At 41.7% G+C, this 144,179-nt stretch overlaps 1 protein-coding gene across 3 annotated transcripts; it reads left to right on the top strand.

Annotated features, from left to right (window-relative positions):
• The first annotated feature begins 75,042 nt into the window (after positions 1–75,042).
• On the top strand, positions 75,043–127,811 carry LOC138745818 (uncharacterized). Of its 3 annotated transcripts, XM_069903151.1 has the most exons (5): positions 75,043–75,063; positions 75,604–75,807; positions 115,543–115,640; positions 118,421–124,160; positions 124,905–127,811. In XM_069903151.1, the coding sequence occupies exon 4, from the start codon at positions 118,483–118,485 to the stop codon at positions 124,141–124,143; it is 5,661 nt and encodes a 1,886-aa protein (XP_069759252.1). In that variant the 5' UTR covers positions 75,043–75,063; positions 75,604–75,807; positions 115,543–115,640; positions 118,421–118,482; the 3' UTR covers positions 124,144–124,160; positions 124,905–127,811. The 3 variants fall into 3 exon arrangements, with proteins under 3 accessions (XP_069759252.1, XP_069759250.1, XP_069759253.1); XM_069903149.1 differs by lacking the exon at positions 115,543–115,640; XM_069903152.1 differs by lacking the exons at positions 75,043–75,063; positions 75,604–75,807; positions 115,543–115,640 and adding an exon at positions 76,569–76,905.
• Positions 127,812–144,179: the final 16,368 nt, after the last annotated feature.

Genomic DNA, 144,179 nt, shown 5'->3' with positions numbered 1-144,179 from the left:
ATCAGGTACAGAATGGTACAGAATACTCAGGTACAGAATGGTACAGAATACTCAAGTACAGAATGGTACACTGTAGTCAGGTACAGAATGGTACAGTATAGTCAGGTACAGAATGGTACAGAATAGTCAGGTACAGAATGGTACAGAATAGTCAGGTACAGAATTGTACAGTATAATCAGGTACAGAATGGTACAGAATAGTCAGGTACAGAATGGTACAGTATAGTCAGGTGCAGAATGGCACTGAATAATCAGGTACAGAATGGTACAGAATAGTCAGGTACAGAATGGTACAGAATAGTCAGGTACAGAATGGTACAGTATAGTCAGGTGCAGAATGGTGCAGAAGAGTCAGGTACAGAATGGTAGAATGTATTCAGGTACAGAATGGTACAGTATAGTCAGGTACAGATTGATAGAGTATAGTCAGGTACAGTATAAGGTACAGTATGGTCAGGTACAGTATGGTACAGTATAGTCAGGTACTGAATGGCACAGAATAGTCAGGTGCAGAATGGTACAGTATAATCAGGTACAGAATGGTACATAATAGTCAGGTACAGAATGGTACAGTATAGTCAGGTACAGAATGATAGAGTATAGTCAGGTACAGTATAAGGTACAGTATAGTCAGGTACAGAATGGTACAGAATAGTCAGGTACAGAATGGTACAGTATAGTCAGGTACAGAATGGTACAATATAGTCAGGTAAAGTATAAGGTACAGTATAGTCAGGTACAGAATGGTACAGTATGGTCAGGTACAGTATGGTACAGTATAGTCAGGTACAGAATGGTACAGTATAGTCAGGTACAGTATAAGGTACAGTATAGTCAGGTACAGAATGGTACAGTATAGTCAGGTACAGAATGGTACAGAATAGTCAGGTACAGAATGGAACAGAATAGTCAGGTTCAAAATGGTACAGTATGGTCAGGTACAGAATGGTACAGTATAGTCAGATACAGAATGGTACAGAATAATCAGGTACAGAATGGTACAGAATAGTCAGGTACTGAATGGTACAGAATACTCTGGTACAGAATGGTACAGTGTAGTCAGGTACAGAATGGTACAGTATAGTCAGGTACAGAATGGTACAGAATAGTCAGGTACAGAATGGTACAGAATAGTCAGGTACAGAATTTTACAGTATAATCAGGTACAGAATGGTACAGAATAGTCAGGTACAGAATGGTACAGTATAGTCAGGTGCAGAATGGCACTGAATAATCAGGTACAGAATGGTACAGAATAGTCAGGTACAGAATGGTACAGAATAGTCAGGTACAGAATGGTACAGTATAGTCAGGTGCAGAATGGCACTGAATAATCAGGTACAGAATGGTACAGAATAGTCAGGTACAGAATGGTGCAGAAGAGTCAGGTACAGAATGGTACAGTATAGTCAGGTGCAGAATGGTACAGAATGGTCAGGTACAGAATGGTAGAATATAGTCAGGTACAGAATGGTACAGTATAGTCAGGTACAGAATGATAGAGTATAGTCAGGTACAGTATAAGGTACAGTATAGTCAGGTACAGAATGGTACAGAATAGTCAGGTACAGAATGGTACAGAATAGTCAGGTACAGAATGGTACAGTAGAGTCAGATACAGAATGGTACAGAATAGTCAGGTACAGAATGGTACAGAATAGTCAGGTACAGAATGGTACAATATAGTCAGGTACAGAATGGTACAGAATAGTCAGTACAGAATGGTACAGTAGAGTCAGATACAGAATGGTACAGAATAGTCAGGTACAGAATGGTACAGAATAGTCAGGTACAGAATGGTACAATGTAGTCAGGTACAGAATGGTACAGAATAGTCAGTAGAGAATGGTACAGTATAGTCAGGTACAGAATGGTACAGTATAGTTAGGTACAGAATGGCACAGAATAGTAAGGTACAGAATGGCACAGTATAGTCAGATACAGAATGGTACAGTATGGTCAGGTACAGAATGGTACAGTATAGTCAGGTACAGAATGGTACAGTATAGTCAGGTACAGTATAAGGTACAGTATGGTCAGGTACAGAATGGTACAGTATAGTCAGGTACAGAATGGTACAGAATAGTCAGGTACAGAATGGTACAGAATAGTCAGGTTCAAAATGGTACAGTATGGTCAGGTAAAGAATGGTACAGTATGGTCAGGTACAGAATGGTACAAATAATCAGGTACAGAATGGTACAGAATAATCAGGTACAGAATGGTACAGTATAGTCAGGCACAGAATGGTACAGAATAGTCATTCTGTAGAATGGTACAGAATAGTCAGGTGCAGAATGGTACAGAATAGTCAGGTACAGAATGGTACAGTATAGTCAGGTACAGAATGGTACAGTATTGTCAGGTGCAGAATGGTAGAGAAGAGTCAGGTACAGAAGGGTACAGTATAGTCAGGTACTGAATGGCACAGAATAGTCAGGTGCAGAATGGTACAGTATAATCAGGTACTGAATGGTACATAATAGTCAGGTACAGTATAAGGTACAGTATAGTCAGGTACAGAATGGTACAGAATAATCAGGTACAGAATGTTACAATATAGTCAGGTACAGAATGGTACAGAATAGTCAGTACAGAATGGTACAGTATAGTCAATACAGAATGGTACAGAATAGTCAGTACAGAATGGTACAGTATAGTCAATACAGAATGGTACAGTATAGTCAGGTACAGAATGGCACAGAATAGTCAGGTACAGAATGGCACAGTATAGTCAGGTACAGAATGGTACAGTATGGTCAGGTACAGTATGGTACAGTATAGTCAGGTACAGAATGGTACAGTATAGTCAGGTACAGTATAAGGTACAGTATAGTCAGGTACAGAATGGTACAGTATAATCAGGTACAGAATGGTACAGAATAGTCAGGTACAGAATGGTACAGTATAGTCAGGTGCAGAATGGCACTGAATAATCAGGTACAGAATGGTACAGAATAGTCAGGTACAGAATGGTACAGAATAGTCAGGTACAGAATGGTACAGTATAGTCAGGTGCAGAATGGTGCAGAAGAGTCAGGTACAGAATGGTAGAATGTAGTCAGGTACAGAATGGTACAGTATAGTCAGGTACAGATTGATAGAGTATAGTCAGGTACAGTATAAGGTACAGTATGGTCAGGTACAGTATGGTACAGTATAGTCAGGTACTGAATGGCACAGAATAGTCAGGTGCAGAATGGTACAGTATAATCAGGTACAGAATGGTACATAATAGTCAGGTACAGAATGGTACAGTATAGTCAGGTACAGAATGATAGAGTATAGTCAGGTACAGTATAAGGTACAGTATAGTCAGGTACAGAATGGTACAGAATAGTCAGGTACAGAATGGTACAGTATAGTCAGTTACAGAATGGTACAATATAGTCAGGTCCAGTATAAGGTACAGTATAGTCAGGTACAGAATGGTACAGTATGGTCAGGTACAGTATGGTACAGTATAGTCAGGTACAGAATGGTACAGTATAGTCAGGTACAGTATAAGGTACAGTATAGTCAGGTACAGAATGGTACAGTATAGTCAGGTACAGAATGGTACAGAATAGTCAGGTACAGAATGGAACAGAATAGTCAGGTTCAAAATGGTACAGTATGGTCAGATACAGAATGGTACAGTATAGTCAGATACAGAATGGTACAGAATAATCAGGTACAGAATGGTACAGAATAGTCAGGTACAGAATGGTACAGAATACTCAGGTACAGAATGGTACAGTGTAGTCAGGTACAGAATGGTACAGTATAGTCAGGTACAGAATGGTACAGAATAGTCAGGTACAGAATGGTACAGAATAGTCAGGTACAGAATTTTACAGTATAATCAGGTACAGAATGGTACAGAATAGTCAGGTACAGAATGGTACAGTATAGTCAGGTGCAGAATGGCACTGAATAATCAGGTACAGAATGGTACAGAATAGTCAGGTACAGAATGGTGCAGAAGAGTCAGGTACAGAATGGTACAGTATAGTCAGGTGCAGAATGGTACAGAATAGTCAGGTACAGAATGGTAGAATATAGTCAGGTACAGAATGGTACAGTATAGTCAGTTACAGAATGATAGAGTATAGTCAGGTACAGTATAAGGTACAGTATGGTCAGGTACAGAATGGTACAGAATAGTCAGGTACAGAATGGTACAGAATAGTCAGGTACAGAATGGTACAGTAGAGTCAGATACAGAATGGTACAGAATAGTCAGGTACAGAATGGTACAGAATAGTCAGGTACAGAATGGTACAATATAGTCAGGTACAGAATGGTACAGAATAGTCAGTACAGAATGGTACAGTAGAGTCAGATACAGAATGGTACAGAATAGTCAGGTACAGAATGGTACAGAATAGTCAGGTACAGAATGGTACAATATAGTCAGGTACAGAATGGTACAGAATAGTCAGTACAGAATGGTACAGTATAGTCAGGTACAGAATGGTACTGTATAGTTAGGTACAGAATGGCACAGAATAGTCAGGTACAGAATGGCACAGTATAGTCAGATACAGAATGGTACAGTATGGTCAGGTACAGAATGGTACAGTATAGTCAGGTACAGAATGGTACAGTATAGTCAGGTACAGTATAAGGTACAGTATGGTCAGGTACAGAATGGTACAGTATAGTCAGGTACAGAATGGTACAGAATAGTCAGGTACAGAATGGTACTGAATAGTCAGGTTCAAAATGGTACAGTATGGTCAGGTAAAGAATGGTACAGTATGGTCAGATACAGAATGGTACAAATAATCAGGTACAGAATGGTACAGTATAGTCAGGTACAGAATGATAGAGTATAGTCAGGTACAGTATAAGGTACAGTATAGTCAGGTACAGAATGGTACAGAATAGTCAGGTACAGAATGGTACAGTATAGTCAGGTCCAGAATGGTTCAATATAGTCAGGTACAGTATAAGGTACAGTATAGTCAGGTACAGAATGGTACAGAATAATCAGGTACAGAATGTTACAATATAGTCAGGTACAGAATGGTACAGAATAGTCAGTACAGAATGGTACAGTATAGTCAATACAGAATGGTACAGAATAGTCAGTACAGAATGGTACAGTATAGTCAATACAGAATGGTACAGTATAGTCAGGTACAGAATGGCACAGAATAGTCAGGTACAGAATGGCACAGTATAGTCAGGTACAGAATGGTACAGTATGGTCAGGTACAGTATGGTACAGTATAGTCAGGTACAGAATGGTACAGTATAGTCAGGTACAGTATAAGGTACAGTATAGTCAGGTACAGAATGGTACAGTATAGTCAGGTACAGAATGGTACAGAATAGTCAGGTACAGAATGGTACAGAATAGTCAGGTTCAAAATGGTACAGTATGGTCAGGTACAGAATGGTACAGTATAGTCAGATACAGAATGGTACAGAATAATCAGGTACAGAATGGTACAGAATACTCAGGTACAGAATGGTACAGAATACTCAGGTACAGAATGGTACAGTGTAGTCAGGTACAGAATGGTACAGAATAGTCAGTACAGAATGGTACAGTATAGTCAATACAGAATGGTACAGAATAGTCAGTACAGAATGGTACAGTATAGTCAATACAGAATGGTACAGTATAGTCAGGTACAGAATGGCACAGAATAGTCAGGTACAGAATGGCACAGTATAGTCAGGTACAGAATGGTACAGTATGGTCAGGTACAGTATGGTACAGTATAGTCAGGTACAGAATGGTACAGTATAGTCAGGTACAGTATAAGGTACAGTATAGTCAGGTACAGAATGGTACAGTATAGTCAGGTACAGAATGGTACAGAATAGTCAGGTACAGAATGGTACAGAATAGTCAGGTTCAAAATGGTACAGTATGGTCAGGTACAGAATGGTACAGTATAGTCAGATACAGAATGGTACAGAATAATCAGGTACAGAATGGTACAGAATACTCAGGTACAGAATGGTACAGAATACTCAGGTACAGAATGGTACAGTGTAGTCAGGTACAGAATGGTACAGTATAGTCAGGTACAGAATGGTACAGAATAGTCAGGTACAGAATGGTACAGAATAGTCAGGTACAGAATTGTATAGTATAATCAGGTACAGAATGGTACATAATAGTCAGGTACAGTATAAGGTACAGTATAGTCAGGTACAGAATGGTACAGAATAATCAGGTACAGAATGTTACAATATAGTCAGGTACAGAATGGTACAGAATAGTCAGGTACAGAATGGTACAGTATAGTCAGGTCCAGAATGGTACAATATAGTCAGGTACAGTATAAGGTACAGTATAGTCAGGTACAGAATGGTACAGAATAGTCAGGTACAGAATGTTACAATATAGTCAGGTACAGAATGGTACAGAATAGTCAGTACAGAATGGTACAGTATAGTCAATACAGAATGGTACAGTATAGTCAGGTACAGAACGGCACAGAATAGTCAGGTACAGAATGGCACAGTATAGTCAGGTACAGAATGGTACAGTATGGTCAGGTACAGTATGGTACAGTATAGTCAGGTACAGAATGGTACAGTATAGTCAGGTACAGTATAAGGTACAGTATAGTCAGGTACAGAATGGTACCATATAGTCAGGTACAGAATGGTACAGAATAGTCAGGTACAGAATGGTACAGAATAGTCAGGTTCAAAATGGTACAGTATGGTCAGGTACAGAATGGTACAGTATAGTCAGATACAGAATGGTACAGAATAATCAGGTACAGAATGGTACAGAATACTCAGGTACAGAATGGTACAGAATACTCAAGTACAGAATGGTACAGTGTAGTCAGGTACAGAATGGTACAGTATAGTCAGGTACAGAATGGTACAGAATAGTCAGGTACAGAATGGTACAGAATAGTCAGGTACAGAATTGTACAGTATAATCAGGTACAGAATGGTACAGAATAGTCAGGTACAGAATGGTACAGTATAGTCAGGTGCAGAATGGCACTGAATAATCAGGTACAGAATGGTACAGAATAGTCAGGTACAGAATGGTACAGAATAGTCAGGTACAGAATGGTACAGTATAGTCAGGTGCAGAATGGTGCAGAAGAGTCAGGTACAGAATGGTAGAATGTATTCAGGTACAGAATGGTACAGTATAGTCAGGTACAGATTGATAGAGTATAGTCAGGTACAGTATAAGGTACAGTATGGTCAGGTACAGTATGGTACAGTATAGTCAGGTACTGAATGGCACAGAATAGTCAGGTGCAGAATGGTACAGTATAATCAGGTACAGAATGGTACATAATAGTCAGGTACAGAATGGTACAGTATAGTCAGGTACAGAATGATAGAGTATAGTCAGGTACAGTATAAGGTACAGTATAGTCAGGTACAGAATGGTACAGAATAGTCAGGTACAGAATGGTACAGTATAGTCAGGTACAGAATGGTACAATATAGTCAGGTAAAGTATAAGGTACAGTATAGTCAGGTACAGAATGGTACAGTATGGTCAGGTACAGTATGGTACAGTATAGTCAGGTACAGAATGGTACAGTATAGTCAGGTACAGTATAAGGTACAGTATAGTCAGGTACAGAATGGTACAGTATAGTCAGGTACAGAATGGTACAGAATAGTCAGGTACAGAATGGAACAGAATAGTCAGGTTCAAAATGGTACAGTATGGTCAGGTACAGAATGGTACAGTATAGTCAGATACAGAATGGTACAGAATAATCAGGTACAGAATGGTACAGAATAGTCAGGTACTGAATGGTACAGAATACTCTGGTACAGAATGGTACAGTGTAGTCAGGTACAGAATGGTACAGTATAGTCAGGTACAGAATGGTACAGAATAGTCAGGTACAGAATGGTACAGAATAGTCAGGTACAGAATTTTACAGTATAATCAGGTACAGAATGGTACAGAATAGTCAGGTACAGAATGGTACAGTATAGTCAGGTGCAGAATGGCACTGAATAATCAGGTACAGAATGGTACAGAATAGTCAGGTACAGAATGGTACAGAATAGTCAGGTACAGAATGGTACAGTATAGTCAGGTGCAGAATGGCACTGAATAATCAGGTACAGAATGGTACAGAATAGTCAGGTACAGAATGGTGCAGAAGAGTCAGGTACAGAATGGTACAGTATAGTCAGGTGCAGAATGGTACAGAATGGTCAGGTACAGAATGGTAGAATATAGTCAGGTACAGAATGGTACAGTATAGTCAGGTACAGAATGATAGAGTATAGTCAGGTACAGTATAAGGTACAGTATAGTCAGGTACAGAATGGTACAGAATAGTCAGGTACAGAATGGTACAGAATAGTCAGGTACAGAATGGTACAGTAGAGTCAGATACAGAATGGTACAGAATAGTCAGGTACAGAATGGTACAGAATAGTCAGGTACAGAATGGTACAATATAGTCAGGTACAGAATGGTACAGAATAGTCAGTACAGAATGGTACAGTAGAGTCAGATACAGAATGGTACAGAATAGTCAGGTACAGAATGGTACAGAATAGTCAGGTACAGAATGGTACAATGTAGTCAGGTACAGAATGGTACAGAATAGTCAGTAGAGAATGGTACAGTATAGTCAGGTACAGAATGGTACAGTATAGTTAGGTACAGAATGGCACAGAATAGTAAGGTACAGAATGGCACAGTATAGTCAGATACAGAATGGTACAGTATGGTCAGGTACAGAATGGTACAGTATAGTCAGGTACAGAATGGTACAGTATAGTCAGGTACAGTATAAGGTACAGTATGGTCAGGTACAGAATGGTACAGTATAGTCAGGTACAGAATGGTACAGAATAGTCAGGTACAGAATGGTACAGAATAGTCAGGTTCAAAATGGTACAGTATGGTCAGGTAAAGAATGGTACAGTATGGTCAGGTACAGAATGGTACAAATAATCAGGTACAGAATGGTACAGAATAATCAGGTACAGAATGGTACAGTATAGTCAGGCACAGAATGGTACAGAATAGTCATTCTGTAGAATGGTACAGAATAGTCAGGTGCAGAATGGTACAGAATAGTCAGGTACAGAATGGTACAGTATAGTCAGGTACAGAATGGTACAGTATTGTCAGGTGCAGAATGGTAGAGAAGAGTCAGGTACAGAAGGGTACAGTATAGTCAGGTACTGAATGGCACAGAATAGTCAGGTGCAGAATGGTACAGTATAATCAGGTACTGAATGGTACATAATAGTCAGGTACAGTATAAGGTACAGTATAGTCAGGTACAGAATGGTACAGAATAATCAGGTACAGAATGTTACAATATAGTCAGGTACAGAATGGTACAGAATAGTCAGTACAGAATGGTACAGTATAGTCAATACAGAATGGTACAGAATAGTCAGTACAGAATGGTACAGTATAGTCAATACAGAATGGTACAGTATAGTCAGGTACAGAATGGCACAGAATAGTCAGGTACAGAATGGCACAGTATAGTCAGGTACAGAATGGTACAGTATGGTCAGGTACAGTATGGTACAGTATAGTCAGGTACAGAATGGTACAGTATAGTCAGGTACAGTATAAGGTACAGTATAGTCAGGTACAGAATGGTACAGTATAGTCAGGTACAGAATGGTACAGAATAGTCAGGTACAGAATGGTACAGAATAGTCAGGTTCAAAATGGTACAGTATGGTCAGGTACAGAATGGTACAGTATAGTCAGATACAGAATGGTACAGAATAATCAGGTACAGAATGGTACAGAATACTCAGGTACAGAATGGTACAGAATACTCAGGTACAGAATGGTACAGTGTAGTCAGGTACAGAATGGTACAGTATAGTCAGGTACAGAATGGTACAGAATAGTCAGGTACAGAATGGTACAGAATAGTCAGGTACAGAATTGTATAGTATAATCAGGTACAGAATGGTACATAATAGTCAGGTACAGTATAAGGTACAGTATAGTCAGGTACAGAATGGTACAGAATAATCAGGTACAGAATGTTACAATATAGTCAGGTACAGAATGGTACAGAATAGTCAGGTACAGAATGGTACAGTATAGTCAGGTCCAGAATGGTACAATATAGTCAGGTACAGTATAAGGTACAGTATAGTCAGGTACAGAATGGTACAGAATAGTCAGGTACAGAATGTTACAATATAGTCAGGTACAGAATGGTACAGAATAGTCAGTACAGAATGGTACAGTATAGTCAATACAGAATGGTACAGTATAGTCAGGTACAGAACGGCACAGAATAGTCAGGTACAGAATGGCACAGTATAGTCAGGTACAGAATGGTACAGTATGGTCAGGTACAGTATGGTACAGTATAGTCAGGTACAGAATGGTACAGTATAGTCAGGTACAGTATAAGGTACAGTATAGTCAGGTACAGAATGGTACCATATAGTCAGGTACAGAATGGTACAGAATAGTCAGGTACAGAATGGTACAGAATAGTCAGGTTCAAAATGGTACAGTATGGTCAGGTACAGAATGGTACAGTATAGTCAGATACAGAATGGTACAGAATAATCAGGTACAGAATGGTACAGAATACTCAGGTACAGAATGGTACAGAATACTCAAGTACAGAATGGTACAGTGTAGTCAGGTACAGAATGGTACAGTATAGTCAGGTACAGAATGGTACAGAATAGTCAGGTACAGAATGGTACAGAATAGTCAGGTACAGAATTGTACAGTATAATCAGGTACAGAATGGTACAGAATAGTCAGGTACAGAATGGTACAGTATAGTCAGGTGCAGAATGGCACTGAATAATCAGGTACAGAATGGTACAGAATAGTCAGGTACAGAATGGTACAGAATAGTCAGGTACAGAATGGTACAGTATAGTCAGGTGCAGAATGGTGCAGAAGAGTCAGGTACAGAATGGTAGAATGTATTCAGGTACAGAATGGTACAGTATAGTCAGGTACAGATTGATAGAGTATAGTCAGGTACAGTATAAGGTACAGTATAGTAGGGTACAGAATGGTACAGAATAGTCAGGTACAGAATGGTACAGAATAGTCAGGTACAGAATGGTACAGTATAGTCAGGTCCAGAATGGTTCAATATAGTCAGGTACAGTATAAGGTACAGTATAGTCAGGTACAGAATGGTACAGAATAATCAGGTACAGAATGTTACAATATAGTCAGGTACAGAATGGTACAGAATAGTCAGTACAGAATGGTACAGTATAGTCAATACAGAATGGTACAGAATAGTCAGTACAGAATGGTACAGTATAGTCAATACAGAATGGTACAGTATAGTCAGGTACAGAATGGCACAGAATAGTCAGGTACAGAATGGCACAGTATAGTCAGGTACAGAATGGTACAGTATGGTCAGGTACATAATGGTACAGTATAGTCAGGTACAGAATGGTACAGTATAGTCAGGTACAGTATAAGGTACAGTATAGTCAGGTACAGAATGGTACAGTATAGTCAGGTACAGAATGGTACAGAATAGTCAGGTACAGAATGGTACAGAATAGTCAGGTTCAAAATGGTACAGTATGGTCAGGTACAGAATGGTACAGTATAGTCAGATACAGAATGGTACAGAATAATCAGGTACAGAATGGTACAGAATACTCAGGTACAGAATGGTACAGAATACTCAGGTACAGAATGGTACAGTGTAGTCAGGTACAGAATGGTACAGAATAGTCAGTACAGAATGGTACAGTATAGTCAATACAGAATGGTACAGAATAGTCAGTACAGAATGGTACAGTATAGTCAATACAGAATGGTACAGTATAGTCAGGTACAGAATGGCACAGAATAGTCAGGTACAGAATGGCACAGTATAGTCAGGTACAGAATGGTACAGTATGGTCAGGTACAGTATGGTACAGTATAGTCAGGTACAGAATGGTACAGTATAGTCAGGTACAGTATAAGGTACAGTATAGTCAGGTACACAATGGTACAGTATAGTCAGGTACAGAATGGTACAGAATAGTCAGGTACAGAATGGTACAGAATAGTCAGGTTCAAAATGGTACAGTATGGTCAGGTACAGAATGGTACAGTATAGTCAGATACAGAATGGTACAGAATAATCAGGTACAGAATGGTACAGAATACTCAGGTACAGAATGGTACAGAATACTCAGGTACAGAATGGTACAGTGTAGTCAGGTACAGAATGGTACAGTATAGTCAGGTACAGAATGGTACAGAATAGTCAGGTACAGAATGGTACAGAATAGTCAGGTACAGAATTGTATAGTATAATCAGGTACAGAATGGTACATAATAGTCAGGTACAGTATAAGGTACAGTATAGTCAGGTACAGAATGGTACAGAATAATCAGGTACAGAATGTTACAATATAGTCAGGTAGAGAATGGTACAGAATAGTCAGGTACAGAATGGTACAGTATAGTCAGGTCCAGAATGGTACAATATAGTCAGGTACAGTATAAGGTACAGTATAGTCAGGTACAGAATGGTACAGAATAGTCAGGTACAGAATGTTACAATATAGTCAGGTACAGAATGGTACAGAATAGTCAGTACAGAATGGTACAGTATAGTCAATACAGAATGGTACAGTATAGTCAGGTACAGAACGGCACAGAATAGTCAGGTACAGAATGGCACAGTATAGTCAGGTACAGAATGGTACAGTATGGTCAGGTACAGTATGGTACAGTATAGTCAGGTACAGAATGGTACAGTATAGTCAGGTACAGTATAAGGTACAGTATAGTCAGGTACAGAATGGTACCATATAGTCAGGTACAGAATGGTACAGAATAGTCAGGTACAGAATGGTACAGAATAGTCAGGTTCAAAATGGTACAGTATGGTCAGGTACAGAATGGTACAGTATAGTCAGATACAGAATGGTACAGAATAATCAGGTACAGAATGGTACAGAATACTCAGGTACAGAATGGTACAGAATACTCAAGTACAGAATGGTACAGTGTAGTCAGGTACAGAATGGTACAGTATAGTCAGGTACAGAATGGTACAGAATAGTCAGGTACAGAATGGTACAGAATAGTCAGGTACAGAATTGTACAGTATAATCAGGTACAGAATGGTACAGAATAGTCAGGTACAGAATGGTACAGTATAGTCAGGTGCAGAATGGCACTGAATAATCAGGTACAGAATGGTACAGAATAGTCAGGTACAGAATGGTACAGAATAGTCAGGTACAGAATGGTACAGTATAGTCAGGTGCAGAATGGTGCAGAAGAGTCAGGTACAGAATGGTAGAATGTATTCAGGTACAGAATGGTACAGTATAGTCAGGTACAGATTGATAGAGTATAGTCAGGTACAGTATAAGGTACAGTATGGTCAGGTACAGTATGGTACAGTATAGTCAGGTACTGAATGGCACAGAATAGTCAGGTGCAGAATGGTACAGTATAATCAGGTACAGAATGGTACATAATAGTCAGGTACAGAATGGTACAGTATAGTCAGGTACAGAATGATAGAGTATAGTCAGGTACAGTGTAAGGTACAGTATAGTCAGGTACAGAATGGTACAGAATAGTCAGGTACAGAATGGTACAGTATAGTCAGGTACAGAATGGTACAATATAGTCAGGTAAAGTATAAGGTACAGTATAGTCAGGTACAGAATGGTACAGTATGGTCAGGTACAGTATGGTACAGTATAGTCAGGTACAGAATGGTACAGTATAGTCAGGTACAGTATAAGGTACAGTATAGTCAGGTACAGAATGGTACAAGTTAGTCAGGTACAGAATGGTACAGAATAGTCAGGTACAGAATGGAACAGAATAGTCAGGTTCAAAATGGTACAGTATGGTCAGGTACAGAATGGTACAGTATAGTCAGATACAGAATGGTACAGAATAATCAGGTACAGAATGGTACAGAATAGTCAGGTACTGAATGGTACAGAATACTCAGGTACAGAATGGTACAGTGTAGTCAGGTACAGAATGGTACAGTATAGTCAGGTACAGAATGGTACAGATTAGTCAGGTACAGAATGGTACAGAATAGTCAGGTACAGAATTTTACAGTATAATCAGGTACAGAATGGTACAGAATAGTCAGGTACAGAATGGTACAGTATAGTCAGGTGCAGAATGGCACTGAATAATCAGGTACAGAATGGTACAGAATAGTCAGGTACAGAATGGTACAGAATAGTCAGGTACAGAATGGTACAGTATAGTCAGGTGCAGAATGGCACTGAATAATCAGGTACAGAATGGTACAGAATAGTCAGGTACAGAATGGTGCAGAAGAGTCAGGTACAGAATGGTACAGTATAGTCAGGTGCAGAATGGTACAGAATAGTCAGGTACAGAATGGTAGAATATAGTCAGGTACAGAATGGTACAGTATAGTCAGGTACAGAATGATAGAGTATAGTCAGGTACAGTATAAGGTACAGTATAGTCAGGTACAGAATGGTACAGAATAGTCAGGTACAGAATGGTACAGAATAGTCAGGTACAGAATGGTACAGTAGAGTCAGATACAGAATGGTACAGAATAGTCAGGTACAGAATGGTACAGAATAGTCAGGTACAGAATGGTACAATATAGTCAGGTACAGAATGGTACAGAATAGTCAGTACAGAATGGTACAGTAGAGTCAGATACAGAATGGTACAGAATAGTCAGGTACAGAATGGTACAGAATAGTCAGGTACAGAATGGTACAATGTAGTCAGGTACAGAATGGTACAGAATAGTCAGTAGAGAATGGTACAGTATAGTCAGGTACAGAATGGTACAGTATAGTTAGGTACAGAATGGCACAGAATAGTAAGGTACAGAATGGCACAGTATAGTCAGATACAGAATGGTACAGTATGGTCAGGTACAGAATGGTACAGTATAGTCAGGTACAGAATGGTACAGTATAGTCAGGTACAGTATAAGGTACAGTATGGTCAGGTACAGAATGGTACAGTATAGTCAGGTACAGAATGGTACAGAATAGTCAGGTACAGAATGGTACAGAATAGTCAGGTTCAAAATGGTACAGTATGGTCAGGTAAAGAATGGTACAGTATGGTCAGGTACAGAATGGTACAAATAATCAGGTACAGAATGGTACAGAATAATCAGGTACAGAATGGTACAGTATAGTCAGGCACAGAATGGTACAGAATAGTCATTCTGTAGAATGGTACAGAATAGTCAGGTGCAGAATGGTACAGAATAGTCAGGTACAGAATGGTACAGTATAGTCAGGTACAGAATGGTACAGTATTGTCAGGTGCAGAATGGTAGAGAAGAGTCAGGTACAGAAGGGTACAGTATAGTCAGGTACTGAATGGCACAGAATAGTCAGGTGCAGAATGGTACAGTATAATCAGGTACTGAATGGTACATAATAGTCAGGTACAGTATAAGGTACAGTATAGTCAGGTACAGAATGGTACAGAATAATCAGGTACAGAATGTTACAATATAGTCAGGTACAGAATGGTACAGAATAGTCAGTACAGAATGGTACAGTATAGTCAATACAGAATGGTACAGAATAGTCAGTACAGAATGGTACAGTATAGTCAATACAGAATGGTACAGTATAGTCAGGTACAGAATGGCACAGAATAGTCAGGTACAGAATGGCACAGTATAGTCAGGTACAGAATGGTACAGTATGGTCAGGTACAGTATGGTACAGTATAGTCAGGTACAGAATGGTACAGTATAGTCAGGTACAGTATAAGGTACAGTATAGTCAGGTACAGAATGGTACAGTATAGTCAGGTACAGAATGGTACAGAATAGTCAGGTACAGAATGGTACAGAATAGTCAGGTTCAAAATGGTACAGTATGGTCAGGTACAGAATGGTACAGTATAGTCAGATACAGAATGGTACAGAATAATCAGGTACAGAATGGTACAGAATACTCAGGTACAGAATGGTACAGAATACTCAGGTACAGAATGGTACAGTGTAGTCAGGTACAGAATGGTACAGTATAGTCAGGTACAGAATGGTACAGAATAGTCAGGTACAGAATGGTACAGAATAGTCAGGTACAGAATTGTATAGTATAATCAGGTACAGAATGGTACATAATAGTCAGGTACAGTATAAGGTACAGTATAGTCAGGTACAGAATGGTACAGAATAATCAGGTACAGAATGTTACAATATAGTCAGGTAGAGAATGGTACAGAATAGTCAGGTACAGAATGGTACAGTATAGTCAGGTCCAGAATGGTACAATATAGTCAGGTACAGTATAAGGTACAGTATAGTCAGGTACAGAATGGTACAGAATAGTCAGGTACAGAATGTTACAATATAGTCAGGTACAGAATGGTACAGAATAGTCAGTACAGAATGGTACAGTATAGTCAATACAGAATGGTACAGTATAGTCAGGTACAGAACGGCACAGAATAGTCAGGTACAGAATGGCACAGTATAGTCAGGTACAGAATGGTACAGTATGGTCAGGTACAGTATGCTACAGTATAGTCAGGTACAGAATGGTACAGTATAGTCAGGTACAGTATAAGGTACAGTATAGTCAGGTACAGAATGGTACCATATAGTCAGGTACAGAATGGTACAGAATAGTCAGGTACAGAATGGTACAGAATAGTCAGGTTCAAAATGGTACAGTATGGTCAGGTACAGAATGGTACAGTATAGTCAGATACAGAATGGTACAGAATAATCAGGTACAGAATGGTACAGAATACTCAGGTACAGAATGGTACAGAATACTCAAGTACAGAATGGTACAGTGTAGTCAGGTACAGAATGGTACAGTATAGTCAGGTACAGAATGGTACAGAATAGTCAGGTACAGAATGGTACAGAATAGTCAGGTACAGAATTGTACAGTATAATCAGGTACAGAATGGTACAGAATAGTCAGGTACAGAATGGTACAGTATAGTCAGGTGCAGAATGGCACTGAATAATCAGGTACAGAATGGTACAGAATAGTCAGGTACAGAATGGTACAGAATAGTCAGGTACAGAATGGTACAGTATAGTCAGGTGCAGAATGGTGCAGAAGAGTCAGGTACAGAATGGTAGAATGTATTCAGGTACAGAATGGTACAGTATAGTCAGGTACAGATTGATAGAGTATAGTCAGGTACAGTATAAGGTACAGTATAGTAGGGTACAGAATGGTACAGAATAGTCAGGTACAGAATGGTACAGAATAGTCAGGTACAGAATGGTACAGTAGAGTCAGATACAGAATGGTACAGAATAGTCAGGTACAGAATGGTACAGAATAGTCAGCTACAGAATGGTACAATATTGTCAGGTACAGAATGGTACAGAATAGTCAGTACAGAATGGTACAGTAGAGTCAGATACAGAATGGTACAGAATAGTCAGGTACAGAATGGTACAGAATAGTCAGGTACTGAATGGTACAATATAGTCAGGTACAGAATGGTACAGAATAGTCAGTACAGAATGGTACAGTATAGTCAGGTACAGAATGGTACAGTATTGTCAGGTACAGAATGGCACAGAATAGTCAGGTACAGAATGGCACATTATAGTCAGGTACAGAATGGTACAGTATGGTCAGGTACAGAATGGTACAGAATAGTCAGGTACAGAATGGTACAGTATAGTCAGGTACAGTATAAGGTACAGTATAGTCAGGTACAGAATGTTACAGTATAGTCAGGTACAGAATGGTACAGTATAGTCAGGTACAGAATGGTACAGTATAGTCAGGTACAGAATGGTACAGTATAGTCAGGTGCAGAATGATACAGTATAGTCAGGTACAGAATGGTACAATATAGTCAGGTACAGAATGGTACAGTATAGTCAGGTACAGAATGATAGAGTATAGTCAGGTACAGTATAAGGTACAGTATAGTCAGGTACAGAATGGTACAGAACAGTCAGGATCAGAATGGTACAGAATAGTCAGGTACAGAATGGTACAGAATAGTCAGGTACAGAATGGTACAGAATATTCAGGTACAGAATGGTACAGTATTGTCAGGTACAGAATGGTACAGTAGAGTCAGATACAGAATGGTACAGAATAGTCAGGTACAGAATGGTACAGAATTGTCAGGTACAGAATGGTACAGAATAGTCAGGTACAGAATGGTACAGTATAGTCAGGTACAGAATGATACAGTATAGTCAGGTACAGAATGGTACAATATAGTCAGGTACAGAATGGTACAGAATAGTCTGTACAGAATGGTACAGTATAGTCAGGTACAGAATGGTACAGTATAGTCAGGTACAGAATGTCACAGAATAGTCAGGTACAGAATGGCACAGTATAGTCAGGTACAGAATGGTACAGTATGGTCAGGTACAGAATGGTACAGTATAGTCTGGTACAGTATAGTCAGGTACAGTATAAGGTACAGTATAGTCAGGTACAGAATGGTACAGTATAGACAGGTACAGAATTGTACAGAATAGTCAGGTACAGAATGGTACAGAATAGTCAGGTTCAAAATGGTACAGTATGGTCAGGTACAGAATGGTACAGTATAGTCAGATACAGAATGGTACAGAATAATCAGGTACAGAATGGTACAGTGTAGTCAGGTACAGAATGGTACAGTATAGTCAGGTACAGAATGGTACAGAATAGTCAGGTACAGAATGGTACAGAATAGTCAGGTACAGAATTGTACAGTATAATCAGGTACAGAATGGTACAGAATAGTCATGTACAGAATTGTACAGTATAGTTAGGTGCAGAATGGCACAGAATAATCAGGTACAGAATGGTACAGAATAATCAGGTACAGAATGGTACAGAATAGTCAGGTACAGAATGGTACAGTATAGTCAGGTGCAGAATGGTGCAGGATAGTCAGGTACAGAATGGTACAGTATAGTCAGGTGCAGAATGGTACAGAATAGTCAGGTACAGAATGGTACAATATAGTCAGGTACGGAATGGTACAGTATAGTCAGGTACAGCATAAGGTACAGAATAGTCAGATACAGAATGGTACAGTATGGTCAGGTACCGAATGGTACAGTAGAGTCAGATACAGAATGGTACAGAATAGTCAGGTACAGAATGGTACAGAATAGTCAGGTACAGAATGGTACAGAATCATCAGGTACAGAATGGTACAGTATAGTCAGGTACAGAATGATACAGTATAGTCAGGTACAGAATGGTACAGAATAATCAGGTACAGAATGGTACATTATATCAGGTACAGAAAGGTACAGAATAGTCAGTACAGAATGGTACATTATAGTCAGGTACAGAATGGTACAGAATAGTCAGGTACAGAATGGTACAGTATAGTCGGGTACAGAATGGTACAGAATAGTCAGGTACAGAATGGTACAGTATAGTCGGGTACAGAATGGTATAGTATAGTCAGGTACAGAATTGTACAGTATTGTGTAATGGAGGATTAAAACCATGTGCCCAGATTCTTTTTTGCTTTTGTGGAACTGTCGACACTGGGTCCACACTCAGGTCACCTTACTGTCAGAACTAGCAGATGTAATTAAACTCAGCCATGGGGATTTACCTAAAGATACTCTTTGAAATGGAATTCCACTGTGACGCCCAGCGAAAGCAGTTGTCAAATGCGACACTCAGAAATTGACGAATTGGTCACAACCTGTCTTGCTCGAGAAGTTTTAATAAGTCTTTGTATCTACAAGATAAACCAGGAAATCATAGCATCCTGGTTCCATAATAATTAATCTTCTAAATTGTAGAATAGTATGTTCTGCTTTGATTTTGACTGACAAATGCTAGAAGGAGAAGGCGCATGATTAATTGTTTTGGGGGTATATAAACCTGTGATCCTGCTGCTGAAGTTTAGGCTCTCCGAGGGGTGGGAACACCCCTTGTCAAGAAGAAAGAACAGCCAGAGTCCGAGCAACGTCCCAGTCGGGGGAGGTGAAGAAGCTGCTACCGGCGCCCTGGCAACCTACTACAAGTGTGCCGTCATTGCCTCGCTTTGGCAGTTGGGACCAGTCCAAGTGTTGTTAAGTATGATTAGGGAGGGCTTGCATATTGTAGTTTGAAATCTGCTTAAGACTTTGTAATAAAGATTTGTGTAAACTGAAGTGCTCTCGGTGTGTGTGTCTCTGTTTTCTTTCGGTAGCTCAAACACTGTGACCAATCTAAAATGAACAAAATGAGAGGTATAAGTTTACCCAAGACATATAATCAGGTACAGAATGGTACAGTATAGTCTGGTACAGTATAAGGTACAGTATAGTCAGGTACAGTATAAGGTACAGTATAGTCGGAACAGAATGGCACAGTATAATTTCATACATCAGTTGTATATTACACCATTAAAACATAACAAATTGAGTTATTAGAACAATTTGTAACTGTGTAACAATATCCAGTAGAATTAGTTAGTTCATGTAGTCATTATTTTTCTTTTCTCTTTTCTTTCTTCTCTTTCCCTTTGGGGCCTTGGGTTTCCTTGTGGGAGGGTATGGGTGGGGCAGGGGAAGAAAATGATTTAGAAAAGGCTTTTATATAGTTGATTAGATCAAGATTTGGTTCTGTAGTATTTTGATTACGTGTTTATAAAATAGAATTTGAAAAAAATTGATAATTTAACAAAGAAGATGCAAGTGACTGAGAATCACTTTCTACCCCAAGACTTCGAAGGCCCCACGCCACCTTCTCGGGTGAGTACAACACGGCGATTTGGCCCATCCCGGGCTGCAACCTTTCGGCCCACTACACCTTGATGAAGCACTTCGTGATCAGGCAAATGTTGAAAAGATATATAGAAAGAATTGCAGAAAAGGAAAATCAGAAGATGGCAAATTTTCAACAATATTTAATAGGCTCTAAGTGAAGTAACTGTCAAATGGCAGCAACTCTAGAGTATGTGTTAATGTCACATAGAAAACCCCAGCAGACAGTACAGAAACTACAAAACAGAACTTGTCAAAGAATCACGCAGGTACACAGTTTGCAACAAGTCAAGTCACATGCTCAAATAATTCTGCAGAAACTCCATGCAGAGCTGGAAGATCTATAGGGTAAACTGACTATCGTGGAAGCACAGCACAGTATTCAAGAGGTTCCGTTCCATAAAAGTACCATGAAAATGTTGGTATCTGGTGCTAGAGATATGAAGTTTACCAAAGATGGTAACGTGCTGTTACAAGAAATGCCTCGTTGATAGCTAAAGTGGCTCGGGCTCAGGATAACGAGACTGGTGATGGCACCACATCCAATAAGCTTATTATTGGTGAGCGAGCCTGCTGTAACAAGATCATCTCTAAAGTTCAGAGGGTTTGCTTTGCAGAATTGTAACTGCAGGGTTTGAAGCAGAGAAGAAGGCCCTGGAAATGCTGGAGAAAATATCCCAAGAATGGGGTTGGGAACTGGATCTGTCAGTCCACCTACTCTGCCAAAGAAGACATTGTTTCATTAGTCCAGGCAAGAAATCTGTAACCCAGAGAAAAGGACAAGTTCTGCTATGACATTTATATGGTTCAGTCTTTGTGTTCAGGCTTACATTTTTGCTGGAGTGAAATTTGTCCCGGTAAAACCTCAAAAAGAAAAGAGGTACCGTACCACTTTAAGCTAAATTGAGATATATTTCATGATTTTTTTTTTTTAAATTTTTTTTATTTTTCACACCATAAATCACATTAGCCATGACATACACTATTTCTTTTTCACACATATACAGTGACTTTTTCTCCCCCCCCCCTCATCCATTTTAGGTATACAATCTAGGTTGCATTAAGCCAGTCAGACAATGTTGTCATTCAATAAAATTACACCAGAAATTCTACTGAGTCCATTCTTTTCTTTCCTTCTCCTTCCATCAACTTAGGTAATGTTTGTCCCCGGTAGGTTTTCGCTATTGTATTTAATGTAAGGCTCCTATACTTGTTCGAATATTTCAATATTATTTCTTAACCTATATGTTATTTTTTCTAATAGAATACATTTATTCATTTAAATTTAGTAGTTTCTTCCTTTTTAATTTGGTTTAAAGACATATAGTTCAGCGTAGCCCTTTTATATTTTGTTTATCTCTTTCCGTTTTTCCATCATTACCTTTCCTCCTTTTCCATTTCTGTTTTCTTATTTTCAACTCTTTATAAGACAACATTTCTACAACATCCAACATTTTCCTTATTCTCCTATTTCTATCTTATTTATCCCCAATCTCCCCTTCACCTCCTGAGTTGTCCTTTATCCCTTGTCGGACAACCACATCTCCCCTCTCCATTTGGATTTGCGAATCCACTCGCAAGCGTCAACTGATTTTGCAGTGACCGCTATTTCCCCCCACCCCGCCTCCCCCAGAAAAGATTTCACTTTTCATATGTCACAAAGGTCGCTCTTTTAATTCCCTCCTTATTCTCTCTATTCCATTACCTTCCCTTATTAATTCTTGTCTATACTATCTATATTTTCCTCTAAGTACAGATACATTCATGTATGCTCATTGTCTCTATTCACTCTTATACCTCTTTACCCGCATACATATCAATCGTGATCATTTTTACTCTCATTACCCGTCTTCATCCCTCAGTCTATTTTTGTCTTTACCCACATACATATCAATCGTGATCATTTTTACTCTCATTACCCGTCTTCCTCCCTCAGTCTATTTTTGTAATTGTTCTGCAAATTTTCGTGCTTCTTCTGGATCCGAGAATAGTCTGTTTTGTTGTCCTGGAATAAATATTTTCAATACCGCTGGATGCTTTAGTATAAATTTATACCCTTTCTTCCATAAAATCCCCTTTGCTGTATTGAACTCTTTTCTCTTCTTTAGGAGTTCAAAACTTATATCTGGATAAATGAAGATTTTTTGCCCTTTATACTCCAGTGGTTTGTTGCCCTCTCTTACTTTTTCCATTGTCTTCTCCAGTACCTTTTCTCTTGTAGTATATCTTAGGAATTTTACTACAATAGATCTTGGTTTTTGTTGTGGTTGTGGTTTAGAGGCCAATACTCTATGTGCCCTTTCTATTTCCATTTCTTGCTGTAGTTCTGGACATCCTAGGGTCTTAGGGATCCACTCTTTTATAAACTCCCTCATATTCTTGCCTTCTTCATCTTCCTTAAGGCCCACTATCTTTATGTTATTTCTTCTGTTATGGTTTTCCATTGTATCTATTTTTTGAGCTAGTAGTTCTTGTGTCTCTTTAGTTTTTTTATTAGATTTCTCCAATTTCTTTTTTAAGTCTTCTACCTCCATTTCTGCTGCTACTGCCCGCTCTTCCATCTTGTCCATTTTCTTTCCCATTTCTGTTAAGGTCATCTCCATTTTATTTATTTTCTCTTCTGTGTTGTTTATTCTTTTTCTTAAATCCTTAAATTCCTGTGTTTGCCATTCTTTAAATGACTCCATGTATCCTTTAATAAGAGAAAGTATATCCTTTATCTTGCCTTTCTTTTCTTCTTCTATTTCACTGTACTCTTCCTCTTTCTCTTCTTCTTCCTCTGGGTTGACCATCTGTTGTTTCTTTGGTGCCCTTTCCTCCTCTTCTTTCTTGTTTTCGTTGTCTTCTATGTTCTCCTCTTGCTGCTGCTGTTCTGTAGCTGTCATTGCCGGCTGTGGAGATCGACTCCCCAGCTGGTCGCCCCTCCCGTCGGTGTTTTTTTTACTTGCGCGATTGCGCACTTTTACTCGGCTCTGCGAGGCATTTTTGTAGTCCATTATTTACCGACCTGAGGGAGCGGGTTTCTCTCTCCGCGGCGGGCCTCTTCGGACAGGTAAGGCCTTCACCTTTTTCCTCCTTTGTCTTCTCTTCCTCTCTTCTTACCGTTGCTTTCGATTTTTCTTTTTTTGTCGCCATCTTCTTTCCACCTTTATACTCACTTTTCTGTAACTTTTATTTCTGTGCCTTTGTGTTTTCCTTTGTTTTTCCCGACTTTTCTGGAGAGGGCTGGAGTTCACCGTCCGGCCACTACTCCATCACGTGACTCCTCGAGATATATTTCATGATTGTTGCAAAACCAATGCAGGCAGGCAATAGCTGTCCAGTCTACTGAATCTGGTACATACTCTGTTAATATGCTTGTAATGTAGACATAATATTGTGTTTGTGTTTAAAGGGGAAAGATGTGTTGTTATGCATGTTCTGTGTATTTCCCAACATGCAATGCACGTGGTAGGCAGAAACAGGAAGTGACATATGAAGGGAAGTCGGGAATCGGTTGAAGCAGCTCAAAGAAAATAAAGGCAGTTAAGTGTTAAACCCCGTAAAGTCGTTCTTGAAAGAACAAGCATAATACATAGAATCATAGAATATTTCAACATGGATAACAGGCTCTTCTGCCCATCTAATCAGTGCTGAACTATTATTCTGCATAGTCCCACTGTCCTGCACTCAGTTCATAGCCCTCCATACCCCTCCCTTCCATGTACCTGTCAGAGAATTTCTTAAATGTGAAAATTAAGCCCACATTCACCACTTCAGATGGCAACTCCTTTCACACTCCCACAACTCTCTGTGTGAAGAGGTTCCCACAAATTTTCCCTTTAAACTTTTCTCCTTTCCCCCTTAACCCATTTCCTCTGGTTTGTATCTCATTTAACCTCAGTGGAAAATGCCTATTTGCAGTTACTCTATCTACACCCCTCTTCTACGCTCCAACGAATAAAGTCCTAACCTGTTTAATCTTTCCGTATAACTCAGTTCCTGAAGCCCTTGCAACATCGTAGTACGACTTCTCTGCAATACTTCAAACTTAATAATATCCTTTCTGTAGTTTGGTGAATAAAACTGCACACAAATTTAGCCTCCCCAATGTCTTATACAACTTTGCCATCACATCCCAACTCCTATACTCAATACTTTGATTTATGAAGGCCAAATATGCCAAAAGCTCTCATTACAACCTTATCCACTTGTGATGCCACCTGTGTCTGTGTTCTCAAATCCCTCTGTTCTACCGCACTCCTCAGTGTCTGATCATTTACCGTGTATGTCCTACCATAGTTTGTCCTTCCAAAATGCAACTCCTAACACCTGTCTCCATTAAATTCTATCTGCCATTTTTCCAGCTGGTCACTGTCCACAATGCCTCCACTCTTGGTGTCGTCTGCAAACTTACTGATCCAATTTACTACATTATCTTCTGGATCACTTATATTGGACAGAGAGTGAAATGGCCCACATTGTGTATCATTTGAGCATTTAAATGTGGGCAGTGCAGGTACTATTAAGAATCATGGAGACACAAGAGAGCTGCCAGAACAGAATAAACCTTGTTTATTCTGCACTCTCTCTAGTTGACTATATGTTTCCCCATTCTTGCAAGTGAAATATGTCAAGTATGTTGGATCTCTTTGGTATTTATTTTAACTTCAGTATCAACCAACATCTCAGCAAGAGGCATCGAACAATATCAGAAATGGTTGATCTGTCATGACAAAGATGGAGGAAAATAAATGTTGTGAAAGAGTTAATGTTGAACTGGACATTAGTGTTTTAACTCGCTGCTCAGCACATTGAGCTGATTGGTGGATTCTGACCTCAGATATAGTTGCACAATTTTATAAACTACTGACCATCTTGAAGATATATCTAAAGTAAACAACCTTGCAAGGTCACCTGTCATTAAAATCCACAGTTAGCATTTGTTGCCACCCTTGTGTTACCAGTGGAGCCAACAAATATGCTTAGATAAGGGACAAAGATTGATGGCTATGTTGGCAAACAAAGTTAAAAAATATATAAAAACAGGGGAGAAACCATCAAGACCTATTACGAAGTTTTCCCCATGCATCTTCATCTGGTGCCAAGAGGAATTTCTTCCCACTGAAGAAAGATTCTGGACTTCAGGAGGAAGTCAGGAAAACAACCCAGTCCTCATTGAGGGCTCAGTGGTGGACAGGGTCAAGAACTTCAAATTTCGAGGACCTGACCTGGAGCCTCCTAGTTGATGCAATCACAAAGAAGGCTCGCCAGTGGCTATACTTTGTGAGATGCCTGAGGAGATTTGGTATGTCTCCGAAGGCTTTCGTAAATTTCTACAGATGGAGAGCATTCTGGCTGGAGGAATGACTGTCTGGTACGGAGGCACCAACTCTCAGGACAATAATAAACTCCAGAAGGTTGATAACTCGGGTGTGGTATCACAGGCACCAGACTTTACTCTATCGAGAACATCAACATGAGGCGGTGTCTGAAAAAAGTAGCCTCTATCCTCAAAGACCCCCCCCCCCCAATCACACTGGCCATGCCCTCTTCACTCTGCCACCATCGAGAAAAAGGTACAGGAGCCTGAAGACGAGCACTTAGCGGCACAAGGACAACTTCTGATTCCTGAATAATCAATGAACCAAAGACACTGTCTTACTTTTCGTGCACTATTATTTTTATGTTTTGTAGGAATGTTATATAATGGTTACAATATGATGGTTTGTAATGTGAATTTCATGAATTGCTCATGACAATAAATTCTGATTCTGAAAGATTCCGAAAGTGCCCAAATGGGTGTCTGTGTCTGTAGAACGTCTGCTGCATTTTGATAGCCGTACAATTGCTCTCTGCTCATGACGCTGTTTCAGAATGGTGTGTTATAACCTCACATGTATATGAATCTGATATTTACCAATATGGCCAGGCTCCAAGCTCCTGCTTTTAAAAATCGAACACAATATTTCTCAGCCTATGCAGTAAAGACAAATATTGAGTATGATGTTCAATAAGGTTGTAAATTTGACAACAGAGATAAAAAAAGAAAATGCTTAAAACATTTCCCCATGGAAATAAACCAGAAATGGGAAGCCTTGAGCAGATAGACTGAAGTCAGAATCAGAAACTGAATCAAAATTTGTTGATTTGCAACAGCATCACAGCGTAAATGTTGTCTAAAACTACGTTTAAAAATAAATAAATTAGTGCCAAAAAATAAGAGAAAGTAAGGCAGTATCTTTGTTTAATTGATTATTCAGGAATCTGATGGAAGAAGCTCTCCTTGTGCCACTGAGGGCTTGTCTTCAGGCTCCTGTACCTTTTCCCCGATGGTAGCAGAGTGAGGAGGGCCTGGTTTGGGTGGTGGGGGGGTCTTTAAGGATAGAGGCTGCTTTTTTAAGCCACCACCTCATATAGATGTCCTCGATGGAGTGCAGTTTGGTGCCCATGAGGGTGCTGGCTGAGTTCACAGCCACCACCGACTGGTGCATTCCAGACTCTCAACTCTCAGTTTTTTTTCCTGTCCTGTCAGGGTGGAAGTTGGCAGCAAAGTGGATGAAGTCAAGGAGCTCATTGTGGGTAGACGAGGCAGCACCAAAGCAGTCATCGATGTACCGGAGTAAAAGTTGAGAGGCTTTGTCCTGTATAATCTTGTAGCATGGATTTCCCTACGTAACCAACAAAAATGTAGGCTACCCCTTTAACCTGGAGAAAGTGGGATGAGTCAAAGGAGAAATTATTGAGGGTGAGGACAAGTTCTGCCGGCCGAAGGAGGGTGGTGGTGGCTGGGGACTGGTTGTTTCTATTGCCAAGAAAGAAATGAAGGGTCTTGAGGCCTTTAATATGGGGAATGGAGATATATAGGGATTGGATATCCATAGTAAACATGAGGTGATCGAGTTCAGGGAACTGGAAATTGTTGAAGTGATGGAGGGCATGTGAAGTGTCTCAGATATAGGTGGGGAGAGACTGGGCCAGGGGGACAAAACAGAATCGAGGTAATTGCAGATCAATTCAGTGGGACAGGAGCACACAGACATGATGGGTCTGCCGGGACAGTTGGATTTGTGGATTTTGGGTAGGAGGTAGAAACAGGCAGTGATGCATTGGTATACAATAATGTTGGAGGCCGTCCCTCCAGCACTTTGGGGTGCTTTTACTACATTCACAGCATCTTCAGATTTTGGTGTTTCACTCAATGCATGATAATATGCAGAGCTAAATGGTGCAGTGGAGCGATCAATGAGAACTGCCAGTGAAATGCAGAAAGAACCAGGAGAACCTAAGTTTAACAGTGAAGCATTGAAAAGCAGAAGAAGAATCAGAATTTATTCCTTTGAACGTGTCACAAGATATGTTGTTTTGCAGCAGGGTTACAGATGCAAAATATCACTTATTTTTAAAAATGTTTAAAAATAAACAAATGACTGCAAAAGAAAGTTTATTCAGCATTCAGAAATCTGACAGCGGCAGGGAAGAAGCTGTCCTTGTGTCACTGGATGTTAATCTTCAGGCTCCTGTGCCTCCTTCTTGATGGTACCAGGGTGAAGAGGACGTGGCCTGGAGGGTGAAGGTCCTTGAGGATAGAGGTTATTTTCTTAAGACACTGCCTCTTGTCCTCAATGGAGTGAAGACTGGTGGCCATGGTGGCACTCGTTGAGTTCACAACTTTCTGTGGTCTTTTCCTGATCTGTGCCATACTGGACAGTGACGCAACCGGTCAGAATACTCTCCGCGGTACACCTGTAGAAATTTGTAAGAGTCTTTGGTGACAGATAACATCTCCCTAAACTCCTCACAAAGTATAGCTGCTGGCAAGCCTTCATGATTGCATCAACATGGAGGCCCCAGGACAGATCTTCAGAGAGGTTGACACCAAAGAATTCAAAGTTCTTTATTCTTTGCACTGCTGGCCGCTCGATGAAGACTACAAGCAAATATTTTGCTAAATAATATCATCTTCCAAACTGCTGAGTTAATGATGTACAGGTGATTCAGAACTGAAATGAGATGCTTGAGAGAACCAAGAGAGACAATTGAAACAGAAACTCTGGTTGGCAATTAGTGGTCGGTGGTGTGCTGCAGGGATGGATGTTGGGCTTGCAACTGTTCACAGTGTGCATAAATAATTTGGAGGAGGGGGCCAAGTGCAACTTATCTAAGTTTGCTGACAGCACTATATTAAATGGAAATGCAAATTGTCTGGAGAGCAGAGGGCCTGCAGAGGTTAAATGAGTGGCCCAGGGTCTGCCATATGGTGTAAAGCATTGTTTAAATAATGAATAATATTTTTTTAAATGGTGAACTGTAACAACATGCTGATGTGAAGAAAAAAACTGGAAAGTGTATATGAATAGAAAAACGTAGTTTGTAAGTGTAACCGGTAATCAAGAAGGCAAATGGGACATTGGGCTTCATTGCTCAATTTAAGAGCAGGGAGGTTGTACTGCAACAGCGCTGAGCAAGGGGGTTAGTGGCAGCGCTGAGCGGGGGTGTTGGTGGTGTTGGTGGTGGCCCTGAGCAGAGGGGGGGGGTAGTGGCATCGCTGACCAGGGGGTTAGTGGTGGTGCTGAGCGGGGTTTGGTAGTGGCGGTGGCTCTGAGCTCTACAATATGGTGGTCACCAAGACCAGCTCTCGCGAGAACACCTGGTCGCCATTTATGTTGCTCACTGCTAGCCAGAAAATTACTGCACTGGCTTCTTCATTAAACTTTGCAGAAGACTGAATAGTAACAAGGCTGAAGGTTTGGACCATCGCCTTTTTCCTCACCACTCCCTGACCACCCCCTTTTTACTCACTGCCCCTGTAGGTTGTGGTCATAGGATAAATGTAGAAATGTAGAAAGTTGTGTTTCTGAGATAGCTACAAAAATCGTTTATAAGAAAACCAACATAAGTTTTACTCAGTCAGAAGCTTTCAGAAAAGGTTATAAGTTTAAAGCTACAAAACCTCCCAGACAGAAATCAATTCTCACCTCTTCTACAGAACCCCCAGCTCCAGGTATCCTGATGCCTGCCTGATTGCTCCCAAAAGGCAGCCCATTCATAAATCGGTGATGTAAATTGTCAAAGGCTGCAATAAGCATCCAGTACCACTGATGGCGCCACTCAGTCCCTGGTTGGCACTGTTTCTGGCTATTTGGCCACCACTGTTAACTTTAATAATTTAAGATTAGAGTCAAACTATCGATTTGCATGTGTTCATTGAGAACCAGAAATCAGGCAGGCAGAGAATGGATACTGGTGTGTACTGAGAGCAACCCTTCCAGACTTCTGTTGATCTTTGTATATAAGTATGTCTCTTAATTCTGAGCCAGCTCTTCAGTGCTTGACGTCCTATTTTGCGGAAACTGCCAAAATGTTTGGCCTGGAAGTCAGCCTGAAGAAAACTGAGGTCCTCCATCAGCCAGCTCCCCACCATGACTACCAGCCTCCCCACATCTCCATCGGGCACACAGAACTCAAAACGGTCAACCAGTTTACCTACCTCGGCTGCACCATTTCATTGGATGCAAGGATCGACAAAGAGATAAACAACAGACTCGCCAAGGCAAATAGTGCCTTCGGAAGACTACACAAAAGAGTCTGGAAAAACAACCAACTGAAAAACCTCACAAAGCTTAGTGTATACAGAGCCGTTGCCATACCCACACTCCTGTTCGGCTCCGAATCATGGGTCCTCTACTAACATCACCTACGGCTCCTAGAACGCTTCCACCAGCTATGTCTCCGCTCCATCCTCAACATTCATTGGAGCGATTTCATCCCTAACATCAAAGTACTCGAGGTGGCAGAGGCCGGCAGCATCGAATCCACCTGCTGAAGATCCAACTGTGCTGGGTAGGTCACATCTCCAGAATGGAGGACCATCGCCTTCCCAAGATCATGTTATATGGCGAGCTCTCCACTGGCCACTGAGACAGAGGTGCACCAAAGAAGAGGTACAAGGACTGCCTAAAGAAATCTCTTGGTGCCTGCTACATTGACCACTGCCAGTGGGCTGAGCTCGCCTCAAACCGTGCATCTTGGTGCCTCACAGTTCGGCGGGCAGCAACCTCCTTTGAAGAAGACCGCAGAGCCCACCTCACTGACAAAAGACAAAGGAGGAAAAACCCAACATCCAACCCCAACCCACCAATTTTCCCTTGCAACCGCTGCAACCGTGTCTGCCTGTCCCGCATCGGACTTGTCAGCCACAAACGAGCCTACAGCTGACGTGGACATTACCCCTCCATAAATCTTCATCCGCGAAGCCAAGCCAAAGAAAAATTATGACTTGTACATAAAAATAAATGATTGACAACAAACTATTTCCCTATCTTTAGGAAGAGGATGTGCATAATGCAAAACATAAGTTTTAACAACATATTCAAATAAATTATATCCAATTTGTATGCAGGAAAATGCCTTAAAAATCGTACCCTGTGACTGTTCTTTGAATGAGACCAAGCAGTCTTAGTGAGGTGACCTTGTCTACCCAATACTAACGACTGCTCATTCCGGCTTGCGTTATTCGAATAAAGTTTGTTTGAATTGTACTGTGTGGCTTGGTTGTACTTTTTGTATCTTGATAGGAGTGCAACCATCATATCCCCTTGTGGTGGGGTGGAGGGGGGGGTGGTATGCGGCAGCGCCCACTTTGGGAATCACTACTTTAGAAGAATGAGGGACTCATGGAGACTTTAAAAATTCTTCCAGAACTCCATAGCATGGGTTTCTCTGGCTGTGAAGTACAATCCCAAGAAACACTATTTCAAAAAAAGGGGTAGGCTGGGAGAGCTGAAGTGAGTTGGAACTTATTTACTCATTGGAATTCTTTACCCTGGTAAGTTGTGGATGCTCAGCCACTGCGTTCATTCAGAAAATAAATTGATATATGATGGTTAGAAACCAGGGAGGAAACAACTACAATTCAGAGGGTCAGAAACGGGGATAGATGGGGGTGACATGATTACCCACGCTGAACAGCAAGGCACCTGAATGAACAAACTTTAATTACATTTCATGCCCAGCTTGGTTTTCTGCAATTCCACAACTGCTGTGGTGGCCTTTAAACTAGTCCAGTTTTGTTCGCAAGCAACTGGAAGAGAGAAGCAGGATTTCACTGTGGTTGTCTTGTTGAACTGATCCAACTTTTCCCTGATTGGAGAAAATCCTTCTTCATTCCTGGCATTAAACCAAGAGTTCTTTGTATGTCTTGTTTCGATTACTTCTCCAGATAAAAGCATGCTGAAAACAGCAACTTAATTAACTTGACTGCATTTATCTTGGAAAAATATTGGTACCACTGTCTCCCTTTCTCCTATCTGCATTCCTGCCAGCGCGATGTGTTCATCATATCATCCCAGAAGAATGTGCCTTGGCCTTGTCTGAATTCTATGGACACGGTATAAAGCTCTCCAGTCAAAAAAGGCTGTTTCAACAGCCTTTTCTCCTTCTTTCCTTCTTGTACTTTTGTGACAAAATCTGAGTCAAATTAACATTTGTTCTCTCCCGGCTTGTATTTATTTTTATTTGCTCAGATTTTATTGCATCATTTACGATATTGTTGTATTTCTAAATAAAGCTTAAACTCCATCTGTGATTTCCAATGAATTACAATGGATAAACTGAATTTGGTGAACTTTTAAAATGTTCTCACAAATATATACTGTCCACAAAATGAAAAGGTGTGCTGAGAAAATCAGTAAAACAAAATAAAAAAGATGGAAGCTCCATGCCACTAGATGTGGAATTTGCTCAACCCTAGTCCACCGTGTCAAAATCAACGAAATCCTAAAGCCAAAGAAGTTTAAGATCAGTGAGAGGTCCATCTTTTCATGAACAATACACAAAGTGTGAGACAAACTCAGCAAGCAGCCCAAAACGTCGACTGTCTTTCTTTCCCTGGATGCTCCGAGTTCCTTGAGCATTTTGTGCTTTGCTCTAGTTTTACAGCATTTGCGAACTTCTTATTTACTACACTGTCTTTTCCATGAGGAAGGCAACGGAACAGGAGAGAAAAGTTGAAAGAAAAATGTAATTAATTTACCCATAATGATCTTAATCTAAAAGATCGGAGAAAGTGAGGTGATGTCTGTGGCTTATTGTCCATTCAGGTATTTGATGCCAAAGGTGAAGAAGCTGTCCTTGTGCTGCTCTATATTCGTCTTCAGGCTCCTGTACCTCCTCGTTGAAGGGAGCAGTGTGAAACAGGCATGGCCAGGGTGGTGGTGATCATTGAGGATAGAGGTCGCTTTCTTAAGACACCACCTTTTGTAGATGTCCTCAATGGAGTGAAGACTGATGCCCGTGATGTGGCTGGCCAATTTAACTACTCTCTGGGGATTTCCTTGTCCTGTGCATTGGTATCTTAATACCTGACAGTGGTGCAAACAGTCAGAGTCGTCTCCACATTACACCTGTAAAAATATACAAGATTCATTGGTGGCACATCAGATCTCTCAAACTCCTCACAAAGTATAGCCACTGGCGAGTCTTCTTCGTGATTCCAATGACATTTAGGCAACAGGACAGGTCCTCAGAGATGTTTGACATCCAGGAATTTGAAGTTGTTGACCCTCTCCACTTATAACCCTAGAAGGGGACTGGTTTGCGTTCTCCTGATTTTCTCCTGAAGTCTACAAGTAGCTCCTCGGGTTTGCTAATATTGAGTGCAAGGTGGTTGTTGTGACACCATTGAACGAGCTGATCTTACTCCCACCTGTAGGCTTCATCGTTGCCGTTTGTAATTCTGTCAAAGACTGTGGTGTCATGGGCAAATTTGTAGAAGGCATTTGAGTTGGTGCCTGGCCACACAGTCAAGTGTGTATAGTGAGTAGAGCAGTGGGCTAAGCGTGAATCCTGAGGTGCGCCCAAGATGATCATCAATGAGGAGGAGACATTGTTTCCGTATCATACTGACTGTGATCTTTCGATGTGGAAGTCAAGGATTCAGTGGCAGAAGTGGGTGCAGAGGCCCAAGTTATGGACGTTATTGACCAGCACTGAGAATGATGGTTTTGAAGGCTGAGCTGTAGTTGATGAAGAGTAGCTGGATGCATGTGTTGTCCAGGTGATCCAGAGCTGAGTGTGGACCAATTGTGACAGTTGGCGAACTGCAGTGGGCTCAGATCTTTATCTAGGGACCTGTTAATTCTAGCCATTTCCTCGCAGTAGAGTTGAGTACTAGGAGTGATAGTCATTAGGCCCCTTTATGGTGAAACCCCGCATTAGAGCCAGCTCAAGTAAAAAAAAGGTTCCTTTATGCAGAGCTAAGATGGGAGCTGGTTTCCAGAGCTGAAGGAAGCAGGGTGAGTACTGCAGTAGCACCGCCCGCCACCGTGACCTCAAACATAGGTGCCAAGAAGGGAAAGTGGCCTGTGGCAAGCACTGAAATTGCACCCCTACCCCTATTAAAAATTACTTACTTCCAGGGGTGTACCGCTGCTGGAGCTCATCGGAGCGCCACTCCGGCACCTCACCAGGGTGCTCTGGCATTTCATTGGGCCACCTCAGGGCCACTCCAGTGCCTCACATTGGCTGCTCAATGCAGGACCAATGGCTGTCTTCATGACCCATAATCCCCCATGCAACTGGAACCGCTCTGTCAGTGCCAGTGCCAGGGAAACGCAGAGCAGTTCTAGCTGCGTGGAGGATTATGGGTCACAAAGACGGCTATTGATCCCACATTAAAAACAAAAAGAGGTTCTCATTTTGTGTTTCTACTCTCATTACTCTCCTTCTTCCAGGTCTTCTGCCCGGCATTGCCCCTCCAGCACGCAGAGCCCGGCTCTTCACTCCCCTCTTTCGTCCATCGAACTCCCCGGCTTTGCTTCTCAGTGTCCACTCCTTAGCAGCCCAAGGCTCACCCACCACCCCCCCACCCCCCCAGGCTCTGCTATGCCCTTGTCTGCCTCCTATCTGCCCAGCTTGGATGCAGTTGGGCTGCTTCCCATCAGCTAATCCCTCGGTTGCCTGGGGCTTCCCAATTACCAGGTCCGTCTGCACCGGCTCAGCTGCTGGGGTGGGGGTGGGAGCTTCCCATTACCTAGTTTGTCTGTCCAGGGATTTCCCATCACCTGCTCCTCCTTCTTGCTGCTGCTCATGCTTGGCCGCTACCCTCGGCTTCTCTCCACCTTCCTCCCGAGCTGTGGAGCTCAGCACTTGGGTCCCTTCATCCTCGGACCCTGGCAGCTTGGCAAGCTCCGACTCTCCTTTCCCCCATTGGGTCTCCACGCTCTTTGGGCCAGACTCCCTCCACTCCTCCTCAGCTCTTTGCTGCCCTCCTTCTCCTCAGTCTCGGAGGCCTTAGTGAAGGAGCGAAGGGTGGAGGGTGAATGGGAAGAGAACACTTTTGGTGGCAAGAGGGTGGCTACTAGAATCCCTGTAAAGGCTGAGGACCCTGTGATCACTATCTCTGAGGGCAACATCAGAACATCATTCAAGAGGGTGAACCCTCGCAAGGCATCAAGCCCTGATGGCGTACCTGGCAGGGTAATGCATATCTGTGTCAACCAACTAGCTGGAGTATTCACGGACATTTTCAACCTCTCATTAAAGGGCATCAATCATCCAAGAAGAGTAGTGTGAGCTGCCTCAACGACTACCACCCAGTAGCTCTAACATATACTGTGCGGAAGTGCTTTGAGAGGCTGGTCATTGCCAGAATTAACATGTACCTAAGTAAAGATCTTGACCCACTGCAATTTACCTATCGTCACAATTGCTCCACAACAGATGCAATATCGCTGGCTCTCCACTCAGCTCTGGATCATCTCAACAACAATAGCTCATACATTCGGCTGCTCTTCATCGACTACAGGTACTGCAGTACCATTAGTTCCTCAGTGCTGGTCAAGAAGCTACAAACTCTGGCCTCTGTACCCTCCTCTTCAACTGGATCCTTGACTTTCTCATTGGAAGATCACAGTCAGTACAAATTGGAAACAACATCCCCTCTGCACTGATCATCAATACAGGCGTACCTCAAGGATGCATGCTTAGCCCACTGCACTACTCGTTATATACCCACAAGTGTGTCGCCAGGCACAATTCCAATTTCAATACCATCTACAAGTTTGCCGATGACCACAGTTGTTGGAAGAATCGAATCACAAACAGCAATGAGGAAGCGGACAGGCGGGAGATAGATTAGCTCGTTGAATGGTGTAATGACAACAACCTTGAACTCACCATCAGCAAAACCAAAGAGATGATTGTGGACTTCAGGAACAAGTCAGGGGAAGACGACACAGTCCTCATTGAGGGCTTGGTTATGAAGATGGTCAAGAACTTCAAATTCCTGGGTGTCAACATCTCCAAGGATATGTCCTGAACCCTCCATGTTGATACAATCACAAAGAAGGCTTACCAACGGCTATACTTTGTGAGGTGTCTGAGGAGATTCAGTATGTCACCAAAGACTCTTAAAAACTTCTACAGGTGTACCATGGAGAGCATTCTGGCTGGTTGCATCACTGCCTGGTATGGAGGCGCCAACACTCAGGACAAGGAAACACTCCAGAGTGTTGTTAACTCAGCCTGCGACATCACGGGCACCAGACTTTATTCCATCGAGGACAACTACTTGAGGCGATGTCTTAAAAAAGTAGCCTCTATCCTTAAAGAACCCACCACCCAGACCATCCCCTCTTCACTCTGCTATCATCGAAATAAAGGTACAGGAGTCTAAAGTGGCACAAGGGTGGCTTCTTCCCCTCTGCCATAAGATTCCTGAATGACCAATGAAGCAAAGACACTGCCTTACTTTTTGTGCACTGTTATTTTTATTATTTATAGAAATGTTGTAAGATGGTTATAATATGAACGTTTGCACTGTGACGCTGCCACAAAAAACACCGAATTTCATGACTTGTTCATGACAATAAATCCTGATTCTGATTCAGGATGGAACAGATTGTGAATGGCTTTTCTTTTGTAAATAATTCATTGTGAATAATGTCTTATTTTTGGGGGAAAAAAATTGAAGATATTACCACACCTTGACCAACTATTTTCTGTGCTTGTATCAAGAGGTCATTTCATGTCAGCCCTCTGCCTTGAGACTGGCTAAGGAGCAGATAGAAAAAGGAACTAAAAGGCTGTTCCAACGTCCCATTTATATCCAGAAGCACCTCGTAGTGCCCTCCGGATCTGATGGAGGCGGGGCAATTGGCTCTGTAGCACCATCCATCATCAACGTGTGGCAGAGCAATGGCCGTCTTCCCTACCCATAATCCCCATGCAGCTAGAACTGTTCTGGGAACCATAGAGCAGTTCCAGCTGCGTGGGGGATTATGGGTAGGGAAGACGGCCATTGCTCTGCCACGTTTTGGGCTCGCCCCGAAGGCCGAAGCGGCCCAGTGCAGCTGTCCCAGCACGCATCGGTCACCCCCTGGTGGCTCCCACTGCCCCCTTCTGTCCCACCGGTCCCTGCTGCCCCACCAGCTCCAGCTGCCTTGACGGTCCCCACTGCCCCAACTGCCCAGCCGGCCCCTGCTGACACCTCCCGCTGCCCCGACTGCCCCTGCAGCCCTGACTGCCCCGATGGCTCCCCGCCACCCCTGACTTGGAGGGACAAGGGTGAGTGGGAAGATGGGTCGCGGGCTGACGGCATCATCAGCCCGTCCCCAAACAGCCGCTTAGCGCGCGCGGCTGTACATTCAGATCGATCGGAAGAGGGCTGCGCTGCGGAGATTATCCCTCTCGGAGAGGGTTTGGATTATGCGGCTCGGAGACTGCCTCCACACATTCAGAAAGGTAGGTCTTTATGTGTTTTCGCGGAGTTTCTCCGCCTTTACATCTCAACTTTGAGTGATCTGAAATGGCCTAAGTACATATTTTCTTTGCCATCTTCGAAAGACCACCAGCTTCAGTGGCACATTCAGGACAAACACATGCAAAATTAATATCTCCAGAGATATAAACCAAAGTGGAGCAGAATCACTTTCCAATGAAGCCCTCTATATTCTACTTTTAATGAATGTGGCATGAAGCATTCTGTCCAATTCCACACTATCTCCTCTTCAACAGTTAAGGAGTTTCACTGGATGTTTTGTGTGAATGAACCACCCCCTCTCCTCCATGTCTGGTGAGTTTCCTTATCAACAATGATCTCCCAATAACTACTGGACTAGAAAGGAACTTTTGTTCTGCACTGCAGGCATTTTCATTATCCAAATAAAATGCAAGGCAATCCAAACAGTCAAACATCTGGAAATCAATAATAGAAGAGTAAATCACTGGAAATTCACACCATATTGCAGAATCTAAGAGGAGAAACAATGTAACTGGGCTGGATTCTGTCTAACAGCCTCTCATGAACTTTGTGGGGAGATTGTTTTAAAAGGCATTGCTGCTTTGTTAAAGTTCGGAATTGAGTTGACGGCACAATAAATGTTGGGTTTGTAGCAGGCCGCTAACTGGGAAGCAACCCGATACACAAAATGGTCGGCAAACAGGGGCCAATGACCTTCCTACAAGGTGACCACCCGCACGGCGGGAAGCAGCGATCTACGGTGGGGATGCCGCCCTGACACAGATCGGCACTACTGTGATGTCACTCCCGACGTCAGCACCGAGGAGTGAATATAACCAGAGGTACCAGTGCAATAAATCAGTCTTCAACTTTGACTCCTCGCATGTGTGTCATTCTTTCTACACTTCGCGGTACCCCACTTGCTACATTGGTGACCCCAGCAGGTCCAAGACGCAGTTGGACCAGAAGATGACAGAACATGCGGTTTTGTTGAAGCTGCCAACGTTCTGAGCATCGCAGCCACACGTATGGTTCAAACAGGCTGAGGCCCAGTTCCACCTTTAACAGATCAATGCCAATGACACATGTTATTACTACGTGGTGAGCTCGCTTGACCAGGGCACAGCAGCAAGGGTCGTAGGCTTCCTGCAGCAGCCTACGAAGCAAGGCAAATACGATGCCATCAAGGAGCTATTAACCCAAACCTTTGGGCATGCTGCCTGATTGCTGCATATGGATGATTTGGGGGACAGGGCCCCATCTACCCTCATGAGTGAAATGCTTGCCGTCGCTGAGGGACACAGGCCTTGCCTGCTGTGTGAGCAGATTTTCCTGTGCATTAGGAAGGGTTTGTGGCTGCCACATGACAGCACTGCCCCCTACCAAGTCGGACAAACCAATCAACATTTGGTTCAGCCCCACCCATTAGTGAACACTTTGTTATTGGAACCATATAAATTACCTGGACTGCACTCTCCAGCCTGCCTGTACTGGGCCTTGGGCCATTGGCTGTTGTTATTGGTTTAACCTTAACCATAACCATATAACAGTTTACAGCACGGAAACAGGCCATGTCGGCCCTTCAAGTCCATACCGGTTCACTTCTTGGCACCAAGCCATTGTGACCCTGTAAATGAACTGGGCTGGACCCTCCAGCACTATAAATGTGCCATGTACTCTTTGTTCTCCCTCTTTGCCACCTTGGGACCACCCTGCTTCACTCCAGGCCTAAAAATGTGGAAGGGTGCTGGAGAAACCGTTGGTAAGATGTGCACTGTTAAAAGGGTTGGGAGTATTTAATTAGTGCCCCTTTGTGATAGTACAGATTCTATCACCAATGTGTATATGTACATATGTACAGATAGTAGTGTAGGATGACTGTGATTCACTGAGAGCATAGCCACACCTACTTAAAGGGTTACTCCTTGCCAGAACAGGTCATTCTGGACTGGTCGACCTACTTGAGATATGTTCCGGTCTTTTAGTTAATAAAATTGTGATGCGCATCGAAAGAACCAAAGACTTGTTGATCCAAACCAAGGTTTAGAGCCGTGCCTGCACTGAGTCAAGGAATGGTGGGGCATCGTAGCGATTCTTACTTGATCATTGTATGCACCAGTTCATTGTATGCGTGCGTGCACATGTGTGTGTGCGTGTGTGTGTGTGTGGTGAGTGTGTGTGTATGAATGTGTGTATGTGTGGTGAGTGTGTGTGGTGAGTGTGTGTGTGGTGAGTGTGTGTGTATGAATGTGTGCATGTGTGGTGAGGGTGTGTGGGTGTGTGTGGTGAGTGTGTGTGTGGTGAGTGTGTGTGTGAGTGTGTGCATGAATGTGTGTGTGGTGAGTGTGTGTGGGTGTGTTTGGTGAGCAAGTGTGTGTATAAATGTGTGTGTGAGTGCATGTGTTTGGTGAGTGTGTGCATGAATGTGTGTGTGATATGAGTGAGTGTGTGTGGTGAGTGTGTATGTGTGGTGAGTGTGTGGTGTGTATGTGGTGTGTGTAGTGAGTATGTGTGTGTGGTGAGTGTGTGTGTGGTAAGTGTGTGTGTGGTGAGTGTGTGTGGTGTGTGTGTGGTGAGTGTGCGTGTGTGGTGAGTGTGTGTATGGTAAGTGTGTGTGTGTGTGTGTGTGTGTGTGTGTGTGAAGTGAGTGTGTGTGTGGTAAGTGTGTGTATGTGGTGAGTGTGTGTGTGGTGAGTGTGTGTATAAATGTGTGTGTGTGGTGAGTGTGTGTATGAATGTGTGTGTGTGTATAAATTTGTGTGAGTGTGTGTTTGGTGAGTGTGTGTAAGAATGTGTGTGTGTGGTGAGTGAGTGTGTGTGTGTGATGAGTGTGTATGTGATAAGTGTATGTAGTGCATATGTGTTTGGTAAGTGTGTGTGGTGAGTGTGTGTGTGGTGAGTGAGTGTGTGTGTGTGTGTCTGTGTGCATGTGTGTGGTAAGTGTGTGTGGTGAGTGTGTATGTGTGTGTGTGGTGAGTGTGCGTGTGTGGTGAGTGTGTGTGTGTGGTGAGTGTGTGGTAAGTGTGTGTGTGTATAAATGTGTGAGTGAGTGTGTGGTGAGTGTGTGTATGAATGTGTGTGTGAGTGCATGTGTTTGGTGAGTGTGTGCATGAATGTGTGTGTGATATGAGTGAGTGTGTGTGGTGAGTGTGTATGTGTGGTAAGTGTGTGGTGTGTATGTGGTGTGTGTAGTGAGTATGTGTGTGTGGTGAGTGTGTGTGTGGTAAGTGTGTGTGTGGTGAGTGTGTGTGGTGTGTGTGTGGTGAGTGTGCGTGTGTGGTGAGTGTGTGTATGGTAAGTGTGTGTGTGTGTGTGTGTGTGTGTGTGAAGTGAGTGTGTGTGTGGTAAGTGTGTGTATGTGGTGAGTGTGTGTATAAATGTGTGTGTGTGGTGAGTGTGTGTATGAATGTGTGTGTGTATAAATGTGTGTGAGTGTGTGTTTGGTGAGTGTGTGTAAGAATGTGTGTGTGTGGTGAGTGAGTGTGTGTGTGTGTGTGATGAGTGTGTATGTGATAAGTGTATGTAGTGCATATGTGTTTGGTAAGTGTGTGTGGTGAGTGTGTGTGTGTGGTGAGTGAGTGTGTGTGTGTGTCTGTGTGCATGTGTGTGGTAAGTGTGTGTGGTGAGTGTGTATGTGTGTGTGTGGTGAGTGTGCGTGTGTGGTGAGTGTGTGTGTGTGGTGAGTGTGTGGTAAGTGTGTGTGTGTATAAATGTGTGAGTGAGTGTGTGGTGAGTGTGTGTATGAATGTGTGTGGTGAGTGAATGTGTGTATGGTGAGTGTGTGTGTGGGTGTTTGGTGAGCGCGTGTGTGTGTATAAATGTGTGCGTGTGTGGTGAGTGTGTGCATTAATGTGTGTGTGTGGTGAGTGTGTGTGAGGTGTGTGTGTGAGGTTGTGGTGTGTATGAATGTGTGTGTGTGGTGAGTGTGTGTGTGTGGGTGTGTTTGGTGAGCGTGTGTGTGTGTGTATAAATGTGTGTGTGAGTGCGTGTGTTTGGTGAATGTGTGCATGAATGTGTGTGTGTGATGAGTGTGTGTGGTGAGTGTGTTGTGTGTATGAGGTGTGTGTAGTATGTGTGTGTGATGAGTGTGTGTGTGGTGAGTGTATGTGGTAAGTGTGCGTGTGTGGTGAGTGTGTGTGTATGGTAAGTGTGTGTGTGGAGTGAGTGTGCATGTGTGGTAAGTGTGTGTGTGGTAAATGAGTGTGGGTGTGGTGAGTGTGTGTGTGATAAGTATGTGTAGTGAGTATGTGTGTGTGTGTGTGGTGAGTGTGTGTGTGTGTGGTGAGTGTGTGTGTGTGTGTGTGGTGTGTGTGTGTGGTGTGTGTGTGGAGTGTGTGGTGTGTGTGTGTGTGTGTGTGTGTGTGTGTGTGTGTGTGTGTGTCTGTGTGTGCGCGTGTGTGGTGAGTGTGCGTGTATGTCTTGGGTAAACTTGTACCTCTCACTTTGTTCATTTTAGATTGGTCAGTGTTCGAACTACCGAAAGAAAATAGACACACACACTGAGAGCAGTTCAGTTTATACAAGTTTTTATTACTAAATCTAAAGCTGAATTCACACTACAATATGCAAGCCCTTCCCAATTATACTTATCAACGCCTGGACTGGTCCCAACTGCCGAAGTGAGGCAACGACTGCACACTTGAAGTAGGTTGTTGGGGCGCCGGTAGCAGCTTCTCTACCTCCCTCGACCGGGACGTTAGCTGGACTCTTGAAGTTCTTCTTCTTGCTGAGAGATGTAGCCACCTCTTCCAGAGTCTCTCTCTTCAGCAGTGGGACCAGGGCTTATATTACCCAAAAGTTGTTTACTTCAGATCTTATCTTTTTGAACAAATGGTTTATTATCTTCCTCTTGCTGAGAGATGTTGCCATCTCTTGGAGAGTCTCTCACTTCAGCAGTGGGACCATGGTTCATATCACCCCAAAAGTTGTTTACTTCAAATCCTATCTCTTTGAACAAATGGTTTAATTATCTTCAAGGTCTCCTGACAGTTTGCGACCAACAAATGTACTAAACTACTCTGGGCCTCATAAGTGTAAATTAGATCATGTCTTCCTATTCAACTGCATCCTGGGCCCCATGGTGGAATTTAGATTATGTCTGGTGATTCCAAACAGGTTCTTAGCCTTGCAGCTGCAGAAGTAAAAACACAGTTTAATCTTTCATTACAGTGTGTGTGTGTGTGTGTGTGTGGTGAGTGTGTGTGGTGAGTGTGTGAGTGTGTGTGTGTGTGGTGAGTGTGTGTGTGTGTGTGTGTGTGTGTGTGTGTGTGTGTGTGTGTAGTGAGTGTGTGTGTGGTGAGTGTGTGTGTGTGTGTGTGTGTGTGTGTGTGTGTGTGTGTTCAGTGTCCTTCCCTTTGAGACCTACCAACCATGTTTCTTCACTCACAACATCCTGGAGCAGCTGCCCAAGGAGATGTCTGACTCTTACTGATGAGAACTTCAGCAACCCCAGGAAAGTCGAAGCCCAGGTGGACATGCTCTGGAAAGTGAAGAAAGAAAACGGCACCTCAGTGGAGCAGATCACTAGGCCCCACACACAGCCGGCAACAAGGCCACAGCAAACAGAGAGACAAGTGGATCCTCCAACCCAAAAGTATTGCTACTATCACCAACGATGGGGTGCGGGGGCCTGTCGATGCCATCCATCCTGTGCATTTCAGGGAAACTCCATGGCCAACAGTCATTGATGGCTGCAGCAGTTGGCCAACATGACAGCCTCCTCCATGTGTGGGACTCTCTGTCTGGAAGGGTCTTCCTCATGGACACTGGCGCCGAATAAAGTGTCCTCCCTCCTCAGCCTATGACACCCAGAATGGCAAACTGGGCCCGGCACTGAGGGCAGTGAACAGCACCACCATATGAACGTTTGGCACCCGCACCGTCCCCCTCCTCTTTGGCAGCAACCGGTTCATGTGGACATTTACGATCGTGGCTATGGCACAACTGCTCCTGGGAGAAGACTTCCTGTCTGCCCACTGCCTCCTGATGGATCTTAATGGGCTGCAATTGGTGCATGCCAGGATTTTTCAAACCACACAGCTGGGGGAAGCCAAGTTACCTGCCACCCTACCTTGAGTCCGTTACTCTGTCTGACAATGTATTCACGCGGATCCTAGCAGAGTTCCCTTGAATCGTGGTGCCATAGTTTTCTGCCGCTGAGCTGAAGCGTGGGGTAAGGTACTGTATTCTGACTGAGGGCCCCCCCGCTCCACGCCAGAGCGCGCCGCCTCCCCCCCCCCCACCCGAGAAGCTCACCCTCGCCAAGGAGGTGTTTAAAAAACTGGAAGGGCTGGGGATAGTGCTGCGTTCTGACAACCCCTGGGCCTCCCCTTTGCACATGGTTCCGAAGGCAGCAGGAGGGTGGAGCTCATGTGGTGACTATTTCCATCTCAACGAGGCCACCACACCTGACAGGTGCCCCGTGTCCCACATCCAAGATTTTATCGCTAACTTACACGGGTGATTTCAAATGTCATTCTCATCAAAGGCTTTCACCAGATCCCAGTCCATCCCGATGACATCCCCAAAACTGCAATCATTATCCCTTTTGGGCTCTAAATTCCTGAGAATCCCCTTTGGACTTAAGAACGCAGCCCAGACCTTCCAGAGGCTGATGGATGTGGTGGGTCGGGATCTCCCATTTGTGTTCATCTATTTGGATGATATTCTCATCACCAGCCGCAACAACACAGAGCATGTGGCCCATCTAAGGCTGCAGGAATTCAGACTAACTATTAACCCTGCTAAGAGCCAGTTTGGGTTGGAAACGATCATCTTCCTGGGACATCAAATCAACAGGCACAGAGCAAAGACCCTGTCCGAAAAGGTAAAGGCTGCTTGGTGCTTTGCCAAGCCCCGCATAGTGAAGGGGCTACAAGAATTCATTGGTATGATTAACTTTTATCACCAATTCATACTGGCAGCGGCCCGCATGATGCGTCCCCTGTTCGCGCTCATGGCAGGGAAGGGTAAAGACATTACCTGGAACATTGAGGCCTCGGGGATATTCCAGAAGGCCAAGGCCACATTGGCCAACACCACCCTTCTGGTACACCCCAGGCCAGAGGCACCAACCGCCCTCACAGTAAATGCCTCCACCACAACAGCATGGGGCTTACTGGAACAATTCATCGAAGGGCAATGGCAGCCCCTGGCCTTCTTTAGCAGGCACGTCTGGCAACCTGAACTCAACTACAGTGCCTTTGACTGGGAGCTATTGGTGTTGTACCTGGCAGTCAGGCACTTCTGGTATTTTCTGGAAGGCAGGCAATTCAAGGTCTTCACGGACCTAAACCGTTTATCCTTTGGCTTCCACAAGGAAGCCTGGCAGTCGGCCAGGCAACAGCGACACCTCTCATGTGTGTCAGAGTTCACCACTGACATCCAACATGTAAGACCAACATGATGGCCGATGCACCACAATCTAGTCTGTCCAGGCCCTGTCCCAGAGAATAGACTATTCCACCCTAGTGTAAGGTAAAACATCATGAGATGGGAATGTGTAAGGAGTTACCCTGTACAGGGCTGTAACAAGATGTGAATGCATCCTTGTACTTACAAGATAAGAGAGACATTGATGGATTGAGAGGCAGGAAGCTAGCAGGGAAAGGATAGCAACAGTTTTAGTCATTGGACAAGTAATGATATGATGATGTTCTAAGCACGTATCCAAGGGTATAAAAAATCACCATTTTGCTGATAACGGCAGAATGCATTCTCCGACTAACATGGTTAGTTGCAAGTGTTACAATCCGGTAATAAAGAACAAAGAACCCTGATTTCGACTCAGTCTGGTGTTTGTCTCACTCATTCATGAACAAAGCAGACCTAACACTAGCCAGAACAGGAAGACCAGGAGATCCCAGTATACAGAACAGCAGTGTCTGGCCTCAGGCTGGAGGATGTCACCATCAGTCCTGGCAACCAGATGCTCCTCTGCGACATCCCCACCAGCAAACCCCACACCATCGTGCTGGGAGCATGGAGGTGGCAGGTTTTCGATGTGGTACACAACTTGGTGCACCCAGTCATCAGGACTTCTGTTAAAATGGTGGCCAGTAGGTTCGTCTGGCACAACCTCCGGAAACAGGTCAGTCAGTGGGCCAAGACCTACACACTCTCCTAGACATTCAAAGTGCAGATGCTTGTCAAGGCACCCACCCAACCCCCCCCAGACCTTCAAGCCAACATGACATCGGTTCAGTCTCAACCATTGTGCGGCCACTGCCAGTTGTGAGATATCGCCTCACCATGATTGACCACTCCAGGGGGTGGCTGAAAGTGGTTCCACTGTGCAACACAACCACCAAGACCTGCCCCAGGGCACTGATTAACACCTGGGTGTTAAAGTTCGGAGTCCTGGAACACATCTTCCAATAGAGGTACACAGTTCATTTTGGGGCTCTGGGCGGCACTGGCCAATTTGCTTGGATCCCAGCTCCACCACACCAAGGCGTACCACCCTAAGGCACACGGGTTGGTGGAGCGGTTCCACAGGCAGCTAAAAGCAACTTTGATGGCTCATCTCAAGTGGCCAAACTGGGAGGATGAGTTACCCTTGGTCCTCTTGGGGATCCACACTGCACCAAAAGGGGACTTCAACGTGTCCACAGCTGAGATGGTACATGGCACACAGTTGGTAATACTGGGGAGTTCTTGGCCACCTCCAAGGACCCAGAGGACCCTATGGCCTCGTTGACTAAGCTGAGGGAAAAACTGGGCAGCTTCTGGTGCATAGCCAGGCCAAAGCCTATGTTCACAAAGACTTAGAGACCTGGGAGCATGTTTCCATTTGGAGGGTGGCACACCAAACACCTCTGCAATAGCCGTATGAGGAGCCATATAAAGTAATCAGACACAATGAGTCAACGTGTGTACTGGATATTGGTGGTAAAGAAGAGACTTTCACCATCAACGGCCTCAAACAAGCACAACCGGACATTAGCCAACCGGTCTCCCCGCACCCCCCACGTCACAGAGGTAGGCCACCAAAAGTGGGGAACAGTGCTCCGATCGCCAGTTCAGGGAGAAGTCATGTAGCAGTCCAGTAACTGGACACGACCCAGTACACAAAATGACTGACGAACACAGCGACTGCACGGACCCCGCGGGGACTAATGACCTTTGTCCCAGGTGACCACCCGCACGGCGGGAAACAGTGAGGAACAATATGGATGCCGCCCAGTCGGAGATTGGCACTGCCGTGACATCACTCCCGATGTCAGCAGCGAGGAGAGAATATAAGCAGAGCTGTTAGTCCAATAAATCAGTCTTTGACTGACTCCTCATGTGTGTGTGTCTTCTTTCCACACTTTGTGGTAGCGCGCACGCTACAGATTTGCTGGGGGAATGAATGTAAAGAACCATAACATATAACATATAATCTGCACTATAAAATCAGTGCAGATTTTATAGTAACAAGATCTGATCAATAAATAAGGTTTTTATTTGAAATAAAAATTGAAATGTTCAAAATCAGGAAGGGTTTTCATCCAAGTACCTGTAAAATGGATGGAATTGATAACATTAGCTGAAGACATGACAAGCAAAGTTGGCAGATTTAAGCTAACTAACATCTTCTCTCAAAGAACTGAATCTTTGGAAATATCAACCTTGGAGATTTGAGGATATGGATTTCAATGCTGAGATTATTGAAAATATACCTATGTACTATTCATTAACTTTTTTTTAACTTAACTTTGGCTTGGCTTCGCGGACGAAGATTTATGGAGGGGGTAAAAAGTCCACGTCAGCTGCAGGCTCGTTTGTGGCTGACCAGTCCGATGCGGGACAGACAGACACGATTGCAGCGGTTGCAAGGGAAAATTGGTTGGTTGGGGTTGGGTGTTGGGTTTTTCCTCCTTTGCCTTTTGTCAGTGAGGTGGGCTCTGCGGTCTTCTTCAAAGGAGGCTGCTGCCCGCCAAACTGTGAGGCGCCAAGATGCATGGTTTGAGGCGTTATCAGCCTCATTATTTATTATGTATTCATTAATCCATTACTTTGTAACAATTTACTATGTACTTCAACTACACTGTTTATGGAAAATATTAATGTAATTAAGTAACAGCCACAGAATATAGAAAAGTTGGCTGATTATAGTATGTGTAGAATTTGCTGACTCCAAAGCCTGTTAACTTTAAAACACAAAGAGGGAAAATATTTTCATCCCCAAGGTTACACAAAACTATTAATTTTAAAACCTAAGTCCACAGAGAAAACATCAAGGTCATAAATTCAAATCTAAGAAAATAATAGTGGTTACAGGCACCAGGAGAAGAAGCATTAAAACAGGATGAGATCAGGGAAGTAACAGGAGATCAGATAGAAGTTAGACAGGACGAGATTCACCATAGTGGCGAGCGATTTATTCTGAAACAGGCCGGTAACAAGAAGATAAGTGTAGTGCAAGGAGAAGTGATAAGAGAACCATGACCGAGAAATGAACCCAGGATGAGCTCATTGGTAAAAAAAATCAATCAAAGTCAAACAAAATCAGAATTAAAAAAGGTCAATGTCTCTCAGCAAAAGGCATTTCAGAGTCCAGGCTTCAATTTGCCTCAGCTTTTGTTTGCAAATAAAGGCTTCAACTTTTCTGAAGAATTCTCCACGTTTCCTGTCTCAGTTTTGGACATCAAAAAACCACAACAAGATCAACAATCTTTTGAATAATAAAGGTGAGGTGTCAGTGTGGTAACAGCGTGAGGAAAATTATTCAAGAACAAATTTCAAGAACTTTACATTAATACTCTGGCAAATGAACAGCTACTATCTTGGCAAAGGTAAAAACAAGGTCAGGACTCACAAAACAAGCTGATTTGCAGTGCTGGAATGGGTATATGGGTGGCAAATTACTGAGATTAATTGTCTCTTGCTTCTTGTTTCTTCTTCATAGACCATCCACCATTACACCAGGGCAAGCACAAATCCGATAAAAATTCCCCAGATCCACTCTCTGGCTCTGTGCTGTGTCTTCCTTCTCGAAGTTAAGAATCCAAAGGCTCACTCGATTTTCAGGATGTGTGGAAAATCTGGAATTTTGGCCATGTTGCTAATTACCAGCCCTATTTTCAGATGTATCTGTGTTTGCCAGTCTTCACACTTTGATGGATTATTCCCTGTTGTAGTTAAAGCAGTTTCATTTCAATTTTTATTTCAAATAAAAACCTTATTTATTGATCAGATATCAATACTAAAGAATCAGTACATATGGTTCTTTACATTCATTGCCTCAGCAAACCTGCCTTGATTGATTCAGATATAGCTTGGTCAGGTCTCGGCTTTGTTTCGGAATCACTTCTTCATCAGATTCAGAATCAGAATTTATTGTCATGAACAAGTCACAAAATTCAGCGTTTTGCTCCATCTCCATCACATCATAGTGCAAACATTCCTATTATGAACCATCCATCTTACAACAATAAATCAAAAAAATTTAAATAATAATGCATGAAAAGTAAGACTGTGTCTTTGATTATTCAGTAACCTGATGGCAGGGGGGAAGAAGCTGTCCTTGTGCCACTGAGAGCTCGTCTTTAGGCTCCTGTACCTTTTCCCCGATGATAGCAGAGTGAAAAGGTCATGGCCTGGGTGGTGGGGGGTCTTTGAGGATAGAGGCTGCTTTTTTAAGACACCACTTCATGTAGATGTCCTCTATGGACATGGAGTAGAGTCTGGTGCCTATGGTGTCGCAGGCTGAGTTAACAACATTCTGGAGTGTTTCCTTGTCCTGAGAGTTGGTGCCTCCAAACTAGGCAGTGATGCAACCAGCCAGAATGCTCTCCGTGGTACACCTGTAGAAATTTTTGAGAGTCTTTGGTGACCTACCAAACCGCCTCAGACACCTCACAAAGTATAGGTGCTGGCGAGCCTTCTTTGTGATTGCATCAACATGGAGGGTTCAGGACATATCCTTGGAGATGTTGACACCCAGGAATTTGAATTTCTTGACCTTCTCCATGACCTTCTCCTTGATGAGGACTGGGTCATGTTCCCTGATTTCCTTCTGAAACACACAATCATCTCCTTGGTTTTGTTAACATTGTTGTTGTCACGACACCATTCAAAGAGCTGATCTATCTAACTCCTGTACGCTTCCTCATTATCCTGCTCTCATTAACCCAGAGTATTCTGCATGACATTTCCCTCAAGCACAGGCTGCAATATAAAAAGACCACAACACATTTCAGAGCTACAATTTAACCCCCAAATTTATGTGTAATGCTCTAGTGGTGAGAGGATGAAGGGCTATTGAATAAGGCATGTGGCTACTGCCCATGGCAGCAGTGATATAATTATTAAATTGGCTCCGTTCTGACAATGGGGTTAAAGAGGGAGGTCTGCCTGACTATGGGAAATTTTACAGGTGAGTATATTGGCTGGTGTGTTTCTTCAGGTGGCTGGTGAGAAATTTCCAAGTCTTTCTGGCCTAAAGTGCAGCTGTTCTATTCAGTCTTCACTCACCAGCTGTCAGCTGCAAAGGAGATACATAGCCTGACCAAATTGGTTGCCCCTCACTGACCTTAAATCCAGGAGTCAGTCGGTTGGCAGCAGGTCAGGTACAAGCTACCTAGTGATTGCTTTACTCCCCTCACGTCCTGAAAAGTTATGATTACCTGTATTGGTGAAGGGTTGACAATTAGTGGAACGAAGTTCAATATCAATTAGCATTATGTTAGCCACATTTGAAATTGGCATCTTTCACAGCCTCAGCACAACACATTCATTGTCTTTAACAATGGGAACCTATTTATTCACTGTAAACAAAAGCATTGTTTGATCCACAGCTTATCGTGTTTCACTCAGTTCCGTTGATCCACTGTGAAATCTCTTCAAGGGATGCCTGCCCTGAAGAAGTTCTCCTCCTCTCTTCGAAAGGGGCTCTGTGAGAGTCTCTCTCACTGCTCCCCATCTGCACTGACCGCTGCTCTCAGCTCTCTGACCATGTTCTCACCCAGACTCGTTTCCACAGCCATGTGTCTTTCCTGGCTGCTTACCTCCGCTGTCATCTGGTGCCACATGGATTCCAGCTCTGCTTCCAAGCCTTCCAGTTTTCCTCCTGCTGGGATCCTAGGTACCTGTGCTGCATTGACACCTACTCTCTTTGCTTCGCCTGCTATGGATGACCCTCAGCTCAAAGTGCAGGTACCAGTGGACCCTCGTTCTCTTGCTACCACAGCTCCATACCTCACTTGCCACATCTGCTACAGACCTCTCCTACACTTCATCCTCCACCGAATCTATGCATTCAACTGTCAATTCTACCTGGCATCCCTCAAGGATTGGAAGCTCGCATCCCTGGAGACTGCCGCCTAAGGGACCCCCCACCTGGGTCTCCATTTTGGCCATGGTGGTTGACAGGACTGAGCTCCTGATGCAGGTCTCTACATTAGCCCCGGTGAACTACAGGATGGAGCTCCTGACGTGGGTCTCTACCATAGCCTCGACCTACAGAATCAAACCTCCAACATGAACTTTCACCCTGAACCTGCTGGCTCATAGGACTGGGCTTCACATGCGGGTCTCCATTTCAGCTCTGACGACCTACAGGATCGAGCTTCCAACGTGAATTTTCACCCTGAACTCAGCAACCGACGGAACCAAGCTTCAGATTCACGTTTCCACCTTGACCCCTGCAACCTACAAGACCAGGCCTCCGTCACAAATTCCCACCCTGGCTCTGGGAGCGCCCAGGTCTCTCTCTGACTTCCAACCCTCACCATGCTCCCTTGGACCCTTCCTACCCTTCACCTTCTGATCTACCCCATCCTCTTCACCTCCCCAACACTCTCCACTCCATTGAACTTCCCCCTAACCACTGCCTGGTCTTCACCATCCCCTTTGACCTTCCCCCCTCGGAGACTGATCACTCTGTCCTCATTAGGTCCCCACCTTCATCCCCCTTCACCCGCACCTTAACGAGTTCCATGCACGCCATGATGTTGAACTCTTTTTCCGTCATCTCCATCTCTATGTTTACTTCTACTACCACGATTCTCTACCCCTCACTACAGGTCCCTTCTCCCACTTTAAAACGTCTTCCTCCTCCTGGACATCAACCGTATCGGCTTCACTACTCCCTTCACTCATTCCAATCTTACCACCTTGGAACGCCTGGATCTCCACTCTCTCCACACCAATCCGAACCTCACCATCAAACCTGCAGACAAGGGTGGTGCTGTGGTCCAGCGCACTGACCTCTATCTGGCTGAAGCCAGATGATAACTCTCAGACACCTCCTCCTACTTACCCCTCCAACAGGACCCTATCAAAACTCATCAAACCACTATACTATGCATCATCTCTGAACTCATCACTTTCCTGGAAAACCTTCAATAGACATCTTCTATAACCCACTTACTCCCACAGCTACCTCAACTACATCTCTTCCCATCCAGTCCCTTGTAAGGATTCCATTCCATTCTCAATTCCTTTGTCTCCATTGAAACTGCACTCAGAATGCCAAATCATCAGTGATGTCCTCCTTCAAACAGCGTGGCTTTCCCTCTACCACCATCAACCCAGCACTCTCCCACTTATCCTCCATTATCCATGCTTCTGCTCTGGCCCCCTCTGTCCCCACTTGCAACATGGATAGGATTCCTCTTGTCCTCACATACTACACCACCAGCCTCTGCATCCAACACATTCTCCCCTGCCATTTCTAGTGATCCCACCACTAGACACATATTCCCCTTTCCTCACCTCTCCATCTTCCATGACTCGCTTGTCCACTCCTCCCTCCTCACCAATCATCCCCTTAGGACCTATCCCTGTGATTGCAGGAGATGCTTAATTTGCACCCACACCTCCTCTCTCAGCACCACTCAGGGCCCCAAATAGTCCTTCCAAGTGAAGCAACATTTCACTTGTGAATCTGCAGGAATCATCTACCACATCTGGTGCTCCCACTGTGGCCACCTCTACACTGGAGAGACTGGGCTCAGACTGGGAGATCACTTTGTTGAACACCTTGGCTCTGTCTGCTGCAATAGCATGGATCGCCCAGTGCCCACTGTTATGTTGCAGATTAGCAGCAATAGAAATTCACCAAGAGACTGTTATTGTTTTTTTAAACAATATATTTATTTATTCTTCTTTTTTTTTCCTTCTTCCCTTCTTCTTTGGCTTGGCTTCGCGGACTAAGATTTATGGAGGGGTATGTCCACGTCTGCTGCAGGCTCGTTGGTGACTGACAAGTCCGATACGGGACAGGCAGGCACGGTTGCAGCGGTTGCAAGGGAAAATTGGTTGGTTGGGATTGGGTGTTGGGTTTTTCCTCCTTTGCCTTTTGTCAGTGAGGTGAGCTCTGCGGACTTCTTCAAAGGAGGTTGCTGCCTGCCAAACTGTGAGGCACCAAGATGCATGGTTGGAGGCGATATCAGCCCACTGGCGGTGGGCAATAATATAACATAATTAAATTTATCCGAACTATGTGCAAATATACGTGTGTGTGTCTGTGTGTGTGTGTGTGTGTGTGTGTGTGTGTGTGTGTGTGTGTGTGTGTGTGTGTGTGTGTGTGTTTTGGATATGTGTGTGTCAGATATACAAATCATTATAGCTAAGGCACAATTCTGGGAAGTCATTCCAAAGTTCAAGTCTTAGGAATCCTGTGTAGAAACTCAGACTTTTAAACTGATGCCCAGAAGTAATCACGAACAAGGTGGGAGATACTGAGTGACTGGACTGCTGAAAACTCACGAATCCTTGTCGAGTTTCTTACTGAGAAATATCTTTTTGGATGAACAATTGTCACACTCCCCTTTTCCTAGTTTTTTAAAATTTTTTTATTATTCACACTATAAACCATATTGATCAAGATACATACATTTTCCTTCTTAAATATATACAGTGCCGTTTTCTCCCCCCTTCCCTCCTCCCCTCCCTCCCTCCCTCACCTCCCCTCCCATTTATTTAAAGTTCAGAATATAAGATACATTAAACCCGTCAAACAATGTTGTCACTCAATAAAAATAAACAAGAAATTCCACTGAGTCAGTTCTTTTCATTATCTTCTCCTTCTGTCATTTTAGGTGGTAGATGTCCACGGTAGGTTTTCTCTATTGTATTTCATGTATGGCTCCCATATTTGTTCAAATATTGTAATTTTATTTCTTAAATTATATGTTATTTTTTCTAATGGAATACATTTATTCATTTCTACGTACCATTGTTGTATTCTCAAGTTATCTTCTAATTTCCAGGTTGACATAATACATTTTTTTGCTACAGCGAGGGCTATCATAACTAATCTTTTTTGTGCTCCATCCAAATCGAGTCCAAATTCTTTGTTTTTTATATTACTTAGGAGGAAGAGCTCTGGGTTTTTTGGTATATTGCTTTTTGTGATTTTATTTAATATCTGGTTTAGATCTTCCCAAAATTTTTTCACTTTCTCACATGTCCAAATTGCATGAATTGTTGTTCCCATTTCCTTTTTACAGCGAAAACATCTGTCTGATACTGTTGAGTCCCATTTATTTAACTTTTGAGGTGTAATGTATAGCCTGTGTATCCAGTTATATTGTATCATACGTAACCTCGTGTTTATTGTATTTCTCATAGTTCCGGAGCATAACTTCTCCCATGTTTCATTCTTTATCTTTATGTTTAGATCTTGTTCCCATTTTTGTTTAGTTTTACCATTTGTTTCCTCGTTCTCCTTTTCTTGTAGTTTAATATACATGTTTGTTACAAATTTTTTGATTATCATTGTGTCTGTAATCACATATTCAAAATTACTTCCCTATGGTAACCTCAGACTGTTTCCCAATTTGTCCTTCAATTAGGATTTCAGTTGGTAGTATGCCAACATTGTATCGTGAGTTATATTATATTTATCCTTCATTTGTTCAAAGGATAATAATTTATTTCCCGAAAAACAATTTTCTATTCTTTTGATCCCTTTTTTCTCCCATTCTCTAAAGGAAAGGTTATCTATTGTAAAAGGGATTAGCTGATTTTGCGTCAGTATTAGTTTTGGTAGTTGGTAATTTGTTTTATTCCTTTCTGCATGAATCTTCTTCCAAATGTTGAGCAGATGATGCAATACTGGAGAATTCCTACGTTGTATGAATTTTTCATCCCATTTATATAATATATGTTCCGGTATCTTCTCCCCTATTTTATCTAGTTATAATCTACTCCAATCTGGCTTTTCCCTTGTTTGATAAAAATCTGATAGGTATCTTAATTGTGCGGCTCTATAATAATTTTTAAAGTTTGGTAGTTGTAAGCCTCCTTGTTTATACCATTCTGTTAATTTATCTAGTGCTATCCTCAGTTTTCCCCCTTTCCATAAAAATTTCCTTATTATTTTCTTTAACTCCTTGAAGAATTTCTCTGTTAAGCGTATTGGTAATGTCTGAAATAGGTATTGTATCCTTGGGAAAATGTTCATTTTAATACAGTTTATCCTTCCTATTAGTGTTAGTGGTAAGTCTTTCCAATGCTCTAAGTCGTCTTGTAATTTTTTCATTAGTGGATAATAAGTGAGTTTATATAGATGGCCGAGATTTTTATTTATTTGTATATCTAGGTATCGCATTGCTTGCGTTTGCCATCTGAAAGGTGATTCTTTCTTAAATTTTGAGAAATCTGCATTATTCATTGGCATTGTTTCACTTTTATTTGCGTTAATCTTGTACCCCGACACTTCTCCATATTCCTTCAATTTCCTATGTAATTCTTTTATTGATATTTCTGGTTCTGCTAAGTATATTATAACGTCATCTGCAAATAGACTGATTTTATATTCCTTGTATTTTATTTTTATCCCTTTTATTTTATTTTCTGTTCTTATCAGTTCTGCTAGTGGTTCTATGGCTAACGCGAACAATAAGGGAGATAGTAGGCATCCCTGCCTTGTTGATCTGTTTAAGTTAAATTGTTTTGATATATATCCATTCACTGTCACTTTCGCCAATGGCCCCTTATATAATGCTTTAATCCAATTAATATATTTCTCTGGTAAGCTGAATTTTTGTAGTACTTTGAATAAATAATTCCATTCTACTCTGTCAAAGGCCTTCTCTGCGTCTAAAGCAACCGTTACTGTTGGAGTTTTATTTCCTCCTACTGCATGAATTAAGTTAATAAATTTACAGATATTGTCTGTTGTTCGTCTTTTTTTAATAAATCCAGTTTGGTTTAGATTTACTATTTTTGGTACATAGTCGGCTAATCTGTTTGTTAATAGTTTAGCTATTATCTTATTATCTGTGTTAAGAAAAGATATTGGTCTATATGACGCTGGTGCGAGTGGATCTTTCCCTATCTTTGGTATTACTGTAATTATTGCTGTTTTGCATGAATCTGGTATACTTTGTGTTTTATCAATCACGTTGATTACTTCCAGAAGGGGAGGAATTAATAAATCTTTAAATGTTTTATAGAATTCTATTGGGAATCCATCCTCTCCTGGTGTTTTATTGTTCGGTAGTTTTTTTATTATCTCCTGTATTTCTTCTATTTCAAATGGTTTTGTTAATTTATTTTGTTCCTCTGTTTGTAATTTCGGTAGTTCAATTTTAGTTAAAAATTCATCTATTTTATCTTCTTTCCCTTCGTTTTCAGTTTGATATAATTGTTCGTAGAATTCTCTGAAGTTTTCATTAATCTCTGTTGGATTATATGTGATTTGCTTGTCTTTTTTCCTTAATGCCAATACCATTCTCTTTGTTTGTTCTGTCTTAAGCTGCCACGCTAGAATTTTGTGCATTTTTTCTCCTAGTTCATAATATTTCTGTTTTGTCTTCATTATGTTCTTCTCCACCTTATATGTTTGTAGTGTTTCATATTTTATTTTTTTTTCTGCCAATTCTCTTCTTTTAATTGTGTCTTCCTTCATTGCTAATTCTTTTTCTATATTTGCTATTTCCCTTTCCAACTGCTCTGTTTCCTGATTGTAGTCCTTCTTCATCTTAGTTACATAACTTATTATTTGCCCTCTTATTTGCGTCCCATAATATAAACTTATCTTTCACTGATTCCGTATTTATTTCAAAGTACATTTTAATTCGTTGTTCAATGAATTCTCTAAAATCCTGCCTTTTAAGTAGCATGGAGTTTAATCTCCATCTATACATTCTTGGTGGGATGTCCTCTAACTCTATTGTCAAAAACAGGGGTGAGTGGTCCGATAATATTCCGTTTTCCTAACTCTCTCTTGCATGCTAGCTGATAACAGGAATGGGTCTATTCTTGAGTATGTTTTATGACTACCCGAATAATATGAATATTCCTTTTCCTTTGGGTGTTGTTTCCTCCATATATCCAAAAGTTGCATTTCTTGCATCGATTTAATTATAAATTTAGTTACTTTGTTCTTTCTGTTAATTTTTTTCCCAGTTTTATCCATGTTTGAATCCAAATTAAGGTTGAAATCCCCTCCTATTAGTATGTTCCCTTGCGTGTCTGCTATCTTCAAAAAGATATCTTGCATAAATTTTTGATCTTCTTCATTAGGTGAATATACATTGAGTAAATTCCAAAATTCCGAATATATATGATATTTTATCATTACATATCTCCCTGTTGGATCAATTATTTATTTCCTCTTCTATTTTGATTGGTACATTTTAACTGATTAATATAGCTACTCCTCTAGCTTTTGAATTATATGATGCTGCTGTTATATGTCCTACCCAATCTCTCTTTAATTTCGTGTTCCACTTCAGTTAAGTGTGTTTCTTGTACGAATGCTATATATATGTTTCTTGTACGAATGCTATATATATTTTTTCTTTTTTCAGTAAATTTAACAGTTTCTTCCTTTTGATTTGGTTACATATTCCGTTAATATTTAAAGTCATATAGTTCAACATAGCTATTTCATACTTTGTTTATCTTTCCTTTCCGCTTCCTCATCATCACCTTTCCTTCTTATCCATTTCTGTTTTCTTTTTTTAAACACATTATAAGACAACATTTCTAAAACATAAAATATTTCCATTATTCTCCTATCTAAAATTCCTTTAACCCCACTAACCCCTCCCCTTCCTGAGTTGCCCTTTGTCCCTTGTCGGGCAACCACATCTCCCCTTCTCCATTTGGATTTGCGAATTCACTCGCAAGCGTCAACTGATTTCGCAGTGACCGTAATTCTTCGCCACCCAGCGCCCCCCAGAAAAGATTTTAATCTTCATATATAACAAAGGTCACTCTCTTAATTCCCCCCATACTTCCTTTCTTCCCTTTCTTTCCCTTCTTAGTTCTTACCTATACTCTATTTTTTATATATATATATATATATATATATATATACATACATACACATACACACACACACATATATACTTACATACACACATACATATAGTTTGTGGTCATTTTTGTTCTCGTTACATGTCTTCATCTCTCTGTCTGTTTTGTAGTTGTTCTGCAAATTTTCGTGCTTCCTCCGGATCCAAGAATAGTTGTTTTGCTGCCATGGAATAACTATTTTAAGTACCGCTGGATACTTTAGCATAAATTTATATCCTTTTTTCCATAGGATCGTTTTTGCTGTATTAAACTCCTTCCTCTTCTTCAGGAGTTCAAAACTTATATCTGGATAGAAAAAAAATTTTTGACCTTTGTATTCCAGTGGTTTTTTGTCTTCTCTTATTTTCTTCATTGCTTTCTCCAATATATTTTCTCTTGTTGTATATCTTAGGAATTTTACTAGAATGGATCTTGGTTTTTGTTGTGGTTGTGGTTTAGGGGCTAATGTTCTGTGTGCCCTCTCTATTTCCATTTCTTCCTGTAATTCTGGTCTTCCTAGGACCCTGGGGATCCATTCTTTTATAAATTCTCTCATATTCTTGCCTTCTTCATCTTCCTTAAGGCCCACTATCTTTATATTGTTTCTTCTATTATAATTTTCCATTATATCTATCTTCTGAGCTAACAGCTCTTGTGTCTCTTTAACTTTTTTTTATCAGATTCTTCTAATTTCTTTTTTAAGTCCTCTACTTCCATTTCTACGGCTGTTTCTCGTTCTTCCACCTTGTCCACTCTTTTTCCTATATCTGACATGATCATCTCTAATCTATTCATTTTTTCTTCTGTACTTTTTACTCTTCTTTTTATTTCACTGAATTCTTGTGATTGCCATTCTTTTACTGATTCCATATATTCTTTAAAAAAAAAATCCATGTACTTGCCCTTCCCTTCATCTTCCATTTCTCTGTGTTCTTCCTTTTCTTCTTCTGAATCCATTCCAGGATCTGTGTCCTTTACCTCTGTCTCTTCTGGTTTTCTTGTTGGCTTGTTTGTTTTATTTTGTTGGGTATTTTTGGTCTTCTTATTTTTACTAGAAGTGTCTTGATGCTGGTCTTCTTCCACTGGGTTGGTCATCTGTTGTTTCTTTGATTTCTTTTTACTCACTTCTTTCTTGTTCTCATTATTTTCTATGTTTTCTTCTCGCTGCTTTGTTGTGGTTGTCAATTTCAGCTGTGGAGATCGACTCCTCAGCTGGTCCCCCCTCCCGTCAGTGTTATTTTTGTCTTGCGCATCGCGCATGCGCGACTCCTCATGCATGCGCAGTTGCGCACTTTTATTTGGCTCCGTGAGCCATTTTTGTAGTCCCGAGTTCGGGGCTTCAACTGACCTTAGGGAGCGGGCTTCTCTCTCCACGGTGGGCCTCCTCGCACAGGTAAGGCCTTCACCTTCTTCTTCCGACATCTTTTCTTCTTCTCTTCTTCCCATTGCTTTTGGCTTTTCTTTCTTCGCTGCCATTTTCTCCACACCTTTACTTTGACTTTATTTTGGTTTTTGTGTTTGTGCCTTTGTTTTTTCACTGTCTTTTTTTTACTTTTCTGGAGAGGGCTGGAGTTCCCCGACCGGCCACTACTCCATCACGTGACTCCCCCTTTTCCTAGTTTAGGGAAAACAAAATGAGTGACTTCCACGATGCTTCCAAAACCCAGCCATGGGTCTGTCAAAATGACCATCACCTTGGTCACAATTTGATGCAGCAATTCTCCTGCTTCTTTTACCCAGAAATGAGTCAATCAAAGTGATCCTTCCTGTGGTCACGGTGGTTCAATAGTTCCCCTGGCAGAGAGAATCAGCTGAATTCTCCATTTCGCATAGAGTCACTCCACCTCCATGTTCATCAGATGGCTGGTAATCAGTGATGAAATCTTGTTTCTTTTACATGTCCAACTCACATTACACTCTCACCGCCTGTTTTCCTGATTAAACAATCATTGTTCTTTCTCTTCCTCCAGAGTATCAACTTTGGGTATAATCTGTTCTTGATGGTGCCAAACAGTCCACAGCTGTGAATGGTTGCAGCCTGTATTAATCCTTTTTTTTTCATTTTTTTTAAATTTTTTAATTTTTCACACCATAAACCACATTGATCAAGATACACACATTTTCCTTTTCAAATATATACAGTGTCGTTTTCTCCCCCCCCTCCCTCTACTCATCCCACCCTCCCCACCTCCCCTCCCATTCATTTAAAGTTCAGAATCTAAGATACATTAAACCCGTCAAACAATGTTGTCACTCAATAAAAATAATCAAGAAATTCAACTTAGTCAATTCTTTTCATTCCCTTCTCCTTCTGTCATTTTAGGTGGTAGATGTCCCCGGTAGGTTTTCTCTATTGTGTTTCATGTATGGCTCCCATATTTGTTCAAATATTGTAATATTATTTCTTAAATTATATGTTATTTTTTCTAATGAAATACATTTAATCATTTCTACGTACCATTGTTGTATTCTCAAGTTATCTTCTAATTTCCAGGTTGACATAATACATTTTTTTGCTACAGCGAGGGCTATCATAACAAATCTTTTTTGTGCTCCATCCAAATCGAGTCCAAATTCTTTGTTTTTTATGTTACTTAGGAGGAAGATCTCTGGGTTTTTTGGTATATTGCTTTTTGTGATTTTATTTAATATCTGGTTTAGATATTCCCAAAATTTTTCCACTTTCTCACATGTCCAGATTGCATGATTTGTTATTCCCATTTCATTTTTACAGCGAAAACATCTGTCAGATACTGTTGGGTCCCATTTATTTAACTTTTGAGGTGTAATGTATAGCCTGTGTATCCAGTTATATTGTATCATACGTAACCTCGTGTTTATTGTATTTCTCATAGTTCCGGAGCATAATTTCTCCCATGTTTCATTCTTTATCTTTATGTTTAGATCTTGTTCCCATTTTTATTTAGTTTCACCATTTGTTTCCTCGTTCTCCTTTTCTTGCAGTTTAATATACATGTTTGTTATAAATTTTTTGATTATCATTGTGTCTGTAATCACATATTCAAAATTACTTCCCTCTGGTAACCTCAGACTGCTTCCCAATTTGTCCTTCAAGTAGGATTTCAGTTGGTAGTACGCCAACATTGTATCGTGAGTTATATTATATTTATCCTTCATTTGTTCAAAGGATAATAATTTATTTCCCGAAAAACAATTTTCTATTCTTTTGATCTTTGTATTCCAGTGGCTTTTTGTCTTCTCTTATTTTCTTCATTTCACGGACAAGTTTCTCTTGTGTCTTGGTGTGAGCTTGCAGGCGCCTCAGATTGAAGAGACTGCCATCCGTGCGGTACCGGATGTAAACAGCGTCTTCATTGTTGGGGTCTTTCATGGCTTGGTTCAGCATCATGCTGAAGAAGATTGAAAAGAGGGTTGGTGCCAGAACACAGCCTTGCTTCACGCCATTGTTAATGGGGAAGGGTTCAGAGAGCTCATTGCTGTATCTGACCCGACCTTGTTGGTTTTCGTGCAGTTGGATAATCATGTTGAAGAACTTTGGGGGACATCCGATGCGCTCTAGTATTTGCCAAAGCCCTTTCCTGCTCACGGTGTCGAAGGCTTTGGTGAGGTCAACAAAGGTGATGTAGAGTCCTTTGTTTTGTTCTCTGCACTTTTTTTTTGTCCGTGAACTACTCTTTGCAGATGATGCCGCTTTAGTTGCCCATTCAGAGCCAGCTCTTCAGCGCTTGACGTCCTGCTTTGCGGAAACTGCCAAAATGTTTGGCCTGGAAGTCAGCCTGAAGAAAACTGAGGTCCTCCATCAGCCAGCTCCCCACCATGACTACCAGCCCCCCCACATCTCCATCGGGCACACAAAACTCAAAACGGTCAACCAGTTTACCTATCTCGGCTGCACCATTTCATCAGATGCAAGGATCGACAATGAGATAGACAACAGACTCGCCAAGGCAAATAGCGCCTTTGGAAGACTACACAAAAGAGTCTGGAAAAACAACCAACTGAAAAACCTCACAAAGATAAGCGTATACAGAGCCGTTGTCATACCCACACTCCTGTTCGGCTCCGAATCATGGGTCCTCTACCGGCACCACCTACGGCTCCTAGAACGCTTCCACCAGCGTTGTCTCCGCTCCATCCTCAACATCCATTGGAGCGCTTACACCCCTAACGTCGAAGTACTCGAGATGGCAGAGGTCGACAGCATCGAGTCCACGCTTATGAAGATCCAGCTGCGCTGGATGGGTCACGTCTCCAGAATGTTGGACCATCGCCTTCCCAAGATCGTATTATATGGCGAGCTCTCCACTGGCCACCGTGACAGAGGTGCACCAAAGAAAAGGTACAAGGACTGCCTAAAGAAATCTCTTGGTGCCAACCACATTGACCACCGCCAGTGGGCTGATAACGCCTCAAACCGTGCATCTTGGCGCCTCACAGTTTGGCGGGCAGCAACCTCCTTTGAAGAAGACCGCAGAGCCCACCTCACTGACAAAAGGCAAAGGAGGAAAAACCCAACACCCAACCCCAACCAACCAATTTTCCCTTGCAACCGCTGCAATCGTGTCTGCCTGTCCCGCATCGGACTTGTCAGCCACAAACGAGCCTGCAGCTGACGTGGACTTTTTACCCCCTCCATAAATCTTCGTCCGCGAAGCCAAGCCAAAAGAATTTTCTTCATTGCTTTCTCCAATATATTTTCTCTTGTTGTATATCTTAGGAATTTTACTAAAATGGATCTTAGTTTTTGTTGTGGTTGTGGTTTAGGGGCTAATGTTCTGTGTGCCCTCTCTATTTCCATTTCTTCCTGTAATTCTGGTCTTCCTAGGACCCTGGGGATCCAATCTTTTATAAATTCTCTCATATTCTTGCCTTCTTCATCTTCCTTAAGGCCCACTATCTTTATATTGTTTCTTCTATTATAATTTTCCATTATATCTATCTTCTGAGCTAACAGCTCTTGTGTCTCTTTAACTTTTTTATTAGATTCTTCTAATTTCTTTTTTAAGTCCTCTACTTCCATTTCTACGGCTGTTTCTCGTTCTTCCACCTTGTCCACTCTTTTTCCTATATCTGACATGACCATCTCTAATCTATTCATTTTTTCTTCTGTACTTTTAATTCTTCTTTTTATTTCACTGAATTCTTGTGATTGCCATTCTTTTACTGATTCCATATATTCTTTAAAAAAAATATATCCATTGTTTTGCCCTTCCCTTCTTCTTCCATTTCTCTAAGTTCTTCCTCTTCTTCTTCGTCTGGGTTGGTCATCTTTTGTTTCCTTGTTTTCTTTTTACTCTCTTCTTTCTTGATCTCGTTGCTTTCTATGTTCTCTTCTTGTTGTTGTGTTGTAGCTGTCATTCTCAGCTGTGGAGATCGACTCCTCAGCTGGTCCCCCCTCCCGTCAGTGTTTTTTTTGTCATGCGCATCGCGCTTGCGCGAGGAGTTGCGCATGTGCGGTTGCGCACTTTTGCTTGTCTCCGCGAGCCATTTTTGTAGTCCCGAGCTCGGGACTTCGACTGACCTGAGGGAGCGGGCTTCTCTCTCCGCGGCGCGCCTCCTCAGACAGGTAAGGCCTTCACCTTCTTCTTCCAATGTCTTTTCTTCTTCTCTTCTTCCCGTTGCTTTCGACTTTTCTTTCTTCGCTGCCATTTTCTTCCCACCTTTACTTTTACTTTATTTTCATTTTTGTGTTTGTGCCTTTGTGTTTTCTGTGTTTTTTTAAAACTTTTCCGGAGAGGGCTGGAGTTCCCTGACCGGCCACTACTCCATCACGTGACTCCCCCTGTATTAATCCTTAAGGTAACAGTTACATTAAATTAAATGGGAGGTTGTAATACCACCCATTTCAATCCTCCATCTCATTCCCTTGTCAACATGTCTGTCCATAGTCACACCTACTGTCAGACTGAAAACACCCATATTTAGAGGAAAAACACCTCATCGTCTAACTGGGCACCCTTCAACTGATGACACTAATATCAACTTCTCTGGCTTTTGTTAAACACCACCCCCACTCACCCTCTGCTTCCCCCTTGAGTCCCTTTTCCATGAGCACCTTGTCCCAGGAATTTACTGGTTAAGGATCCATTGAGAAAATTAATCAATCAGCAGACCAGTGTTAAATCACACACAAAATGACGCCGGGGATTGATGGCCTCGACCCTCCTATTCACATCCTCAGCATCTGCTGCCGCCAGCGTGCCAATTAACCCAGTGAAAATAGGACAAGTTGCATCCTGGGACAAAAATGATGTATGGTTTTACATGTGCACATTCAACCATGTGTTGAAGTGTGTTGAGGCAGTCTGCTGGAGTCCTGAGGTAAGGCTGATGTGGCTCATCCTCTCCTCAATTAGAAGTGCAATTAAAAGGTTTGCTGCTTAAAAATCCGGTGTGCAGTATAAATGTGTAGTAGAAAGATTTGGTGTGCAGTAGAGAAACTTTAGATTCAAAACTAACTTTAAGTTATGCCTGAAAACTGGGGGGGATAGTGAGATGCAAGAGTTCCTCTCACTGAGGTTGGAAGAGGCTGAAGGATATGATATGACAGGCACTATTAAAGAGAGGAGAGCGTCCAAACTCTGGGAAATGGGGTTCAATAGGGACATCCCAGGACATAAATAAGCTGAAGACCACAATGGGAGAAGTGGGAAGGACCATTTAGATTGGCCTTCTTCCAACCAGGCATATAATACCTGAGGTACCAGCAAGCAAGCTAAGTCCCTCTCTCTGGTATCCAACCTACAGTCTAATGAGGGGGGTTCTGCACAATCTCCTGAACCCAGTTTGCAACCAGAGGGGAAGGTGGAGGAACCAGATGCCCCTTATCCCTCATCTGCCCCAGATCCCCCAACCACCCTTGGTCCCTCATCTGCCCTAGTTGCCATCCCCCCGCACCCCCACCATACCACAACCTCTCCCTCTACCTCATCCACTGTCAGTACTTCAGCCGTCCAGCAGACCTCAATGGCCCAGAAAAGAGGAACCTCATATGCTATTGCACCAGAGGATGGTAAAAATTGTATTTCATCTGTTCGTTATCTTAAAGCTGCCCTGTCTTGTGTTCATAACATAACAATTACAGCACGGAAACAGGCCATTAGGCCCTTCTAATAACTTCAGGGATTTACGAGATGCAAACACTAGGTTTACTGGCTTTTATGTTAAATGTTAATTCCAGATATTATAGATGCAGTTTTTAAATACGTTTTATGTCGATGTTTACAAATATTAATCATGACTTTCCTATGATCATTCAAAACTTTATTCTTACACTTTAAGAAACTATCATTGCACTACATTCTAAGATGCACAATAAAATTTTATGGACAATTAGATGACATGCCTCATTTGTCTTCCTCACGCCCGCATAATAGTCTGGTGACCCCAGCCTGTTGGACCCGTCAGGAACCCTTTCTGGCAGAGGGAGATCTGATTCAACAGTCTTCCACTCTTCCAGGAAGTGTTCTTCGTTAATCTCACATATGTTATGCAAGACACAGCAGGCAACAACAACCTCTGACACGGAGGTGATATTCATATCCATGCGTTTGGACAGGCGCCTCCAGCGGCCTTTGAGATGTCCAAATGCATTTTCCACAACCATTCGCGCGGAGCTCAGGTTCGCTATCACTTTTTTGTTTATGAGTTCATGGACTTGACATGGCATATAAATTTCATTTGTGTTGCACTGCTATCCAGGAAATGAATGGAGGAAGAAGCTGTTGGAATATAGGGGTTAATTAATCATAGAAAATATGTAGAATATATGCTTATGTACTATTCAGTTTGTATACATGAATCCAGTACTATGTAACAATTTAATATTTACCTCATGGTGAAGGGAAAGAGTAATGTAAGTAAGGGGCAGCCACAGTATGTAGCAAAGTTGGCTGATTACAGTAGGTTTACAATTTTCTGCTCCCCAAATACAAAAGAGAGGATATGTATGAAACAATTTAGTAGGAATGTTAAGGCAAAAGGAGGTGTTGATTAGCACAGGAGACGATGGCCAGACAAGAACAAAGAGAATCCTGACAGAGACTGTCAGAAACAAAGAGAATGGAAACTAAGAGTAAGAAGGCAAAGACAGAAGGAGGTGTTGAGTAGAACAGAAGAATGTGGCCAGATGAGAACAAAGAAATAATTAGAAATATCTGGGGTATGAATTGATTTCTGATCAAAACAACAGGATATTCTGGCCTTGAGGATTAAGATGGGAGCTCTACACCCCAGATATCTGCAGAGCAGGAAATTACTTGTGATTACTTGCAAGAAATCTAGCAAAGAAAGCCAACTTTTGTTCTGTATGATAAGGTTGAGCTATATAAACTGTAGAGACTGGACAGTAGAGGTCAGTCTTGGGGAATAGTTCACTGTGCAGGTGACCTATGAACTAACGACTGAACCAGAGCTCTGTTAAGCTTTATTCTTGTGCTGTGTAATAAACTGATTGTTGAACCGAATACCTTCTCCTATCACTTCATTTAACAAACACGCTCGACTCAGACGACACATAGACTAAATTAAGGGTAGGGTAAAGCCAGAGTCCGACAAAGCGAAGGATACAAAAAGGCAGGAGGTGGCGACGGAACTCCAAGGCCTCCTACATGATATAGACTTGGTGGACCAGGAACAAGAATGCGAGTGTAGGGAGAGGCTGGCGCAGATGATGGAGGCGCAGCTGAAGGCAGAACGTAACAGGCAGGAGTGCCAGGCAAATTATCACTGAGATGCAGGGTCACACAAGCATGATGAGGAGCCTGACGCCATCGATTGATGTAATTACCCATGTCCAGCCTTGGCCCTCTGCCAAGTCTCCTTCCTCCAATGGCCAGCCTCCTGCATCCTCCCTCCAACCAGCTTCCTCCACCCAGTAGCCACTGAAATGGAGGATTTAGACCAGCTTATGCAAGAAGGGATGCAGTTGCATCAGAAGATATAATTTAAATTCCACCATGGGGCCCAGGGATGCAGTTGAATAGGGAAGAACAATCTAATTTACACCATGAGGCCCAGGATGCATATGAATTAGTAGGCATATCTAAATTCCACCATGGGGCCAAGGATGCAGTTTTCTTTTTGTTGGTCACAGACTGTCAGGAGACCCTGAAGATAATTAAATCATTTGTTTAAAGAGATAAGCTATGAAGTAAACAACTTTTGGGTGGTAATATTAGGCATGGTCTCTCCAAGAGGTGGCAAAATCTCTCAGCAAGAAGAACTTCTAGAGTCCAGCTAACGTCCCGGTCGAGGGAGGTGGAGAAGCTGCTACCGGCGTCCCGTCAACCTACTACAAGTGTGCAGTCGTTGCCTCGCTTCGGCAGTTGGGACCAGTCCAGGCGTTGATAAGTATAGTTGGGAAGGGCTAGTATATTGAAGTTTGAAATCAGCTTTTGAATTTGTAATAAACATTTGTATAAACTGAACTGCTCTCAGTGTGTGTGTCTATTTTCTTTCGGTAGCTCAAACACTGTGACCAATCTAAAAACGATCAGAATGAGAGGTACAAGTTTACCCAGGACAGCCACATGCCTCATTCAATAGCCCTCCATCCTCTCACCACCAACAGCTGTCCCCTTACAAGTCTCCTACATCCCACCGCCTTCCACATCCTGCCCCCTTCCAAAATCCCTCCTCCTCCCACTGCCATTTTCCAGCACCTATGAACCCCGCTGCCTACATGCCTACTGCCACAACCCCTCAAGAAGGGCACACCCGCTGCAGGGAGGTGACTCCCCCGTTTCCCCTTTCCCCTCCTCTTACATCCAGTTTCTGGAGGAAGAGGATGTGGGATGAGAAAGGCAAGTGAAAAGTTGCACCTGATCTGCCAAATAATCAGATGTTTATTTCCAAAGTCAGAATGTTTCCATTTGTTTATAGTTCTAATTGTTTGTGAGTGGCTCAATACATTAAATGTCTTTATTCTTGAGTTATACATGTGCACTACAAACTTTTACAACTTAAAGCTGCCCTGTTTTGTGTTCATATAGACTTCAGGGAATTACGAGATGCAAACACTGGGTTTACTGGCTTTTATGTTAAATATTAATTCCAGATATTATAGATGCAGTTTTTTAATACGTTTTATGTCGATGTTTACAAATATTAATCATGACTTTCCTATGATCATTCAAAACTTTATTCTTACACTTTAAGAAGTTATCATTGCACTACGTTCTAAGATGCACAATAAAATTTTATGGACAATTAGATGACGTGCCTCAGTTGTCTTCCTCACGCCCGCATAATAGTCTGGTGACCCCAGCCTGTTGGACCCGTCAGGAACCCTTTCTGGCAGAGGGAGATCTGATTCAACAGTCTTCCACTCTTCCAGGAAGTGTTCTTCGTTAATCTCACATATGTTATGCAAGACACAGCAGGCAACAACAACCTCTGACACGGAGGTGATATTCATATCCATGCGTTTGGACAGGCGCCTCCAGCGGCCTTTGAGATGTCCAAATGCATTTTCCACAACCATTCGCGCGGAGCTCAGGTTGTAGCTGAATCTGCAGAACAAGGAGAAGTTATGGGGCACTCATAGTACAAGAATACACTTGAGGCCTTAATCTAACTCTTGAGGTAATTACATGTACATGTTAAAAGCTTTATCGTACACTGTAATATTCACTTATGTCACGGGGGAATAGATAACCGCCTGCATCCTCAGCCTTTCGGAAATAGGCAAGTTGATAAAAACTCAAGCATCATGGGTGTGACCAGGCCAACCCACATACACATCTGTGAAGCTGGAAACGCAAAAGGTCAATGCATAGAGTGACATAAGGCTTAAATTATTAAGTAAGGACAACCAAATTTAATGGATTCATCATCCTTACTGGCAGTTGTGGTCTACAACAGCTTGCAGAATAATTGAGTGCCAACCTTTATGATTGTAGTAGGAAGATGGATCTTTGTGTGGGGCAATGATGGGAATATGTGTGCCATTGATGGCACCAGCACACATTGGATATCCATCCCTTTTTTCAAATGCATCAATTGTTGCCTGAAAAAGATCTCTGCTTGGCTGCTCAATGAAACGTTTCACGATGAGCTTTTTTCATCATGAATGTCACTTGTCTCACACTGAACAGAGCAGTGATGGAACAGTACTCACAAGGAGTGGCATACCACCACGAAGCTATTGCAAGTCTGATCCGAGGCTCCAGATACTTTCAGCAATTGGTGATCTTATGCCTCTCTCCTGGGTAAACTTGTACTTCTCACTTTGTTCGTTTTAGATTGGTCACAGTGTTTGAGCTACCGAAAGAAAACAGAGACACACACCGAGAGCAGTTCAGTTTATACAAATTTTTATTACAAAATCTTAAGCTGATTTCAAACTACAATATGCTAGCCCTTCCCAATTATACTTATCAATGCCTGGACTGGTCCCAACTGCTGAAGCGAGGCAACAACCGCACACTTGTAGTAGGATGCCGGGGCGCCGGTAGCAGCTTCTCCACCTCCCCCGAGCAGGACGTTGGTTGGACTCTAGAAGTTCTTCTTGCTGAGATGTGTTGCCATCTCTCAGGGAGTCTGAAACTTCAGCAGTGGGACCATGGCTTATATTACCCAAAAACTGCTTATCCACGCACCTATTCCCTGCACAAAAAAAAGATAACCGAGCAGCCTAGGCTTCTATCAAATACCACAACTTTCTAGCTTATCACTTTGAATACAATGACTTACTTAGCTTCAAGACCTCGCCTGACAGTCTGCGACCAACAATCCCATCAATCTCAAACAGCAACCGGCTAACAAGCAGGAAGATTAAACGTTCTTGGTAACAGATGTCTTTTTGCCAGATAACTGCATCTCTGGGCCCCATGGTGGAATTTAGATTATGTCTGCTAATTCACATGCATCAATGGGCCCCATGGTGGAATTTAGTCATACATTATTCTCAAAGTAGGTTACTGATGCTCAGCCTTGCATAAGCAAAAACATGGTCTAAATCCTCCATTACAGCCTCAGCTGTGGCTCAAGGGTCCCTGCAATAAAATCAAAAGTACCACGACACATTCTAAGATTCTCACGCCACTGTTCATCATCATATTTATCCAGGACTTCATTCCAGAAGACGGGTCATTGAGGTCTCTCCCTCTCCCACATTCTTCTGCTACTATGTACCTTTTCAAAGTAGCACATTATAAGCAGGCATTTTCTCCTGTGGCTTCTCAGTACAGCCCAACTCTCCTCAAATCCCTCCCAGGTTATCTGCAATATATCAATAAATTTCTTCCACGTAAGAGCAGGTAAACAGGTTCGATTAGGCTCCTCCATTGTTTGAACCAATTTGCAGATAAGGAGGCTGATGAGACCTGACTGTCTGGTAATAGGTTCACACATTTTCAGGATATCCAAAGCGACCTGGCTGATGTCCGCCATTGTTCAGAAGAAGATGATGTCCCTTCCTGCTATTTGCGTGCGACATAACAGGGGATGTTTCCGGTTGAAGGTAGAATCTCCTATCCCTGGGAATGACTTGTGGTCAATGTAAAAGCCAGTTAACAGTGATCCAGTGGAAACAGTAAAAACGGCTTCTTTAATCGGGAAACTGAACGGCCCATTCAGAGCCAGCTCTCCAGCGCATGACATCCTGTTTTGCGGAAACTGCCAAAATGTTTGGCCTGGAAGTCAACCTAAGGAAAACTGAGGTCCTCCATCAGCCAGCTCCCCACCATGACTACCAGCCCACCCACATCTCCATCGGGCACACTGAACTCAAAACAGTCAACCAGTTTACCTACCTCGGCTGCACCATTTCATCGGATGCAAGGATTGACAAAGAGATAGACAACAGACTCGCCAAAGCAAATAGCGCCTTTGGAAGACTACACAAAAGAGTCTGGAAAAACAAACAACTAAAGAAACACACAAAGATCAGCGTGTACAGAGCAGTTGTCATACCCACGCTCCTGTTCAGCTCCGAATCATGGGTCCTCTACTGGCATCACCTACGGCTCCTAGAACGCTTCCACCAGTGTTGTCTCCGCTCCATCCTCAACATTCATTGGAATGACTTCATCACCAACATCAAAGTACTCGAGCTGGCAGAGTCCGCCAGCATCGAATCTATGCTGCTGAAGACCCAACTGCGCTGGGTGGGTCACGTCTCCAGAATGGAGGACCATCGCCTTCCCAAGATCGTGTTCTATGGCGAGCTCTTCACTGGCCACCGAGACAGAGGTGCACCAAAGAAGAGGTACAAGGATTGCTTAAATAAATCTCTTAGTGCCTGCTACATTGACTACTGCCAGTGGGCTGATCTCGCCTCCAACCGTGGATCTTGGTGCCTCACAGTTCGGCGGCCAGCAACCTCCTTTGAAGAAGACTCCAGAGCCCACCTCACTGACAAAAGACAAAGGAGGAAAAACCCAACACCCAACCCCAACCAACCAATTTTCCCTTGCAACCACTGCAACCGTGCTTGCCTGTCCCGCATCGAACTTGTCAGTCACCAACGAGCCTGGAGCAGACGTGGACATACCCCTCCATAAATCTTCGTCCGCGAAGCCAAGACAAAGAAAAAAAAAGAAAAGAACAGCCAGTTAATGGAGATGCCAGTGATAAAAGAACTATTGACTCTCCATTCCCTGTCTCCTTTTGCACAGCCATGATAAATTCTACCTAGTCCCTCATCACATCCAAAGAACACCTTTTCCTGGTCTGGATTCCTCCCCCATTGTTTGAATTCTGAGACTGTCTGATATTTCCTGGTTCTGCCTTTTCTGATTTTTCCTTGAAGAAGGGCTCAAGCTTGAAATATCTCTTTGTCTCCTATAGACCCTGAAAAGACCAGCTGAGTTCCTCCAGCATTTTAGGGTATTTACTACAATCACAGTGTCTCTGGAGCCTATCGTATTTCACTCAAAGAAATAACAATCAGCTGATGCTATTTGAGGTGCATGTATTGCACAAGACCTTGGTAACATTCTCCCACTTGGGAGTGCCAAGGATAATTTTGCATCTACTGAGATGGTAGAAAGGGCCTTGATTAATAACCTCAGCTGAAAGATAGTACTCCCAATGCTTACTACTGCCCTGAAATATCAGCATAAAGGATTAGTGCATTTACCCTGATAGGCAAATCTTCTGATGCAATGATTCATTCACATGGATAGTTGCAGGCATTTTCTGGTTTTTTTTTGTTTATGCCAGAGTGGTTCAGTCTGCAATTCCTTGTAAACTACTGAAGGTTATGAACCTTGAACAAAGAAGCTTGCAAACACGACTTGCATGCGAGGATAATTTTTAACAGGAATACAAACCAACATACCAAATTCAAAATTGGGTCCAAAGGTTGAGTCCAAACCAGAAAAAATATAGCTATTCTTCTGGTAAAAGAGGTATGGTCATCACTCACCCCATTCTTTTTAAAATGTTTTTATTAAGTTTAATATTTAAATCCTACACACAGAGTCGTCTAATAATAACAAACGACAAGCCATATATATGATGTAAATCAGAAGCCTATGCATAATTGTTCATTTGAGATGGGATTCAATTCATTGTCATTGTCTAGTAAAACTAGGAACAAAACATCACATTAACTTGTTTCTTGAAGACATCAGATTCTATAAATATGGTATTTAACAGATTTAAAAACAGTCTCAATGGCTGCGATTAAGAATTATTGGAAACGCGATTTGAATATATCATTTTCAGACCAAGACTGGTTTTTCACTCTTAATTTGATTAATGACACCTCATTTTGTGCACAACATTATTTATTACAATTGAAGGTGGTCCATAGGATACATATGTCCAAAGCCAAATTATCTTGTTTTTATGCAGATGTAGATCCACTTTGCGATAAATGTAAAATCTTTGAAGCTACATTAATTCATATGTTCTGGGAGTCCCTTAATTTAGAAAAAGTTTTGGAAAGATATTTTTCAAATTTTATCAATGATTCTAAAGATCAAATTAAACCAGGCCCTTTCATTGCTTTGTTTGGTTTTTCTCCAGATGAGCACTGTTAGCTCAGTGGTTAGAGCACTGGTCTTGTAAACCATGGGTTATGAGTTTGTTCCTTACTGGCCTCATTTCTATGAGGGGCAGTGAACAAAGTGGTGACTCTCTGACTTTCCTTATGGTAGACAATGTTAAAGAATTTTATATATGTTACATTCTAAATGTAGTATTGCATGACAATAATAGAACCTTTTGTCTTGACCAACCCAAGTGAGAATTTTAGCTTTTACCCTATTGATAGCTAGATGAGCAATTTTAATGAAATGGAAAGACTACTCTCCACCCTCTCATGCCCAGTGGTTACATGATGCTATATCCTATTTACATTTGGAGAAAATTAGGTACAACATTAAACACTCACCCCATTCTATCAACCTGATGGCAAAATACATCCTTTAACTTGTGTATGGGAATCTATCAATAATAATTTATCTGCAATTTCCGCCACCTACAATGGGATCCCACTGACACACAAATCTTCATCTCTGCTTTCTGTTGGCGGTTGTTGATTTCTGACAAAGTGCCCAGGCTCAACACATCGATTCTGTTTTATTTCCTATGGATGATGTGTGACCTGCTGAGTTTCTCCAACCTAATGTGTGTTGGAGGGGAATCTGTAAGTTCTCTTTGTGGCTCTAAAAAATACTCATTTTGTCAGGGAGTATTCATGGTGAAAGAAACAGAACCTTTATCTTAGGTTAATGATATTCCATATTCCATAGAGACCACATTTCAACAGAGACCACACCAATGGCACTGAAGTGGAGAGAGCAGACAACTTCAAATTCTTGAGAAAAAAAATTTCCAAGGACCTGACCTGGACCAACCATGTTAACAACACTGTCAAGAAAGCACACCAATGACTCTACTTCATTAGAAGATGAAGGACCTTTGGCATGTCCCCCAGGAATCCTTGCAGGCTGTGGGCTGCTGGTGACTACGGTCAAGGGATGTACACCAGTAAGAGACTGCTGGAGACTGGCTTGAGACTGGCTGAAGGGGTACCAGGTAGTGGAACCTGGGTGCTGAGGGTGCTGAAGGGTTCATAATTGTGTCGGAGGTTCGGATCTGGAGCTTGGGTTTCCAACAGTTTGGAGTAGACTCTGTGTGGCTGTGGAGGCTGCGAGAGCGCTGGAGGTGAATCTACGGATGTTCAGTGACTCTGGGGGTGGGGGGGGGGGGGGGAAAGACTCTCTTTTGCTTCTCTTTCTCTGACTGTAAGAGGCACTTCAGGCAATTTCTGCCGATGGTGAATCTGTCTGCCTTACAGCAGACAAAAACAATTTCATATAATATGACATTTTTTATGACATAACAATAGATTGAATCTTGCATATTGAACAATTTCTATAGGTGCATGCCCTCAACAACTTCCAAAAATGTATGGTGTCATGTTGATGTGGATATTAAGCCTCGTGTTTCTCTTTTCTATTAAATTTATTTGCTATGTTAGACCTGGTATAGTGTGAAGGATTCTTTCATGAGCAGATAACAGATTAACTCTAACACATACAGTATACAGCCATGTAAAGTAGAAGAGCATGAACACAATGGAAAAAAAAAGATCAATTAGTGCAAAACAAGGGGAGCATGACAGCTGGGATTCATTCAGGATTCTGATGACTCATGGTTAGCGTAGTGGGATTGCATTTATAGTGCCAGCAACCTGGGTTCAAATCTGATGCTGTTTGTCCTCATGTCTGCATGGGTTTCCTCCGGGTGCTCCGGTTTCCTCCCACCCTTCAAAACGTACAGGGGTTGTAGGTTAGTTGAGTGTAATTGGGCAGCATGGGCTTGTGGGCCAGACGGGCCTGTCACCATGCTGTATATCTAAATAAATTTTAATTAAAAAATTTAAAGCCTATTGGTCCATGAATTCACACTCTTTAGCCTCCTCTCCGATGGGTCTGATTTGGCCTTTAGTAGATTGGTCCCTTTCCTAGGCAGCAGGAGATATAGGAGACTGCATGGAGGAGAGGAAAGTTTGTGTGATGTTCTGAGCTACATTCACCACTTTCTGCAGATTTTTCCAATCTTGAGCAGAGCAGCTCCCCTGCCATACTGTGATTCAACTGTGGAAAATGTTGAGGGTCATGGGGGACATGCCCAAGTTCCTTCACCCTTGGTGTGCTTTCTTGACATGCTTTCTAACATGGTTGGTCCAGGTCAGGTCATTGGAAATGTTTATTCGCAAGAACTTGAAGCTGTCTACTCTCTCCACTTCAATGCCATTGATGTGAACAAGCCTGTGGTCAAATTTCAGATTTACTGTCACATCCAAGCCTGAGATTCCCTCTCCTGCTGTTCATTCTGTTGGACAAAAGCAAATTAACCTTGACTTATGTGAGATCCAGCTTTTGCGGCTTCTCACCACAGATGAATATAACAGGATGAATGTTAAAAGGTGTTGCCATTTTCCTTTGTGCATAGGTGGGATAGCGATTAGCGCCACCCTTTACAGAGCCAGCAATCAGGACCACGCCGGGGTTCGAGTCCCGCGCTGCCTGGAAGGGGTTTGTACGTTCTCCCTTTGTCTGCCTGTTTTCTTGCTGGGAGCTCTGGTTTCCTTCCACTCTTCAAAACCTACGCGGGTGGAGGGGAGATAAATGGGGTGTAAATTGAGCGGTATGGGCCTGTTGCCATTCTGTATGTCTACGTTTTTAAAAAAAAAATAATGGGACGAATATGGAAAAGACTTTGCACTGCATGTATTATTGCGAATAAAGTCTATTTTGAAATCAACTCCAAGGTGATTTTGGGGAGCTTAGGACCCAGGGCGGGGGGTCACTGTGAGCACTGAGCCCACTTACTCAAGGGATCGAGGAACGTCGGTGAAGACCTCTGTGAGAGGAGAGGAGGGGAGGGGGAAAAATGTCTGCAGTCTATAGTAAACTTTGATCTTCATTCTTACATTGTTCACAATATTCAGTTTTTTGGGGGTGATTATTAACTGTCATTGGTGTTTTTTTTAACTTGTGGGTTTTTTTCCCCTCTAATCCAAATCCGTACAATTAAACTTTTATGAACGTTGTTTTTCTTCCGCTTGGAAATCTGCAGATGGCAGAAATGGTTAATTGAGTTGACTGGATGTTGACAAGTGCGGACAGTTTATTTTGACTGCGGAGGGGTGATCGTGTTCTGTCTGTACGACAACGTGGAGTGTTGCCCAGGCACAAGAGGCCTCTGATCAGAACTCGACGCCTGGAGTCCCGGCTGTGTTGGAGAGCGTGAAAATGAGTACAGTTCTAACGGGATGTAGAGGTAAGAACGAGAAACCTTGTAACGTTTATATTTCCGGATCATGTCGTTGCGAAATTTTTCCAAAGGCACAACGAATGCACCTGAACCCTGACAAATCTGGACCGCCTGGGGTTCGGGCGCCGAGCTCCTGGTTTCACGGGCTGCCTCGCCGGGGCAGGAGGCTGCCTCGCCGGGGCAGGAGGCTGCCTCGCCGGGGCAGGAGGCTGCCTCGCCGGGGCAGGAGGCTGCCTCGCCGGGGCAGGAGGCTGCCTCGCCGGGGCAGGAGGCTGCCTCGCCGGGGCAGGAGGCTGCCTCGCCGGGGCAGGAGGCTGCCTCGCCGGGGCAGGAGGCTGCCTCGCCGGGGCAGGAGGCTGCCTCGCCGGGGCAGGAGGCTGCCTCGCCGGGGCAGGAGGCTGCCTCGCCGGGGCAGGAGGCTGCCTCGCCGGGGCAGGAGGCTGCCTCGCCGGGGCAGGAGGCTGCCTCGCCGGGGCAGGAGGCTGCCTCGCCGGGGCAGGAGGCTGCCTCGCCGGGGCAGGAGGCTGCCATTGGAACGCTGGGTGCTCGAGGTCCATCAGCGCCCCGACCCAGCCTTGCTCCTCGGCGGGGATCCAAAAGCGAAGAGAGGTCCCACCAACATCAAATGCCGATCGCCGTGGACACGCTGGCTGAATGATCCCGCTCTTGTTAGGGGGGACAGTGAGGGAGGAGGAACTGGAGGAGGGAAGCTCGCTGCAATTGTCTTTTGTCACCGCGAGGAAGGGTTCTTCCGCGAGCAGTCCAGCAGGTCACCTCGGGCTCCAGTGCGGGAGAAGCCCGGCTGATGTTGCATGCTCTGCGGACTTTCTCTGGCGCGGCCCCCACCCGAGGAGCCCCGGCGACCGCATGAAGTACAATTCCAGCAGCATGACGGACACCCGAGGGTGAGCGCAGCCCCGGTTCGAACCCCCGCGCACTCTCTAAGGCTGCTTTCCCCGGGGACTCGCACCCTTCAAAACGTCGAAATTGGGCGGCAATTGAACATTTAGTGGCTGGAGGGGAAAAGCTCTCGCAACACCTGGTTGAAAATCCAAGGAGAGCGGGAATACAGAAGCCATTGTGTTTTCCTGTACCGTTTGGCAGGTATTTATTGAACGGATTCATTGTAAATTTGAGGGTCTCTCCAAAGGATTTAGACTCCACCTTTCCAGTCAGCTGAAGCTTCTCTCTCTCCCTCCCTGCCTGCCTGCCTGCCTGCCTGCCCTCATCTGTTCTCCTTGGTGCTTCTTGTACCATGGACCAAGCAAATGGTACGCCTTTATTTTAAGGGAGGGATTGAGTTTAGCAGTAAGGAAGTCTTGGGGCACTTTGGCCGAGCTGCTGTAATGGCACTGCTACCGCGAGTGCTGACCTTGGAGAGCGGAGACAGGGCGGTGCTCCGAAGGGTACAACCGCCCCCTCTCAACGGGGCAGCTCTGCGCAGGGAACCTGTAAGTTCTGTACCAGACCGGCAACAATAGAAATTCACCAAGACAACAGTATCTTTTTTTATTACTAACTATGAAATAACATAACTTCTTAATTAACCTCGCCATGCGCAGGGTGCAGGTCCCAAAACCACTACAGTTTAGTGTAGGAAAAAGAATTAATGTTTAAAGTTCAGTCAATTTTGTGTTGAAACTCAGATTCTTTAAATTGTTGTTCAGAAGTAATTAGGGAGTAGGTGCGAGGCCTCAGACTTCTCAAAACCCACAAGTCTTTTTGATTTTTTTTTCCAGAGAATTGTTTCTTCATGGAATGATTTACCTCTCTTGCATGGGGGGTGTGGGGTTCAGAACTTGTTTTCTTCCACATTGACTTCACAGACTCATTTTTGAGTCAGACAAAGTAACCATTTACAAGGGTTACAGAATGATCGTGGTTTCTTTTCCCTAGAATTGGGTCAGTCACAAGAGGTGATATGAAATGCTAGCACAGCATTTGACCAAGAGAAGCAGCAAAGTGGCCACCCTTTTCAAAGCTTTGCAATTCTGTGTTCTTCCCTTGACAAAGAGAATATAACAAATCAGTACCTCCCTGACCAGTGTAACAATATTAATATTTGGGGAGAATTTATAAGATTTTAGAATTGGTCACATACATACATACATTTTAAAACAGATCTTATTTGAAAGACTGAAGAATTCACATTGCAAGATTCTGGAGAATGTAAGCACCTTTCACAAGCAGATGTTATAAAATGCTTGACCATTGTCTTGCTGGAGTCATGCTGTCTCATAGAAAGGCCACTCCTGGGGATTTTCCAGATAGGAGCAGAAGAAAGAACTCCTGTTGTTTTGCTCCGGAAGGTGGGGGTTTTGCAAGACATGAGTCACATGCTCTCTTGGGAGTTTCAGTTGGAAAACAGAGTGTTAACAACTCAGTCAGTCAGTGTGTGGGACACTGACAAGTAACTGAAAAGTGCAATCCAGGGAAAACTGTTTGAAACTGATGAAAGCAAGTTCCAGAGCAGTAGATGGCTGGAAGTGCTACCTGTCTGGTGTTTCTCTTGAAATAGAGGAGGGAATGGGACTCTGTGGTAGCTTGAAGAAAGAGGTTACCATCTAGAAGACTCTGATGGGGCAAGTTTCATCAGCGAGACCCTGAGGTGACTAGTGGTGGTACCTCAGTTGTGGAAATCCTGGAGCAACAAATATCTCTCTCTGCAAACCCTACAAAAACCTTCCTGAGCAGTAAACATTTACCTTTCAAGTGCCAAGCCTGGTGAACTTTATACATGTTAAATTCTGTGCCTGCAACCAGAGAACTTGGAAGAAGGAGAAGTGAGATTGAACTGTGAACCAAAGAACTTTTCTTGAATTTACACACACATTACATACATATGCGCTTAAAATTAGAAGGGGGAAATTTGGGTTAGTATAAGAATAGAGTTAAGTTAAAGTTTGATTCTATTTTTATGCTTAATGTTGATTAAAAATAACTTTTGTTTTGAAGGCCACTTGTCTTGGTGAATGTCTATTGCTGCTAGGTTTTGGGGTGGTAACACCAGAGGCTATTGCATATCTGACTCCAGATGAATCTTGGTGCAATATTAAAATACAGCTTTTTAGGAATGACAAAGTCACATGACATCACTGCTGTCTTTGAAGTTTCTTCTCTTCCAAAAGCATATACGAGTTGATTGAGGAAGGCAGAAGCGAGTTGATTGAGGAAGGCAGAAGCAAAAACCGGCTTTGTTTGAACCACAATGTTTGAGTTTCCATTCTAAAAACATAGGTAAACAAGCAGAGTCATCTGTTTGACCAAATGTCCTTGTTTAGCAAACATCAGTGACTTTAGTTTTCAATGAACCATTCAATTCCAATTTTTATGGTTTTCAGCTTACACTGAACAATGAACTTGCAGACAAATAGTCTCCGATATTTGTGTAATTGTGCCCCTGTTTTTTCCAGCCCACAAAGAAATATATATAATAACTAAAGATTAGTAACACCATTCTGTCACAGTAAGTAAAATCCTTCAGCTGCAAGTTCTAAACCCAAAATGGTGGTGCCTCTGCTGGGACCAGCCACCAGGGTTTGCAGACTCTGAGGGGAACACCAGATGGTGCAGAGCACCAGTAACAGGGAGAAGAAGGAGAAGTAGAGGAGACAACCCTACAAGATGGTGACCACAGCATGAGGAGTTCAAAGAGTGAGGGACCTGCGCGGGCTGCTGGAGATTGGCTCATGAGAGCCATATTGGAGCTGGGGTTTGAGAATGTGCTGAGGGAAAGAAGGTCTCAGGTCCTGAAAGCTTCTTCTTGTATCAGAGGTTTGCACCTGGGTTGCTAAATGAATTGAACAGGAGTCTATGCGGCTGCAGAGATGACGTGAGCACTGGAGGCAAATCCATATGCTCAGTAGTTCTGAAGGCACTCTCATTTGCTTCTTTCTCCCAAACTGAGGGGTGCTGGGCAAAAATAATGGCAACCCTCTGCCTGCCTTACTGTGAAAGAATATGTATAGGAAGGGGTTAATGATTTGGGTGAAAACATTTTAACTATTTCTGGAATGTGTTATAGTGACTGAAAGGATATAAATGAAGGAGGTCAGGCTGGCACCCACAGTATGGGCCAAAGAATAATGTGTATGTTGCTTAAGATAAGTGACTTACAGAGATAAGAACACCCTGTTATTGCCAACGCAAACGACCTTGTCTGCAGATAACACATTGCTGCAATGGGAATCGCCAGCTGTTGCTGTCAGGCAAGATTATCCCTTAAGGAAACCATGTGGACTTTTGGTCTTCCTTGTCATGCATCTCCTTGACCTCATTCTTAATAATGGACTCCCAACAACTTCCCAACAACTAAAGTTAGGCCAATAGGTCTATAATTTCCTTTTTGCCACCTTGCTCCCATTTTAAATAGCAGAGTGACCTGTACAATTTTAGTCCTCTAGAACCATGCCAGAACCTATTGATTCTTGGAAGATCGTTACCAATACCTCCACTATCACTTATAGCAATTTCTTTCAGAACCCAAGGGCGAATTCCATCTGGTCCAGGAGATTTGTCCACCCTTAGACCATTGAACTTCCAATGAACTTCTCTCCAGTGATTGAGGCTGCACTCACCTCTTTTCCCTGACTTTCTTAAAGGTCCAGTACTCTGCTTATGTCTTCCTCAGTGAAGATTGATGCAAAATACTCATTGAGGTCCTCTGCCATCTCCTTGTCTCCCATTAAAATTTCTCCAGGACCATTTTCTATCAGTTCTATATCTATCCTTGGCTCTTTTTATAACATTTTAAAACTCTTTTATGGTAAAACTCCAATTATCCAAAATCTGATTCTCTGAAATCCTCATTTATCCAAAATTAAAAAAAAAATTTGGATAAATAAGATATCCAAAACAAATTGATAATCCTCATTTATCTGAAAATTTTATCAGAGCTGAACTGACGGGGGATGTCAGGCTCCCGGCAGCAGCGGACCTCCAGCTCTTGGTGGCAGGGAGACCTCAAGCTCTCGGGCGGGAGCAGGAACCTTGGGCTCCCAGCACGAGCAGGGCCTCGGTGGTTTCATTTCGGTGATCGGCGGTGGGTGGGCAGCAATTTTTTTGGTGAAAATGAAACATTATTTTAAAGCTTAAAAAGCCTTCCCTTATTGTTTGTTGTTGTTTAAACACAATTACAAGTGGTTTGCTGTTGCTACTGAGCTGTTTTTAAATAATGTCAAGTTCTCCTGAAAAAAAACATCCAAAATAGGCCCAGTCCCGACCAATTCAGATAATTGGAGTTGTACTATACTTTTAGTATTCTTTTGATATTTGATAGCTTCCTTTCAACATTCATCTTGTCCTTCCTGATGACCTTCTTAGTGGCCTTCTGTAAGGATTTAAAAGCTTCTCAGTCCTTTCCCACTAATTTATCTTTCTTGTATCTCTTTTCTTTTGATTTATCTTGTCAGTTGTGTCATTTTTCCATCGAAACATTTATTTTTTCACAATATACAGCTGCCCTGCTGTGCTAGTGAGCCTTTCCCATCAACCTCGGCCAATTCCTCTCTTTTCCAGCCCACAAAGAAATATATATAATAACTAAAGATTAGTAACACCATTCTGTCACAGTAAGTAAAATCCTTCAGCTGCAAGTGCCTCTGCTGGGACCAGCCACTAGGGTTTGTAGACTCTTGAGGGGAACAGTCTTAGTCCTGTGAGAGATAATAGAATATAGGAAGTAAAGTTAGTATGAATGAAATAAAAGAATAATAGACTAGAGGAAGTTAAGTAAGTGCTGAGTAGGGATGAATTCCGATAAGAGTGTGAGGAAGGGTTATGCAAGTATAATAGAAAGAATTAGCAAATTTTGCATATAGAATTAGTAAGTCCTGGGGGGTTGAGATGTGTGATTAAGGACAAAGGCAGATTCATGAATAAGGATAATGACATGATGGGACCCAGACAGGATACCCCACTGGTCTTTCAAGTTTACAGAAACTGCATGTAGGCAGACAGAATTACCAAATCCCAAACCAATCCAGGAGGCAGAAGAATGTTAAGGGGGGGAGGGTACCTCTACACTGAAATGAACTGCATAAAAGTTGGGTGAGCCCCAGTATATGTTGGGGAAGCTCCCAACTTTGCACTGTTGTACAATAAATGTTCTTTGTTCTCAATTTTTGTCTCGAGAGAAATCTGTGAAGGTACTTCTGTTTCTCACAGTCCCTTTTATTTCATCGGTATCTTGACACATCTGAATTTAAATTATCTCTCTCAAACTGCAGGGCAAATTCTATCAGATTATGATCACTGCCTTCTAAAGGTTCCTTTACCTTCAGCTCCCTTATCAACTCCTGTTCATTGCACAGCACCCAATCCAGAATTGCCTGGTCAGCTCAGTCACAAACTGTCCTAGGAAGCTATCGTGAAGGCATTCGATAAATTCCTTCTATTGGGATCCAGAACCAATCTGGTTTTGCCAATCAACTTGCACATTGAAATCCCCAATTACTATTGTAATACTGCCCTTTATGCATGGCTTCTCTCTCTCGCTCTGTAATTTTTAATGCCACGTATTGGATAGTTTGGAGGGCTGTATACAACTTGCATCAGTCTTTTTACTTAATTTTACCAACATGGATCCTGTACCTTTTGATTCAATGTCTCCTCTCCAAAGATTTCACACCATTTTAAACCAGCAGAACCATCCCGCCCCCTCTGCCTGCCTTCCTGTCCTTCCAATATACTATATATCCATGGATACTGGTGAAGTCTCACTTGGAGTACTGTGTACTGTTTTGAGAATGTGTGCTGGAATGGGAGAGGGTGCAGAGAAGATTTACTAGAATGATGGAATGAAAGGGTTAGCATATGAGGAATGACGGTCAGCTCTTGGACTGCACTCGTTAGAGCACAAAAGGATGAGGGTGGACCTCAACGAGACATTTCAAATGCTGAACGACTGGGACAGAGGAGATGTGGCAAGGTTGTTTCCCATGGTTGGGGAGTCTAGGGGAAGAGGGCACAACTTCAGGTTAAAACAGAGATGTGGAAAAAATGTATTTAGCCAGATGGTTGTGAGTCTGTGGACCTTGTTGCCACAGGTGGGTGTGAAAGTGAGGTTGTTGGGTGTATTTAAGGCAGAGGTTGACAGGTATTTGATTAGTCAGGACATTGAGGGTACAGGGAGTAGGCCGGGAAGTGGGGCTGAGTGGGAAGATGGATTCTGATAGAATGGTGGGCAGACTTGATTGGCCTACCTGCTCTTTATCTTGTGAGGTTTAGTTCCCATTTGTTGTCATCTTTCAGCTATGATTCAGTGATGTTCACAATGTCACACCTCCCAACTTCCAGCTATGCTACTAGATCAACAACCTTATTTTTTTTATATATTGTGAGCATTTAAATACAAGACCTTCAGCACTGTATCCATTAATTTTGTTTCAAAAGTACTCTAAATTAAATCTTTAATTTTTCACTTGCAATTTTGCCCTAGTGATTGCCTATCTTTCCTCAAAATCTCATTACACAGGGTATCTACTTGTGTATCTTCTGCCCTATTCACTGCCCTCTCATTCTGGTTCTCATCCCCCTGCCAAACTAGATTATCCCCTCCCCAATACCTCGAGCAAACCTGCCCACCAGGACCCCCTCCCATTCAGGAGCAACCCTTCATTTATGTATAGGTCATACCTTCCCTGAAGGAGATCACAATAATCCAAAAATCTGAACCCCTGCATCAACTCTTCAACCATGTATTCATCTGCCACAATTTCCTATTGCTGCTCTCAGTGGTGCATGGCATCGGCAACAATTGAAAAATAAGATTTTGAGCTTCTGCTTTTTAGCTTCCTTCTGAACTCCTTTATAACAGACTTGTGTTATTATTAGTCTTTAGGTTATAATTGCATATATATGTTGATTTTTTTTTCATAAAGTGGAGTGGACAGGACACCATTTTGAAGAGAAGTGAGGCCATCTGACATGAGTCATGCCTTTGGAAAAAGAACTAGTATTACTCAAGCTAGCCATGTAATGGAAGACATTTCAAAGAACTGGCTTTTGTATCATCAATGAGATTGATCCTGAAGTCAGAAAAGGCAGTGACATTCTGTGAGTTGGACAGCTTTGGCGTTCTCCTTGTCAAGGGAGGAGCACAGAATTAAAGTGATCTTGGAAGAAGGTGATCACTTCAGCTGTCTGTCTCTCTTTACAAGAGAGGGCAGTGCTACTGTGGCCTTTGTAAATGGTCACTTTTAACTGAAAGAAAGCATGATTATTCTTGCATGCGGTTCATAACCATTTTTAATGATTACTTCATTTAATCCTTGTCTGGGTTTGTGAAAACACTAGAAATCACAAGTCTGTAACCTATATGCAAGAAAGGGGAATTGTGAAATCATTCATATCAAGAAACATTTCTCTGAAAGCAACTCAACAGGAATTCATGAGTTTTGAGAAGTCTGATGACTAGTTGCCTCAAAATACTTCTGAACATCAATATAAACATTCAAAGTTTCAACACAGGATGTTTAAGATTGAATTTTGAATTTGAATAATCTCTTCAGAATTGTTCCTGAGCTGTAATGGATTGGGATCTCTCTCTCTCTCACACACACACACACACACACACACACACACACACACACACACACACACACACACACACACACACACACACACACACACACACACACACACACACACACAGGGGTTAAGTTAGAATTAAATTTAGAGTTATGGAAGAACTGTTATGTTATTAATAACAATGATTGTTTTGAAGGGACCATTGTCTTGGTGAATTTCTATTGGTGTTGGTCTATGTTGTAACAAATTGGGGGATTGTCTGGGATCAAACAAACATTGGAGCTATTGATCAATTAATTTTCAATTTGTTTGGTTACATTTCTTTTTGTAAACCGATTAAAAGGCTTGTATGTTGAGAAAACAGCAACAATAGATATTGCTAAGTTTTTGGCATCACCAACCTCTGCAGATTTGCAGAGGGCGAAAAAGAGTAAGTCGGTGATTATCGCCGAAAAGTGGAAACTTGCAGGTAAAGCAGTCGATGAAAAGGACTGAGATCCAGAGAATTATAGCTGACCACTATGTAAAAGAGGAGTCATTAGGAGAGGAGGAGTTAAAACAATTTCCAGAGAGTAAAACTGTTGATCAGCAGCAGCTTGAGCAAGAAAAGCATAAATTTGAGCTCAAGAGAGACAAAAGAATCTTAAGCTATGTGCGCTGGAAATGGTGTTAGAAAAATGTAGATTAGGTGGAGGAATCAGAGAGGAAAAGGCACTTTTGGAGAGAACAAAACCAGGCTGAGCTAGAGCTAGAAAAACATAGATTTATGAAGCAGAAAAACAAAGGGAGTTTGAAAGAAAGAAGAGAGAAGGAGATCGATCTCTTGGTTCTTGTGAGAGTTTTATTTCTAGTAGGGAGGTGAAGTTAGTTCCTCCATTTAATGAGGCTGAGATTAATAAATACTTCCAGCATTTTGAGAAAGTTGCTGAGAGTTTAAAATGGCCAAGAAACCATTGGTCTCTCGTGTTACAGAGTGTGATTAGAGGGAAGGCCCTTACCATCCAATAAGCCACTAATTATGATACTGTAAAAGAAGCTCAGGAGCTTGTATACAAAATTCCAGAATTTGAGAAAATTGGTGAACCAGTCTTATACGGATTTTGCATATGACAAAGTTGTGTGCTTTGAGCGATGGTGTGCAATAAAAAGATGGAAGGAGCTGGTATTAGTTGAAAAAATTAAAAGGTGTGTTCCTTATGACAAAAGCTTATTTAGATGAAAAAGGGGTGGAAATGGCAGCATTCTGCTAAATTAGCAAATGAGGTTTCACAAGGTTAGATTTATACCCAGTAGACCTTTCCAAAAGGGTAATGTGGAATATCCAAATAAGTTAGAAAATAAATGGGGAAGGGCTAGTGGTAAAGAAGAAAGGAAGAAAGAAAAGGAAAAAATTTTGGGTCCACATGACACTGTTTTTTTTAAAACTTTTTTATTTTTCACACCATAAATCACAATAGCCATGATATACACTTTTTCTTTTCCACACATTTACAGTGACTTTTTCTCCCTCCCCCCTCCCTCCTCCCAAGCCACCCCCCCACCCCCCCTCTCATCCATTTTAGGTATACAATCTAGGTTGCATTAATTCAGTTAGACAATGTTGTCATTCAACAAAAATACACCAGAAATTCTACTGAGTCCATTCTTTTCTTTTCTTCTCCTTCCATCAACTTAGGTAATGTTTGTTCCCGGTAGGTTTTCGCTATTGTATTTAATGTAAGGCTCCCATACTTGTTCGAATATTTCAATATTATTTCTTAAACTATATGTTATTTTTTCTAATGGAATACATTTATTCATTTCTATATACCATTGTTGTATTTTCAAATTATCTTCCAATTTCCAGGTTGACATAATACATTTTTTTGCAACGGCTAGGGCTATCTTGACAAATCTTTTTTGTGCATCTTCCAAGTCAATTCCAAATTCTTTATTTTTTATGTTACTTAGGAGAAAGATCTCTGGATTCTTTGGTATATTGTTTTCTGTTATTTTATTTAATATCTGATTGAGATCATCCCAAAATTTTTCTACTCTCTCACATGTCCAGATTGCATGAATTGTTGTTCCCCTTTCTTTTTTACATCGAAAACATCTATCAGATACTGTTGGGTCCCATTTATTTAACTTTTGCGGTGTAATGTATAGTCTGTGTAACCAATTATATTGTATCATACGCAGCCTCGTATTTATTGTATTTCTCATCGTTCCAGAGCATAACTTCTCCCATGTTTCCTTTTTTATCTTTATATTTAAATCTTGTTCCCATTTTTGTTTAGTTTTACCATTTGTTTCCTCATTCTCCTTTTCTTGCAGTTTAATATACATATTTTTTATAAATCTTTTGATTAACATTGTATCTGTAATCACATATTCAAGGTTACTTCCCTCTGGTAAACTCAAGTTGCTTCCTAATTTATCTTTCAAGTAGGATCTCAGTTGGTAATATGCCAGCGCTGTATCTCCAGTTATATTGTACTTATCTCTCATTTGTTCAAAGGATAAGAATCTACTTCCTGAAAAACAATTTTCTATTCTTTTAATCCCTTTTTTTTCCCATTTTCTAAAGGCAAGGTTGTCTATTGTAAAAGGGAGTAGCTTATTTTGCGTCAATATTAGTTTTGGTATTTGGTAATTTATTTTATTTCTTTCTACATGAATCTTCTTCCATATATTGAGGAGATGGTGTAATACTGGAGAAGTTCTATGTTGTACCAATTTTTCGTCCCATTTATATAATATGTGTTCAGGTATCTTTTCCCCTATTTTATCTAATTCTAGTCTCGTCCAGTCTGGTTTTTCCCTTGTTTGATAAAAATCTGATAGATACCTTAATTGTGCGGCTCTATAATAATTTTTGAAGTTTGGCAATTGTAAGCCTCCTTGTTTATACCATTCTGTTAATTTATCTAGTGCTATCCTCGGTTTCCCCCCTCTCCATAAAAATTTCCTTATTATTTTCTTTAACTCTTTGAAGAATTTTTCTGTCAGTTGTATTGGCAATGCCTGAAATAAGTATAGTATCCTTGGAAAAATGTTCATTTTAATACATTTTATCCTTCCTATCAGTGTTAGTGGTAGCTCTTTCCAATGCTCTAAATCGCCCTGTAATTTTTTCATTAGTGGATTGTAATTGAGTTTATATAATTGGCCTAGATTTTTGTTTATTTGCACACCTAGGTATCTTATTGCCTGCGTTTGCCATCTGAATGGGGATTCCTCCTTAAATTTTGAGAAATCCGCGTTATTCATAGGCATTGCTTCACTTTTATTTACGTTTATCTTGTATCCCGACACTTCTCCATATTCCTTCAATTTCTTATATAGTTCTTTTATTGATAGTTCTGGTTCTGTTAAGTACACTATCACATCATCCGCAAACAGACTGATTTTATATTCCCTGTCTTTTATTTTTATTCCTTTTATATTATTATCTCTTCTTATCGATTCTGCTAGTGGTTCTATAGCTAGCGCAAACAATAATGGTGATAGTGGGCTTAAGTTAAATTGCTTTGATACATGTCCATTTACTGTCACTTTCGCTAACGGTCCCTCATATAATGCTTTAATCCAATTAATAAACTTCTCCGGTAAACTGAATTTTTGCAATACTTTGAACAAGTAATTCCATTCTACTCTGTCGAAGGCCTTCTCTGCGTCTAAAGCAACTGCTACTGCCGGTGCTTTATTTCCTTCTACTGCATGAATTAAGTTAATAAATTTACAAATATTGTCTGTTGTGCGTCTTTTTTTGATAAATCCAGTTTGGTCTAAATTTACCATTTTCGGTACCTGTTCTGCTAATCTGTTCGCTAATAGTTTAGCTATTATCTTATAATCTGTGTTTAGCAGAGATATTGGTCTATATGACGCTGGTGAGAGTGGATCTTTCCCTTGTTTTAGTATCACTGTAATTATTGCTGTTTTACATGAATCTGGTAAGTTTTGTGTCTCATCAATCTGGTTGATTACATCCAGGAGGGGCGGTATTATTAGGTCTTTAAATGTTTTGTAGAATTCTATTGGGAGTCCATCCTCTCCTGGTGTCTTATTATTTGGTAAATTTTTTATTATCTCTTGTATTTCTACTGTTCCAAATGGTTCTGTTAATTTATTTTGTTCCTCTATTTGTAGTTTTGGTAGTTCAATTTTAGTCAAAAATTCATCTATTTTCCCTTCTTTCCCTTCGTTTTCGGTTCGGTATAATTGTTCATAGAATTCTCTGAAGTTTTCCTTAATTTCTTTTGGATTATATGTAATTTGTTTGTCTTTTTTCCTTGTTGCCAATACCATTTTCTTAGTTTGCTCTGTCTTAAGCTGCCATGCTAAGATTTTGTGTGTTTTTTCACCGAGTTCATAATATTTCTGTTTTGTCTTCATTATATTCTTCTCCACCTTATATGTTTGTAATGTTTCATATTTTATTTTTTTATCCGCCAATTCTCTTCTTTTGGTTGTATCTTCCTTTATTGCTAATTTTTTTTCTATGTTTATTATTTCCCTTTCCAACTGCTCTGTTTCCTGATTATAGTCCTTCTTCATCTTGGTTGCATAACTTATTATTTGCCCTCTAATGAATGCTTTCATTGCGTCCCATAGTATAAACTTATCTTCCACTGATTCCGTATTTACTTCAAAGTACATTTTTAATTGTTTTTCAATAAATTCTCTAAAATCCTGTCTTTTAAGTAGCATGGGGTTTAATCTCCATCTATACATTCTTGGAGGGATGTCCTCTAGCTCTATTGCCAATAACAGGGGTGAGTGGTCCGATAATAGTCTAGCTTTATATTCCGTTTTCCTAACTCTCCCTTGAGTGTGGGCTGATAACAGGAATAGGTCTATCCTTGAGTATGTTTTATGTCTAGTCGAGTAGTGTGAGTATTCCTTTTCTTTTGGGTTTTGTTTCCTCCATATGTCCACAAGTTTCATTTCTTGCATTGATTTAATTATAAATTTGGTTACTTTTTTCTTCCTGTTAATTTTTTTCCCCGTTTTATCCATATTTGGATCCAAATTCAGATTGAAATCCCCTCCTATTAGTATGTTCCCTTGCGTATTAGCTACCTTCAAAAAGATATCTTGCATAAACTTTTGATCTTCTTCGTTAGGTGAATATATATTAAGTAGATTCCAAAGCTCTGAATATATCTGACATTTTATCATAACATATCTCCCTGCTGGATCTATTATTTCCTCTTCTATTTTAAATGGCACATTTTTGCTAATTAATATAGCCACTCCTCTTGCTTTTGAATTATACGATGCTGCTGTTACATGTCCTACCCAATCTCTCTTTAATTTCTTGTGCTCCAATTCAGTTAAATGTGTTTCTTGGACAAATGCTATATCTATTTTTTCCTTTTTCAGTAAATTTAGTAGTTTCTTCCTTTTAATTTGGTTATGTATTCCATTAATATTTAGAGTCATATAGTTCAGCGTAGCCATTTTATATTTTGTTTATCTTCTCTTTCCGTTTTTCCATCATTACCTTTCCTCCTTTTCCATTTCTGTTTTCTTATTTTCAACTCTTTACCAGACAACATTCCTACAACATCCAACATTTTCCTTATTCTCCTATTTCTATCTTCTTTATCCCCAATCTCCCCTTCCCCTCCTGAGTTGCCCTTTATCCCTTGTCGGACAACCACATCTCCCCTCTCCATTTGGATTTGCGAATCCACTCGCAGGCGTCAACTGATTTTGCAGTGACCGCTCTTTTCCCCCACCCAGCCCCCCCCAGAAAAGATTTCGCTTTTTATATGTCACAAAGGTCACTCTTTTAATTCCCTCCTTATTCTCTCTATTCCATTACCTTCCCTTATTAATTCTTGTCTATACTCTCTATGTTTTCCTCTAATTACAGATACTTTCACATATGCCCATTGTCTCTATTCACTCTTATACCTCTTTACCCGCATACATATCAATCGTGGTCATTTTTACCCTCCTTACCCGTCTTCATCCCTCAGTCTATTTTTGTCTTTACCCACATACATATCAATCGTGATAATTTTTGCTCTCATTACCCGTCTTCATCCCTCAGTCTATTTTTGTAATTGTTCTGCAAATTTTCGTGCTTCTTCTGGATCCGAGAATAGTCTGTTTTGTTGTCCTGGAATAAATATTTTCAATACCGCAGGATGCTTCAGTGTAAATTTATATCCTTTCTTCCATAAAATCGCTTTTGCTGTATTGAACTCTTTTCTCTTCTTTAGGAGTTCAAAGCTTATATCTGGATAAATGAAGATTTTTTGCCCTTTATACTCCAGTGGTTTGTTGCCCCCTCTTACTTTTTCCATTGTCTTCTCCAGTACTTTTTCTCTTGTAGTATATCTTAGGAATTTTACTACAATAGATCTTGGTTTTTGTTGTGGTTGTGGTTTAGGGGCCAATGCTCTATGTGCCCTTTCTATTTCCATTTCTTGCTGTAGTTCTGGACATCCTAGGGCCTTAGGGATCCATTCTTTTATAACCTCCCTCATATTCTTGCCTTCTTCATCTTCCTTAAGGCCCACTATCTTTATGTTATTTCTTCTGTTATAATTTTCCATTATATCTATTTTTTGGGCTAGTAATTCTTGTGTCTCTTTAGTTTTTTTATTAGATTCCTCCAATTTCTTTTTTAAGTCTTCTACCTCCATTTCTGCTGCTACTGCCCGCTCTTCCATCTTGTCCATTTTTTTCCCCATTTCTGTTAAGGTCATATCCATTTTATTTATTTTCTTTTCTGTGTTGTTTATTCTTCTTCTTAAATCATTGAATTCCTGTGTTTGCCATTCTTTAAATGACTCCATGTATCCTCTAACAAGAGCAAGTATATCCTTTACCTTGCCTTTCCCTTTATCTATTTCACTGTATTCTTCCTCTTCTTCTTCCTCTAGGTTGGCCATCTGTTGTTTCTTTGCTGCCCTTTCCTCCTCTTCTTTCTTGTTTCCATTGTCTTCTGTGGTCTCTTCTTGCTGCAGGTGTTCTGCAGCTGTCGTTGCCGGCTGTGGAGATCGACTCCCCAGCTGGTCCCCCCTCCCGTCGGTGTGTTTTTTTTCATGCGCATCACGCATGCGCGAGGAGTCGCGCATGCGCGGTTGCGCACTTTTACTCGGCTCTGTGAGCCATTGTTGTAGTTCTTTTTCTACCGACCTGAGGTAGTGGGGTCTTCTCTCCACAGCGGGCCTCTTCGGACAGGTAAGGCCTTCACCTTTTTCCTCCGTTGTCTTCTCTTCCTCTCTTCTTTCCGTTGATTTTGATTTTTCTCCTTTTGTCTCCATCTTCTTTCCACCTTTATACTCACTTTTCTTTAACTTGTATTTCTGTGCCTTTGTATTTTCTCTTGTTTTTCCCGACTTTTCTGGAGAGGGCTGGAGTTCACCGTCCAGCCACTACTCCATCACGTGACTCCTCCCACATGACACTGTTGAAGTAAAACCTGGCCACGTGATGGCAAATTGTTCTGTGTTGAGGAAAAAGAAAGGAAAGGAAGCAGCATCAGATGCCTGTTATTCAAAGAGATGAAACACATGGAAATTAAAAAGGGTCTGGACCTGCTTCCCCCCGCCCCCCACTTCCATCCCAGAGCCCCTGTTCAACGCTAAACCCTGGGTGGATGGTTCTAATTACCGGGGCATCCTCTGAACAGTCACAGGTAAGACTAATTTTTTGGGGAAGGGTGCAAGTAGTTGGCCTTGCCTACGGCGCAAAGTAGTCTGGCACTGGCCCTGAGTGTCCCACGTCTTGGCGACTGGGAATATAAACCTCAACATGGTGTGGCATGTTTCACCATCAAGGGTTCTATTAGAGGGGGTATGGCCAGGGGAGGGAGAAGAGGGGAAATTGTGAGTGGGGGGGCCTTTCCCTTACTAAAGCTCAGCCCAGGAGCTTAGGTGGGAGTTAATCCACTGGTTCACTTTTAATAAATTACAATCCAATGTGTGAAATTTACAAGTACATGTTAGGCAACAAGCTTTAGCACCAGCCCAATTGTGCGTGAAACTCGCCCAACTATCAACTTTATGTGATTTTTTTTTAACGGGGAAGCGCAATTTCAGTTCTTGCATTGGTGATATTTTACCTAGATACACCACTGCTCAAAGTACACTAGAAAAGAGTCATCCTATATAATAAATAAAGATCAATGCCTATGAGTGGTTTCACATGTTCTAATTAATTGAAAATAAATTGGAAACGGCATTCACATTTGTTCATTAGATTGATCATCTTCTAATTACTTCAAATCATTCATTCTCGACCATCACAGTTAATGTCTCTCCCAGTTGTGGAATGTTGCCCCTCATGGATAAGAAAAGCATTACAACTGATTCAGATAACCATATCACCATCTAACCATTTACGGAGCGGAAACAGGTCATGTTGGCCTTTCGAGTCCGCACCGGTTTTGTGCGCCCTCTTCAGGCTTTGGTCCCGGTAGATCGTCATTCAATAACGATGGGCGAATTCAATGCAGGTGGAATCAGTCGTAGAAATGTTTGTGAAACGTGCAGTTCAATACTTCTGGGCACATTCAATACAGGGTCAACTAGTCCGAGAAATGGTTTGTCAAGATGTTAAAATTGATCGTGTATAAAAATACTTTCAAAATTGATTGACTATTATAACATGTTATATATATATATATATAGATATATATATATATATATATTGTGTATTATCTCTTTAGTGATTTTTAAGACATTTTAGTTATAACTGAATTTTAATTTGACGTGACAGCTTTTCTGGGGAAATGGAAACCTTAATTACTTCTAAGAAAACAAAACTTAAGTTCAGCTACAATTACAATCCCATAATTCTTGGCATTCTATGTTGGATAAGCCACAAGATAATGTTAAATTGCCCACACATTTAACACCTTAACTATCAAATCCCCAATCACTATCACTCTCGTCATCTCCCCCCTTCTGAGCTGAAAGGCCAGAGACCTGACCACTACAAATTGTTCCTGGTAGTTCATCTCCCCCAGCAGCATCCAAAACAGTATACTTATTGTTGATGGAATAGCCATGGAGTTGCTTTGCACTCCTTTCATCTCCTAACAGTCACCCAGTTACCTGTGTCTTGCCTCTTGGGTGAGACTGTCTCCTTATAGTTTTTGTCTATCACCCTCTCTGCCTCCGAAATGATCCAGCTCCAACTACAGTTTCCTGCTACAGCCTCATTCACAACAGATTCATTATATTGGTTTGTGAGAGGATAAATAGGATACAGAATATGTTATACAGAGTCTCTGAAGAGCACAGAAATCTTGCACAGTTTGATAAGTAGAACATTCCCTGTCTGGAGAGTCTTAACCGTGAGTTACGAGTTTGAAGTAAAGTAGCTGAATGTTTAGAACAAAGGTGAAGGATTTTTTAAAAGCACTCCATGAACACGACAATTTTGGAATTTTGTACTTTAAAGGACTGTGGGCTCTGAACTGATGAGCATTTTGAAGACAGGATTGTGGCACAGCAGTCAGTGAACAGCGCCAGTGACTGTGTTTGATGTTGACCTCTGCTGCTGTCAATGTGGAGTCAGCATGCTCTGCTTGAGACTCTGTGAGATTCCTCTTTGTTTCTTGTTTCCTCCCACTTCAGAAAGGCTGCTCAGTTGGTTGAATCTGACAAGGAGGTGACAGTCAGGTGAATGGGGGGTGGGGAGAAGATGATGGGTATTTGAGAGAGATTGGGTGAAAGAAAAGTAAGTGGGGGGGGGATTTATAAGATTGCTGGCATAGACCCAATGGGCTGAATGGTTTATTATGTCATGAGAACATTTGAAAATATTTTTGTTATCCTGCGCAGTCAGGATGAAGTGGGGAGAGGGCAGGAAAATAGAATTAATATCCAGGTTTGACCATGAAATGCAAAGCAAGCTCATGCTGATCCCATTTCCTTAGGATCTTCCTGCCCTCTCTGGTTGTTCTCAGGACTACCCTCTTTCCTTCTCCCTCGTGGGATATTTGAATTTCCTCTGAGCTAATCTTATAATTTCTTGCTGCTTTCAGCCAAACAGGCCTCCTACTCTTTGCGTTTTTGTCCCAGGTCAGTGGGCAGACTGATTCCTGCATATTCACAGGCTTGGTCAAAATTCTCGGGATTGGCATGAGATGATTGCCAGTCTGATGCTCAGATTAATATTCATCTGACTGTACATATACAACCTGCTGAAACATTTCTCTAGACCATTGTGCACGGGCATACACACACAACACACAGAGGGTAGCAATCACATATATACATAATTTTAAATAGATTTTAAATACTTTAGTATGATTTACTCAGTTACAGGAATTTGTTCATCGATCTTATAGTCTCTTAGTCCTGATTTTGAGGCACCTGTATTCTCCTTCCTGATGTCAAAGATCCTGTGAGGGGGAAAAGGAAGAAAAGAGAAGAGAGAGACATGTCCGGACAGTTCAACCCCATTCCCTGACCCAGACAACCCTCCCAGAACCAGATATCAAGACATCACTCCCTGACCCAAAACACACTCCCAGACCCAGACATCACTTCCCCAACACTCCCAACCAAGACGCTACTCTCCCAACCAAAGATCCAGAATCCTTCTCCAGACACCTGGTCAACACTTCCTGACCCAAACTCTACTTGCTGACATTCAGACATTGTACCCAGATGTCATCCAGATTTAGACATCCTGATAGCACTCCCTGACCTGGCATATTACTCTCAGATCCAGATAATTTTCCCCAGTCAAGTCCCTCAAGACCTCTGACACCCTTCCCTCAATCAGACACTGGCGTACATGGATGCATACACCACAACATCATGCCCCAGCCCAAACGTGTGCACAGAACTAGTCCTATGATTGTGTTGTACTGTGCTAATTACAGCAACTGTGTTTCTTTCTTAGCTAATAAATCCATTCTGTTCCTTGATCCTCTGAATAAAACCAGTGATTTTTGTTAAATGTAAAACCTTATAGAAGATTAGACAAAAGAGGAGGTGTCCCATTTCTTGAAAGTGCAGAGAAGAGTGGATATTGATGAATTTAAGGAGTGAACCAGAGGGTTACGGAGGACCTGCAAGAGAGGAAAGGGGGAAATATTCTACATTGCAGGCATTGGAAGTGGTGGAAGATGATTCAATGTACAAGCCTGTGAGTGGAAAGTGAGGACATGGGTCATTCAGATTCATGGATTGGGAAGTGAGCAGAAACGCAAGAAATAAAACACTTGCTGCTGAGAGTTTCTGGCAACCATTGCTGAAGGGATCTCAGAAGCCCCTTCACACTTGCAAATTATTCCAGGAATTAACCACAATCAGCCTTTAAAGTGCCTAGTGTGAAACCAAAATCTGCTCAATGCAGATGACATCATCTCACACCGGGGATTGACTGCCTCGACCCCTAGTACAATTCCCAGCATGTGCAGACACTAGCATTGTAATCAGGCAAGTGTGAAACGGGTAATTACATTATGGGATTGAAATTATCCAAGTTTTTGCATGAGTGCAGGAACATGAGGGAAGAAAAGATTAAAATGAAGATATAAATTTTGCCGTTGGAAAGTCGCAGAGAAAGAGGAAATAAATAGCAATAGCGGGAAATTTTTAAACAGCATGGAAAGATAGCGCGTAATTTATAAAGACCATGTGGGGGGAGCAATGGCGGACCTGATTTCCCAGAGTGCCATGCGGCAGAGAAACCCCTCTTTCTCTAGCATATGGAATTTTGGGAGGGGAGGTCCACCATCACTTTTTCCCACGATATTTATTAATTGTACGCGATAGTGCAACCAACTTTCCTACCCTGTATAAAAATTGTCCACTATTGCTATTTTTCGCTAGCACTTTCCCACAATCACTTATAAAGGTTTATATGGATTGGCACAACAGAGGCTGAAGGGCTCATACTGTGCTGTACATAAAGTTTAGTTAGGCATAATTAATTTTGTTCAAATATAAGTTCAGGATTTAGAACCTGGTGGTACTCGGTGTGTCATGATGTCACCAGTAGAAGGTAGAACAGTTCTAACCCCAGAGATGGCTCCTTGTAAGTGTGAAAGCATTCATTGTCCCAGTTAGGAGTGGTCAAGTGTGAAAAGCCAAACCCCCATTCCTATCCCAGACACTGAATGGCCAATTTAGTGGGATGCAAGTGTGAAAGGGGCTTTAGCTAAGGAAGAAGGAAGACATCTCTGAATCACTGGCAAAGTGACATATCTGAATAAAAAGATTGTGGAGCCCAGTACACAGTGTAGGGTGAGTAGTGTGGCATTGAACAAAATCTCACAGCCAAGGATTGTTTTAATAAGTGGATAATCTATCTTTAGCATTGATTGAGAAGGGTGTGGAGGTAAGGGTCTGTCTAGTGTAGACCAATATAGGTTGGTCTTCAATCCTTTCTGTTTATTCCTTAAAAAGCTCAGGCACAAAACATTGGCAATAAATCTTTGCTTTTTATGGACGCTGAAAAGACCAGCTGAGTTCTTCCAGCATTTTGGTCAGTATTTACCAATGTAGATTGATCAATTTTAATTAATGTCCACATGTGCTTTGCTGCTTTGTGAAAGAATGCAGAGAGGATTGTAAATACTTTAAGAAAAATGAGGGGCCCCATGACGTGTTAGACGGGCATACGTCCACCATATAGTAAATTTCCATTAGCCTGGAGTTCCCCAGATTATGCAACTTGCAAGAACAAAGCTCAGAAAGGTGAAATGTTCATAGCCATGAGTCTCTTTGATGAAAAAACAGAATGATGGAAAGGTATAAAACCCTGTGTGACTAATGTACCAGACTCCAAATGTTATTTCATCATCTGATTAGTAAGTGTTCACAAGACAGTAAAGGTCAAAAAATCCAGACGCCAAATAGAAATCTGAATCACACAAGAATCTAAACTTCACGACAACTCTTGGCTTTTGTATGCGTGCATTCATGCTTTTTCCTAAGTGCCACAGATGTACAGCCCAAGAATTTGGAAAATTTGGACTGCCTGAATCTCCAAATAGTCTAGATTTTAGGATTTTTACTGTAACAGGACCTGCAAAATCTTTTGGGTGCCTTCTGAAAGTTGTAAAATTGTTTGATCAAAGCTAATGGATTCAGAATGCTGGTCCAGAGTGAGAAAAAGGACATAAGAGCAAGAACCAACTTGACCACTGGGTGAGATCAAAGACAGAGATGCCAAAAAGAACATACTAGATTTCAGATAGCATCACATACAACTGAGATTCCTGTTTTTCCTGGGGTGCGGCAGAATTACCACTAAGTGGTAGTGCAAAAATAAATTGTACACAGTGTGAACATGAAACAATCAAAAGAACTGTAAATAGAAAACAAATGCAAACAAATTGACTGCAATACAGGGAGAGCTAAGAAAATGAATAAAGTGCACAAGTAACAGTCCTAAATGAGTCTCTGATTGAATTTGTCATTGAGGAGTCTGATAGTGCAGGAGGAGCACCTGTTCCTGAACCTGGTGGTACGAGTCTTGTGGTACCTATACCTCTTTCCTGATGGCAGCAACGAGAACAGAGCACGTGCTGGGTGGTGTGGGTCTTTGATGATTGCCGCTCCCCTCTGACGGCAGCGTACCCTGTAGATGTACTCAATAGTGGGGAGGGTTTTGCCTGTGATGTCCTGGGCTGTGTCAACTACCATTTGGAGGGTTTTAAGCTCAGGAGTGTTGGTGTTTCCATCCTAGACTGTGAGGCAACCAGTCAGCACACTTTCCACCACACATTGTAGAAGTTTGCCAGGGTTTCTGGTGTCATACCAAACCTCCACAAACTCCTGAGGAAGTAGTGCTTTCTTCACAATGTCATTAGTGTGTTGGGTCCAGGAAAGATCCTCTGAAATAGAAACTCAAAAGAACTTAAATGTGCTCACCCTCTCCACCTCTGATTTTCCAATGATCACTGGAATATATAACTATGGCTTTCCTTTCCTGAAGGTGCATGGTTGGCATGGTAGTCAGTGTAACACCTTTACAGTGCCAGCGATTGGGACTGGACTGGAGTCCCACACTGTCTGTAAAGAGTTTGTATGTACTCCCTGAGTTTGCGTGGGTTTTCTCCAGGGGTGTAGGTTGAGGTGTAAATTTTGCGGCACAGACTTATGGACCACAATGGCCTGTTATTGTGCTGTATGTCTAACTTTAAAATGTCAACAATCAACACCTTAGTTTTGGTGACATTGAGTACAAGGTTGGTGTTTTACCATTCAGCCAAGTTTTCAATCTCTATCCTGTGTGCTGACTCATTCCCTTCCCTTATACAACCCACTACCGTGGTATCATCGGCAAATTTGTGGATGGTGTTTTTGTCGTACCGAGCCATACAGTCATAGGTGTAAAATGAGTAGAGCAGAAGGCTTGAGTGGAAGCCTTGAGGTGCTTCGGTACTGATGGAGATTGTGGAGGAGAAGTTCTTATTTCTCCTAAAGCACTATACTGTAAGCAGAATACTATAAGTGTCTGACCATTTGGCAGGCTCACTTTCTGTAGATCCACCTGTTCAGTAACAGCTCACCTTGTGTTAACTGAACTCTCGAGTTTTGCAAAACAAATAAAGTGGTACTTGAAATTTGTTCAAGGTTTGGAAGGCATGAAAAGTTTAACAAAGGTAGCCTACTCTTTAAAATAACCCTTGCCATTGTTAGGTCTGCTTTGTTCATGAATGAGTGAGACAAACACCAGACTGAGTCGAAATCAGGGTTCTTTGTTCTTTATTACCGGATTGTAACACTTGCGACTAACAATGTTAGTCGGAGAATGCATTCTGCCGTTATCAGCAAAATGGTGATTTTTTATACCCTTGGATACGTGCTTAGAACATCATCATATCATTACTTGTCCAATGACTAAAACTGTTGCTATCCTTTCCCTGCTAGCTTCCTGCCTCTCAATCCATCAATGTCTCTCTTATCTTGTAAGTACAAGGATGCATTCACATCTTGTTACAGCCCTGCACAGGGTAACTCCTTACACATTCCCATCTCATGATGTTTTACCTAACAGGAGTACAAGGACACCTCCCCTTCTTGTTACAGCCCTGCACAGGGTAACTCCTTACACATTCCCATCTCATGATGTTTTACCTTACACCATATACAAGAAGATAAAAGCAAATCAAGGGAATCAAAAAGGATTTAAGAATAAAAATTGGTATAAATTGGAAAAGATACAAATTTAGGTAGGATGTTCATTTTAATAGAATTAATATGGACCAACCATAGAAATTGACAAAGGTGATGATATCATTACCTGTTGAAGTAAAATAGAAAAAAATTCCCCAAAAAGATATTTATAGCTCTTGGTAATTGTAATACCAAAATAAGTAAATTTATCTTTCACAATCTTAAAAGGGGAATCAAAATACCTAGGTATAGAAACATTTAAGGATAAAACAGTGGTTTTCAACCTTTTTCTTTCCACTCACCTACCACTTTAAGTAATCCCTATGCCATAAGTGTTCTGTGATTCGTAAGGGATTGCTTAAAGTGGTCGGTGAGTAGGAAGGGAAGGTTGAAAACCACTGCTCTAGACCCAATTGTTAATGAAATTTTGCTTGAGAAAAGTTGTCATTGGCCCATTTTCTTTTGAGTGATGAAACTGTGCACATAACGAGTCAATGAGGGATGATTAAAACAGTGGTTTTCAAACTTTTTCTTTCTACCCACATACCACCTTAAGAATCACAGAGCACTTATGGCATAGGGATTACTTAAAGTGGTATGTGAGTGGTGTGACACAGAAATGTTTCTGGCAGATAAATTGGGAAATGTTTATTAGAGTAGGTCACTTGCAAACACTTTAAAACAGATCTTAATTGAAATACTGGAGACATAGTGGTTTCTCACACCTTTTTGCAAGAGCTTTGAAGAGTGCTCAAGAGATGTCACTAATGGATTCTTGCTTACCCAAAAGCAACAGATGAAAGAGAATGCTGGCTCCGCTATTGTCTGCAGGAGACTTTGTTGTAAGAGGGTCATGTGGTTTTGCAAGCAGAGAGTCAAACAGGCTTTTTTCTCAGTCTGTGTGTGTCACACACACACACACACACACACACACACACACACACACACACACACACACACACACACACACACACACACAAACAGAGATCAAGTTTTATCAGCAAGACACTGGAGTGGTTGATGGAAGTACATCAGTTGTGGATGTCCTGGAACAACAAATCTTTCTCTGAAAACCAACAAGAACCTTCCGGAGTGGTAACCATTTACCTTTCAAGCACCAAAGCCTGGTGAACTCTACAAATGTTAAATTCTGTGCACAGTATAAGAATTGCCTGCAACCAGTGAACTTGGAATGAGAAGTGAGATTGGACTGTGAACCAAAGAACTTTTCTGAACTTACACACACACATTACGTACTTTTGCACTTAGAATTAGAAGGGGGTTAAGTCAAATTAATAATAGACAAGTTAAAGTTTAAATCTGTTTTCATGTTTAAAGATGATCAAAAGTAACTTTTATTTAAGTAACCATTTGTCTTGGTGAATATCTACTGCTGCTGGGTTTATGGGTCTTCTGGGCTTTTAACAGTGGAAAGAAGAAGGTTGAAAACCACTGGGGTAAAAGTTCACTTTTATGCTGATTCAGCTTATACCCTGAGAACTGACTCAATTGAGATAGAACAGATAATATGAATGGTAAAGAAGTCTCTGGATTAGATATAAAAATCGAAAGATCATCTGCATATAAAGAAATTTTATCTTCAAAACTTTCCTATAAATCCCCCAAAAATCTCTACACTTACGAAAGGCCATTGCTAACGGCTCTTAAGACCAAGTAAAAAAGTAATGGACTTAAAGGACAGCCTTGATGAGTACCCTACTGAAGATTAAAAGGTTTGATTGTTGAGTTAGTTGGGATTGAAACATTGGGACATAAATATAATAATTTAATCTATTTAATAAAACATGGTCCAAAGTTGATTTTTTTTCAGAATCACAAATAAGTAACCTCACTCTACTCAATCAAATGCTTTCTCTGTGTTTAACAAAAGGACACATTCTCCCAGAATCACAGTGCAGCTTTCGCGTAAACAGAGGAACTACTGGCATGTTCTTTGCCCTCAGACAGCTCCAAGAAAAGTGCAGAGAACAAAATAAAGAACTCTACATCACCTTTGTTGACCTCACCAAAGCCTTCAACACTGTGAGCAGGAAAGGGCGTTGGGAAATACTAGAGCACCTCGGATGCCCGCCCAAGTTCCTCAACATGGTTATCCAACTGCATGAAAACCAACAAGGTCAGGTCAGATACAGCAATGAGCTCTCTGAACCCTTCTCCATTAACAATGGCGCGAAGCAAGGCTATGTTCTCGCACAACCCTCTTTTCAATCTTCTTCAGCATGATGCTGAAACAAGCCATGAAAGACCTCAACAATTAAGACGCTGTTTACATCCGGTACCGCACGGATGGCGGTCTCTTCAATCTGAGGCGCCTGCAAGCTCATACCAAGACACAAGAGCAACTCGTCCGTGAACTACTCTTTGCAGACGATGTCGCTTTAGTTGCCCATTCAGAGCCAGCTCTTCAGCAGTTGACGTCCTGTTTTGCGGAAGCTGCCAAAATGTTTGGCCTGGAAGTCAGCCTGAAGAAAACTGAGGTCCTCCATCAGCAAGCTCCCCACCATGACTACCAGCCCCCCCACATCTCCATCGGACACACAAAACTCAAAACGGTCAACCAGTTTACCTTCCTCGGCTGCACCATTTCATTTGATGCAAGGATCGACAGAGATAGACAACAGACTCGCCAAGGCAAATAGCACCTTTGGAAGACTACAAAAAGAGTCTGGAAAAACACTGTTCGGCTCCGAATCATGGGTCCTCTACCAGCTCCTAGAACGCTTCCATCAGCGATGTCTCCGCTCCATCCTCAACATTAATTGGAGTTACTTCATCATCAACATCGAAGTACTCGAGCTGGCAGAGTCCGCAAGCATCGAATCCACGCTGCTGAAGACCCAACTGGGTGGGTCACTTCTCCAGAATGGAGGACCATCGCCTTCCCAAGATCGTGTTATATGGCAAGCTCTCCACTGGCCACCGAGACAGAGGTGCACCAAAGAAGAGGTACAAGGACCGCTTAAAGAAATCTCTTGGTGCCTGCCACATTGACCACCGCCAGTGGGCTGATCTCGCCTCCAACCGTGCATCTTGGCGCCTCACAGTTCGGCGGGCAGCAACCTCCTTTGAAGAAGACCGCAGAGCCCACCTCACTGACAAAAGGCAAAGGAGGAAAAACCCAACACCCAACCCCAACCAACCAATTTTCCCTTGCAACCGCTGCAACGGTGTCTGCCTGTCCCGCATCGAACTTGTCAGCCACAAACGAGCCTGCAGCTGACGTGGACATTACGCCTCCATTAATCTTCGTCCGCGAAGCCAAGCCAAAGAAGAAAGAAGAATGAAAAAATAGCTAAAAGTATTTCCGCTTGTAAAATAGACTCCTCAAGACTCGTGTGATAAATCTGGGATAACGTGGAAATATTTAAATAGTCAAAAAAGTCCATTGTTAGACTATTATCAGTATTAGATTCAGAAGTATACATCTCAAATAGAATTCTCTAAATGTATCATTTATTTTACCATCATCCATTTGAATTTTAGTAATTATCTTAGCAGCAATTCCTTTCAATTAATTAGCCAAAAGATTACCAGATTTTTCACTGTGAATGTAAAATTGACTTTTACTCCTTAAAAGTTGCTGTTCAATGGGATAAGTAGAAAGGAGATCAAAATTAGTCTTAAATTCAATTCTTTTTATCTCATTCAGGGTTTTTAACTTGTGCATATTATAAAACATTTTGTTTAATCTGATTAATTAAATCTAATCTGTATTTGTTAGATTTCTTCTTTATATTAGCTGTTAAAAAATAATTTGCCCTCTAAATATGCTTTTGTAGTGTCCCAAACAGTCAAGCTAGAAATTGTTGAAGAGGAATTTGTATTAAAGAAATTAATTTGCTCCATAAATTTCAAAAAATCATTATCTGAATGTTTAGTAGAATTAAAATCCCAATATCTCCTTCTAGAAGGAAAATCAGGAAAATTTAAATCTAACATCATAGGACCATGGTCCGAAATCACTGTATCCTGATACTAACATGATTTGGTGAGTGAAATCATTGATTATCTATTAAAAAATAATCAAATCATGAGTAAATATGATGGACATTAGAAGGAGTACTCTACTTTTCAGGAAAAAAATGCCAAACCTCTGAAAGAACAAAATTTGTTCAAAAAGAATGAATTACAGATGCTGATTTACTGAAAGTGGCAGCTTCAGGGGATGAACCAACAATTAAAATCTCCCCTCAAAACCAGTGGGGGAAAAAATTTCCAAAAAATCCTGGATCATCAATGTTAGGGGCGTATGCATTAGCAAATGCTATAATTTTACTATGCAGTTTGCCTGTAACAATGATGTATTGACCATATTTATCTGATATAACGTTATGATCTACGAAGGGAATATTCTGATTATATGGCAAGATAATGTTGATAAAGTTCATTCCCTTGTAACAAAATATAATTAACAAATTAGTTAAACAGGACAGCATATATTACTTTTGTCCAGGACGGGAGTAACAGAACTCAGCAGTATTCTCCTGATACTGCTTTGCTCTGAGTGCCTACTCACTGTGAGGGACTTGTATAGAATTCAGATGAATCTAAGTTTTCCATATTTGGATTTGGGTTTCATTTGCTGAATCAGCATCATCAACAGGGGTTATAAGAAGGAATTTACAAGAAAGCTGCTGTGATTGTAGTTAATACACAAAAGTGCAAGAGAAACTCAGCAGGTCCCGAAGCGTCCAGAGGAAGCAAAGATACACATCCAAAGTTTTTGGGCCTTGAGCCCTTCATCAAGGTATAAGCATACAAGACAGGCTTGAGCTACTGCCCTTGAAAAGAGTTATTCTTCCCATTTTCAGATAGCTATTTTTTTTTACATTATTTTCTTTAAAGCATTCTACAGCTACATTAGCCTAGCACAGGCTTAGCAGAAGCTTATCCAAACTCCTTAATAATGAGCATCTTGTCATATCCAGTAATTCTTTGGATGTTAACTTCATCAATGTCCCCGTCTGAATAAATCAAAAAGAAATGGTGGTTTGGTGTGTCTTAATTTTAGATTTTATTATTGGGTGGTCAATACACGTAACTTGATTCTTTTATTAGAGTTATAATAGAGTTGAAGGTCCTACATCAGGGGTGTCAAACTCAAATTCACGGAGGGCCAAAATTAAAAACTTGGACTAAGTCGAGGGCCGAACTAAATATTTATTGAAAATTTTCAACAACATCTGCATGTTTTCTCTTCTTTCAACATATGTAATGTTAAACTTTTTCTTATTAAAATAAATGTTTCATAATAGTTTTGGATAAACTCTTTCCAGAAATAAGAAATAAAATATTCAATAAATATTTCTCTATAGAGGATTTGTCAAATGTTGCTAGTGTGCTGTCGAATAGTAAAATCTGAGGGCTATTGAGAATGTGGGAATTCCTGAAAGAATCAAATGGGTGACTGATTGTGGGCATGAACTCTAGCAGGGTTATTTGCCATGCCCTTTTTCCATTGGTACAGATATCCTTTGATTTACACACTTTTCAAGTTTTATGCCTAATGAGCTTGTATCCAGATGCAGGACCATTTTTAACCAGGAATATATTTATCACTGTGACATGAAACTATTGGAAGATCATTTTATCCTGAGATTAAAGTTCATAATACTTACTCAGGCCTGTGTGCGGGAGGGCGGGGTTTGCGGGCGATCGGGTTGGACAACGACAGTGCGGGGGCATCGGCTCTCGCTGTAGGGCGGCATCTCGGCGGATCAGCGGCCCTGTCACCGTGAGTCGCGGGTCGGCCTGCGGCAGGGAGGGGGAGTGGGCAACGGTCCTGGCAAGGTCAGGCCCCCCATGAGTTTTTGCCGGACCCCCCTTGACCTGCTGTGTTTCTCCCGGACCCCCCTTGACCTGCTGAGTTTCTGCCGGACCCCCCTTGACCTGCTGAGTTTCTGCCGGACCCCCCTTGACCTGCTGAGTTTCTCCCGGACCCCCCTTGACCTGCTGAGTTTCTCCCGGACCCCCCTTGACCTGCTGAGTTTCTCCCGGATCCCCTCCCCTTGACCTGCTGAGTTTCTCCTGGACCCCTCCCCCTTGACCTGCTGAGTTTCTCTCGGACCCCCCTTTGACCTGCTGAGTTTCTCCTGGACCCCCCTTGACCTGCTGAGTTTCTCCCGGATCCCCTCCCCTTGACCTGCTGAGTTTCTCCTGGACCCCTCCCCCTTGACCTGCTGAGTTTCTCTCGGACCCCCCTTTGACCTGCTGAGTTTCTCCCGGACCCCCCTTGACCTGCTGAGTTTCTCCCGGATCCCCCTTTGACCTGCTGAGTTTCTCCCGGACCTCCCTTGACCTGCTGAGTTTCTCCCGGACCCCCCTTAACCTGCTGAGTTTCTCCCGGACCCCCTCTTCTTTCCGTGACGGAGTCCCAGGACCTTTCCAGGGCAGTCTCCGTGCTCAGGACCGCGCTGGGATCCCGGTCAGCGGTGGAGGAGCAGGTGAGCGCGGCTAATCCCGATCCAGCCCACGCCACTCCCGAGATTGGGGGGGGGTTCCACCATACCTGCCCGACCAGCCTTGCTCTCCACGTGTACTCCGGGCACCCGCCACTGGTCCGGTGGGAAGGCGCAGGGCGGCCGGCGCCCCCATCGCCCGGCGGGGAGTCCCAATCTTCCCTCCGGCGTCCCGACTCCATCTGCAGCTCCAAGAAACGCTGTGCCACTGGGGTTCCGGGCGCTGGGAAGCGGCCTTGGCTTCCTCTGACACCGGCCAGGCCGCGCTGCGGTGGGGGGGTGGGCGGGGGGACACGACAGCGTGTTTATAAAACCACCCACCACTACTTTTCAAGGACCAGGATTTTTCTCTCTCTCTCTCACCCTGGGACACAGTGGTTACTGTGCATGCGCTATACTGGCGCGGCGGCCAGCGGGCCACCTCTAATACATTTTTGATATGATCTTGCAGACCAAATATAATTATATTTGGCCCGCGGGCCAGAGTTTGACATGTGTGCCCTACATGATAGAAAAATGGAATTAAATTTTACTAAGGATATTTTCTTGCTGGCAATTCTTGGGGTCTTCTCTATCTTCTTTATGTAAATTAACTGACAACCCAATCAGTAAACACATGTTTGAGAATATGGGCACAATTTAGAAGGTTTTTTTTGATTTCAGAGTTTTTCTCCTATTATCCCAATTATATTCAACGTTCTTTGCAAGATGCAACTTTTAATGAGTGGCATAGAATGGGTATTAAGTGTTTTAAAGCCCTTTTTATTGATAACAAATTTGCATCCTTTGAATAATTTAGCCCCAACATCTCTGTCCAGGCCTTACAACATTTTTATGAGGTTTCCCCCACCCCCATTCTTCTGAACTCCAAGGTGTACAGCCGTAACATGCCAGTCCTTTCTTTCCGAGAATAATTCTTGTAAATTTTTTCTGAACCCTCTCCAATGCCAGCACACCCTTCCTAATATAAGGAGCCCAAAACTGTGCCCCATACACAAGTGAAGCCTCACCAGTAATTCTCCAGTGGAACAAGAAAGCTGCTGTGATTGTAGTTAATACACAAAAGTGCAAGAGAAACTCAGCAGGTCCCAAAGCGTCCAGAGGAGGCAAAGATACACATCCGAAGTCTTTGGGCCTTGAGCCCTTCATCAAGGTATGAGGAGAAACCAAGCAAAATGCCTGAATAAAAAGGTGAGTTGGAGAAGGATGAAGGGGTAGAGGCCATAGGTGGACGTGGACTGGAGGACAGGAGCGAAAAACTGAGAATTGATTGAGGTGGGTGGTAGCTCTGTGAATGTAGAGCTGGAGGTATGCGGACATGGCGATAGGACAAAGAGAGACGGAGGAGGTGAGGATGTAGAAGTAAGAGCTTGTCTAGTATAGAATAATGTAGATTGGTCTATCTTAATTAAGGTGCTTTGCTGCTTTGTGGGAGGATCATAAATACCTTAAGAGTAGTGTGGGGCCTCACGATGTGTTATCAGGCACACCTTAGCCTGCTAGTAAATTTCCACTAGCTTTGAGTTCCCCAGATTGTGACTTGCAAAAACAAAGCTCAGGAAGACTAAATGTACAGGGTGGTTCCTCTTTAATCCGGCGACTTTTGGACCTGGCCATTGCCGGACCACAGAAAAGGGGGAAAACAGAAATGGACCCCTAAGGGAATGTTTAGTAGCTCTAGCACCGTCTTCTGCACCTCTCGGTCTCTTGGATGACATCCTGAAGGGCTAAAATACAGCTGAATATAAGAAATGAACAGGACTATATCACCAAAACTCTCACCCTGGTGGTAGATCCACAAACTAAAGGTGGCATATTCAAAATGTGCCAGACTATGGGAGTTTACGGACCACAGAACGCCAAATTAGGGAGGTACAACCTGTACAAGCCGAATGTTTAGAAGAATGTGTCCCCGGATGTGAAAACAGGATATTCTGCCTTGGATCTCACACAAGTTATCTCTTGGCTACAATGAAGAAGTATGAAACTTATATGTGGCTAAATTATACCAGATTCCAAATGTTAGTTCCTTATCTTAAGGTAGGAAAAAAGCTCACAGGAACAGGGACTGTTCTTGACTGTCTCTTGGGTGCTACTAAGAGTTTTGCGTCCTTGATCAAAACAAATGGTTACAGAATGCTGGTTCCAGAGTTGGGGAAAAAGGGACATATGGACAGGAACCAGCCTGACCACTGACTGAGATCAAGGGCAGAGACTGGATATTCGCAGAAGATTCTGACTAGTTGGCAGGTTTACTTAATGTCGAGCCATCTTGAATTCTCAAGTTTTGCAAAATGAATTAAGTGCTGCTTTTAACAAGATTGTTCTAAAGTTTGGAAGGCACGGAAACTTTAACATGGGGGAGGGAGGCTAATATAAGTTGATGTTAGTGCCACATGGTTGGTGTGTCCCCAGACAGAATATGAGGTGTTGTTCCTCATATGCCCTCACCCGCATATCCTCCATTTCTGGCACAACTGCCCTGGGACCCATTGCCTCTTTATGCGAAAGGACAGGATTCCCTCTGTTCTCGCCTACAACCCACCACAATCCGCAACCAATATATCAACCTCCACAATTTCTACCACCTACAATGTGGTCCCACCACCAGTCACATCTTTCCCTCTCTGCCTTCAGCAGGGACTGATCTCAACTCCTTTGTCAATCATTCCCTCCCCACCAATTGCCCCTTGGTACATGCCCTTGCGAGTACAGGAACAGCTACAGTTGCACCCACACCATTCATAGCCCCAAAAAACCCTTCCAAGTGAAGCAACACTTCACTTGTGAATCTGCAGTGGTCATATACTACATCCGGTGCTCCCATTGTTGCATCCTCCACATCGAAGACTAGACACAGACTGGGAGATTGTTTCATTGAGAACCTTTGCTCTGTCTGCTCGAAAAGCAGGTAACTCCCAGTGACCATCCATTTCAATGCTGACATGGCTGCCCATAGTCTCATGCATTGTCAAACTGAAACCACCTGCAAATTCCAGGAACCACACCTCCACCTAGGTGGCAGTAACCGACCTCAGTTTCAGTTAGGCCAACCCCCTCAATAACCCCCCACCACTGCCCCCAACAACCCAGTCTCTCTCTTTCCTTATCCCTCTGTTTCCTTTCCTCCAGTCCTCTTTATCCATGACTACCTGTGGCCTCTTGGCTGTTGGCCTGTGCTCCTCTCCCTGTCCCTTCTTCCCCTTCCTGCAGACACTGAGAGACTGATGGACATGGTGGGGTGTTTCCCAGATCAGATCGTCCAGGTCATTTGGCAGATTGCCTCATTGCTAGAGCTCACAAACAACACCTGGACTTGGACTGGCTGGTGGTGAGAGATGCTTCCCGTACCACTGGAAGGTTGACCCCAAGATGACTGCAGTGGGAAGCAGACAGTCACCCACCTCCTTGCAGAATGCAGATTCACTCAGAGTGGATCGAATGCAAGTGTTGTCGTCACAGTTCAACCCCACCAGGAGCACAACAGAGGACTCTGATCTACAGGCTTTTCCTGAGGATGCATAGAGAGTTAGACATCCAGAGCTGTTGGAAGATCATCAGCTCAGTGAAAGATGCACTTGGTGATTTGCCTGAAACCATGGAGATGTCGGTGTGGGAGTGCTGCCAACTGGCACATTCCAGGTTTCAGGAATACATGATGAGTACTTAAGGAGGCTAGGCACAGGCAGCGTGAAGGCACTGTGGGGAAGGACCACAGTCTTAAGAGTCCTTCCATTACCAGACATTAAGGGGCTGCGACCAAGGGGAAGCCCCTCAAGACAACAGGGGGTTGTGTAATGACAAGGTGCCACAGTGGCGGTAAGGGTGTAAATCAGTGGTTCTTAACCTTTTTCTTTCCACTCACAGACCACTTTAAGTAATCCCTATGCCAGCAGGGTTCTGTGATTAGGAAGGGATTGCTTAAGGTGGTCGGTGAGTGGGAAGGGAAGGTTGAGAATCACTGCTCTAGACCCAATTGTTACTTGAAATATTTTGCTTGGATTTCTGAAACCACACACATCACGAGTCAATGAGGGATGATTAAAACAGTGGTTTTCAAACTTTTTCTTTCCACCTACATACCATCAAAAGCAATCCCTTACTAATCACAGAGCACCTATGGCATAGGGAATATTAAAATAGTATGTGAGTGGAAAGGAAAAGGTTGAGAACCACTGATGTAAATAGAAATGAATGTAACAAAATACAGTGATGGAAATGTATTGGAACTAAGGGAAGGAAGAGACTTTGAATGGTTGTCCTTTGTAATGTATGTTTGGTTAAAAAAAATGTTGGATATGTCTTTTTGGTTCCTGTGGACGCTGTAAGACCTGAGTTCCTCCAGCATTCTTGTGTTTTTACTAAATGCAGCATTTCCTGGGGTTTTTTATTTTATTTACAGCATCCACATTTTTGTTTGCTTTCTTGTGTTTCAGCCTAACTGATCGGGATATTGGTTCAGTAACCCACTATATTGATCTGTGACACGTGAAAATAATACCGAGAACACAGGCAGGGTGGGGGCGGCGGGGGGGGGGGGGGGGGGGGAAGGATTGTAATCCTCAATAATCTGCTGAAACCCAGATTCTCTTCCACCATCATTCTTGCACATCAGCCTTGTTAGCAACAAGGAAGGAGAAATCACATATGAATGATGGGTGGCTCTTTGACACTTCCCAGAATGACAATGGATAAAGGTCCGTTTATCACCTGCTAATGTGCTTGAAATTGTGATGGTGTCTTTTTTGAAAAAAATTATAAATGAATAATTTCTTGCAAGAGCTGAGCCAAGATACCACTGCATTATTCATCTTAAAATCTGATGTCTTCTTCTTTGGCTTGGCTTCACGGACGAAGATTTATGGAGGGGTTTGTCCACGTCTGCTGCAGGCTCGTTGGTGACTGACAAGTCCGATGCATGGTTGCAGCGATTGCAAGGGAAAATTGGTGGGTTGGGGTTAGGTGTTGGGTTTTTCCTCCTTTGTCTTTTGTCAGTGAGGTGGGCTCTGCGGTCTTCTTCAAAGGAGGTTGCTGCCCACTGAACTGAGGCGCCAAGATGCACGGTTGGAGGCGAGATCAGCCCACTGGCGGTGGTCAATGTGGCAGGCACCAAGAGATTTCTTTAAGAGGTCCTTGTACCTCTTCTTTGGTGCACCTCTGTCTCGGTGGCCAGTGGAGAGCTTGCCATATAACACGATCTTGGGAAGGCGATGGTCCTCCATTCTGGAGATGTGACCCACCCAGTTGGGTCTTCAGCAGCGTCGATGTTGGTGATGAGGTAACTCCAATAAATGTTGAGGATGGAGCGGAGACAGCGCTGATGGAAGCGTTCTAGGAGCCGGTAGAGGACCCATGATTTGGAACCGAACAGGAGACCAACGGCTCTGTACATGCAGATCTTTGTGTGCTTCTTCAGGTGGTTGTTTTTCCAGACGCTTTTTGTAGTCTTCCAAAGGTGCTATTTGCCTTGGCGTGTCTGTTGTCTATCTCGTTTTCGATCCTTGCATCAGATGAAATGGTGCAGCCGAGGTAGGTAAACTGGTTGACCGTTTTGAGTTTTGTGTGCCCGATGGAGATGTGGTAGTCTTGGTGGGGAGTTGGATTTCGTGCAGTTGGATAACCATGTTGAGAACTTGGTGGGGGGCATCCGAGGCGCTCTAGTATTTGCCAAAGCCCTTTCCTGCTCACAGTGTTGAAGGCTTTGGTGAGGTCAACAAAGGTGATATAGAATCCTTTGTTTTGTTCTCTGCACTTTTCTTGGAGCTGTCTGAGGGCAAAGACCATGTCAGTAGTTCCTCTGTTTGCGCGAAAGCCGCACTGTGATTCTGGGAGGACTTTTTCGGCAACACTAGGTATTAGTCTATTAAGGAGAATGCTAGCGAAGATTTTGCCTGCAATGGAGAGCAGCGTGATGTAAATCATGCCATTAGTACAGGGTATGAGAGATTATTGTCTTGTGCATCCGTACACTGAAATGTTTACTTGTGGCAGCCATAGATGGGTAAGATACACCAAATGCAATGGTATAAGTTAAATTACCACAATATGCCATGCACAGAAAAAAGATAATAGATATAAAATAATTTTTAAAATATTGACATTTGCAGAAAGTGGATAAGAAAAAGGGTATTTCAATAGTGCAGACAGATCTTTCAGTGGTCCCGTAATAGTTTATGGTGAGGGTAGCAGAGTTGCTGGAATGAATGTTTTTAAATGCTATATAAATATCTAAATATTTTTAGTAATACTTGCATTACAAATATTGTGAAATGGGTGACATTTCAGCCTATCAATTCACCACAAAGTCAGTGGGACCAGCCACGCAATAATGCAACTGCAGAGAGGGTCAGATGCAAAATGTGGTAAAACACAAAGGTCTGCAGACACTGTGGTGAAGTAAAAAAAAAAGAAAATGCTGGAGCAACAGTGTACTTTGTAAAGCTAAAGATACAGAACCAACATTTCAGGCTTGAGCCCTTCATCAAGGTCTGGAAAAATGGCAGCAGGCACCCGAAAAGGATGTTGGCGGGGGTGGCTGAGAGGCAGGGGGAGGAGCCCAGTCCCAAAGGCAGGAGGTAATAAGTGGATAAGAGAGAGAGGACACACCAGCAAACGGGACGGAGGGATGGATCCGTGAATGGAGAAGGAAGGGGGTGGAGAACTGGAGGAAAGAAGACAAAGGGAAAGAGAAGTGAGAGAGAACAGAGTGTAAGAGTTGTGTTCAAGAATAGGTTTGATGGGTTCAAAGAGGATCAAGGCTGGACACATGTTATGAATAAACAGTGGGCTTTATTTATCCACAGGGGAATTCACAAAAAGGGCACATACTGACAGATTTATGTACACAGCACATAGGCATGGTATATTAAGAAACAAGGGTTTAACTTCTTTAGCACCCATCACCCACAGGTACAGAATACCATGTTTCTTCTTTGGCTTGGCTTAGCGGACGAAGATTTATGGAGGGGGTAAAAAGTTCACGTCAGCTGCAGGCTCGTTTGTGGCTGACAAGTCCGATGCGGGACAGGCAGACACGGTTGCAGCGGTTGCAGGGGAAAATTGGTTGGTTGGGGTTGGGTGTTAGGTTTTTCCTCCTTTGCCTTTTGTTAGTGAGGTGGGCTCTGTGGTCTTCTTCAAAGGAGGTTGCTGCCCGCCAAACTGTGAGGCGTCAAGATGCACGGTTTGAGGCGTTATCAGGCCACTGGCGGTGGTCAATGTGGCAGGCACCAAGAGATTTCTTTAGGCAGTCCTTGTACCTTTTCTTTGGTGCACCTCTGTCACGGTGGCCAGTGGAGAGCTCGCCATATAACACGATCTTGGGAAGGCGATGGTCCTCCATTCTGGAGACGTGACCCATCCAGCGCAGCTGGATCTTCAGCAGCGTGGACTCAATGGTGTCGACCTCTGCCATCTCGAGTACTTCGACGTTAGGGATGAAAGCGCTCCAATGGATGTTGAGGGTGGAGCGGAGACAACGCTGGTGGAAGCGTTCTAGGAGCCGTAGGTGGTGCCGGTAGAGGACCCATGATTCGGAGCCGAACAGGAGTGTGGGTCAACCAGTTTACGGTCAACCAGTTTACCTATCTCGGCTGCACCATTTCATCAGATGCAAGGATCGACAATGAGATAGACAACAGACTCGCCAAGGCAAATAGCGCCTTTGGAAGACTACACAAAAGAGTCTGGAAAAACAACCAACTGAAAAACCTCACAAAGATAAGCGTATACAGAGCCGTTGTCATTACCCACACTCCTGTTCGGCTCCGAATCATGGGTCCTCTACCGGCACCACCTACGGCTCCTAGAACGCTTCCACCAGCGTTGTCTCCGCTCCATCCTCAACATCCATTGGAGCGCTTACACCCCTAACGTCGAAGTACTCGAGATGGCAGAGGTCGACAGCATCGAGTCCACGCTGCTGAAGATCCAGCTGCGCTGGATGGGTCATGTCTCCAGAATGGAGGACCATCGCCTTCCCAAGATCGTGTTATATGGCGAGCTCTCCACTGGCCACCGTGACAGAGGTGCACCAAAGAAAAGGTACAAGGACTGCCTAAAGAAATCTCTTGGTGCCTGCCACATTGACCACCGCCAGTGGCCTGATAACGCCTCAAACCGTGCATCTTGGCGCCTCACAGTTTGGCGGGCAGCAACCTCCTTTGAAGAAGACCGCAGAGCCCACCTCACTGACAAAAGGCAAAGGAGGAAAAACCCAACACCCAACCCCAACCAACAAATTTTCCCTTGCAACCGCTGCAATCGTGTCTGCCTGTCCCGCATCGGACTTGTCAGCCACAAACGAGCCTGCAGCTGACGTGGACTTTTTACCCCCTCCATAAATCTTCGTCCGCGAAGCCAAGCCAAAGAGAAGAAACGAGTATATACATGGTGCTTGGGACCTGTGACTGGCCCATTGCAATCGGCCCCCTGGAGCTGCCCATAGTTTGCACCCTGGAATTCAGAAATGGTCACAACTAACAAACACATACACAGTAATAATACATAAATAAATATACATCTGGGCAAATAAATCACTGGCAATAAATCATTCTCAACTCCTGATTGGGAACACAAGGTTTAAACACATGGTACCCACTGCCCTCTCTATCTCCAGCAGACACGGTACACTAACAAACAGTAAATTAATTACAGCTCACAAGTATACACATATAAACCTAATTTCCAGCATTAACCATGCAGATGTAACCACCTGGTCTCAGGGCCAGCAACGCATCAGTCTCACAGGTGGGCAGATCTAACTTGATTGGCAGGTGAGGTGACCTCTGACCAGGTCTCCAGCCAGAGAGGGCACATTACCCTCCACAATCCACATTCCCACCAGATTCTAGACAGAGAGGTCACAATACTCTCCGTGATCCACATTTCCACCAGATTCTAGACCAGGGAAGTTTATCTGGCACAGTGTGCAGGTGCCCCCTTTGGTGTGAGCTCCAGCTCAGTGCGCAGCCCACCCACTCTGTGCATGGTTCACCTGCTCTGCATTGGAGACCCCTCCCAGCCTCTGCGCAAGACTCCTCCCCCCAGCCTCTGCGCGAGACTCCTCCCCCCACCCTCTGCATGAGACTCCACCCCCCCCCCCCCCCCCCCCGCCTTCTGCCTGTAACTCCCCCCCGCCCTCTTTCTGAGACCCCCTATGATGATCTCCCCCTCCCATGGTGATATCATTTTGGTGTCTGAGATTCCATCTCTCTCTTTCTCTGCAACTCCACCTCTTTCTGTAAGAGTCTTTCAACTTATCTGTCTCTCTCACTTCCTGTTTCTGTTTGTGAGACCTTTTCTGTGTGTATATTACACCATCTCTCTGTGTGACTCCTCATCTTTCTGCAATCACCTGCATCTCTGTGAATCTCTCATTCTCTCTCAGGCTCCCCCATCTGTGCAAAAATCCCTCTCTCTGTCACTTCCTCTCTCTATGTGAGAGTCCCCTCTCTTTGTGTGAGGCTCACCCTGTCTTTGTGTGACATTCCCCCTCTCCACTGTGACATTCTCCCCCTCTCTCTGCTGTCTGTTTTGGGGTTAGTTATTTTGTGTTCATTTTGACGAATTCTCCTTTATGACTTCTACGGGTTTATTTTATTGTGTCATTTTTTTGACTAACGTGATTTTTGGTGCATTTCCAGATTTGAAGATGCTTTCCCTGACCTGAAACACATCATCGTAATTTTTTTTGGAAGGAATACAGTTGATCTCGTTGCTTGAACTTTCTCTGTGGATTATTGTCAGTTACGTTCATACATTGTTCATTACATACTTCAAGCAGAGACAATCAAAAACTTAAATTACATAATGTCTCTCTTTCAACATTTATTTAATTTATGGTAGCACTGACACTTAATCTAGCCCACACATGGCAAAGGGGGCCTGCCCCTGTTCTAGACAGAGAGGCCACATGACCCTTCACAATCCACACTACAGCAGCCACCTGAACAAAATGGTGGGGGGGAGGGGGTTCAGGGGGAGGAGCACGGTCCCAAAGGCAGGAGGTAATAAGTGGATAAGAGAGGGAGGGCACACCAGCAAGCAGGGGGAGGAGGGATGGATCCATGAATGGAGAAGGATGGGGGTGGAGAACTGGAGGAAAGAAATCAGAGGGGAAGGGAGGAGAATGGAGAGTAGGCTATCAGAAGTTGATGAATATTTTTGGCAACTTTCTGGCACCCCAAAGCATTTCTGACTTTTACAAGGGATTTGATATTTGATGGAATATTCTCAATTTGGATGAATAAGTGCAGCTCCAACAGGCAAGGAGCTTTTTAAAAAAAATAGTAACAAGCCATTTCGACCCACAAGTCCGTGACGCCCAATTTTCACCCTATTAACTTACACCCCCGGTACATATTTGAACAGTGGGAGTAAACCAGAGCCCCCGTGGAAAACCCAAGCAGACATGGGCTGAACATACAAACTCCTTACAGACAGCGCTGGATCTGAACCTCGTTCCAGTCCCGATCGCTGGCATTGCAAAGGCTTTGCACTAACAGCTATGCTAACCTTGCCACCGAGCCTGACACTATCGAGAACCAAGCGACCTGCTTTTTTTTTTTTTAAATTTTTTATTTTTCACACCATAAATCACATTAGCCATGCTACACACTTTTTCTTTTTCACACATATACAGTGCGACCTGCTTAATGTACCTCTTCCCCCGCCCTATTCATTCATTCCTTCTATGAGTAGCGCAGAGTGGCTGCAGTGAATATCATCCATAAAATGGGTTTCAATTTCTCTATTTAGCCACTGACAGTGCTTCCCAAACCTGGAAAAAAATTAAAGACACCACCACCTATTGGTTTCCCTCCAAATCGCTCGCAATCTTGAATTGGAAACATATTAGCTTCATTTTGGCTGGGTCTATATGTTGGAATTCCCTCCTGAACTACGCTGTGGGAGCAGCTTCACAACCACTTTCACCATCAACATTCCCCCATTATTCCCCAATTAACCCCTACACCATCAACAACCATCCAACCAACTTACACCAACTGCTCCACCTCAACATAATCTTCATTTTACTCCTGTACCATTGATTCACCACTCAGCACTTCACCCCACTCTTTCTCATGAACTCATTTGTCACCCCAGACTTCTGCACCACATCCCCAGGACATGGCATTATAAATAGTTTTTTTCCTTAACAGGTGGATTGGAGTCCAGTTTATTTGATTCCAGTCAACCCCCAGCTTGGATGCCCATTCTTATTGTCCATGATAAGTACTGCAAGTAATCAAATTAAAAAAACCACTATCTTGACCTGCCAGGGTATAAGCCAGAGCGAGAGAAAAAGTGCAGGAAAAACTCCGGAGTTTTACCAAGGTTATAACCTTATACCAAAGTTGCATTTGGAAAAGTTCCTAATTCATCAGCAAAAGATTCATCGGGCAGGATATCAGAATTATTTTTTTATTTCCAGTCAAATCAAGTCAAGTAAAATTTATTGTCATCTAATTGTACAAGTACAACCTGACCAAACAGCATTTGCATGGCCTAGGTACAATACATGCAGACACACAACCAGACATAACACTCATACAGACAAAATAATACACATGCAGGACAAGTATTTTATCGATAAAAATAAATAAATAGTGTTCTGTATAAACGAGAATCCTAGATGATTTGTGTGAGTCATTCAGCATTTTCACTGCCCATGGGAAGAAGCTGTTCCTTACCCTGGTGGTACTCCTGCATCTCTTCCCCAATAGGAGGAGCTGAAAGGTTGAAGGGTTCCTCAATGATTTTGCATTCCCTCTTAAGACAACAATCCCAGTACATCACACCCATGGATGGGTGGGGGAGGGTAGTGGAAGGTCGTGTGGATCGACTTCTGTGGCAACCGTACCACACTGTAATGCAGCTGGCTAGGATGCTCTCGACAGTGCTCCTATAGAAGGTTGACATAATGATGGCCAATAACTTTGCCCACTTCAGTCTTCTCAGGAAGTGCAGTCACTGTTGCACCTTCCTGACAAATGAGGAGATGTTGAATGTGCATGATAAGTCTCTAGTTAAGTGAACTCCAAGGAACCTGTTGCTCTCCATTCTACTACAAAGTTGTTAATGTGTAGTGGTCATTCCTTGTCCTGAAGTCCATGATTACCTCATTTGTCTTGTCCACATTGAGACCTTGGTCTAAAATTCTCCGTTTCTAGAAATTATACATGAAAAAAATGATGGTAGATGACACGGCAAATAATTTGAGAAAGTTAGGCAAACATTAACTAAGAGGAATTTACAAGGTTTCAGACATAAACCTCAAATGTGCAATCTTGTTTGAGACAGTCAACAACACAGACTAATTGGGAAATTGGCTTCTTTCTATCCTTTAAGTTTCTTTTGTTTTGTGAACTTCATTTTCTAAAATATTCAAAAAGAAAGGAAAGGAAAGGTTGACATTGAAAAATATAACAGAAAAACAAAAATGTGACCAATAATCTTGAATTTTGAATCTTGGGCAGTCTCTTCAGGTTTGGGTTAATATTTTAACTTTATTCTTTACAGGTCTGGAATTAATTATAAATGAATAGAACAACACTGAATAACGTGTATCCAAGGGATGAAAAATGCAACGTGGTATTCCAGACAACTATGGTCACCAAGGTTTCCACAATCCAGTCTCCCAGGCTTTTAATGAAATGCCTTCATCAAATTGCCTGCCTTGGAAGGCTCTCTCTGGATCTTCCTATTCTCTAAATGTGCCAGCATCAATCAATCCACCTGATGCAACAGTTCGACTTCCCTATCCACCAAATGAATTATCATCATCTTGTTATAATTCTAGTTTTCATCTTTCCAAGCTCATGTCTACTGCAACTGGAGACCCCCAATCTGAAAGAGCTGCTTATTCAAGGTTTTCGTCAACTCGGAATCAGCCCACCTCCTTTCAACATCGATCAGTGCAATCCATTCCATCCACCTTTCAAACTTCTCAAGAGTTTGTGCCTTCCCAAAACTGGCCAACCCACTGGAACCAAGATGCCCATCGAACTGGAAGGAATTTCCCACAGCATCAGAATCCTGCTTCCACTGGAATGGAAGCGAGTGCTAAGAGCTTCAGAGTCACTCAGCTCAGGTCCCTTCTGCACAAATGCAAGATGTATCCTGCCTCAGAGCAACCTCCAAGTTGGTCTGATGGAATGACGCAGTTTGCTGCTGAACAAGCTGGACGCTACTGGAATAAGCAGACACCCAATTACCAGCAAGTGCCCATTTATGGATCTTCCAGCCACAGGTTTAATTGGCCAACTTCCAATGCACACCATCATCATTTAGAACCATCCCAAAATGCTTGTATTGGAGCTTACAAAGAGTCGATTGCTCCCAACATGTTTGAAACTGGTCAACAGGGAGAGAGGATACAAGCGCTACAAAGAGGAGGCATTACAGTTCCACAAGAACCAACTCAAAATTATTTCATGAAACTTCGTCACAAAGAAGCACCTATGAATGTGCAAGGAACCCTTGCAATTGGCAATAAACCTACTCAGATGCCCAGCCCAGATTGTTTTAGATCTACTTCAGTCTTGGCAATAGCCACTCAGATGGGCAATGGCATGGCTGTTCAAAATCATGGGTTGGATTATAAATCCAGCTGCAGAAGGCAAAACATTTCAGACACCTACTCTCAAAAGAGCCCTCAAAATCCAAGGAAGAGAAAACCTATTGATGTATTGAAGTTTCTTTCAGAACTTACAAGCAAAGAATTGAGAGCATTGATTTTTGCATTTGAGTATATAGAAAGAAAGAGAACAACCTCACAGCCTGGTCAGAGGCTAGGTGCACAGCATAATCCTGCAAAGATGCAATCCTGCCAATATGCAGCAGAAAGCATGTCTTGTATAGCACCTCAAAACTCTGTCAATTCAGTGAATGGATGTGAAGAGATCTGTCAATCGTATCCTTTAACAGTATCTCAGAGGTTACAGAAAGAAAGAGGAACTCAGTGGAAAGGAAAGAACTTACAAATTGCACAAGTTAATCCTACGTCCTTGACCACAAACCCAAAAGCTTTTTCAGATTTTATGGGTTTGAGCAATGTCCTGTCAATGAGCAATAATTTTACCCAGAGTGAAAATATGAACAATATTGTTTTTCCAAATCAAGGTTCACACCAACATTTCCATCCAATGACAGAACAAGCTGCTCCATCTATCCAACCTCACAAGGAGCATTCTGTTGGCCAACATGATGCAACCACCTCCCATTCAAGTAACCAGTTTGGGGATTTAGGAGCTGATTGCAATTTAGAAAGTTATTCATTCAACTGTTTAAATTGCAGCACCAAGAATCTGGTAACTTTGTCATCTGTTAATTCTAATGACCTTGGATCAAAGCAAAACAACGGAAACAGTCATCATTTTGCACAGTTAATGGATACCAGAAATGCTGCAGATCTTCACCAGACAGACACCCCAGACCTGAAGACAAATGCTTTTCAGTATGACGAACAAAGTTTAAAGGAAATTGAAGCATTGTATAATATGTTGCAAGGTTCATATATAAATAAAACATATGATCATTCAAAACGTCAGAAGGTGGAAGCCCCTTCCACCACCATTCAGCCATCCTCATCTGCAGTGGACCATATGAATGGATTTATTGGTACTGTACAGTCATTTCATGGCAACCAAGCTGCAGATAATGAGCACGGTGAGCACGCGTCATACATTAATGTATTGAACCATTCCGCTCATTCACATTCAAGAGCCTTCGAGAGGCAGGAAGTTGAAGTTGCTCTGCCAAAAAGGTTAGACGAGAAAGAATCAACTCCCTTGAAACAGTTAGGAGACAAAACAGATTGGGCATTGATAAGGCTTAAACTTCATGACTCAACTGATCAAGTCAAGAATTCAGTTTTCTCAAATTTGCCTGTGGGTATGGTACCAGAATGCTCAAGTGTAAGATCAAAGGACCCACAACCTACATGCAAAATGGACGCTGTATCATCTCCTCAAAGCATCACAAAAAAGCAGCAGACAAGGGGATACCCTGCCAGTGACTGCACTCCAGCTTCAGCGAGTTCCCACAAAAACCTGGCTTTCATATCTGAAGAGTTAAGTAGAGTGCAAAAAGATGCCACTAAAATGGTCCACTTCTCAAATGCAGGATTAAATGACCAAAAGGGTGATCTTTCAGTTCTGAAAGAGTTTCCGGATAGGGGCATAGTTTCTCCCGTACCAACTCCCATATTGTCCAGTGGTCAGTCAGACCATTTCCCATGTGATGCAGGATCAGACTACAAAGCCAGCATTGACGTTCCTGCAGGACATCTCATAGGAAAAATGTCCTCAGCTTCTGACATTTGTACAATCAATGACAGTAAGATATGTAATTCATCCCCAGAACGAGTTTCTGAGAAACTAACTTTGGTATCAAATCCTGATGAATCTTTAGCAAAGGAATCAGATACCTTAGAATTCATTTTACGTTCCCTTGGGATTATTCCAGAAAATAATGAAGGAGGAAGTACAGAAATTCCAACATCATTGATTCCCAGTGCAGAAGTAAATACCAAGAAGTCTTTTCAAGATAACATTTCCTGTATAGAATTACAGCAGAACACAGACGTACGTCTGCCACCGATTCCACAAAGTGAAAAGCAAAACTCAGTGGATTCTACTGATTGGACAGTAAGCACAAATGGTTCAACTGATGCTATGTTTAACATGAGAGAAACCCAATATAAGCTCAATGCACTAGATGATCCTTTGCACAATGACAACACAGTCGGTAAACTGAAACTGAATGGAATGAACCAATTAAGCTCTCTTCATCAGTCTAATATTCAAGTGAAGGGTGATCAAAATGCAATTGTACTGAGTAGTGTAGAAGATGGTTTACTTTCAAAGACAAATGGGACTTCAAACACAGAGACTCAGTTGGCTGTTGCTTCAATTCAAGCTGGCACAGAAGGCTGCGAAAATTTACTTGATAATCCATCCAGTGACAAAATAAAAATGCATCAACACACTGCTGCAATTCAATTCAAAGATGTAAGATGGCACAATGACAGTTCCCCACCAGGTACAGAAAATCATCTGCCATCTTCACCTGTCAGTTCATCCCCTGTAGGAGTGGCACACTTAACTCGAATAAATACTGCTTCCAAACAACCTGTGGATTTGGGTGGGGATTGGCATGGGAATCATTTAGGAAATACCTCAAATATTTTATCTTTGAGTAAAATGCCAGTTATATCTGTAAATATGGTCAGAAATAAGAAGAACATAATGGATAGGCATTTTGATTCATGTATAAAGTTTGGCAAGCAGCAGAATCCAGCTCCGCAAAATGTAATTATGGAGGCCATTGAAACAATGGGAATGTCTAATTCACTGGTCCAGGTCAGTGATGAAAATAAACTGCTTGACAGAAAAGAAAGCTTTAGATATTCAAATTCTACCCAGGGAGAAGTTCCTTGGCGCAATGCTGAGGTTTTATCAGCTGATGATACACTGAATTGTGACGATTGTATTGCTTTAGCCCCTCCACATTCAACGCAAGGAGTGCTTCGAAAATCACCATGCACAATTCCAGCATCGGGTATTCATTCATTACTTCACAACAGTAATGATGTATTAAAGCCCATTGGTATGACAGTGGGGCAGGAATGTCTTGACAAGGGTTGTCTGGTGCAAGAGGAGGCGCGAAGTAGACGCACTGCTGTGGTACCCCACAAAACTCCTGAAATGGGCCTGCCATCAGGGATTAGGATCACATTTGTATATTCGCTTTCGGAGTACTGCAAAGACATGACCTCTATAAATAGCATCATTTCAGGATCTTTGGGAAACAATGGTCAAGAGCTTCAGAGATATTTCAGAAAAGTGTGCAATTTCTCTGTTCGCCGAATGAAACAAAAGGCAAAATTGATAAATGGTAAAGGATTACCATCAATTGGAACAAATTTAGGAGTAAGCTCAAAGGAAGACCATGTGACTGAGTTATCCAGTCAGGATATTGTTCCTTCCAAAAACAACTCTTCTATACACTTGGGTGACATGTTTACCACCATGACTAATCAGTCTGTGAACAGCTTCCATCCAGAGATGAACAAGAGTAGAATTCCTGCAGATAATAAGCATGCAAGTGAATTTACTGCTTCTGCAAACATTTCCAAGTCCCTGCCTGGAAACTTAAGTTGTAATAATAGCTCAGCTGAAGACTGCACAAATGCAGTGGATAAGGAATCGTCTGCTCTCTGCTGCCTGAGTTCTAGAGAGACAATGAATCAGAGTTTTTTCCGCAAAGATGAATTTCACATGAAAGACGATTTTGAAATGTCAACCGAGTCCATTTTACGTTTCTGGTCTCCTTCCAAAGAATGTACAGAAATGCATTGTCCAATTCAAGAGCCCGAGAATGGATTAGGTTGTGAGTGTGGGATATGTAGTAGACTTGGAATGTATACTGCAGGCAGTGAAGAGGAATTAAATGAGAGCATTCTCAAGTTGAGTACGTTACATCACTTCCAATTTGATTTCACTTCAGCTGTCAATGGGAGCCAGTTTCATGGAGAAATATCTCACCCACATGGATTGTATAACCAGTGCAATGAAGGAGAAAAAATTGGAGGAGTGTCTGGAGAACCTAAGTTGGTGGAGAGAGCTGGGATATCCCATTTATTGACTGATGAAGACAAAATGGGTAAATGGATGGATGCGACTTTATTAAAAGTGCCACTGGAACCCTGCAGCCCAAAATCTTACCTTCAAAGCAGCAGTGAGCAAATGAGCAACAAGCTGGGCGAATGTGCATCTGGGGACAATGAAAATGAAGCTGGAAAATCAAAGATGACTCTTCTTGGCATGAATATGAATGAAAGGAGAAACAGTACACATGAAAATCATGAACTCATAAACCAGGGCAAATGTTTAACTGCACTGCCAACATGGCCTTTCAGAGATGAAGAAAGTCTGAAAGAATGTGAGCCTAATGTGGATCTTAGTAGTGAAATAAAACTTAAAGTCCTAGAGCATGAAGAGTTCAACAGTGTTCTTTCTGAGTTGTCAAACAGCATTTTTAATCCAGTATCTATTAGGACAGAGAAAATTTCAGAAGATCAAAGTCCAGAAACCCATGGGAAAACTGTGAAGAATAGTTATGCTGGATACTTGAATATAACTGGACATGAATTAATGGAAACGTCAGCCATGGAATATTCTGCGACATCAAATTCCAGAACCCCATCTCTCAGTACAGTTGGAAGCAGTCCGCAATATTGATGCAAGACATGTGTCAGGTATGCAGCTTCATGCTGTGAGTGTTTCACTGTCACATGGGTCAGAGTTTTATCGCACAGAAACAGGCCCAGCTTGTGCATGCTGAACAATGTGCTGTCCTACTTTAGTCCCACATCCTCCTATACCCCCTCATGCATGTAGTTATTCAAGTGTTAAATCCCTTTCACACTTGCCAGTGATCCCAGGAATCGGATGCCAATCGGCCTTTAAAGTGGCAAATGTGAAAGTAAAATCTGCTCAATGCCAGCATCAGATGATGTCATCTCATGCTGGGGATTGCAGGCCTTGACCCCCTAGTACAATCCCTGGTGTCTGCGGACACCGGCGTTGAGATCAGGCAAGTGTGAAACTGGCAATTGCATTGCAGGCACTTCCTATTAAAGGTAGAACAGACCAAACACCGGGGATTAATCCTTGCAAATATGAAAGCGTTCAGGCCCCTGGTTAGGAGTGGTCTAGTGTGAAAGGCCAAACCCCCATTCCTATTCTGGAACACTGAATGGCCGAGTTACAGGGATGCAAGTGTGAAAGGGTCTTTAGAAAAAGCTAATGAACCTGGCTTTAGCATTTTGTCTGGCTGTTCATTCCTTATTCCTACCACCCTCTGAGTGAAGAAGTGACCCCTCACATCCCATCTTAAATCTAGCCAAGGTGAGATCGAGACTAGCAAGAACACAGCCTGGACAGTTGTAAAGAAAGTGATTTGGCTGTTGAATTACTCACTTTGTTTTTAATGGTTGCAGGTCACTGAAAGATTGATCAGGAAGTGCAGCCAACTGATATGCCCAAGCAGGTGCCTTGAAAATCTCTAGAAAAAGCCATCAAATAACAATTTTACCAGAGATTTGTAAATGTTTACTTTTACCTATATGCTGCACTGAGAAACACAATTAAATACCCACCTGATGTAAAATAAATATTTTAATTGACAATATGCAGCTTAAAAACAACTAACGATCTTGTTGTCTGTCATTATAAACCAATTGCAATCAAAAAGGTTCTGCACACATCTTACTTGATGAGCTATAAAGCCAAAGCATTACCTGACTTCTGCTGTAAGCTTTCAGTAAATGATCGTGATGCATTTTCAAGTTTTGCATGGAAAAAAAGGCATATTCTGTAAATATTAAAAGTCTGTGAATAAACTTGCTCATCTAAATGTAAAAAAAATTATTATTGACCAACAAATGCTGGATTAAAGAATGTTCATACATATCCTTTTTTAATTCTTTGCTTCTGTTGCCGAATATTAATGAAAAGGTTGCAATGTTATATTTCAAGAGAGTGAGTATAGCTGCATTGGGTTAAAAGGGTAGCTGGGAGAAATTCGACCATGAAATTCTGTTTGCGAGAATCTCCTAACTGTTAAATACATTGCTCTTTCATATTGAAACTCACACAGCTCCAGGGTTAATTGTTGGCAGGTAGTCATAAATGGTTTACTAATATCTAATTTAGTAAACTTAGTCAGGCCTATTTTTGGCATGAATCCAATGTTCTGTGATTGATTCCAAAGGCAAAGTTGTTGCTGATCTCTACAAGGCCATAAAAATAAAATTAGATGTACTTACAGACAACAATGCAGTCATTTTATTTGGATCAGCAACAAATTAATCACATTGTATGAGGATAAACCTGATTTAACCTTATCCTGGTTGACCCCTGGAAGTCTTCCTCGCCTTACTTCCTCCGTTTGGATAGCAGAAATACAGAGAAACATGCAGAAAAAGCTGGAACCTTGAGCAGACAAAGAATCAGAATCTGGACCAGCTACAAAATGGCAGGCTATTCCTGTGAGGTTTTGCACTTTGGAAGGATCCACCAAGGTCGTCGTCTTCTAACTATCCATCCCGTAGCATGATGATGGTTCCTTTCAGTCAAGTTTGTGGGGTTTGATATGTGCACCCTGAAGTGGCTGTCCTTGACAGGACTGCGAGGATACCCCACTCCTCAGAAAGGAACAGTGTGTGCGTGAATGGATTTTAGGTGACTAGGGGGTTGCACAGGTGCAGACCCACCCTCTTGATATCCCCTTCTGGATCCAGTGGCAGGGTGAGGTTTAAGACTGTTGAGGGAAGTTCTGGTGCAGTGAACGGCTCGTATTTGCTATATGGCCATTGACCCTATGAAAGGGTTCGTCCGCCCTTTGACAGGCCTTGTTTTTCATCCTGCAGGTTGTCTAGCCACCCTTCACACCTGGTGGGGCAGCCGGTTTAGTCACCAACCACCTGACTTATGCTACTGGGTTACATGGTATCAGTAGCATGTAGGACATACATGGTAAACAATAGAGCACTAAAGAGGGCAGTAGAACAGAGGGTTCATGGAATACAGGTACATAATTCCCCAGAAGTGGGGTCACAGGTAGATAGGTTCATTAAAAAAAGCTTAGAACCAATTTAGGCCCTGAAATGACTATTGAAAAGGAGAGACTACTCTATGAAGGAAATGTATATGTTTATTTCTTGAATGTATATTGACGAGTGAGAGCCCAAATCTAGAGTGAGATGGGAGTTAGACACAACAATTGACAAATAAGACTGGTCAGATCTGGTCAGGAAAGTATGCTGGCTATGGTCAACGTCAGGTATAGAGTGGTTCATTATAATTTCCTCCATCAACTACCTCACCCTACAGAAATTACACCAATATAAACCTGAATATGATCAGAGATGTGTTTTAGGTGTGTAGAGGTTGGTTCCTTTTTACATTCTACCTGGCTTTCCATGAAGGTGAGGCCCCTCTGGTATCTCTATGACACCCTAACCAAGATCATGGGAGTCACTTTCACAGTAGACCCAGAACTTTGTCTTCTGGGGAACTTTACCATCGTTGGTAGATCACTAAACAATTCTCAAATTAAATTCACATAAATGTGTCCTTATGTGAGGCCAGGAAGTGCATAGCAGTAACATGGAAGTCTGGCTCCCATCTACTCATGGATAGGTGGTCTTCAGAGATGAGTAGCTGCATCCCACTTGAAAAGGTCACATACAGTCTCAGAAATCTGGCAACCTCATTTCGAGCACATATGTACCTCACTGGTGCCAATATAGCGTTATGATTGCTACTGGCTAGCCAGTGGACCTCTATATGTTTTACTGTATGCACTGGTTCTGCACCTGCACACTGGAATATTTTGAAATTAGTATTACTATTAGTATTTAATTTTTATAACTGAGAGATCATGGCTAACCCTAGTAAGTTTCTTAGTTGGAATATGAAGGACCTAAATCATCCAGTAAAATGAAGTAGAGTGGGTTCACATTTAAAACAACAGTTGCAATTATATTTTTACAGGAGACACATATTTGTGGCAGTGATATTTCATGCCTGATGTCATGGTGGAAGGGGCAGCAATATCATCTTCCTTTCAAACTAAATCTAGAAGGGGTATCAATCCATATTAATCAAAATATTCATTTTAGTATTCATAATGTTTCCAATTCTAATCGTTGTTAAAGGAAATTACATGATAAAATGGTGGTATTTGCAAATGTTTATGCTCCTAATATTTTTTTCACTTTTTTGCCAGATTTAAGTTTATATTTGCTTATTCTAGGTGGGGATTTCAACTGCTGATTGGACCCTATGTGGAATTGTTCATCTTCTAACCCAGCCACATTAAACAAATCTGCCTTATTTATACATTCTTTTCTGTTGGATTATTGGCATTTCAGATGTCTGGCTTTAAAAATAAAATCCTACTAATAGTATTCTTTCTTTTCTCATGTTCATCACACTTACTCATGTATTGATTACCTTTTTATTGATAATCAATTAATTCCACAAACTCATTCTTGTGAATACCAGAGTATTGTAATATCTGATCATAGCCCTGTTACATTATCATTGACTCTTCCTAAATTTCCTCAAGTTAAAAGACAGACATTTTAATTCGGTATTATTATCAGATAAGGTCTTTGTTAAATTTATGGAAGAACAGATGGTTTTCTTTTCTGATACTTATGTCTCTTCGGAGACTTCTATTTTAATTATATGTGATATACTCTGAAGGCTTTTCAGGGGGCAAATAATTTTGTATACTGTTAATAACAAAGGAAGATCTGAGTTAAACAAATAAAACAATTAAATCAACAATATGCTCAAACTAAAAATTCAGATGTATATGAAAAATGGATTGAACTTAAATCTAAATTTGACCTTTCAACATATCCAGTGAAATTCCAACTTTTGAAATCTAAAAGACAATTTTACATTTATGGTGATAAATCTTTTTTTTGGCTCACCATTTGAGGATTTGGTGCTAAGTGGCAATATTACAAAGGTTCATAAGGATAATGGTAATATGACTTTAGATCATTCTAAGATAAACGATATATTTAAAAGATTCTATTCCAAACTATACTCTTCTGAATGTTCAAATGTCAGTAATTTGATGAAAAATTTTATAGACCAATTGAATATCTCCAAAATTTATTCAGATAGTCAAATTAGAGTGGATGAATCCATCTCGCAAGAGGAAATTATGGTTGCTATTTCTTCATTACAATCTGGAAAGGCCCCTGACCCTTATGGGTTTCTTGTGTAATTTTTCAAATGATTTTCTCAATTGCTCACTCCTACTTGAGTGTGGTGTTTTCTGATTAATTTGAACAGAGTAAATTTCCAGATTGAATGTTCTTCCTACAGGCCACTTTCTTTACTGAATGTTGATTCTAAAATTTTTGCTAAAAATTTTAGCCAATAGGATGGAAAACATTCTACCATCAGTTATTTCTGAAAATCAGACAGGGTTTATTAAAAATCAATATTCCTATTTTAATATACTTTGCTTATTGAATATTATGTATTTGCCCTCCTGAGTGCTAAATTCAACCTGCCCAAATCTCAATTTTTTTAGATATTTGCAAATCCAGCATTTCCTTGTATCACAGTTTTCTGATTTTCCAAGAAAGTCTTAAGCAAATTTTGTAGATGTTTTAAATCTATTATTTATGCGAAATTGTTATGTTTAAAACAGACTTAATTAGTTAAAATTAAAATCACTTGGGAACAGGATTTAAATTTGACTATCACCAAAGAAGATGGCGAGCAAGAGAAAAACCCATCCCATCAATAGGGAATGCCTCGGTGAAGGGGTTTTGGATGATTATTAATTAATTGATTCTGTTGCAGTGATTTTTTTATTGGCGAGGAAGGGCTATTGGAGCTTGTGGTGGTGGGGAACGCCACATGCTCCCTGTTAATAGAGGTCCGGACATGGCAACAGCAGATTTGCAAACTTGCTCTCTCAGCTGCTTGGCATTGTCATTGTAATGAGGCACGTGCCACATCTGTCAGAGTCCTCGGCTCATTTACATAGATGGAGCAGCCGGCCATGCTTCTGTACAGCACCAACACAAAAGGAAGGAGAGGAGAGAGAGATGGAGGGAAAAGTGCAAAAGACACAAACCTATCTTATCTGGTCCTCACATCTGAGGACTCCCGCTTCCTGTTGCAAAGAATGCAGCACATAGAACTGGTTCAGTTAACCCTTTATTAGACACCAAGTTAACCTGGGAGAACCCTTCCTGCTTTCAGCTCCTAAAGCAGTCTCCTGGGGTCTCCTGAACAAAGGGATGCATCAACTTTTACACACTTGAGTAAACAGACTAAAAGATTACATCATTGTTTAACATATGAGGTAAGTAACACCCCTTGTTGCCCCCTCCCCTATATCCCTGCATCAAGGATGAATAATATATTGTTTCAGAACTCAAGAATTAAGAGCACTCCAAATTCAGCAAAAATACACATCCCTTATCTACACTGCCTGCATTCCAAAGCCATCTGTTGGTGCCTCTTGAAGGCCGTACCAGTCTGTAACACATGCATGGTATACCCTTAATCTTTCAAGCATCTGAGTTCCATTTTGTCTATTTAAATCACTTGAATTCTTTTAAATTATTTTAATATTCACTTTAATACTACAGCATCGGGCAGTGGACTGACTGATCACCTGACGGATCAAAATTTCACCATACACTTTTGAATGTATGCTTTATAGATGCTGGAATTGTATCATATTATACAATGTGGTCATGAATCACAGCACAAGATGTATCAAGATGGATCAGTGGGGGGGAGTCACGTGATGGAGTATTGGCCAGTAGGAGAATACCAGCCCTCTCCAGAAAAGAAGGAAATAAGTGAAGAAAAAGAAAATCCCCAGACACACAAATCACAACAAATAAAAAAGTGTAGAGGAAATGGCACCAAAGAAAGAAAAGCCAAAAACAACGGGAAGAAAAGAAGAAAGAAAGACACCAGAAGAGAAAGGTGAAGACCTTACCTGTACGAAGAAGCAGGGAGCCGCCGTGGAAAGAGGAGCCCACTCCCTGAGGACAGTGGAAACCCCGCAGGGTTGCGACCCACTGAACGCAGGACTGCAAAGATGGCTCACGAAGCCAAACAAAGGTGCACAACCGCGTGTGCGCAAGGAATCCCACATGTGTGATGCGCATGACAAAGACAACACCAACAGGAGGGGGGACCAGCTGTGGAGTGGAACTCCACAGCACAAACAGCTGAGAAAGACCCGACAGCAGGGCTCCCAGCAGGAAGATACAGAAAATAATGGGAACGGGAGGGATGATAATGAAAAAAGGAAACCAGAGACACAACAGATAACCAGCCCAGAAGAAGAGGACCAACATTAAGACACCATAAAAAAAATCCAACAAACTGAGACAAACAGCCCAACAAGAAAGTCAGAAGAGACACAAATACAAGGAAGAGAAGTAGAAGACACAAACCCTAGAGCAGACACAGAAGAAGAAGAAGAACATCAAGTTCTTCACAGAGGAATAGAAGATAAAGGGAATGGACAGTACATACATAAAAAAAATTCAAGAATATATGGAAGCAGTAAAAGAATGGCTGACGCGAGAATTCAGTGAAATAAAAAGAAGAATGAAAAATACAGAAGAAAAAGTGAGTAGATTAGAGCTGGTCATAACAGAAATAGGGAAAAGAGTAGACAAGGTGGAAGAATGAGAAACAGCCTTAGAAATGGAAGTGGACGACTTAAAAAGAAAATTGGAAGAAACTGATTAAAAAGTTAAAGAAACACAGGAGTTGTTAGCTCAGAAGATGGATATAATGGAAAACTATAATAGGAGAAAAAATATAAAGATTGTGGGTCTTAAGGAAGATGAAGAAGGCAAAGATATGAAAGAATTTATAAAAGAATGGATCCTGAAGGTCCTGGGAATGCCAGAAATGCAGGAAGAAATGGAAATAGAAAGGGCACACAGAACATTAGCCCCTAAACCACAGCCACAACAAAAAGCAAGATCCATTTTAGTAAAATTCCTGAGATATACGACAAGAGAAAATATATTGGGGAAGGCAATGAAAAAAATGAGAAAAACAAAAAACCACTGGAATACAAAGGTCAAAAAAAAATGTCTACCCAGATATAAGTTTTGAGCTCCTGAAGAAGTGGAAGGAGTTTAATGCAGCAACATCGATCCTATGGAAGAAAGGCTATAAATTTATGTTAAGATATCCAGCAGTGCTTAAAATAGTTATCCCGGGGCAGTAAAGCAGACTGTTCTCGGATCCAGAGAAAGCACGAGAATTTGCAGAACGCCTGCAAAACAGACCGAGAGAAGAACAAGAATGACGACAAACTTCATATAAAGAAGAAAAATAATGTATAAGTAAGAACTAAGGAGGGGAAGAAAAGGGAAGAAAGGAAGTAAGGGGGAAATTAAGAGGGTGAGCTTTGTTATATGTCTTTTCTGGAGGGGGTTGGGTGGGAGAGAATAACAGTCACTGCAAAATCAGTTGACGCTTGCGAGCGGGTTCGCAATCCAAATGGAGAGGAGAGTTGTGGTTGCTCGGCAATGGACAAGGGGCAACTCAGAGAGGGAAGGGACATTTGGGGTTAAGGGAATTTTAGATGTGGGAATAGTGGAAATATTTTATGTTTTAGAAGTATTGTCTTGCAGTGTGTTCAAAAAAAGAAACAGAAATGGATATGGGGGATAGGTGGTGATGAGGAAGTGGAAATGAGAGGTAAACAAAGTATGAAATGGCCATGTTGAACTATATGACTTTAAATATTAACAGAATACGTAACCAAATTAACAGGAAGAGGCTGTTAAATTTACTGAAGAAAGAAAAAATTGATACAGCATTCGTGCAGGAAACACATCTAACGGAAGTGGAACACAAGAAATTAAGGAGAGACTGGGTAGGGCACGTAACGGCAGCATCATATAATTCAAAAGCCAGAGGAGTAGCTATATTAATCAACAAAAATGTACCAATCAAAATAGAGGAGGAAATAATAGATCCAGCAGGGAGGTATGTAATGATAAAGTATCAGATATATTCAGAATTTTGGAATTTGCTCAATGTATATGCACCTAATGAAGAGGATCAAAAATTTATGCAAGATATCTTTTTGAAGATTGCAGGTATGTAGAGGAATATATTGATAGGAGGGGACTTTAACCTTAATTTGACTCAAAGATGGATAAACCTGGAAAAAAGACTAACAGAAAGAACAAAGTAACCAAATTTATGGTTAAATCGATGCAGGAAATGCAACTTTTGGATATATGGAGGAGACAACACCCAAAGGAGAAGGAATACTCATATTATTCAGGTAGACATAAAAATCATCAAGGATAGACCTGTTCCTGTTGTCAGCCCACATCCAAGGGAGAGTTAGGAAAACAGAATATAAAGCTAGATGTTATCGGATAACTCACCCTTGTTATTAGCAATAGAGCTGGAGGACATCCCACCGAGAATGTATAGATGGAGATTAAACTCCATGCTACTTAAAAGACAGGATTTTAGAGAATTCATTGAGCGACAAATTAAAATGTACTTTGAAATAAATACGGAATCAGTGAAAGATAAATTTATACTATGGGATGCAGTTAAAGCATTTATCAGAGGGCAGATAATAAGTTATGTAACTAAAATGAAGAAGGACTACAATCAGGAAATAGAACAGCTGGAAAGGGAAATAGCAAGTACAGAAAAAGAATTAGCAACAAGGAAAGATACAACAAAAAGAAGAGAATTGGCAGACAAAAAAATAAAATATGAAACACTGCAAATGTACAAGGTGGAGAAGAACATAATGAAGACAAAACAGAAGTATTATGAGCTAGGAGAAAAAACACAAAATACTAGCTTGGCAGCTTAAAACAGAACAAACTAAAAGAATAGTATTGGCATCAAGGAAAAAAGACAAACAAATTACATATAATCCAATGGAGATCAATGAAAACTTCAAGGAATTCTACGAGCAATTATATCGAACTGAGAACGAAGGGAAAGAAGACTAAATAGATGAGTTTCTAGCTAAAATTGAACTACCAAAATTGCAAGAAGAAGAGCAAAACAAATTGATAAAATCATTTGAAATAGAGGAAATACAAGATATATTAAAAAGGCTACCAAACAATAAAACACCTGGGGAGGACGGACTCCTAATAGAATTCTATAAAATATTTTAAAAGTTACTAATTCCTCCTCTCCTGGAAGTAATGAACCAGATTGAAGAAACACAAAACATGCCAGATTCATGTAAAACAGCAATAATTACAGTAATACCAAAGATGGGGAAAGATCCACTAACACCAGCATCATATAGACCAATATCTCTACTTAACTCAGATTAAAAGATAATAGCAAAACTATTAGCAAAGAGATTGGCTGACTGTGTACCAAAAATAGTAAAACTAGATCAAACTGGATTTATTAAGAAAAGATGAACAACGGACAATGTCTGTAAGTTCATTAACATAATCCATGAAGTACAAGGAAATAGGACACCAACAGTGGCGGTTGCTTTAGACATAGAGAAAGCCTTTGACAGGGTAGAATGGAATTATTTATTCAAAGTATTACAGAGGTTCAACCTACCAGAGAAATATATTAATTGGATTAAAGCATTATATAAGGGTCCAATGGCAAAGGTGACAGTAAATGGATATATATCAAACCAATTTAAATTAAGCAGATCAACTAGGCAGGGATGTCCACTATCTCCCTCACAGTTTGCTTTAGCAATAGAACCATTGGCAGAACTGATAAGAACAGAAAATAAAATAAAAGGGATAAAAATAAAAGAGAAGGAATATAAAATCAGTCTATTTGCAGATGACATCATAGTATACTTAACAGAACCAGAATTATCAATAAAAGAATTACATAAGAAATTGAAGGAATATGGAGAAATATCGGGGTACAAGATCAACGCAAATAAAAGTGAAGCGATGCCAATGAATAATGTGGATTTCACAACGTTTAAGAAAGAATCACCATTTAAATGGCAAATACAAGCAATCCGATACCTAGGTATTCAACTAGATAATAATCTAGGCCATCTATACAAATTAAATTATCAGCCATTAATGAATAAATTACAAGATGACTTAGAACAGGGGTGTCAAACTCAAATTCACGGAGGGCCAAAATTAAAAACTTGGACTAAGTCGAGGGCCGAACTAAATATTTATTGAAAATTTTCAACAACATCTGCATGTTTTCTCTTCTTTCAACATACGTAATGTTAAACTTTTTCTTATTAAAATAAATGTTTAATAATAGTTTTGGATAAACTCTTTCATTGTCATTGTCATTGGCCCATTTCCTTTAGTGTCTGAAACCGTGCACATGACGAGTCAATGAGGGATGATTAAAGCAGTGGTCTTCAAACTTTTTCTTTCCACCCACAGACCACCTTAAGCAATCCCTTACTAATCACAGAGCACCAATGGCACAGGGACGCGAGTGGAAAGAAAAAGGTTGAGAACTGTTGTATTGTGGTAACTCCACATCTGATTAGGTTAATTGTTAGGCAAGTGGTCAGAGAAGGACCCCCCCCCCACCCCAAGAAAGGCTTAAATCACAGGAACAAAATAAGCTTCCGTCTCACTGCTCCCAATCTTACACACAGTCCTGATGTGGAATGTGGGGTCGCAGCTCCACGTTCACCCGAGTTCAGGTGCTGTCTGTGTGGAGTTTGTACGCTCTCCCCTTGTCTTGGACCAACAGGTCGGTCGCCTGACGAATGCACCCGAACCCCCCGTTGAAACGCCGGCGTCCGGGGCAGTGGAGGAATTGGCTGAGAAGAGCGCGTTGCCCATGGTTGGAGAGGGATTAAACTGCAATCTCACGGCGCCGGGCTCATCTCCAACAAAAGGAGCGGGAGGCAGGGTCCGCCGTGCACGGAGTGAGGGGGAAGGCATCGCCAATGAGACGTTCGGTCCGGCGTCGCCGCTGAAGTGCAGACCCAGCGAGGATGGTCCCCAACTCCAGCCGCGTCTGTGTGTCCGGGAGCCGGGCGGGCTGAGTGCGGCGCTCCGATCCCCGGGATTCGGGACTCTGAGATCCCTCCACACCTCCGGCATCTTCATTTTCACCTTCAGTGTGCATGCGCTATACTGGCGCGGCGGCCAGCGGGCCAACTCTAATATTTATTTAATATGATCTTGTGGGCCAAATATAATTTGGCCCGCGGGCCAGAGTTTGACATGTGTGACTTAGAACATTGGAAAGATTTACCACTAACACTGATAGGAAGGGTAAATTGCATTAAAATGAACATCTTCCCAAGGATACAATACCTATTTCTATCATTACCAATTCACCTAACAGAGGAATTCTTCAAGGAGCTAAAGAAAACAATAAAGAAATTCTTATGCAAAGGGGGAAACTGAAGATAGCTCTAGATAAATTAACAGAATGGTACAAACAAGGGGGCATACAGCTACCAAACTTTAAGAATTATTAAAGAGCAGCACAATTAAGATACCTATCAGATTTTTATCAAGCAAGGGAAAAACCAGATTGGATCAGATTAGAGCTAGATAAAATAGGGGTGAAGGTACCTGAACATATACTATATAAGTGGGATGAAAAGCTGGTGCAACATGGGAATTCACCAGTTCTGCACCATCTGCTCAACATTTGGAAGAAGATTCACGTAGAAAGGAACAAAACAAATTATCAACTACCAAAATTAATATTGATTCCAAATCAACTAATCCCCTTCACAATAGATAACCTTTCCTTTAGAGAATGGAAGAGAAGAGGGATCAAAAGAATAGAAAATTGTTTTTCGGGAAATAAATTATTATCTTTTGAACAAATGAAGTGCAAATATGGTATAACTCATGGTACAATGTTTGCGTACCCCAACTGAAAACCTACTTGAAGTCAAATTGGGAAGCAGGCTGAGGTTACCAGAAGGAAGCAATTTTGAATATGTGATTACAGATACAATGATAATTAAAAGATTTATAACAAACATGTACATCAAACTGCAAGAGAAAGAGAACAAGGAAATAAGCTGTAAACCCAAACAAAAGTGGGAACAAGATCTAATCATAAAGATAAAGAATGAAACATGGGAAAAGCTGTGCTCCGGAACTATGAGAAATACAATAAACATGAGGTTACGCATGATACAATATAATTGGTTACACAGGCTATACACTACGCCCCAAAAGTTAAATAAATGGGACCCAACAGTATCAGACAGATGTTTTCGCTGTAAAAAGGAAACAGGAACAACAGTACATGAAATTTGGGCATGTGAGAAAGTGAAAAAGTTTTGGGAAGATCTAAATCAGGTATTAAATAAAATCACAAAAAGCAACATATCAAAAAATCCAGAGATTCTTCTAAGTAATATAAGAAGTAAAGAACTTGGCTTCGAATTGGATGGAGCACAAAAAAGATTTATTATAATACCCTTAGCTGTAGCAAAAAAATGAATTATGTCAATCTGGAAATCAGAATACAGGAATGGTACATAGAAATGAATAAATGTATTCCAATGGAAAATATAACATATAATTTAAGAAATAACATCACAGTATTCGAATAAATTTGGGAACCGTACATGGAACACAAGAGAGAAGTCCTACCACAGACCTCCACCACCTAAAATGACAGAATGAGAAGAAGACGAAATGAACTGACCCAGTGTGTAAAAGTAGACGACACAATTTTCTTGTTTATTTTCATTGAGTGATGACATTGTTTAATGGGTTTAATGTATCATATATGTTGAATGTTGAGTGAGTTGGGGGGGTGAAGGAGGGAGGGAAGGGAGGGGGGAAAAGGGGAGAAAATGACACTGTGTATATTCAAGAGGGAAATGTATATGTGTATTTTGGTCAATATGGTTCATAGTGTGAAAAATAAAAATTTTTAAAAAGTGGATCAGTGAGGGAATGTGGTTACAGGTTTAAATTGACTGTAATAAGGGCACATACAAACTTCCAACTTACATCCATTTCAAGATATGACTGGTCGGTTAGAATGGAACACAGTCGTAAGTCAGGGACTACCTGCAGTAAGTAGTCAGAAGCTGTGGGAACTCAGTAAGTCAGGCAGCATCCATGAGTAGAAATGGTCAGTCAATGTTTTTGGGTAGTACCCTTTATTGAGGCTTGACTGAGTTCCTTCAGTTTACCCTTATTTGCTCAAACTTCCAGCATCTGCAGTTTTTGTGTTTCTCCATTGTAGGGCAGCAGTGAGTAATGCTTCATCTCCATTTCATTGACCCAAGTTCAATCAAAACCTTGGCTGTGGTCTGTGTGGAATTTGAATGTACTCACATGATGACCAAGGTGTCCCCTGATTCTCCAGTTTCCACCCACATGCCAAAGGTTATTGACAACTGTGAATTGCCCCTCATGTGCAAACGAGGGGCAGGAGAATTTGGGGAACAGAGTTGATAGGGGCGCGAGAGGTAAAATGGGATGAGTGCAGATTGTTAGCACCGAAATAGTGGGCAAAGGACCGGCTTCCATGTTGCATGTCTTTGAGTAGAAAATAACCTTTATCTCAAATTATTACACGTGGCTCCAAATATGAAACTTTCTATATTTGAAAGTTCTCACCAATTATATTAATAGGTATAATTTTATAAAATATTTAAGTTCTGTATATGCAGAGGATTAAATGAACATTTTGAGGACACATATTTATGGAACTATTTAGATTTTTTTTATTTAGACATACAGCATGGTAACAGGCGTTTTCAGCCCACAAGTCCATGCTACCCAATTTAAACCCCATTAACCTACACCAACAGTATGTTTTGAAAGGTGGTAAGAAACCAGAGCCCCCAGGAAAACCACGCAGACACGGGGAGAACAAACAAACTCCTTACAGACAGTGTGAGATTTGAACCCCAGACCAGTGCCAATTGCTGGTGCTGTAAAGGCATTGCCCTAACTGCTAGGCCAGCCATGCTGCCTCTAAATATAGCTATATGCATAGGATGACATGGTTAGTGCAGTGGTTTGTGTCATGTGATTACAGTTCCAGCGACCTGTGTTCAAATCAGCCTCTCTCTGTAAGGTGTTTATTAGTGTGTTCTCTCTGAGAACTGCGTGGGTTTTCTTTGGGTGCTTTAGTTTCTTTCCTCCCTCCAAAAATGTAGAGGGTTGGCCTAGGTAAATTGGGTGGTATGGGTTTTATGGGCCTGAATAGCTTTCTACTGTGTTGAAAATTTTTTTTTAAATTAGAACTTGTACTTGGGGGGGCGTGGCAAGATGGCATAGAGGGCAGACATGTAGTTCCACCTTTCCCCAGTTAGACTTCTAAATACCAGATTTTAAAAGTTGTAAAAGTGGTTAAAAATAGTATTTATAGACTTTGGAACCGTGGAGGATTAACATGGCTACAAACATGAAGAAATCAAAAACTCAGTTACAAAAATAACTACCTTACAAAAGTGTTGAAGAATTGAGGCCTACGTACCAAGTTGAAACCACGGAGTCACTGACTGGAGTTCCCAAGCATCAAAGGATGCCTGCTCAGATGAGTATTACACTGGCGTCGATCGCGCATCCGCAAAATGGCACCGGTTCTGTGATGAGCTCGACCAGCCCTGACTTGCGCCCTCGTGAATCCGAGCACATGGGCGGATAAGCCGAGCGTGGACAGATATGTGAGCCCGCAGTAATGTTTGGTGGTCTGGGGCGCACATTGTAGCGTTGGAGGATGCACCTGCACGGTCGACGACTCTTCCGGGCATCCGCGGTGCGTCGCGAGTTCGGGATCTGTTACAGAAGGTGTGGGCTGTGGGGGAGCCCGAAAGACAGCGGGCTGGTGAGATCAGCATGCTGTCGATGGGTATCCAGACCCGCACCCACACTGGAAGAGAAGTTACTGCTTCAGAAGAAGAAGAGAGCTCAGCGTTATTGGGATTACCACAGGAAGAATATATGGGGGCTGGGACCAGAGAAAGTAGGCCTCAAGGGGGTGTGATGGAACCTGGACTGGATTCTGTATTTACAATATTGGAAGGGATTGCTCGTCAAATGGAAAATATGTCAATGCAGATGTCTACCCAGATAAATCAAGGATTTATGGAAGTGAAAACTAAAATGAACAGTATGTGTGAAGAGATGACCTCTATGAAGAAAGATATGACTGTAGTTAAAAGTGATGTTAGTAGATGTATAAAAACAGTGGACTCGGTACAGGATAATTTTAAAAAGATTGAAGAAGCCTTTTTTGAATGTAAGAATCAAGTAGAGTATAATAGAGAAAAAATGGAAAAAGTGGAGGACTCGTTCGTGGATTGGAGGATTCAGAAGGAGGAATTATTGAAGAAGATTGATTCATTAGAGAATCAAGGTTGAAGAAATAATGTAAAAATATCTTCCAGAAGATATGGAAGGCTCAGATCTGGTAAAGTTTTTTAAGAAATGGATCCCTGAGATACTGGGCAGTGAATTTTTTCCAGATGGTTTGGAGCTAGAGGAAGAAACCATTTCCAGGTCAACCACCACGAGTAGTTTTGATCCGTTGTTTAAAATATCAAGATCGAGAAATGATACAGACTCCAATGATGGTTCGAAACAACAGTGTTTTTTCTATGCTGATTTGAGTCAAGAAATTATTAGAAGATGCTGAGAATTTAATTCAGCTAAAGAAGTATTGTGGCGAAAGGGTTATAAATTTGCTTTCCGTTATCCGGCTGTATTCAAAGTTTTTTATGGGAACTTTCAATCTTAATTCTTTGAAAATGATCATGATACATTAATTTTTCCTAATTCATTGCCAGATTTACGTTGAAATGGACGGTCGTCACCATTGTCACCTAAAAGGAGGGTAAATGGAAATGGGAATAGGAAGAATGGGAAACACGGAAAGAATGGAAAGAAAGTTGAATTGATGCAAAGTCTTCTTGTTATTGAGGACCCAGAACAATCACTGGGATTGGAATCATTGGGTTGAATATATTTGATTATGTGCTTTGTGAAAGTTTGACTGGGGGGGTGGATGACACTGAGACCTTTAGTCACCTGCCACTAGTGTGTTTTACTACAGCCAGATTTTTAGGGAGCTACTACTTTTTAGTAGTTTGTTGGGGGATTGTATTTTCTTTCTATTTCTTTGACTTTGTGGAATTTTTTATACGGGGGGAGGGTTTAGAATATTAAGGGAATTAGAAAGAGGAGCTATATTTTATAGTAATGTGATATATTATTAGATTGAAGAAATGTCTAATTTGAATTTTGCAACTTTTAATGTTCAGGGTTTGAATAATCCAATTAAGCGTAAACGAGTTTTGGCCTATATAAAAAGAATGAAAGTTGATATTGCTTTTTTGCAAGAAACGGACTTGACCAAAAAAGAACATTTGAAATTGAAGAGAGAGTGGGTTGGTCATGTGTTTTCTACTTCCTTTAATTCTAAGGCAAGGGGTGCAGCGATTTTAATTCATAAGAAATTACTGTTTAATTGGAATTAGTTGAAGGAAATGCTGGGAAGGTTTTGATGGTGAATTGTAAATTTTTTGCTGAATCATGGATTTTATTAAATATCTACGCACCTAATGTAGACGATGAACGGTTAATGTCGGAGGCTTTTTTATGTTTAAATCAGGCCAATAACAATATTTTGGTTGGGGGTGATTTTAACTATGTTTTGGACCCTTTATTGGATAGATCTCCAAAAAGTATAAGGAAATCAAGGATGGCAATACAAATAGGAGCTTTGATGAAAGATTTGAATTTGGTTGATGTTTGGAGGAGAGTAAATCCTACAGAGAAAGACTTTTCTTTTCATTCATCTAGACATGATTCATTTTCTAGAATAGATTTTTTTTTGGTATCAGCGCACTTGCAGGGTAGAGCACTACAGGCTGAATATTAAAGTCATGTTATGTCAGATCATTCTATGTTGTTTCTCTCCTGTGTAAGTTCAGAAGTGGTACAATCGTCTTATAGATGGAGGTTTAACACAATGTTATTGAGGAAACCAGAGTTTATTACTTTTGTTAAGGAACAGATTACTTTGTTTTTGGGTGATGATGTTAATTCAGTACCTAGTAATTTTGTATTGTGGGACATTTTGAAAGCATATTTGCAAGGGCAAATTATTAGTTATACTATGAAAGTTAAAAAAAACAATATGTGGCGGAAAGTTTGACATTGGAGAAACAAATTACTGAGTTGGAAAAGGAATTTTAGAAAGATGATTCAGAAGATTTTAAAAAAAAGCTGCTTTAACGAAGTTGAAATTACACTATAATACATTACAAATTTATCAATATGAACATTTAATTTACCGATTTAAACAACGCTATTATGAATTGGTCGAGAGAGCTCATAAGATATTAGCATGACAATTAAAAATGGAACAGACATCACAAACTATTAATGCTGTTAAAAAGAAATCCGCAGTTACCTAGAAACCTCAGGAAATTAATGATCAGTTTTATTCATTTAATCAAAAATTATATACTTCTGAGGGAAAGCAGGACATTGGTTCTATTGAATCTTATTTATCTAAATTAGAATTGCCTGTATTAGGGGAGGAGGAGGTTAAAGAATTGGAAGCTCCATTTACAGATTTTGAGATTAAAGAAGCTATACAGGAGATGCCGAATGGAAAGTCGCCAGGGGATGACGGATTTTCAGCTGAATTCTATAAAGTATTTTATGAAGATTTATCCTCTGTATTTGGAGATGTATTGCAGCAAGTAACCAAGGATCAGTTGTTACCGGAATCTTGTTTGAGTGCTTTAATTACTGTGATTCCAAAGAAAGATAGGGATCCGTTGAAGGTATCTTCGTTTTGGCCTATTTCTTTATTAAATGTAGATTATAAAATTATAGCGAAAGTGTTAGCGAATAGACTTGCTAAATACCTACCTCAGTTGATACATATAGATCAAACAGGTTTTATTAAAAATAAAAATGCATCTGATAATATCCTTAGATTGATAACATTGGTCAATGCATTTAGACAGCAACCCGACCGCTGAGTGTGGAAACAGCTTTTGCTAGGGTTGAGTGGAATTTTCTATTTAAGGTGTTAGAGAAGTTTAATTTTGGCCCTTATTTTATTGGTTGGATTAAGGCTCTATATATAAACCCAATTGCTAGGGTGGTGACAAATGGTCAAATTTCTTTACCATTTAAATTAATGCAATCAACCTGGCAAGGTTGCCCATTGTCACCAGCCTTATTTGCATTGGCTATTGAACCGTTAGCTCAGACAATATGACAGAATAATAAAGTGAAAGGGATGAGAATTGAGGATGATGAATATAAAATTAACTTATTTGCAGATGATGTGTTGGTATATTTGACAGAACTGGAGCAGTCTTTGAAATATTTACAAGACTGTTTGTTGAAATTTGGAGAGTTATCTGGATATAAAGTAAACTGGGATAAGAATGAAATATTGTCAGTTGGGGAAGGAGATTATACAGAATATAAAAATATTATAAAATTAAAATGGTCAGATCGAATGAAATATTTAGGAGGAAGAGTAAATGCAGATTATCAATCTTTATATAAATTAAATTATGTTCCTTTATTAAAAAGGATTAAAGTGGATTTGATTAAATGGAAAGACCTGCCATTAACATTAATTGGTCAAGTAAATTGCATTAAAATGAATATTTTTCCTTGAATCAGTCGATACCATGTTTACTTCCAAAGGGTTTTTTCAGGATCTGAATATAGCGGTGCGGGAGTTTTTATGGAAGGGAAAATTAGCACGAGTAGCTTTGCATAAACTTAAATGGAAATATCATTAGGTGGATTGCAGTTACCTCATTTTCAAAATTATTATAAAGCAGCTCAGTTGAAATTTGTTAGCAGATTGATGGATATGGACCAATCTCCAAGTTGGGCGAAGGTAGAAATGGCTCGTATTTGTGAAGCTGAGGTACACCAGTTTATATTTAAGTGGAATGTGAACATTACGGGAACGTAATATTCCGGTATTAAAGGATATGGGTTAAAAGAAATATGATCTTAGGATCAAAGGGTAAATGGACACTGAGGGGTCTAGTGACCATAATTCTGTTAGTTTTGGGGTAGTTTTAAGGAAGAGCAAGGAGAGGCCTAAAGTTGAGGTTCTGGATTGGAAAAGAGCAAATTTCATAGGAATAAGAAGGGATTTGGGGAGTATTGAGTGGGACAGGATATTTTCAGGTAAGGATGTTAATGAAAAATGGAGGATATTCAAAAAAGAAATTTTGAAGGTACAGAGTAGTTATGTCCCAGTCTGGATCAAAGGAAAAGCTGGAAGTCATAGGGAGGCTTTGTTTTCGAGGAATATTGGAAATTTGGTTAGGAGAAAAAGGGAGGTGTACAAGAGGTATAAAGAGCAGGGAGCTGAGAAGTTGAAGGAGGACTACAAGGAGTGTAGAAGGAATCTTAAGAAAGAAATTAGAAAGGCCAAAAAAAGGCATGAAGAGGCTTTGGCTAACAGAGTAGAAATAAATCCAAAGGGTTTCTATAAGTACATTAAAAGTAAAAGATTAGTGAGAGATAAAATTGGACCCCTTGTAGATAGCGAGGGTAGGCTGAGTGAGAAGTCTGAGGAAATGGGGGAAATTTTGAATGATTTCTTTGCCTCGGTATTCACTAGGGAAAAAATGTTGAACCAGTTGAAGTAAAGAAAAATAGTGGGGAGCTCATGAAGCATATAAAGATAACCGAGGAGGTAGTGATGGCTGTGTTAAAAAAGATAAAGGTGGATAAATCTCCCGGACTGGA

The sequence above is a fragment of the Narcine bancroftii genome, chromosome 11 (genome assembly GCF_036971445.1).
Source record: "Narcine bancroftii isolate sNarBan1 chromosome 11, sNarBan1.hap1, whole genome shotgun sequence".
Classification (NCBI taxonomy): Eukaryota; Metazoa; Chordata; class Chondrichthyes; order Torpediniformes; family Narcinidae; genus Narcine; species Narcine bancroftii.
Note: the sequence above shows the minus strand (reverse complement) of the source record. Positions and strands in the feature narration are given on the sequence as shown.

Coding starts and splice junctions, on each gene's coding strand:
- LOC138745818 (XM_069903149.1), top strand. CDS start 118,483: ATGCAACGTGGTATTCCAGACAACTATGGTCACCAAGGTTTCCACAAT.